General features: G+C 56.5%; 4 protein-coding genes across 18 annotated transcripts; 2 read left to right on the forward strand and 2 right to left on the reverse strand.

Annotated features, from left to right (window-relative positions):
- The first annotated feature begins 2,328 nt into the window (after positions 1 to 2,328).
- On the forward strand, positions 2,329 to 12,041 carry AMT (aminomethyltransferase). Of its 2 annotated transcripts, none has more exons than XM_050960252.1 (9): positions 2,329 to 2,525; positions 5,259 to 5,426; positions 6,732 to 6,812; positions 7,635 to 7,766; positions 8,049 to 8,127; positions 10,162 to 10,307; positions 10,460 to 10,640; positions 10,956 to 11,111; positions 11,431 to 12,041. In XM_050960252.1, exons 1-9 carry the CDS (start codon positions 2,499 to 2,501, stop codon positions 11,607 to 11,609), a joined length of 1,149 nt encoding a protein of 382 aa, XP_050816209.1. In that variant the 5' UTR covers positions 2,329 to 2,498; the 3' UTR covers positions 11,610 to 12,041. The 2 variants fall into 2 exon arrangements, with proteins under 2 accessions (XP_050816209.1, XP_050816210.1); XM_050960253.1 differs by lacking the exon at positions 2,329 to 2,525 and adding an exon at positions 3,637 to 3,654.
- An 825-nt stretch (positions 12,042 to 12,866) lies between these two features.
- TCTA (T cell leukemia translocation altered) lies at positions 12,867 to 16,373 on the reverse strand. The gene is made up of 3 exons (XM_050960379.1): positions 16,075 to 16,373; positions 14,669 to 14,723; positions 12,867 to 14,202 (listed from the first exon to the last, which is right to left on the reverse strand). Exons 1-3 carry the CDS (start codon positions 16,361 to 16,363, stop codon positions 14,160 to 14,162), a joined length of 387 nt encoding a protein of 128 aa, XP_050816336.1. The 5' UTR covers positions 16,364 to 16,373; the 3' UTR covers positions 12,867 to 14,159.
- A 14,297-nt stretch (positions 16,374 to 30,670) lies between these two features.
- On the forward strand, positions 30,671 to 81,349 carry UBA7 (ubiquitin like modifier activating enzyme 7). Of its 12 annotated transcripts, XM_050960059.1 has the most exons (25): positions 30,671 to 30,745; positions 32,722 to 32,830; positions 33,047 to 33,215; positions 34,259 to 34,393; positions 35,790 to 35,896; positions 36,102 to 36,192; positions 36,939 to 37,077; positions 37,903 to 38,000; positions 50,309 to 50,443; positions 50,673 to 50,831; positions 54,432 to 54,539; positions 55,235 to 55,315; positions 55,416 to 55,571; positions 56,772 to 56,937; positions 58,200 to 58,396; positions 59,251 to 59,315; positions 59,775 to 59,949; positions 66,618 to 66,692; positions 69,248 to 69,437; positions 70,260 to 70,369; positions 70,938 to 71,030; positions 71,452 to 71,646; positions 79,437 to 79,538; positions 80,077 to 80,177; positions 81,003 to 81,349. In XM_050960059.1, exons 2-25 carry the CDS (start codon positions 32,775 to 32,777, stop codon positions 81,274 to 81,276), a joined length of 3,177 nt encoding a protein of 1,058 aa, XP_050816016.1. In that variant the 5' UTR covers positions 30,671 to 30,745; positions 32,722 to 32,774; the 3' UTR covers positions 81,277 to 81,349. The 12 variants fall into 12 exon arrangements, with proteins under 12 accessions (XP_050816016.1, XP_050816027.1, XP_050816018.1 ...); XM_050960061.1 differs by lacking the exon at positions 30,671 to 30,745 and having other exon boundaries at positions 31,732 to 32,830; positions 55,416 to 55,565; XM_050960058.1 differs by lacking the exon at positions 30,671 to 30,745 and having other exon boundaries at positions 31,733 to 32,830.
- A 669-nt stretch (positions 81,350 to 82,018) lies between these two features.
- On the reverse strand, positions 82,019 to 115,490 carry INKA1 (inka box actin regulator 1). 3 transcript variants are annotated; one of them, XM_050960284.1, is made up of 2 exons: positions 115,336 to 115,490; positions 82,019 to 82,940 (listed from the first exon to the last, which is right to left on the reverse strand). In XM_050960284.1, exon 2 carries the CDS (start codon positions 82,899 to 82,901, stop codon positions 82,077 to 82,079), a length of 825 nt encoding a protein of 274 aa, XP_050816241.1. In that variant the 5' UTR covers positions 82,902 to 82,940; positions 115,336 to 115,490; the 3' UTR covers positions 82,019 to 82,076. The 3 variants fall into 3 exon arrangements, with proteins under 3 accessions (XP_050816241.1, XP_050816240.1, XP_050816239.1); XM_050960283.1 differs by lacking the exon at positions 115,336 to 115,490 and adding an exon at positions 110,854 to 110,948; XM_050960282.1 differs by lacking the exon at positions 115,336 to 115,490 and adding an exon at positions 88,386 to 88,489.
- Between the last annotated feature and the right edge of the window lie 23,208 nt (positions 115,491 to 138,698).

Raw genomic sequence — 138,698 nt, forward strand, 5'->3', positions numbered from 1 at the left:
ATTTCACTAGTTTTTTTATGTAGTCTGTGGTAAAACTAGGCAAATATCTAGATGAGTAGATGTACCCCTTGGAAGACTTCTGTGTACCTCTGACTGAGAGCCACTGCTTTAAAGGCCTCTGCTTGATCACAGATCACACACCCTTGTCCCACCACCTAGATATTTGTGCAACACATAAGGAAAATTGAGGCACACACATTATTCACACAAAACATTTTTTAAAATCCCATTTAATCACAAATGTACGTAGATACTTCCCTGCATTCTCTTTCCTGTGCTCAGCAGCCTCATCCATGTTGGCTTGGCAGGACTGGCTAAACTCTGCAGTTTCAATCAGTGCTTGGCCCCCTGCCATGTCTCCCTCCTCCTCTCTTGTCTTGCTGTTAGCTGGGGTCTCCTCCAAGGTGTCCCTAGTGGTCTGTGGGTGGGCATGTAGCTCGTATAAGCAGCAGGTCTGTGAGGCACTACCAAATGTCTGATTGCCATATACTGGACAGCACTGCATGCCCCTTCTCCTGCGGCCCCTGTGCACTGTACACCGTGATGGGCCATAGCTGGGCCTGCACAGTGTCTTCTCCCCACGGCCCAGGAACTCCAGTAGCTCCAGGCAGGAGCGCATCTAAGCAGTTCTGGGTGCGTGGAGCTGGCCTGGGTGGTTGGGCAGGTACACACAACAAGGGCAAGCTGTCAGCTGTGCTCAATAGGGTGAGCAATCAGAAAAAGGCATTTCAAAACCATGCAGGAGGTTAAAAGGTGGGAGAAGGGCTTCCTGTCTCTGTGCCCCCTGGGTGGTGGAGGTCAGAATCAGGACTGGTGCTGTCATGGGGACAGGGGCACTGTGGGATGGGTGCTAGGGTCACAAGTCCTGTAATGGCTCACTTGCGATGGTTTTAGTGTTGCTGTCCTGGGCGGCGGGAGAAAGGTGTGAGCGTAGACACCTAGAGCGTAGATTCACCCAGACCTTGCTTTGTAATGTAGACCAGGCCTAAGCAGGACTCGCTGGGCACAGCAACTGGGTGAAGTAGGCAGGCTGAGGCTCAGCCTCAGAGGTGCCCTGCCCTGGGTTCTGGCACACTGAGGGGACCCTCCAAGGATGGGGTGTAGTGCTGCTCCTGGCGCTCCATGACAAGCCAAAGGCTGGCTCCCAAAGATGAGGTGTGTGCACAGGTGGACATATGGCCATCCCGAGCTCAGGGATGCTGCCGCAGGTACTGGGAGACCCAGGCTGTGAGCACCCCCCACTTGGAGCTGTGCTCCACAGCCCAAAATCCTGGGGAGCTGGGCAGGCACCACAGCCATGCTGCCATGGGTATGGCAGGGGCTGTCCCTGCAATGGGCACATCCCAGCAGGCAGCCCAACGCCACCCTGCAGCTGACACCTGTACAAGCAGCACCAGGGGCCTCTGCTGGGCTATGGACACCTAGCAGCCCTGGAGTTCAGGTGTGTCTGGCTGAGGATTGGGGCTGGAGGTAGAATGGAGAAGGTGGGCCCAGGGCCCACACACCCTCGCTGCCACCCCAGGAGCCCCCAGGTCCCGTGCAGGCCAGGGTCTCCCTGGTGTCCCAGCTGGGGGTGGGGGATGCAGGAACAAAGCACCCAAAGCACCACAGCCTCCAGTGGAGCATGGGTGACACAGAGATCCCATGAGGCAGGTCCCGCCCCGCCCCCCGTTGCTCCTCTTCTCTGTGTTAAACCCCTCCCCACACAGCACTTCCTCACCTTAATCCACTTCCTCCACAGCTCCCTCGCCTTAATTCCCTCCCGAGTTCCCCCATCTCGTTAAACCCCTCCCCCTCTGCTAATCCCTTTCCCCCGCAGCTCCCCCCCACGTTAAACCCCTCCCCCAGCAGCTCCCTCTCGTTAATCCCCTCCCCAGCTTTAAACTCCGCCCCCAGCAGCTCCCCCGCGTTAATCCCCTCCCCGCTTTAAACCCCCCCCAGCAGCTCCCCCGCGTTAATCCCCTCCCCGCTTTAAACCCCTCCCCCAGCAGCTCCCCCGCGTTAATCCCCTCCCCAGCTTTAAACCCCTCCCCCAGCAGCTCCCTCTCGTTAATCCCCTCCCCAGCTTTAAACTCCGCCCCCAGCAGCTCCCCCGCGTTAATCCCCTCCCCGCTTTAAACCCCTCCCCCAGCAGCTCCCCCGCGTTAATCCCCTCCCCGCTTTAAACCCCTCCCCCAGCAGCTCCCCCGCGTTAATCCCCTCCCCAGCTTTAAACTCCGCCCCCAGCAGCTCCCCCGCGTTAATCCCCTCCCCGCTTTAAACCTTTCCCCCAGCAGCTTCCCCGCGTTAATCATCTCCCCCGCGTTAATCCCCTCCCCGTTTTAAACCCCTCCCCCAGCAGCTCCCCCGCGTTAATCCCCTCCCCGCTTTAAACCCCTCCCCCAGCAGCTCCCCCGAGTTAATTCCCTCCTCTCCTCGGCGTTAAACCTCTAGTCCCTTGGCAGCCGCACTTCCCAACCTGCGGTGCTGGGAGCGGGCCGGCGCTCAGAGGCTGCGGGATGCTGCGGGCGGGTTGCCGGGTTGCGGTGCGTGTCGGGCCCCGGGGCCAGGAGCCCGGGGCGGGCGGGCGGCGGTGGCGCTGCTGCAGCTCCGGGCCGGTGAGCAGGGGCGGGGGGGGCCCGGCGTCCGGTGTGACCCCCCACAGTCCGGCCTGTGTCCTGCGCAGGGACTGTCCCGGGCTCCGGTCCCCACTGCCCCGATACCACTCCACGCCCCCCAACTCCCCCCCCCCGGTACCCGACATCCCCCGACTACCCCTCCCTGGCCTCCAATTTATAACCCAGGACCCCCAACTTCCGCCTTGACCCTCCTCCCACTCCCAACTCTTCTGCCCCCATCACCCCTCCAACTTCTGACCCCCGTTGCCCTGATACTTTCCAATTCTTGCCCCGTGATTCCCTGCCCTCGGACACCCCTGAATCCTTTCCCCCCCCCCCCCGACTTCCAACCCAGTCCCCTTGACACTCCCCGAATGCCCCTCCACAGCCCCCAACTTCTGCCCGGAGCCTGCCACCCCACTCCCAACTCCGACCCTCTCCCCTCTGCCGCTGATACCTGACACTCCCTGACTTACCCTTCACAGCTCCCAACTTCCACCCCAATAGTCCCACTGCCCTGGTATTCCCTGACCCCTTTTCCCCGATTCCAGCCCCTATTCCCTTCCTCCGATACCAAACACCCCCAAACTCCAATCCCCTAATTGCCCCTGAACTCCCCCTGATCATCCATGGCTCCTTAAATCCCATCCCTGACCTCCCACTACCCACTAGCACCCTCTAATACACAACCTCCCCAACTTCCACACCCCGACTGCCCATGAGCACCTCCTGCAGGCCCCTGACTTTGCACTCTTCTCCTCCCCCCGCCATCCTGGCTTTGGGGTAAAAACACATTTAATTTGTAGCCAGGGCTGCCTGTCCCCCTACATGCCCCCCCAACTGCCCCACTAGCCTTCAGGACTATGCTCCCTGTGTCCACCTCCCTGCCTCCCATATTTCTCCAGACTGTTCTTTGTACTCCCTGACCCCCTGATTGGTGTGCCCCCCTTCAGACTACACCTCCCAACTGCTCTCCTTTTGCCCCTCCACCTCTCCATTTACCCCTGCTGTGGTGGTGGCTGCCTGAGTGTGCAAAGAGCCTGCCCTGGGGATTGGGGTGAGCCTATGCTGATGCCAACTCTGAACCTAATAATGAATGTGGACCCTCCCTAGTGATCTCTCTGCAGGCAGGGTAAGGGTGGGGGACTGGCAAAGAGCAGGAGCCAGAGAGACCTGGTGGAGGGGGAAGCGAAGTGAGAGGCAGGGGCAGCAGGATGCCTCCCCCGTAGTGACCTTGGACATGTCAATTACAGATAATGAAGGGCATGTGCTGGGCAAAGGGCAGGAGCTCCCCTTGATCTGTGCACACACAACCCTGGGCTGTCTGCGTGGGCACCCCGAATGCTCCCCCATCAGTAAATATAGCCCTCATGTCCCCATCCCTCCCTGGGCAAGGATGCCCCCCTCCCCTCCATCCAGCAGGCAGGCACCATGGACCCAAGCCTAGGGCTCTGGCTGTGTCTCGGTGGGTTGCGAGGGCCATGTATATCATGCCCTGGGGAGCCAACATAGCTGTAAGGGGAAGTCCAGCCTTGTGCCGAGCGTGGCAGCTCTTGGCATGTGGGGAAGGGGATGCTGCTGCGGCACGGTGCTGCCAGACTGGCACCAAGGGGGCCCCTTAGTTCCCCCTCAAAGCCATCTCTTTCTTGCTGGGCATGGCTGCAGTGGAGGTGGCAGGGGGTGCTGTGTCCCTTACCCCCTGTTCTGTGCCAGCCTGGGGAACACAGCCCAATCCTGGGGGTCCTGGCATTCCTTCAGTGTGGGAGGAGACAGAAACCTGGTGGCTGAACATTCCTGTTAGTCCAGATCTCTGGCTCTGGCACTGAGGCAAGTGTCTGGGGTCTCCTCTCCCTTCTGGGGTGCCTGGGGGAGCCCTCTCCTATGCCTCAAGATGAGTGTCCAAGCCAGCTCTGCAGCCTGAGGCCGCAGCTGGCACAGACACACGCTGTTAAAACTTCTGGAATGGGAGCCCAGAGCTGGGGGGAGAGTGTCTCCCAGGCCTCCCCCATCTGGAGCAGGTCCGGGGGAAGGGGCTCACTCTGCCTAGCCCCCAGGGGGCTGTAGCCATGCCCTCAGAGACTAAAGGGAAAAGCCTGGGGGTTTGCCAGCAAGTCCAAGGCAGTCTCCCCAGAAGCCTACATCCCTGGGCCCAAGACATACCTGGCACTGGGGTTACTCTGGGGCAGTGGTGCCAGCAGGCATCCCTGGGTCTGGGGCACAGCCCTGCGCACTGAGACTGGCGTTGGGCACGGAGGCGTAGCAGGGTGGGTGGGGGGAGAGAGCCTGCAGCCCTGGACGCGGTCCTAGCCTGGGGGCAGTGCAGGGAGACCCTGCGAGCTAGTCCCAGAGCTATTCAGGGAGAGGCTGCCGCTGCGCAAGTGTGGCTGGCGTACCAGCAGATCTGAGCCATCCTCTCCCCGTCCTGCCCACAGGGGCGCTGCTGGGGGTCAGCTGCAGGTTCAGCTCTGTCTCACGGGAGGGTGCTCAAGCTCTGACTGCCAGCGCAGCCCTCAGGTGGTAATCTGCCCATCAACTTTTCCTGGTAGGAAGCCATGCTGTGCCTTGGACACATGGCTCTGTGCCAGGTGCCGAGCCCAGCCCCTCTTGGTGAGGGGTTCTAGTGGCAGGGCTGGCCTGATCCGGCCCCCTCTCACCCTGCAGGACAGCCTGAAGCAGACGCCCCTCCATGCATTCCACCGGCAGCAGGGTGGCAGGATGGTGAACTTCGCTGGCTGGAGCATGCCTGTGCAGTACGCACTGAGCCACCTGGAGTCCCACCTGCACACGCGCCAGCACTGCTCCCTCTTTGATGTCTCCCACATGTTGCAGGTAGCATCGCGCACCCCAGCCACTCCCAGCCAAGGATCCCCTATGCTCACAGCCTGGCTGCACGCAGGCCAGAAAGCTGTATGTCCCATTTGCTGCCCACCTGCTCACCTTGTGGCCAAGCCTAAGACACCCCGAGATGAGGAAACTGAGGGCCAGCCAGCACTGCCCAGAGTCAGAGCCCAGGGGAGTGACTGGAGCTGTGGCCTTCCTGAAACAGGGCAGGGACTCAGCCAGGCTGCACAGTGAGTTAGGGCAGAGCAGAGAATGGAACCCAGGAATCCTAGCTGACTCGACCCTCTGCTTGCTTCGAGCACCTTAAAAATATCTTAATATACAACTACCCGACCCTGCCACCAGGGACAGGGCAGGACTCTGTGCAATGGCGGGTGGGCTGGACCGGCACAGGGCTTTCTGCAATGGGTGGGCTGGACAGGCGCAGGGTTCTCTGCAATGGCTGGTGGGGAGGGGTGCTGGCCTGGTGCAGGGCTCTCTGTGATGCTGGGGGATGGGGGCCAGGGCTGGCATGGAGCTTTCTGTGATGTAGGGAGGGGCAGGGCCAGTCCCGGGCTCTCTGCTATGTGATGGGGTCAGGGGGTGGACTCTGCAATGCAGGGGGCTGGGCTGCCGCTGGGCTCTCGGTGGACTCTGCAATGCAGGGGGCTGGGCTGCCGCTGGGCTCTCTGTGATGGGGGTGGAGGGAGCAGGGCCAGCGTGGGACTCCCTGCTATGGGGATGGAGGGGGAAGGGCTGACACAGGGCTTCCTGTGATGGGAGTGGAGGAGGCTGGGCTGGTGCAGGGCTCTCTGCGATGGGAGGAGGGGAGAAGGGCCAGCGTGGGGCTCTCTGCGATGGGGTTGGGGGAGCAGAGCCGGCACAGGGCTCTCTGCAATGGGGGAGAGGGGGCTGAGCCAGCGTGGGGCCCCCTGCGATGGGCGGCACAGGGCTCTCTGCTACAGGGTAGGTGGGGAGGGACGGCTCTCTGTGATGGCGGCTGGGTATGTCTTGATGGCTATGGGGCAGGGCTGGCAAGCTGGTCTCAAGCTGTGCCCATGCTGCAGATGCCTGCAGCTGGCCCCTGCCATCTGACGTGGGTCACAGGACTGGCACGAGAGGCTGCTAAATTGCTGTGTAGAAGTCCAGGTTTAGGTTGGAGTCAGGATCTAGGATCCTGCGAGGTGGGAGGGTCCCAGAGCTGGGCTGCAGCTGGAGCCAGAACATCTACATGGCAATGAAACTGCCCTGCAGCCTGAGCCAGCTGCCTGGCCAGCCAGCGGAGATAGACCCTCAGCAATGTCTGCTCCCTAGACCAAGGTGTTTGGCCGGGACCGGGTGAAGTTCATGGAGAGCCTGGTGGTTGGGGACATCGCGGAGCTGAAGCCAGACCAGGTACGGTGGGTGTGAGATGCCCTCCCCCACGCATGGCCAGGAGTCCTTATAGTGCCCTGGAGACAACAGCAGTGGGTCCTAGGGCAGCCTGGGCATGGGCAGAGCCACCTTTGGGAGGAGCTCTGGCTCTAGACCTCCTCTGCCCCTGCTCTGTGTGCAGCAGCAGCAGCCTGGCAGCTCCTGTCATGTGCCCAGTGGGGCGCTCAGCTCCCTACTGAGTAGGAGGAGGCGCTTACCTAGGAGCCAATGTGTCGATCTGGGCCCAGCCAGCCCTGGTGGCTCTGTGACTCCAACACCTTCTGTGTCCCAGGGAGCAAATTGCTTCTCCCCTCTTGGGTAGTGACGCCATGTGGATAGGTCCCAAGTCAGATGGTTCATACCAAGTGCAGAAAATTGCCCCATTCATCACAGGAGACGTGGCCACCTCAGCTGCCCACCCGTGCTGCTCAGGCCACAGGGTCAGAGAACTGGGGGATCCCATAGCACAAATCCACCACGAAACCAACCCCATCCTCTGTTCAGTGAGATACCGGGGGCTGGGCTAGCAGGGGGCTGCGGCTGGGAGTGAGGGGCACTGGTAGACAGGGAGATCCCAGTGCTGGGCTAGCAGAGGCTGCGGTTGGGAGTGAGGGGCCCTGGCAGATGGGGGGCCCCAGGCCTGGGCTTGCAGGAGTCTCTCACTCAAGGACTATTAGGAGACGCTGCATGGCATGCTGGTGATCTGTGGTCTTGCCTGGAGTTTCCGATGTTGGGGTGAGCAGGCGAGTGCAGGTCTGCTCTGTGACCTGTGGCTGCCCAGGCTCAGCATGGCCCCGCTTGCAGGGCACCCTGTCTCTCTTCACTAACGAGGAGGGAGGCATTCTCGACGACCTAATCGTGACCAACACATCGGAGCAGCACCTCTATGTGGTGTCCAACGCAGGCTGCAGGGAGAAGGACTGGGCCCTGATGCAGGTACGTGTGCAGCTGGCCCCCCCTGCCTGGACCCTGCAGTGACCCCGAGAATGGGATCATTGCTGGGCGCTTGCTCTCTCCCCGTTGTGCTGGTGCTGCCCTTTTGGTGCCCCTCCCCACAGGGCTGCAGCCCTGGCTGCCAGGGCGCAGAGGCGGAAGAATACATCCCTTGTGCAGGGCTGGAGGCAGGTCCAGGGTCCAGCTGCTGATCTGGCCCTCAGGAGCTGGGCTCTGTCCCTGCTCTGCTGGCCTCATTCCCACCTGCACTTGTCTCCATTCCAGGGCCGAGCAGAGGAGCTGCGGGCTACAGGCGGCGATGTGCACCTGGAGGTCTCTGAGAACGCGCTGCTGGCTCTGCAAGGTAATGGGCTGCCCACCCCGAGGCGGCCAGCATGTCCCTGCACCAGGGCCCTCCACTGACAGCCCCTTCCTCATTGGGGTCATCCTGGTTCGGAGTTCCTGCCAAGCCAAGGTGGGACTCCCCAAGTGCATGGGAACAGTGCAGGACATCCTGTAGAGAGCTGATGGCACAGACCCCTCAGCCCTGCTGTGCTCCCTGCCCCCTCCCCCTGCTGCAGGGGGGAGTTGGTAAACACAGGCAGCACTACCCTGGTATTAGGGGTTGCCAGGCGAGGGTCAAGGCCCATCATTCCTGGGCAGAGCTTTCCCAGAGGTGGGGGTGGGTCAGAAATGCTGACTTGCTCAATCTCTTGCAGGGCTGATGAAACTTGGAATGAAACCTGCCTGATGGGCGTCAGGCAGCCCTGTGGCCCAGTGCATGGCAACCTACCAGGCAGGCCCTGGCAGATTGGCTGTGTGGGCCAGAGAGCAGTGGGGGGCTGGCAGGAAATGCCCCTGACTCTCTGCTCACTGGCCAACGGCAGGGACTCCCATCTGTTGTGAGTCAGACATACTGAAACTTCCCCTGCCGGCTCCACCCCAAGTCTTTGGCACTGCCAGGATGGTGTGATGGGTTGAATAACAGAAAACCCCTTGGGAACTGCCAACTGATATGAGACCACTTCTAAGTCTGTTTTCCCTGGCAGCTTGGGACTTAAGTGCCCTGCCTAGTTTGAGCCAGACATGCTAACTGGCTGCAAACCCAGACCCAGGTCTTAACCATGTCCCCTAACAGCTCAAGGCTTAACTGAAAGCGGCTTAAGAAGTGTTCCTGTCTCTAACACTCAGATGCCCAGCTCCCAATGGGATCCAAACCCCAAATAAATCCGTTTTACCCTGTATAAAGCTTATACGGGGTAAACTCATACAGTGTTTGCCCTCTATAACACTATAGGGAGAGATGCACAGCTGTACCCCCCCAGGTATTAATACATACGCTGGGTTAAATAATAAGTAAAAAGTGATTGTATTAAATACAAAAAGTAGGATTTAAGTGATTCCAAGTAATAGCAGACAGAACAAAGTGAATTACTAAGCAAAATAAAATAAAACACTCAAGTCTAAACCTAATACAGTAAGAAGCTGAATACAGATAAAATCTCACCCTCAGAGATGTTCCAATACGCCTCTTTTACAGCCTCCTTTTAGTCTGGGTCCAGCAATCACTCACACCCCCTGCAGTTACTGTCCCTTGTCCTAGTTTCTTTCAGGTATCCTTTGGGATGGAGAGGCCATCTCTTGAGCCAGCTGAAGACCAAATGGAGGGGTCTCCCAGGGGTTTAAATAGACTTTCTCTTGTGGGTGGACACACCTCCCACCCCCGCCCCCTGTAGAATCCAGCTACAAAATGGAGTTTTGGAGTCACATGAGTCCTTACAGGCCAAGCCACATTCCTGGGAAAGCTCAGCTGTGGATTGGCATCTCCAAGTTCATTGTTGGTTTAAGTGTTTCTTGACTGGGCACTTCCTGAGAATAGTCTTTTCTCAGGAAGCTGACCAACTGCTTCACTGAGGCTACTTAAGATTAAACAAGTACAAAGCCAATATTCATAACTTCAAATAAAAAAATGATACATGCATACAAATAGGATGAATATATTCAGTAGATCATAACCTTTACAGAAACATGTTACATGGCATATGTAGCATAAAACATATTCCAGTTATACCATATATACATTCATAAACACTGGAATAAACTGCCTAGGGAGGTTGTGGAATCTCCATCTCTGGAGATATTTAAGAGTAGGTTAGATAAATGTCTATCAGGGATGGTCTAGACAGTATTTGGTCCTGCCATGAGGGCAGGGGACTGGACTTGATGACCTCTCGAGGTCCCTTCCAGCCCTACAATCTATGAATCTATAAGCATATTCCCATAAAGCTTTATGGGGTGCAAAGTCACAGGTGGGCACTGCCCAGTCCATGCTCCACCTGCTCCACTCCCAGGGATGCTGAGGTTCACGCTGAGCTCCTCCTGCACTCTCTATGCCCAGGTCCTTCGGCAGTACAGGTGCTGCAGACAGGCGTGTCGGACGATCTGGCCAAGCTGCCCTTCATGAGTAGTGCGGTGATGGGTGTGTTTGGGGTGCCAGGCTGTAGGGTGACGCGCTGCGGCTACACCGGAGAGGATGGCGTGGAGGTACCATGTTGCCGGGGCGGCGGAGGGGGGCAGAGGTCCCGAAGCAGGAGCAGCCCTAGTGGGCAGGGAGGGGGCGAGGTGTCCCATGGGTGGCACTGCCTGGTGGGGTGCAGGAAGCTGGAACTTACCATGCCTGCCATTACTTGGCTCAGATCTCGGTGCCCGTGGGGCGCGCGGTGGAGCTGGTGGAGCTGCTGCTCAGGGATCCACAAGTGCAGTTGGCAGGGCTGGCGGCCAGGGACAGCCTGCGCCTGGAGGCGGGACTCTGTCTCTATGGCAACGACATTGATGAGACGACAACACCTGTGGAGGCAGCTCTGGTGTGGACACTGGGTAGGAAGGGGCAAGGAGCAGGGCTGGCATGGTGGGGCCTGGGCACCTTAGCAACAGCAGTGAGGAGCACTGCACGCACACCTTGAGGGGTGGGTGAGCCTGGCATGGGGACCAGAGGCTGGTACAGGGGTGCCAGCTGCTTTGGGGAATGGAGACATGGGGACAGTGAGACCCCTTCTGGCTGGGAGGGAACGGGTTGTGGGGCACTTGGTGTGTGGGGGACTGGAGCATGGTGGGTGGGACAGGGTTTAGAGCGCTGGTGGTGTGGGGGAGGGGTGCCCCACCCTCTAACTTGGCCTGTCTTGCTGCCTGCAGGGAAGCGGCGCCGGGAGGCCATGGATTTCCCTGGTGCCCGGGTCATTGTGCCCCAGATCAAAGGGAAGGTTAAGCGCAAGCGCGTGGGGTTGATTTCCACGGGCCCCCCCATCCGGCCACACATGCCCATCCTGAGCCCGGAGGGCAGGCCCATTGGTAGGTGGGGTGCACAGAAGAGTGGCCCTTTGGGGGGTGCTTGGGCTTGGCTACCCTTTCATTAGCCCACTTGCACTAGCCTCCCTTCCCCTTGCTGTGCCACAGCCCAGGGGGCAGGACCCTGACACTGGCATGCCTGGCGTGGCCATCTCTCTGTGTGACAAGCTCCAACCTGCAAAGCTCACAAGCTGGGCCCCATGTCAAGGAGGATGGAACAGCTGCATGTGTGGGGTCTGCCCACCTGGGCCCCAGCAGTGGTGAGGGCTCGCTGGCACAGCTGTGCCCACGCTAATCCACCACTTGTGCTTGCTGTGCCTAGGCGAAGTGACCAGCGGCTGCCCCTCTCCCTGCCTGAAGAAGAACGTGGCCATGGGCTATGTGGCAGGCGAGCAGAGCCGGGTGGGCACGGTGCTGGCAGTGGAGGTGCGGAAGAAGAGCTGCCCTGCTCTGGTCACCAGGATGCCCTTTGTGCCCACCCGCTACTACACGCTCAAGTGAGACGTCGCTGGGAGCCATGCCTCCCCCCCACCCCAACCAATCAGCATGCACCTGTCTGCCCCACATAGGCCACATCCCCAATCAAGACTCCCCAGGGGACAGCCTGGCCCCACAGTGCCACACATCCAAGCAAGGCTGGACCCCACCGGAGCCAAAGTCCAGCCATGTGCTGCCCAGCCAATGCCAAGGGCATGTGCCAGGTGCCTTCCAGCCCCTTCTGAGGCCAATGCCAAACCAGGCCAGTCTGTTGGTTTTCTTATGGGGGGGCAGCCTCTGAGCTGTGCCCCCAGCGTCCAGACATGCTCTGGCCTGCTGCATGTATGCCAAATACTGCCAGGCAATGGGCTAGCAAGGTGAGAGCCCCTCCGCTGCCCTAGCCTGCCTGGGCATCCCATTTCTGTAATTGGGCTGTGATTGTCCATTAAAGACCCCCCCCCCCGACTCCACTCCTGCTCTGCCATTTGTCTTTACTCACGCTAGGCTGGGGCTGTGCAGTGTCCAGAGGGCATTGCCTGGAGAGCAGCCTCCAGCTGCCACCATTCATGCCCAGCTTCAGAGTATTCTGGGTCCCCTGCTGGCCTGGAGCCCATAACCCCCAGTGGGGCCTGCCAGGGGCAGTGGCAGAGCTGGGGAGAACAGCTCAGCCCACTGGAGACCTAGTCCTTGCACTGGGGTGGCACATACCACCTGGCCTTGCAGGTGGCAGGGCCAGCACACTTCCCCCCAGGCCCCATGAGAAAGGTGGAGAGAGACTGGGCACACTGGGGCTGTGGGTGAACCAGGGTGCCTAGGGCCAGCCCTGTGCCAGCAGTTGTGGGGGCATGCTCCTCCCCCTGGCATGGTAGGGCATGCATCTGCTTGGGGGAAGGGATAGCTCAGTGGTTTGAGCACTGACCTGCTAAACCCAGGGTTTAGGGATCTGGGGCAAAAAAAAAAAAAAAATCTGTCTGGAGATTGGTCCTGCTTTGAGCAGGGGGCTGGACTAGATGAGGTCCTGTCCAACCCTGATATCGTATGCTTCATGCTCCTGCCCTTGCCTCCAGCAGGGGATGAGGCCAGGGGGCCCCCATCCCTGCCTGGAAGAGGGTAAGTGGCTCAAGGCAGCTGCTCCAACTGCCTGAAGAGCAACAGCATCCGCCAGCTAGGACAGCATCTCCCAGAGGAGCAGGGGTCCCCTCCTCCAGCAACAGGGTCAGAAAGAGCCACAACTGACGCAGTTCCTCCCCCCCACCACCAAGTAATGGAATGGCAGCATGGTCACAGCAGAGGGATTTAATCCAGCCAGCAGGTCACAGGAGCCCTCAGCCAGGGCCTGGCAGAGTGCAGAAGGATGGTAGGTGGCCCTGGGACTAAGGGCCTGGCCTGCAATACAGGTACCAGGCTCCAAGCCCAGTTGTGCCACCCTGTGCCTGCCAGGGCATTATGCAGGTGCTGCCTCTGAGCCCTGCCCCCTCCTGGGCTTCGAGATCCACCTGCAGTGAGCGAGTGTGGCTGGAAGTACCTGGGGCCAGCTATTCCTACTGCTCTAAGGGGCACCCTGGCCCCTAGGCTGGGTTTGCCATGGGCATGCTGTTCCTGCTCTGATCCTAAGGGCTGGCACCTTGGCAGAGCCACTGGCCTAGGAAGGCCTCACCTGGCCCAGGCAGATGGCACGTGCAGTGCGTTGCTGCCCAGGTGCCAGTAGGCTATCATTCCAACACTGCTATGAGACACGGTGCAGGGCAAGAGCAGCCTGGTGCTGCCCAAAGGCCCTCCACACCACCTAATCCCAGGCAGATGGGCAGCTCAGCTCTCTGCTCCCACACCATGTAACCAGTGGGACAGCGCTGCCATCCTGCCCTGCATCTCCCCTATGCCCAGGAGCAGAATCCCGCCCCTCTGAAGAGCAGCTGTAGTTGCCCCAGGGGCCAGGGTCACAGGAATTCTAGCAGCAGGGAGCAGGACCTCCAACCTTGCCCACTAGGGCAGCAAGTGGTACAGGTGCATGAGTCTCATAGTCCCTGAGGGCAGAGGAAGAGGCTTGGCAGCAGGGAAACGGGGTTCAGGCAATTTTCCCGGGAAGGGGCTGGGGGACGGGAAGGATTTTGGCTCATCAGTGGTGGGGGTAGCAGTGGACAAGAGTTGGAGGGAGGCGTTCAGAGGCATGTGCTTGGGGAGGATTTAAGCTGGGCACGAGGACAACTGAGGCACTGACTATACACCACCCCCATGTACACAGGCCTATGGCCGCTACAGGAGCCTGTTTTGTCTGGGGCAGGTATGGGGAAGGGCTGATGTGCTTTTGGGGCAGTGCAGATGCCCCCAGAAGTGACCACAGGGGTGACATGGCAGCTTGCCCTGCCTGAGTGACTGTGCAGAGTCCAGCTGGGATGGGCACAGGCCAGCTGGCTGTATAGCTCCCTGCTAGCCAAGAGCTAGCCCACAGATGACATGGCTGCAATCTCCAACACAGTGAAGGTGCAAAGCCAGTTTCCCTGGCTGGAAGCGCTGGAGTCCATGGGTGGAGCTGTCCCAGGTATGCCCCTGCCCACCAGTGTATCCGTCCACGCCTCATTCTCGGTGCGTCTTCACAGCCTCATTGCTTGAGCTGTCCCTACAGGAGGGTGACAAGAGAACAGGCACCATAGAGCTTTGGGGCAAGCCCCAGACACCTGAGGTTTGGCTCCTGCAGCTAAGAGGCCTAGAGAGCAGTGGACGGACCAGGGTCAGAGTGGGAAAGGACAGCTGGAGTCCTCTGGCAGGTTCCACACATGCACACAGATCCTGTGGGGATGGACACTGCCGGTGGGCACGCCAACCCATATGCCCCACTGCAGTGCCTGGGCACAAGAGCCACCACTGGGGTGACCCCCTGCCAGGGCAGGCATGGCAGGGCTCCCCCTGCTGACAGGGAAGCAGCTCAGAGCCCTGCATTCTAGCAGTGCACAGGCCAGGATCAGCTGTTTCTGAGGCCTAGGGGTGCCCTTGGAGAAGGAGCCTTATGAACTGGCGAGGGTCAGACTTCAGGCCTGTAAGCCTCCTGCTGAGCGGCGCAGAGCTGAGCAGCGGGAAGCACTCACCAGGTGGGGAAATATGAGGTACCAGCGGGAGTCCCTCCATTCTGGCCGCCTCTGCCTGGAAACAAGGTGAAGGAGCAGTCAGGGTGGGGTCAGGCAGGGCTCAGGAGGGGGCTGGCAACAGGCACCTTGCTGAGGGATACTTGGGAGATGCCCAGCAGTTGCTCTACATCCCACAGCCAGGCCAGCACCTGGTTCCCGCTCCCCGATACCAGGGAGCTGCTGGGCACAAGCCAGCCCCTTCCATGCTGCCTGGGGGAGGACCTCTGCCTGGGCAATGGTGCAGTGCTCCTGGATTCTCTTCTGGGTGGGGGAGGGGCCCACAAGCAGCCAGGAACATGCAGGTGTGTGTGCCCTAGTCCTTGCTGCCTGCCTCCAGCCTGTAGGTGAGACAGCATGAAGAGCACCGTGCCCTGCCCCTGGCGGCCTCACCCGCTCCCCAGGGTCACTCAGCCCCATGTGTACCAGGACCAGGCACACACAGACATGGGCACAGCATCCCCTGTCCAGATTCCATAAGGAATGGCTCTGAAGCGGTGGCACTATGGGACGAACCTGTGAACAACAGACCATTGGGAGAGGGCGGGAAGCCAATCTGAACAGGCTAGCTGCCCAGACAAGCCCAGGAGAGCCTGAGCGCTACTCCCCACCAGTGTTATAATTCACTTACTGCCTGTCTCCCCACCCCAGGCCCAGCAGCAACCCCTGCGCTATGCCTTACGTAGCTCAGAGCCCCAGTTCTCCATGACAGCTAGAGCCAGGCCCACTCAACCTGTGGGGCAGGCAGCTGCTGGTGCAGGGCCTGGCACAAGGTGCCTAGGCTGCTCTGCCCAGGTATGCTGCTGGAATCTGGGTGCCAGGGACAGGGCTGGCTCCAACCCCAGACCCGCAAAGTATTGCCACTCTGGGGACCGGGTTCCCCAGATTCTCCATAGCACAGCCCAATCGGTACCTGAACGTCAGCCCTGCCCGGGGCAGGAAGTTCAGTTCGGTCGGTACTTGGCCAGCAGCCCAGCCTAGCGGGGGGATTCAGCTCGGGTCAGCACTAGGACGGCAGTCTGGCCCAGGGCTGAGGGGTTCAGTGTCCGGCCAAGGCTTTGGTTCAGGTCGGTACCTGGTCGGTGGCACAGCCCCGCGGTCCGATTCGGTGCCAGGTCAGCAGCAGAGCTCAGCGCAGGGATTTCGGGTCGGTACCTGTCTAGCGGCCCAGCCCAGGTGTTCGGTGTGACCCGACTAGGGGGTTGATTCAGCACAGCCCGGCCCGGGGCGGGCTCGGTTCAGCTCAGATGGGGCCCGTACCTGCGCAGCAGCACAGCCGGGCCGGCGGGGTGGGAGGGGCTGGGGACCCGGCAGGTACCTGGGCGGCAGCCCAGCTCAGCCCAGCCCGGGGGGTTCGCTTCGGCTCGTACCTGGACGGCAGCAGAGGCGGCTGACGCGGCCTCCATGGAGCCGCCAGGCTAGGTGGATGCCCAGCAGGCTGAGGCCCAGCCAGACCAGCAGCAGCTGGAAGAGCGCGGCCCGCAGGTCTTGAGCCGCCCAGTCGGCAGCGAACTCCTGCCCTAGCCAGGCCAGGCCCCGCAGCGCCAGACCCGGCGCCTCCCAGCCCAGCCACGGTGCCGCCATCCCCCTGCGCAGGCCCAACGAAGCACTGCACTGCGCAGGCGCCGAGAGCCCCCCTCCTCCCTGGAATGGAAGCATCCCGTGAACCTGCCCGGAGGCAATGAGCGGAGCCGCCGCACCCCGGCCCCTCCTCCCACAGCCCGCTCCGTGGCTCCGCCCCTCCCCTCACGGCCCGCGCTCTGCTTCCGCCCCTCCCCTCATCACCCGGCCCCCGCCTGCAGTGGCCCTCCCCGCACAACTCGCCCTCCCCTGCACTGGCCCCGCCCCTCCCGGCATCCCCAGTGGTCCCACCCCTCCTTCCCCTGCCCCGCCCCTAGCTCCTGGGCCCTGTCCCTCCTTCCCCCAACCGCCTCCTCACTGACTCCCATTTGTCCCCTCAGAGTCCATGCCCCGCACTGGCTCGGCCCTTCCTCCCACACCCCGGCTCTGCCCCCCCCCCCCGGACCGTCCTTAGGCATACTCAGAATACCCCTGTACGACACCTGAAAATTTGGGGCACCACTGGGTCTTAGTGTCCATCCTCACAGCCCTTCCTGTTCCCGTTCTGACACTTTCTGACCCACAGCTACCTGCTGCAGCTTGGTGACTCTTATTCTGGAGGGGATCTAGTAACTTAATAGTGAAAAAGCCTTCCAGGCTGCCAGGCCTATTAGCACAACATTGAAACTGTTAAAGAGCCATTCAAGTGATAATTAAGCCATTGACTAGGTATTTGCTAACCACCAGGTATATATGGTCAGTTTCTGAATTTACTGACAAAAACAGTTGTGCATTACTGTAATATACTCTGGTTTCTCTTCAGCTCATATAAATCTTTTGCCTTTAACTCAGAATATTTTAGTTTACAGAACCTTAGTTTAAAATTTGCTTTAAAATATTTCATTAGTGAGTTGGTGAAGATTATAAAATCACATCTCTAAAAAAACCCTTGCTTATATTTTAGGTGTGTTGGGGGGTGCAGGGCTCCAAGTAACTGGCAATATGGCGTGGGGTCAGAAGTTTACATTCTCAGGCCTACGACTGCCTTTCGAGCTAAACAATATGTTCCTTTAAAGTTAGCATGAGTACATGTAATCATTTATCATTTTCTTGTGTTCTTTTGTTTATGGTACAAGATGTAATCGATCAAAGGGGGGAGGGTTAGTAGTATGGGTTAAGGATATAGTTAATTAAAAGATCCGGTAGTTAATGAATTGTAAATGATGAATTGTAGCACCTGTGAACATCTTTGTAAACAAGTAAGGTATATAAGACATGGCAACGGATAGTGATGCGTGCATGATCTGAGATTTTATATCTCCTTGCACCTTATTTGACTCAAATAAAGATATTTGCTTCTCCACTCCGGTGTCGTCATTGGGGATACGCACACCGGGCAAACGAACCCCAACTGTTGCCCCCCTGCAACAGCTTTGGCGACCGCGGCAGGACGTCAGAGGCTGAAAATTAGCCTTGCCCGGACCCTCTCCGGTGGCCGACGGATTGAGACAATCGCTGATGTCCAGCGCGCACCGGTGCTTTCACCGGGGGCCTCAGCGAAGTCTGGTACGGTCGACCCCGGGAGGCACAACGGTGCAACGCCCCAGAAGGTGGAGAAGCTTTGGTCCTGAGCGACAGTGAGGAACCGGTCTCGGGGATAAGGTAGGATAAAAGTTAAAGGGTTTAATCTGTCACCTGCTAAGACCTGGGGACGCCCAGGGTCTCCTGGTAAGGAATGGGATAGGGACAGTCACAGGATAAGGTAGCGTGCACGCCTTTAGAATGCATTCTGGTTGCATTCTAGGTAATTGGAAAATCTTTGGAATGGATCCACTAACTAAAGGTATCAGAGGGTAGCCGTGTTAGTCTGGATCTGTAAAAGCAGCAAAGAATCCTGTGGCACCTTATAGACTAACAGACGTTTTGGAGCATGAGCTTTCGTGGATGAATACCCACTTCCTCAGATGCATGTAATGGAAATATCCAGGGGCAGGTATATATATGTGTGCTAGCAAGCAAGCTAGAGATAATGAGGTCAGTTCAATCAGGGAGGATGAGGCCCTGTTCTAGCAGTTGAGGTGTGAAAACCAAGAGAGGAGAAACTGGTTCTGTAATTGGCAAGCCATTCACAGTCTTTGTTCAATCCTGAGCTGATGGTGTCAAATTTGCAGATGAACTGAAGCTCAGTAGTTTCTCTTTGAAGTCTGGTCCTGAAGTTTTTTTGCTGCAGGATGGCCACCTTAAGGTCTGCTATAGTGTGGCCAGGGAGGTTGAAGTGCTCTCCTACAGGTTTTTGTATATTGCCATTCCTAATGTCTGATTTGTGTCCATTTATCCTTTTCCGTAGAGACTGTCCAGTTTGGCCGATGTACATAGCAGAGGGGCATTGCTGGCATATGATGGCGTATATTACATTGGTGGATGTGCAGGTGAAGGAACCAGTGATGGTGTGGCTGATCTGGTTAGGTCCTGTGATGGTGTCGCTGCTGTAGATATGTGGGCAGAGTTGGCATCGAGGTTTGTTGCATGGATTGGTTCCTGAGCTAGAGTTATTATGGTGTGATGTGCAGTTGCTGGTGAGAATATGTTTCAGGTTGGCAGGTTGTCTGTGGGCAAGGATTGGCCTGCCACCCAAGGCCTGTGAAAGTGTGGGATCATTGTCCAGGATGGGTTGTAGATCCTTGATGATGCGTTGGAGGGGTTTTAGCTGGGGGCTGTATGTGATGGCCAGTGGAGTCCTGTTGGTTTCTCTCTTGGGTTTGTCTTGCAGTAGGAGGCTTCTGGGTACACGTCGGGCTCTGTTGATCTGTAACTAAAGGTAAACTAAAAAGATATTGTACAATAGACTGGCCTCAATATCAGCTGGAGGATCAGAAACGGTGGCCACCGGAGGGTTTGATTAATTGTAATACAATCCTCCAACTTCTTTTATTTTGTCAGCAAACTGGTAAATGGAATGAGCATATGTATGGTCAGATATTTATGTCATTATGGAACAGAACAGATATTTTAAAGCAGTGTAATTTGATTCCAACAGGCTTAGGGAAGAGTTGTGAAAATGTTTAAAACTCATTATTTACTGTAATAGCAGGAGCGGGGTCACATTCGGCCACAGCACCCCCATTGTATGGTGACAAAGTCCCCTCAGCCCCGCCAATTGAGCCCGCCACAGGTTTGTACCCTTTAATTACTGAAACCTGAATCGCTCGCAATGCTACGGCTACTCAGGAGTTAACCACTATGCAGGTGTACTCTCATGTTCCTTTTAATTCTGTGGATCTAGCGGCTTTCAAAGCGCAGGCAGGGGAATTTTCTACCAACCCCTCCCGATTTATTTCAGTTTTTGAAGGCTGTCTGGTTAGTCATAAACCTGACTGGGATAACTGCCAGGTACTTCTGTGAACACTCCTCTCTGAAGTGGAGCGAAACCAGGTTTCAGCTAAGGCATGGGCAGAAGCAGAATGAAGATATGAGCAAAGTCTTGATACTTAGAAGGAGGCCAGAGAGGAATTACAGAAAATTATAGATAAATTCCTGCAGTGTGGGGTATTACAGGAGTGTCACTCAGCTTGGAATACCCCTATCTCACCAGTCCAGAAACCGGACGGCAGTTATCGATTGGTGCAGGACTTAAGAGCAGTCAACGAGAGGGTTAAGACTCTATACTCCCTCGTGCCCAACCCATATACGCTGCTAGCCTCTGTGGGGGGTGTCATAACCTTAGTCCCAGATTTGGACCTTAGCATCCAAAATATGGGGGTTAGCATGAAAACCTCCAAGCTTAGTTACCAGCTTGGACCTGGTACTTGCTGCCACCACCCAAAAAATTAGAGTGTTTTGGGGCACTCTGGTCCCCCTGAAAAAACCTTCCCTGGGGACCCCAAGACCCAAATCCCTTGAGTCTCACAACAAAGGGAAATAATCCTTTTTCCCTTCCCCCCCCCAGGTGCTCCTGGAGAGATACACAGACACAAGCTCTGTGAAACTACACAGAGTGACTCCCCCTCTCTGTTTCCAGTCCTGGAAACAAAAAGTACTTTCCTATTCCCCCAGAGGGAATGCAAAATCAGGCTAGCAAATCCAACACACGCAGATCTCCCCCCCTGATTTCTTCCTCCCACCAATTCCCTGGTGAGTACAGACTCAATTTCCCTGAAATAAAGAAAAACTCCAACAGGTCTTAAAAGAAAGCTTTATATAAAAAGAAAGAAAAATACATACAAAGGGTCTCTCTGTATTAAGATGATACAATACAGGGTCAATTGCTTAAAAGAATATTGAATAAACAGCCTTATTCAAAAAGAATACAAATCAAAGCACTCCAGCACTTATATTCATGCAAATACCAAAGAAAAGAAACCATAGAACTTACTATCTGATCTCTTTGTCCTTACACTTAGAAACAGAAGACTAGAAAGTAGAAACTACTTCTCCAAAGCTCAGAGAAAGCAGGCAGACAGACAAAAGACTCAGACACAAACTTCCCTCCACCCAGAGTTGAAAAAATCCGGTTTCCTGATTGGTCCTCTGGTCAGGTGCTTCAAGTGAAAGAGACATTAACCCTTAGCTATCTGTTTATGACAGGGGGACAGTATTCATGTTTCTCAGTTCTTGATTTAAAGGATGCCTTTTTCACAATTCTGGTGGACACAGGGTCCCAGGAAATTTTCTCCTTTGAATGGGAAGACGCAAACAGGAATAAAAGGCAACTGTGTTGGACGGTGCTGGCACAAGGATTTAAGAACTCCCCCACTCTTTTCTGTCAAGCTTTATCCCGGGACTTGGAAGGATGGGAAAATGAGAACAAAGTCCTTCTCCTACAGTACGTTGATGATTTATTAATCGCAGCAGTGGGACTAGAAGTATGTCTCCAGGCAACCGTAAGTCTTTTAAACTTTCTCGGGCTGCGGGGGTATCGCGTGTCAAGAAATAAAGCCCAAATTGCCCTCCCCGAAGTACGTTACCTAGGCTTCCAGATCAGACAGGGGGAACGCCAGCTTTCAAGGGGGAGGCTTGAACGTATTTGTCGAGTTTCTACTCCCCAAAATCGCAAGCAGCTCAGAGTATTCCTGGGAATGGCAGGATTTTGCCGCATATGGATTCCAGAGTTTGGACTACTAGCTAAGCCACTGTATGAATGTGTTAAAGGGACCGATCAGAAACCGTTTTACTGGACAACAGAGGCAAATAATGCCTTTACCTTAATAAAAAGAAAATTGATGGAAGCCCCAGGCCTGGGTCTGCCCGATCTTTCTAAGCCCTTTCAATTGTATGTACATGAATGAAAGGGGTGGCCCTGGGACTACTTACACAGTTATTGGGCTCTTGGAAACGTCCAGTGGCTTATTTCTCCAAACAATTGGATCAGGTTGCTAAGGGGTGGCCGGCATGCTTACGGGCAGTTGCAGCTACAGCTCTGGTGTTAGAGGAAGCAGAGAAACTGACTTTGGGGGGGTGGGGGGGCTGTGCAAGTATACACTCCACACATGGTACAAGTCTTACTGGACACAAAGGGGGGTCTCTGGCTCACTCAAGCTCGGGTAGCCTGGTATCAGGCTAAGCTCTTAGAGAACCCCGAAGTTACCCTGCAGGCTTGCCCCTTCCTTAACCCAGCCACCTTGCTGCCAGAAACAGAGGGCCAAGAACATGACTGCTTGGAAGTTATAGATGCCCAGTATTCCAGCCGTCAGGATTTGGAAGATCGACCTCTCCTTAACGCAGACTATGAGTGGTACACGGATGGCAGTAGCACTGTTGTAAATGGACTTAGAAGGGTGGGCTATGCTGTTGTGTCTCTCCATGAAACTGTGGAGGCAAAAAGCCTGCCCCCCCGGGACCTCAGCCCAGCTAGCTGAAATAGTGGCTTTAACTCGTGCGCTTGAATTGTCAAAAGGGAAAAGAGTTAATATCTTCACGGACTCTAAATATGCTTTTGGTGTGCTACATGCCCACGCAGGTCTGTGGAAACAAAGGGGATTACTGATGGCTCAGGGCTCTCCGGTCAAGCACGGGTTACAAATTCTTCGGCTTTTGGAGGCCGTACAACTCCCCTTAAAGGTAGCAGTAATGCACTACAGGCTTATCAAAAGAAGGATCACAGCATTAACCGAGGAACACTGCTAAGACTGTGGCTCTTAAACTTGTTAAAGAGATTTTTTCCTAGATTTGGCCTGCCTTGATGGATGGAGTCTGACCAGGGAACACACTTCACCTCAAAAATTGTCCAGAATGTCTCGGATATCCTCCAGCTCAACTGGAAACTTCACACCCCTTGGAGGCCACAGGCCAGTGGAGTGGTAGAGCGCACTAATCAGACACTCAAGAGGCACCTAGCCAAGATATGTCAGGAAGCGTCTTTAAAGTGGCCTGATGCCTTACCCTTGGTTTTACTTTGCATTTGGGCTCTTCCTAAGGGTAGAACTGGTTTAAGCCCCTTCGAGATTATGTTTGGAAGGGCATGGCCTATGAATGGTACCCCGATCCTGTTAGGGGAATGGGAGGCTGGGTGTGGATATTTGTCTCAGTATGTGTGTTCTCTGTCTGCTGTTTTATGTTCTTTTTACAGATACATTAAGGACTCTCAGCCACTCCCTTTGGATGCACCTGTCCATTCCCTACAGCCTGGTGACTTCGTCCTTGTCCGTACCTGGAAGGACGAACCTCTCCTGGAACAGTGGGAAGGACCCTATCTCATCTTACTGGTGTCCCACACGGCAGCTAAAGTAGAGGGAGACAAGAGTTGGATTCACTACTCCCGACTAAAAGCTGTACCTCCACCGCAGAATTCAGACCCCGAGCAGTGGACGGCTCAGCCTACCGGAACCAGAGAATCGGAAGATTTGGGACTCAAGTTATTGTTTAAACGCAAATCACTCTAATTTGGCCATGTTTTTAATACTTGTATGGGTGTTTACTGTTTCTGGACAGCTGGCCCCTTTATCCTTCCGCTCCCCAGAAAATAACTGGTGGGCCCTTTTAGCTGTCACAGCCTCTAATTCTTCCCACTTTTGTGTAAGGAGTGGTTACACTTTAGGGTCTGTATTTACTACTTGTTTTGTGGGGGTGGCTATGCCCTTGCAAGAAATTCACAAATATATTAAACTTGCTGGTTTCAATATTAAATTGACAGCTGGGCATCTGTCTCGGTTTGGTTCTATCGCAAGTCCTAAGCCCTGTACAAACCAGCATCGTCTTCAGATTAGGCTAATGGCCGTGTCCTCAAATGTTACTTCCTGTTTTACTATTGTAGGGGCACGGAAGGTTGATACTAATTTAACCAACCATGAGATGAATTCTTCTGTTTCCCCAACCCCGACTTCTTATTTTTTTTGCACACTTATACCTTCCCCGTGGGTGGTTTTTGCTGTGCGGACTAACCGCATTTACCTATGTCCCAGCTAACAGTTCGGGAGGCCCTTGTTCTCTTGGACGATTAACCAAGGGGGTTGTCCCTGGCCATGCTCTAGTTTTAAAGACACCTGGACCTACCCGAGCCCGGAGGGCTTGGCGAGGCCTGCCTCTGGACGAAACATGTGATTCTAAGGTAAATCTAGTATCTAAATCTCAGGCCATAGCCCTTGCTACTTCATTGGTCGGAGTCCCAGGCCTGGCCTTAGATGCAGAGCTCCAGCTTGCTAAAGTGGCCTGTGCCCTTGCCAAGTTCATTAATCTAACTTCTACTTTAATCTCTGACTTGGCCTCGGAACTCACAGGGGTCCGAGAAGGGTACTCCAAAATCGCGCTGCAATAGATTACCTCCTCTTAAGGCATAATCATGGCTGTGAGGAATTTAAGGGTCTCTGTTGCTTTAACCTTTCTGATCACAGCCAAAGCATTAAAAATAGACTGGCTAAGTTGTGTGACATTGTCACTCACATAACGCAAAATAGTGACAATAATTGGTGGGGTTCTTGGGGTTTTGGTAATTGGTTTGGGTGGCTTAAAAGCATTTTTACCTCCCTGCTAGTGGTAATAGCAATTGGTTTGCTCTTCTGCTGTGGTCTGCAGATAGGAGTGCCTTGTTGTAAAATCTGTCTTTCTGCCCTCCGTCAGCCAACAGAAATGTACCCCCTTAGGGCAGTCTCTCTGCCAACATCAGGTGGCTTGCCCTTTGATCTTATTCTAAGTAATGAATATGAGAAAACTCAATGAAAGGCCTTTGAGTATTCTCAAAGGGGGAATTGTTGTGGGGTGCAGGGCTCCAAGTAACTGGCAATATGGCGTGGGGTCAGAAGTTTACATTCTCAGGCCTACGACTGCCTTTCGAGCTAAACAATATGTTCCTTTAAAGTTAGCATGAGTACATGTAATCATTTATCATTTTCTTGTGTTCTTTTGTTTATCGTACAAGATGTAATCAATCAAAGGGAGGAGGGTCAGTAGTATGGGTTAAGGATATAGTTAATTAAAAGATCCGGTGGTTAATGAATTGTAAATGATGAATTGTAGCACCTGTGAACATCTTTGTAAACAAGTAAGGTATATAAGACATGGCAACGGATAGTGATGCGTGCATGATCTGAGATTTTATATCTCCTTGCACCTTATTTGACTCAAATAAAGATACTTGCTTCTCCACTCCGGTGTGGTCATTGGGGATACGCACACCGGGCAAACGAACCCCAACTGTTGCCTCCCTGCAACAGGTGCACAATCATCTTTAGCCTTAAATGCTTGGATCTTCAGACATATAAATTTTAAAATAAGCCCTTCAAAAGACCACCCTTATCTAAAATACACATTTAAATTTTGATTACTAAAGTAAAAAAAAATTGCTTCCAAAGTCTTCCTGTCCTTTCTGTCCATCCCTTTCTCCCCTCCACTCCCCCCACCTCAGCTCCTTGAAGAGAGCCCTTAAAGGGACAACAAACACCCCTTTCCTTCCAGATAGCTGACAAAGAGTTTCCCTTTCTTTACTTCTGACTATTTGATGAACTAGTTTTAAGAGAACCCTCCAGCAAAATCAGTACCAAGTAACAGAGGGGTAGCCGTGTTAGTCTGGATCTGTAAAAGCAGCAAAGAATCCTGTGGCACCTTATAGACTAACAGACATTTTGGAGCATGAGCTTTCGTGGGTGAATACCCACTTCGTCGGATGCATGTAGTGGAAATTTCCAGGGGCAGGTATATATATGCAAGCAAGAAGCAAGCTAGAGATAACGAGGTTAGTTCAATCAGGGAGGATGAGGCCCTGTTCTAGCAGTTGAGGTGTGAAAACCAAGGGCGGAGAAACTGGTTTTGTAGTTGGCAAGCCATTCACAGTCTTTGTTTAATCCTGAGCTGATGATTGTCAAATTTGCAGATGAACTGAAGCTCAGCAGTTTCTCTTTGAAGTCTGGTCCTGAAGTTTTTTTGCTGCAGTATGGCCACCTTAAGATCTGCTATTGTGTGGCCAGAGATGTTGAAGTGTTCTCCTACAGGTTTTTGTATATTGCCATTCCTAATATCTGATTTGTGTCCATTTATCCTTTTCCGTAGAGACTGTCCAGTTTGGCTGATGTACATAACAGAGTGACATTGCTGGCATATGATGGCGTATTCTGAGGAATACACTAAGCAACTGCAGCATCTACTCAGGACACTCCCTACACTGACAGCGGAACAAATCAACATACCCTTAGAGCCCCGACCAGGGTTATTCTATCTACTACCCAAGATCCACAAACCTGGAAATCCTGGACGCCCCATCATCTCTGGCAATGGCACTCTCACTGAAGGACTGTCTGGATATGTGGACTCTCTACTCAGACCCTATGCCACCTGCACTCCCAGCTATCTCCGTGACACCACTGATTTCCTGAGGAAACTACAATGCATTGGTGACCTTCCAGAAAACCCCATCCTAGCCACCATGGATGTAGAGGCTCTCTACACAAACATCCCACACACAGATGGAATACAAGCTGTCAGAAACAGTATCCCTGATGATGCCACAGCACAGCTGGTTGCTGAGCTCTGTGCCTTTATCCTCACACACAACTATTTCAAATTTGATGACAATATATATCTCCAGATCAGTGGCACCGCTATGGGCACCCGCATGGCCCCACAATATACCAATATTTTTATGGCCGACCTGGAACAACGCTTCCTCAGCTCTCGTCCACTTATGCCCCTTCTCTACCTATGTTACATTGATGACATCTTCATCATCTAGACCCATGGGAAGGAGACTCTGGAAAAATTCCACCACGATTTCAACAGCTTCCACCCCATCATCAACCTCAGCCTGGACCAATCTACACGGGAGGTCCGCTTCCTAGACACCACGGTGCAAATAAGTGATAGTCACATTAACACCACCCTATACCGAAAATGTACCTACCACTATGCCTACCTTCATGCCTCCAGCTTCCATCCCGGGCACACCACACGATCCATTGTCTACAGCCAAGCACTGAGGTACAACCGCATCTGCTCTAACCCCTCAGACAGAGACCAACATCTACAAAATCTCCACCAAGCATTCTCAAAACTACAATACTCGTATGAGGAAATAAGGAAACAGATCAACAGAGCCAGACGTGTACCCAGAAGCCTCCTACTGCAAGACAAACCCAAGAAAGAAACCAACAGGACTCCACTGGCTATCACATATAGTCCCCAGCTAAAACCCCTCCAACGCATCATCAGGGATCTATAACCCATCCTGGACAATGATCCCACACTTTCACAGGCCTTGGGTGGCAGGCCAGTCCTCGCCCACAGACAACCTGCCAACCTGAAGCATATTCTCACCAATAACTGCACACCGCACCATAGTAACTGTAGCTCAGGAACCAATCCATGCAACAAACCTCGATGCCAACTCTGCCCACATATCTACACCAGTGACACCATCACAGGACCTAACTAGATCAGCCACACCATCACTGGTTCATTCACCTGCACATCCACCAATGTAATATACGCCATCATATGCCAGCAATGCCCCTCTGCTATGTACATCGGCCAAACTGGACAGTCTCTTCGGAAAAGGATAAATTGACAAAATCAGATATTAGGAATGGCAATATACAAAAACCTGTAGGAGAACGCTTCAACCTCCCTGGCCACACAATAGCAGATCTTAAGGTGGCTATACTGCAGCAAAAAAACTTCAGAACCAGACTTCAAAGAGAAACTGCTGAGCTTCAGTTCATCTGCAAGTTTGACATCATCAGCTCAGGATTAAACAAAGACTGTGAATGGCTTGCCAACTACAAAACCAGTTTCTCCGCCCTTGGTTTTCACACCTCAACTGCTAGAACAGGGCCTCATCCTCCCTGATTGAACTAACCTCGTTATCTCTAGCTTGCTTCTTGCTTGCATATATATACCTGCCCCTGGAAATTTCCACTACATGCATCCGACGAAGTGGGTATTCACCCACGAAAGCTCATGCTCCAAAACATCTGTTAGTCTATAAGGTGCTACAGGATTCTTTGCTGCTTTTACAGTACCAAGTAAGATATACAATCCTTTGTTATGCCTAAAATCTTTGGAAACATATTTTTTAAAGTTGGTAAAATTTCATAAACATGTCTATTGTTATGGAGATCACACAACATAAATTAGTATTCCTTTTTTCTAAAAGTATTGATAAACCTAGGGTTGTGAGTTCAATCCTTGAGGGGGCCATTTAGGGATATGGGGCAAAAAATCTGTCCGGAGATTGGTCCTGCTTGGAGCAGGAGGTTGGATTAGGTGACCTCCTGAGATCCCTTCAAATCTAATATTCTATGATGCTATGATTGTTATAAACACAGTAAACCTCTGTGACTGATTAATTTAAAATAATGTATTTGTTTCAAGCAACAAAGAGTCCTGTGCCACCTTATAGACTAACAGATGTATTGGAGCATAAGCTTTCGTGGGTGAATATCCACTTCGTCAGACGCGCTTGAGATGTGGAGTGAGTTAAATATGTAGTAATCTGAAATGATTACTTTATGAAGGCTTAAGAGTAAATTTAAAATATAAATCAGCTTAGAAATACTGATTAAGAAAATATAAATCAGAGAAGAGCTGTATCATGTATTCATAATATTTAATGTTGTATTCAGCAAGACAATTGACTTGTCCTTACTACAAAGTTTTTGCAAATAAATCTCTGACAAACTTAAGGGTATATCAAAAAACCTGTGACTGACATTTTTTATTCCCAAATTTAGTGCTTTTAATTAGGTGCCTTCTGCATGTCCAGTCTTCCCTATCTGGCATGCAGTGGAAAACATGCTTCATTTTCTTTAGAAAGAAATTGCAGAAGATTTTTTTTTTCAAATGTCATTTGCTTCATTTGGGCTCAGGGATTTGGCTTGGAAGGGGGTGATCAGGGAGAGGGAGGGAAGAGAGGAGGGAGACAGTGGAGAAAGGGCAGGGCCTGGGGTGGAGCAGGAGTGGAGTATGGGTGGGGCCCCAGGCAGAAGAGGTGGACTGGGGAGCTAGCTAGCCTCCCCAAGTGGCAGCTTCAACCACTGCCCATGACAGCAGGTAAGAGCAGGTTGGTTCCTGCACACCAAGTGCTTGCTGCAGTGTCCTTAGGCAGGGGCCGTATTCACAGAGTCAAATGCACTGGCGCCGTGCATTCTGCGTGAGAGAGAGGGTACGGGAATCTCTGTGGGGAACTGTGACTCTCTGCCACTGTGACGTCTTGGTATCCTTTGCTGCCTCATCCTTCCCCACCCTGGGCTGCGAGCCCGGGTGGCCATTGGGCATAGGGGTACCAGTTTAATAATACCGCATAAGTAGGGTGACCAGGTGTCCCGTTTTTAAAGGGACAGTCCTGTTTTAGGGGACTTTTTCTTGTATAGGCGCCAACTCCTCCCCACCCCTTGTCCTGTTTTTTCACAGTTGCTATCTGGTAACCCTATGCATAGGGCCCCATAAATCTTAAGGATGGCCCTGCTGCCCCCCCTTCCACTGAGCCTGCCCAATGCTGAGTCCACCCCTTCCTTCACAGCCCACCCTGCCCTGGCCCCGCCCCTCCTCTCACAGCCCAGCCCACTCCCCCCCCCTACTGGCCTGGCCCCTCCTCCCACAGCTCGGACCCCACCTGCACTGGTCCTCCACCTTCTCCCCCAATCTGCCCCATGCCGACTGACTCCCACCCCTCCTCTCATAGTTCATACCCCACACTGGTCCTGCCTGTGCCCGGCCTCCCACAGCCAGGTCCCACTCCCATTGACACTGCTCCTCCGTTTTCAGCCCGGCCCCAATCCCTGCTTTCTGCCCTGCCCCTGCCCCTTCCTCCCCTACAGGCTGGCTCCACCTTCACACTGACTGCACCCCTGCCAGTGGTTTCCATCGGTCGCCCCACTCCACATCTCAGGGAGTCTCTGGCCTTTGTTAACCCAGTCACCTGTCTAACCATAACTGCCCTCAGGCCTGGAGAACACCAGAGTGCTAGGCTAAGGACAGCTGGTAAACTGAGGCAGCTGCTCCTCTGGGACCAGAGGGTCTGGGATTTCAATGGGGATTCTATGATCAGAGGCTGCACAGCACAGGGGGACATGTTTTCAAGGCACTTGAGGGTGCATTATTGACCTGCAGGGCACAGGCAGCCAGGACCGGCGCTAGGGGTTTGAGTGCCCTAGGTGGATGGCAATTTCACCGCCCCGCGCGCTGGTCCTGCGGCTCCAGTGGAGCTGCCACAGTGGTGCCTGCAGAGGGTCCAGTGCTCTGTGGCTCCGGTGGAGCTGCCGCAGTCATGCTTGCGGGTGGTCCACTGGAGCCGCGCAAGCAGCCAACCGTCGGCAGGCACAACTGCGGCAGCTCCACCGGACCGCCTGCTGCCCCCTCTGGCAAAACGGCGCCCACCAATTATTCTGGCGCCCTAGGCAATTGCCTAGGCTGCCTAAATGGTAGCGCCGGCCCTGCAGGCAGCACTGGCACAGCCTGGAGGCGTGCGCAGCTGACAGGCTGGTGGGTTGGGGAGCTTCCACCCGACTGGTGCAGGCAAGACTCCCTAGTGCTGATTATAAGGTGCTGACAGCCCTGGGTGCTCTGAGAAGCATCAAACCTACATACTGGCACAGTCAGCCCCAGATATCACAGCAGGGGAGGGACAGTGGGAGCTGCATGATGCCAGGTGTCCCCACTGCCAGGACACAGTCCATAGATGCCATTGCTGCGGGTTACCAGACTTCCCCTTCAGCTGTACACAGCCCCTAGTGCACTGCACCAGGCCCTGGGCTGGGCACTCGGACAGGGTGGGAGAAAGTCCAGGAGGTGTCCAGACCATGCCCTCCCTACGCCCTCCAGCTTCCCTGCTGCTCCTGCACCAGTCCCTGCCCTGGCGACGCTCCGGCATTTCCGCTGCCCACCTGCGCCCTCACAGAGCTCCGGTATCCCCGCTGTCCAAGCGGAGCTCTGGTGACGGTGACCCCACCGCCCGTGGCTCAGGCGTGTCTGTGCCTTTAAGAGGCTGAGCCGGGAGGCAGCTGCGTTTCCTGCTCTCCTTGCGCTGCTTCTTAGGCGATTGTGTGGGCACCGGTGGGCTCGGTAAGTGCTGCCCCAGCGCCCCGCTGGGCCAGGCAGGTTCGCCAGCCCCCGCCCCCCCGGCACGAACCCAGGCAGCCGTGTTATTCCCCACCTCAGGGCTGGTTCTGGGCGGGGAGTGGTGACTGGAGCAGAGGGCTGGGAGGCAGGTTCTGCTCCGGGTCCTAGAGGGGCTGAGCGTGGCCTGGTTGTGCAGGGCCTTGCCTTGCTTTCCATCTGCCCATGGGGACAAGACCTAGGCACGGGGCGGGGATGTTTTTGCCCCCATATGTGTGGGTTTCTGGCGCCTGCCCCCTCCTCCTCCTGGCCTCACTCTGCAAGTCCGTGCCCTGGTGTCCCTAGGGCCTTGCTGCTGTGCTGTGCTCTGACTAGCTCCGTGCCCTGCAGGCCCCCATGAGGCGATGTGTAGTGGGGTGTGTGGTAGACCCCTGCCCGTGCCGGGTGGGTGTCTAGTGGAGTCCCCTTCCTGCTGCATAGTGCCTAGCCCCCCTGACCCAGCAGGTGTGCTGTCCTTGTGCGCTGAGATATCAGCCAGTCTGAGGGAGGCCACTGATTGCTCCAGTGGCCTTCATGCCAGCAGCTTCTTGTGCCATGTGCCCAACTTCTGCAGGGATGGGTTGGTCTTTGCTGTCCCATGGCAGGGCAGTGCTGTGCCTGTAGCTCCATCAGGCTGCAGTGATGTGCTGGGATGAGGGTGCTGCCATGCTAGCCTTGGGGGCTAGAAAGGGATTGGCCCCAGCTCCCTTCCCTCAGCCACAGTCTTTGCTCCCATCTGTCCCTGTGTGGTAGGCGGGCTTCCTGGATGGCATGGGGCGTGGCACAGGGACCTGCCCAGCAGTGCCATCTGAGGCTGCTGCCCCAGGGTTGGGGAGCTCATGGAAGAGGGCCGCCCAGAGGATTCAGGGGGTCTGGGGTCTTTGGTGGCGGGTGGCCCCTGCTTCGGCGGTAATTCATCGGCGGGGGGTCCTTCCACTCCGGGACCTGCTGCAGCAGTGCCCTGAAAACCTGTGGCGGGGTCCCCCCGCCGCCGAATTACCACCGAGGACCCGCTGCTGAAATGCTGGGTCTCACTTCAGAGGTGGGGGGTCCTTCCGCCCCGGAGCGGAAGGACCCCCTGCTGCTGAAGACCCGGAGCGGAAGACGCTCCAGGGGCCCAGGCCCCGTGAGAGTTTTCCAGGGCCCCTGGAGTGAGTGAAGGACCCCGCTCCAGGGGCCCTGAAAAACTCTCGTGGGGACCCCTGCGGGGCCTGGGGCAAATTGCCCCACTTGCCTCCCCCCCCCCCCCCGGGCAGCCCTGTCATGGAATGCAACCCACTTTGTCATTGGCAGCGGCTCCCCTCCCATTGTTGGCCTTTCACTTTCACTTTCCTGACAGTCACAGGGCTGGGTCTGTTGGGGCGGGGCTGAGCTAGGATGCCAGAATAGAGCTGCCTTTCCCTTCTCATGGTCAAACTCCTGGCTGCGTTCTGCCGGGAGATGCTGGAGATGGGGTTGGAGCCCCTGAACCTGCCAACCTGTGGCAGGGAGCATCCACCATCTCATGGGGTGCGTTCCAGCATCCTGAGTGCCTGCTGCCCTGGTATGGCCAATGGGCTGGCTCCTTCTGGCTGCAGCCCTGAGTAACATCTGTGATCCCCTTGGGTGCCCTGCACCATAGCTCTAGCCCAGCTTGGGTGCCAGCCTCCTGCCAGGCCCTGCCAATCTCCCCCATCCCTCTGGACAGGCTCTGCTGCCCACAGCCCTGTGTTAGCTGCCAGCTCTGGGACCCAGAGAGAGGAGCTGCCAACCCACAGCTGGGGGCTGGGCAGGGCTGGAGCTGGACAGCTCTAAGGGCCCAGGGCAGCCTGGCTGGCTGCGTGGAGCATCCCACTGCCCTTTGCAGCCAGGAATGGAGCTGACGTGGAGCCACTAGCCCCAGTGGAGGACTAGAAGCAGGGCCCAGGAATCCTGGCCCCCAGTCTGCTTCTTTTCTTATGCAGGGCTGGGCACAGCCGCACCTACCTCACCCACGGCTGCACTGGGCAGAAGCAGCATGAGGCGCTCCGAGAGCCCGGGCGAGATCGACGAGGGCCTGTACTCACGGCAGCTGTGAGTGCTGGGCCTGGAGATCAGGGGGCACCTGGGATCAGCCAAGGAGCGTGCCAGGTGCAGTGCCCCAGTGTGGGTGTGATGGGGTGGGGCTAGTGTGACAGGGCCATAGTGGGGGAGGGGCCAGGGGCACTGGTGTGGTGGGGACATGGTGGAGTAGGGGCTGTGCCAGCTGCATGTTCTCTCCCCCATATGCCCACTGTGCTTGCCCCATAGCTATGTGCTGGGCCATGAAGCCATGCGGAGACTGGCAAAAACTGCTGTGCTGGTGTCGGGGATGAAGGGCCTGGGTGTGGAGATTGCCAAGAATATCATCCTGGCTGGGGTCAAATCTGTCACTGTGCACGACCCAGGCAACACCCAATGGAGTGACCTCTCCTCGCAGGTACCCAAGGTGGGGGGGCAGGGCTTGAGGTCCCTCCTTTCTGGGGGCATGTACCTCCCAGCCTTGACTGGCGTGTGTTCATCCTGTGTTCTGGGGCTGGGATGCCACCAGAGCCCAAGCACACCCATCTACTTGCCTGGTGCCAACGTGTCGGCAGCAGCTGCCACTCAGGAACTGCTGTGGTGGAGACCAGGGCACTGAGAGGGACTCCGCTTCTGATGAGAATTGCGCCAAGAGTAGCAACAGGCATTTTTCCACAGTAGGTCTGTCCTGCCTCTGCAATTGGCGGCAGTGATTACCGGAGTGCTCAGTGACAGCCTCACCTGCTGACTCCCTGCAGCTGTCTCCCAAAACCCGACGGAAGCCGCATTAAGCCTGAGTGCTTCCGTCAGTCCTGTCCCCAGTGCCTGGCTCTCCCAAGTACAGTGGAACGCCAAGAAGATCCAGCCCTGCACAGGTGTGGGGCCACAGTTTGGCCCCAGGCCCAGCCCTTGGGTGTCATTCAGTTTAACCTACTGACCAGATTCAAGCGCTTACTTTGGAGATCCTCACCCCAGCCAGGCTAGGTTTTCCCTTCAGTCCATGCTTGGGGCTCTCGGCCATAGCACCCTGCAGCTCAGGGTCAGTTTCTGCTGGGAATTTCTCTGGCTTTTCAAACAGCCTGGATTGCAGGAGGGCTGGTGCTGTGCAAAGGGGAGATCTGGATGTGGGGAGCTCTCTCCCTAAATCCCCATGTCTCTTCTTTGTAAGGGCTGCCCCTGCACCAGCCCCGCTCTCCAGAGTGCTTGCTGAGGGTGTGAGGAGCTGAGGCTGCAGTGCCATGGGCAGCCTGTGCAGCCGTGATGCTCAAGGCCGGCTGCTAATGTCCCCCGAAGCAGTGGGTGGTGCCCAGGTGAGCACTGTGACTGGGGAGGCACGAGGGGACTGTGTGCCATGTGGCCAAAGCTCAGCCCATTGGTACGGAGGTTGCGGCTGTGTCCCGTTACAGCAGAGGAGGGTTTCTCCTGGCCATGGGCATTCCTCATTTGGGGTTATCTCTGCAGTTCTTTCTGTCTGAGAGCGACGTGGGCCAGAACCGAGCCATGGCCTCCCAGCAGCGCCTGGCAGAGCTCAACAGCTATGTGCCTGTGACAGCCTACACCATGGAGCTGTCCGAGAGCTTCCTGGCAGCCTTCCAGGTGAGGAGGGGCCGTGGCTCGGGCACTCGCATCTGTGGGCTTGCAGGGGCCTCAAGCAGGCAGGAGCGTGGTGCAGCTGGGAGCTGAGGCTTGGCAGGTGTCACTCAGCTTCTGGAAACGGCCAGAATAACCAGCCTGAGTCTTGGGATGGGGAGGATCCACAGCTGAGTCTGAGGGTGGCAGGAGCTGGGGGGGTCTAAGTGGCAGTCTGGGTTGCAGTCCCAGCTGAGCCTGGCAGGGCAGTCTGGGGTGGGGTCCCAGCTGAGCTAGGGTTGCCAGGCATCCGTTTTTTGACTGGAACGCCCAGTTGAAAAGAGACCCTGGTGATTCTGGTTGGCACTGCCAGGTCATTAAAAGTCTGGTTGGTGCAGGGCTGGCAGGCTCCCTACCTGGCTCTGCGTGGCTCTTGGAAGAGGCCAGCATGTTCGGCTCTTAGGCACGGGGTGGCCATGGGGGCTCCGCACTCTGAGCACTGGCTCTGCAGCTCCCCTTGGCCAGGAACTGCGGCTAATGGGAGCTGCAGGGACAGCACCTATGGGCAGAGGCAGCATGCGGAGCCCCCTGTGGCTGCTCCTGTACCTGGGAGCTGAGGGACATGACAACTGTTTCCGGGAGCTGCCTGAGGTCTGCGCCTCCTGGAGCCTGCACCCTGAACCCTCTCCTGCATCCCAACCCCTTGCCCCAGGCCTCAGCATCCTCCAGCACACCAAACCCCTCATCCCTGGCCCCACCTCAGAGCCAGCACCCCCCAGCTGGAGGCCTCACCCCCTCTCACACCTCAACTTCCTGCCCCAGCCCCATGAAAGGAAGTGAGGGTTGGGGAGAGCGAGCAATGGAGGGAGGTGGGATGGAGTGAGAAGAAGGCGGGGCCTCAAAGAAGGGGTGGGTCAGGAGCAGGGCTTCAGGGAAGGGGCGGGCAGAGCAAGGGTGTTCAGTTTTGTGCGATTAGAATGTTGAAAACCCTAAGCTGAGCCCAGGGGGTGGGGGAATCTGGGAAGTGATCCCATCTGAGGCTGGGGTTTCAGGGAGTCTTGTGTCAGGTCCCAGCTGAGGGCTGGCTGTAGCTTTCTGAGTTCCTAAACAAACAATTTTGGGATTGCTTCTCCCTGCAAAGAACAATCCAGGTATTTATGTAGGGCTTTCACAAACGGCCATGTGAGTGCCCTCTTGTGGGCCTGCAGCACACTGACCCATGTGGCTGGCACTGCCCAGCGGCTGACAGGGGTAGTGAAGTTTCCATCTAGCTAATGCCAAAGCCAGCTGAGTGGCTGTGAAGCGGCATCAGGGAGACATGCTGGCCCAGGAGATGTAGCACTGGGCTTGGAGGACTCTTCCTGGGGGGCACAGCCACCCCTGAGCCAGATCTCGGTTGCACTAATGCTGGGTCTTGGCTCAGGTTGTGGTTCTGAGCAACTCGCCACTGGAGGAACAGCTCCGCATCAGCGACATCTGCCATGGCCGCAGCATCCGCTTCATCCTGGCTGACACCAAGGGGCTGGCCGGGTAAGCGTAAGATGCTACCTGCACTGCTGAGACGCATGCATGCCAGGTGCTCTGCAGAAGGGGGTGCCGTGGGGGGCGGGTAGAGGCAGTGGCTGTGTGGGGAGCCCCCGACTACTCCAGTCCCAGCCTCTCCCAGCAGGGGGTGCTGTGGGGAGGGAGGTGCACTGGCTTCGGGTGCTGACCCAGCCCCTGCTCCTGCCTCTAGGCAGCTGTTCTGTGACTTTGGGGAGAACTTTGTGGTCGACGAACCCTCGGAGGCTGAGCCTGTCTGCGCCTACGTCCAGCACATCTCGCAGGTACAGCCAGGCCGAGCGCCTTCGTTGGGGCCTTGGCCAGGCACCTGGGGAAGCCTGTCTCCCCCCTCAGGGCCCAGGCCCCCAGCCAGGAGTCTCCCGGGCACCACAGAGGGAATCCCAAGAGGCAGGAGTTCATCCCTTGCCCACCCTGGCTCCCCCTGTCCTTTCTGCTCAGCTATTCTCAGGTGAGAGCCCCAGCTTCTGCCAGGGCAACCCCTCAGGCCTTCGCTCTTGGGCAGGCTGTGTGCCCAGCAGCCCTGCGGAGCCGTGTGATCTGGCTCCCTCTGGGCTGTGGGTCCCTGTCCTGGTGACTGGCTATGCCACTGTTTCCTCAGCGTCTCCATCTTACAAGTCGGCCTTGGCCAGTCCTCAGTGACTGACCCCCGGCTCCGGCTCAGACCAATGGGCAATGCCCACAAACGCTCACCCTGGGCGATGCCCACACACCCGTGAGACTCCCTGGTGATGCCCACGTGTCCTCCCCCCAGGCAACGTCCACATGTCCGTGTCCCCCCTCCACCTGTGAGAGCACACAGGCCTTTTCCACCCTAGGGAACAATGCGACATATGGGGAAACTGAGGCATACATGGGCTTTGTAAAAATATTACAAAAATTCCCACCTTGTCACACCTTCCCCCATCCCGTAGCCCTCTCTCTATGTGGGTTGCCCCAGGGTCACCCTTCCTCCTGTAACCCCCTTGCCATGTGGCCCAAGTGGGGTTGCTGACCCCTTCTCTCTCCCCAGGGCATGCCTGGGGTGGTGACCTGCAGGGACGGGCAGGGCCATGGCCATGGCTTTGCAGATGGTGACTTTGTGACATTCTCGGACGTGGAGGGCATGAGCCAGCTGAATGGCTGCAAGCCCCGTGCCATCCGTGTTCTGGGTGAGCATGGGGAATGGGAGAGCAGGGAATGACTTTAGGTGAGGGAGGGTATCTGAGCTTGTAACCTGAGCCAGGAAGGGGTGGGGTGGGTGGGCAGAGAGAGCCTGCTGGAGTGGGTTTTGGTTTCAGTTTTGGGATGGCTGGGAAGAAGCAGGGAACTCCAAGTCTAGGGTCTAAAATCCTTGCACCCCAGAGTGACCTGGCTGAGGGGTCCTGGTTTGTACCTACAAGCCCTGCTTGGGACTGCGTTCCTGTCGTCTAATAAACCTTCTGTTTTACTGTCTGGCTGAGGGTCACAGTGAATTGCAGAAAGTGGGGGGTGCAGGGCCCTGACTCCCCCACACTCAGTGATAGACCCCTCTCTGAGAACCAGGGAGCATTGGGGGATCCTGCTCTGGGGGCAGGGTAGCACTGGGGGGGACCCTGCTCTGGGGGGAGGCCACTGCGATGGGGACTGGGATGTAGTTTTTCACTGAAAATCACTAGCCCCACCTCTCCGGGGCGGAGGGGGGCAGAGAGAGATGAGGGCTTCCCTGCTGGCTCCCTGCTTTCAGCCCAGCCCCGTGGGGGGGTTCGGGGCTCCGACCAACCCTGGGCTGGTGTGAGTCCCCTAGTGCCAAGGCTAGGCTGGCCTTGGGCTCCTGGGTCTGGGTTGGGCCCTGGGCATGTCTGGGCCAAACCGAGATGGCAGAGACGCCTTTACACACAGGCCTTGCCCAGTTGCCACAGACTGTGGGGCCCCAGGGGCAGAGCCCCAGTCTTACAGAGCCGGGGAGGAGTTGTGGGGACTCAGGGCCCCCGTCACACAGGCACTGCCTCCCCCAGATGAGTTCACACTGGAGATTGGTGACACCGGCTCCTTTGCCCCATACCAGCATGGTGGAGTCATCACGCAGGTGAAGGTGCCACAGCTGCACTCCTATGTGAGTATGCCCCTAGCTGGACCCCCCCCCCATAAGGCCCCCCATCGCTGGTCAGCCCCCCCATGTTCCCCTTTGCAGCTAGCTGGGCCCCACAACTCTGCACCCCTGCCCCCCCCCCGAACTCCCATGGCTGGCTGGGCCCCCTACTCAGCCCCCAGTTTTCTCCCGCATGGCTGGGCCCCCCACTCTGCCCACCCCAGGGCTGGCCGGGCTGCCCAACTCCCACCCCTCACAGATGGCCAGCCCCCCTGCACCGCTTGCTCCTTTCTCTCCCCCTCCCACGGCTGTCCAGGCCCCTTCCCCACAAATGGGTGCAGTGTTACAGACTGCTGCCCATGAGAATTTGCTGGGACCAAACATGTCCTTGTGGATGCTCAGTAACGTGTGCTGGAGTTGCTGGCCTCACACTGGCCCCCTGGGGGGACCTCCTGTTCCCTGGATCTGGAGGGGGAGGGCCAGGCTGTGGCCAAACTGACTGACTGCACAGGAGGTGGGCAAACTGCTGGAGGCAGAGGTGGGAGAGGGGCCAAATCAGGGCTGGGGTTAGGAGCTGGGGCACTGCCAGCTTGGGGCAGAAGGAGTAACAGTTACCTGGGGAAGGGGCGTTTGGGGGTGTCAAGGCTGAATCCCCACTTTGAGTGCAGGAAGTGGGGGCCTGCAAGGATTCTAAAAATTAATACTGGCATCTTCAGGCTTGTATTAAACTCCCAAGGTTACAGCTTTTCTCTAACTTTGGCTTGGTAAACACTGCCACCACCCAAATGCAAAAAAACCCCTTGGACCCAGGAAGGAGCACTTAGGAATTCTTCCCTGTGGGGTACCCTGAAGCCCTTTCACCCCGCCCCCCTCCAAGGAAGAGTTGAGAATGAAAAAAAAGAAATTAGCTGTTGCCACCAGCTAGTCAAACAATATATGCACAAATCTCTTAGGACACCAAAAATCCAATTATCTTCTTAAAAAAGGTAAATTTGTATTTAAAAACAAAAAGAAAGAAAATACATATGGAACTTGGGGTTTTGCTAGATTTTAAAAGAGCAATTCCAAAAATCAAATGCCCAAAATAGCTTTCTTGGGGATTCAGCTTAAAGGTTACAAGCAAACAAAGCATCTGAGGTTAACACAGAGGAGTCCACAAGCCAATAAGAAATAACCCTAATCATGTCTTTTTAGACATTTCCTAATTGTACTTACATATCTGAGACTTCAGATAAGTAGGTTTGAGGTATGAATTGATAAGCTGCTTACAACATTGTTGCTCTGTCCCTGCAGCCCAGAGAACAACAAAGGGAAAGTTTCTTTCCCAATTTTAAAAAGCTCTACCTTCCCATTGGCTCTTTTGGTTAGGTGCCCACTTCCTTTTCTTTTACCTGTGGGCTTGTTAACCCTTTACAGGTAAAGCAAGTAGAGAACAGACCAAGAGGGATTTTACAGCTAACTGGCTGGCTGGATGTCCATTAAAGGGAGCTACTCCTCCCCACCCCATGTATCACAGGGGAGCAGAGGGGCTTTTTGTTTCCTGTGCCAGGACAGTGCAGCTCAGCTCCTGTCTCCCAGGGCCATGCTGCCTAGCCAAGGCAGCTCTGCCTCAGCCGCTGGGATGTGCTGGGTGGCTGAAGGAGACTCCATTCAGTGCTGTATTTTGCCCCCCCAAAAGTGACAGTTGTCAGCCATGGTTTAGTGTATATGGGCATCCCGGCTCAGCTTCTCTTTCTACAGAACGCCCGTCTCAAATTTGCCTTGGCCACCGTTCTTGTTCCAGCATGCTGCTGCCAGGCCAGTATCACTCCTGGCCATTCTTTATTTGAAAATGTTACCCTGATTTCCCTTGGCACTTCATCGTGGGCCGTCCTTACTGGGGGGGCTGGTGGGTGGCACTGCCACTTGAGAGCAAATTACTGACTATGTGTCACTATTACCATCAGCAGTCACAGCTCACGGTGTTTCTGGAACAGCACTTCCTGTCTGTCTGGCGACATTAGGTTTTAATTCTAAATTTCATCCATTTCTCCTTTTGTTTTAATCCACGTGTTAATTCTTTGGGCTCAGGACATCAAGGCTGTGTGATTTCCTGATTGGGTGTCAAACCTCTTCCCTTTCCTTTGATCCACCAATGGGAATTGCCTTGTCAACTGTTCCTTTATTTCTCTAGCCAGCCCCCTGGGGCTTCTTCACCTTTCCAGGGTGTGTAGCACTTGGCTCCCAAATATTCACCCCAGGACAGATCTTTGAAGGATGAGAGCATCTCTGTGCTTTTGAAAATCCCACTAGCTGCCTAAATGCCTTTAAAAATCTGGCCCAAAGGGCATTATACTATAGTGTATGAAGCCCTTCTGAAAAGGCAAATTGCTACTGCCATTGTTACTAGAGAGATGTATGCAATTGGCTGCCACGAGTGTTCAAAAATCATGAGTTCTACACCTGAAAGTCATGGAATTAAAGGAACTAAACACATCAGGTTGGGGGGCTTGTATTTTACCTTTTTATTCCTGAGCCTTTCAGTTGCACGAGCTTTGTACTTTCTCTGTTCCCTCTCCCAAAGACACCATAGACCTAAAATGGGCATAAATTCCTATGACATACAATCCTGTTTGGGACTTCCAGGAACACGTGTTCCCTCTCCTGTCGTCACTGAAAATAGATTAAAATCCTTATTTCTGTAAGTAATCCCCCCCTCCTGCAGACACCAGAATGCACATTAACACTTCACTCTTGTTATTTCATTTGCTGCATGCCTAAATGTTGATTTTTCTCCTGCTGAATTGTTTATACTTTTCCCTGCATATTTTAATTTAATAGCTTTTTATATATGCTACATATCGTGTTATGATACATTGCAGTATCATTCTGACAAGTTTTCTGCTCTCTACTGCCAAAAGCAAGGATTTTTAACGTGAATTATGCTGTTTCTCCAAAAGGCAGCCAATGCAAAGGAGTAACTAAAATGCTGTGTCTCCACTATGTTTGCAGTGGTGTTTTAGCTGTGTCGGTGCCAGCATATTAGAGACATGAGGTGGGTGAGGGAATAGCTTTGATTGGACCAATTTCTGCTGGGGAAAGAGACAAGCTTTTGAGCCACACAGAGCTCTTCTTCAGCTCTGGAAACCTACTGAGAGTGTCCTGGCTAAATATAAGATTGAACAGATAGTTTTAGCGTAAGTAGTTACACATATTGTAAGGAACCATTTAATGTAGAGTGGCCTATTAACACCCCTGTAGTCACAGGACACAAAGGGAAAGGGGGTTAGTGGCTACAGATTGTTGTAATAAGCTATAAATCCAGTGTCTTTTATTAAGACAATTTTTAGTGTCTAGCAAAGTTATTAATGTACACTCACAGGCTCGTCTTTTGAAGGAGTTGTGCAGATTTCCTGTGTGGCCGAGGACTGAGAGGTCAGACGTGGAGTGATCGCTGTGTGAGAAGTGTTCACCCACCAGTGGCAGATGGCATGTTTTTCTCCTTTGTCTTTTTCCTGTGCAACTTCATTCCATAGAGATTGTCTGATTTCACCCGTATAGCTGTTAGTGGGACATGTAGAGCACTGGATCTTCACAGGGACATGCTAATGCAGCGGTGGGCTAACTACTACCCAGGGGCTGCATCCAGCCTTCCATATTTTATCCTGGCCCTCGAGCTCCCGTCGGGCAGCAGAGTCTGGGGCTTGCCCCACTCTGGCGCTCCAGCAGGGGAGTGGGGTCGGGGGCTTGCGTCACTCCATGGGGCTCCCAGGAGCAGCGGTATGTCCCCCTTCCAGCTCCTACACGTAGAGGCAGCCAGTGGGCTTTGCACACTTCTCCCACCCCAAGCATTGCCCCCGCAGCTCCCATTGACCAGGAAATGTGGTCAATGGGAGATGCAGGGGTGGTGCCTGCGGACAGAGCAGTGTGCAGAGTTGCGTGGCCGCACCTCCATGTAGGAGCTGCAAGGGGGACATACCACTGCTTCTGGGAGCTGCTTGAGGTAAGCACCGCCCAGAGCCTGCACCCCGATCCCCTCCTGCACCCCAGCCCCCTTCCGCAGCCCTGATTCCCCCCTACCCTCCAAACTCCTCCATCCCAGCCTGGAGCAACCTCCTGCATCCCAACCCCTTATCCCCAGCCCCATCCCAGAGCCTGCACCCCCAGCCAGAGCCCTCCTCCCTCCCCCCCATGCCCCAACCCTCTGCCCCAGCCAAGAGCCCCCTCCCACACCCTGAACTCATTTCTGGCCCCATTCCAGAGCCTGCACTCCCAGCCAGAGCTCTCACCCCCTCTCACATCCCAACCCCTAGTTTCAAGAACATTCATGGCCCGCCATACAATTTCCATACCCAGATGTGCCCCTGGGGCCAAAACGTTTGCCCATACCTGTGCTAATGCATATTAGTTCTCCCACAGTAAACACACGTTTTCTTAACAGCGAGGACACAGACTATAATGCTAAATTAACCATTATTATCTAGAGCTTGACAACTCAGATACCGATTGTGTGGCTAAGGGCTTGTCTACACTTAAAACACTAGAGCATGCTGCCGTAGTGTTCAGTGTAGACACTACCTGTGCCAATGGTGGGGGGGCTCTCTGGTCAGTGTGGGCAATCCACCTCCCTCAGCCGCACCAACTAGGTCAATGGAAGAATTCCTGTGCTGTCTACCTTGGGACAGCTTAACTCCGCCGCAGGGGGTGTGGGGGGAAGGGTGTAGATTTTTCACATGCCTGACTGAGGTAGTTAACCTATTTCTCTAGTGCAGATGAACCCTTGCATTGCTTCTTTGCCAGCACAGGGCTTTGCGTCAGACTGGCTGCAGGCCCTGCTGTGGGTGTGCCATGGAACCCCAGAGAAAGCCTGTGAAACTAAAGGAACCTGAGGCTTATCTTAGTAAGGGCATGTCTCCAAGGTGTGACACTAAAGGTGTGAAACCAAGCCATGCCCTAGGGATGCACTGCCCCAAACCCTTGTGTGGATCCTCTTGTTCAGGGGTGAAGTGCCCAGTATCAGTCAGGGTAACCCCAGGAGGTTGGCGTCCATCCCAACTCACTGTTAATCATCAGGCCTGTAAGTGTGTTGAACATTGGTAAAAGTCTTGTTCCCATGATAGGGGCTCCACTGGGCTGGCGCCTCCCCTGGTCAGTGGGGAATAGCTTGCCCGGTGGAGCCTCTTTCTGCAGTCACAGGCCCTCCCTCCCTCCGTCTCTGTTGCCGGGTCTGCGGTGCCCCAAGCTGCTGCTGCCGCTTGGTGACTCAGCCTCTGGCCAGGCCACTACCAGCCTTTTCCCTTCCAGGCACCACACTCCCTCCCTGGCAGACTCCCTTTCACTGCCCCAGTGCCACTTCTCAGTGGCTGGCAGGGCCCCAGGCCTACTCTCTGCTCCAAGTTCTGAGTCAGGGCCCCTCTGCTCAGCCACCAAGGCCTGTTCCCTTTGAGCCCTCTCCTGCCACCTGGCCCTGCCCCTCTCTGGGGTTTGCTAGCCCCCTAACACCATCCCGCCCCACCCCGGAGGGACTGTGGGCTACCTGGTCCTGTAGCCTCCCAACCCTCCTCCCCCTGCCCAGCGGGGACTGCGGCCTTCCCCAGCAGCGTCTGTCTTCATAGATCCAGCCCAGCTGGTTCCTTGGGCTCCCTCCTACAGCCCCCTGCTTCCCCTCTGTAAGGGCCTCTTGGGGTTTAGCTCTCTCAGGCTTGCAGCCTCCTCTGGCAGTGTCTTCCCTTGTCCTAGCTTGCCCTGCAGCCCCTTTTGCCTCTGGCTGACTCCCTGCAGGATTCCCCTTCTGGGGTTACCCAAAGCCCTTCCACACAAACAGCCTCAGGCAGTCTTCTGGCGCCACATCTGCAGGGGCTGGCAGAGGAACCCAGCCTGCCTGCTACTCGAGGGTCCAGTATGGGGCTCCATACCTGGCAAAAGAAGGTTGAGGGGGGATATGATTGCTCTTTATAAATATATCAGAGGGATAAATATTAGGGAAGGAGAGGAATTATTTAAGCTTAGTACCAATGTGGACACAAGAACAAATGGATATGAACTGGACACTAGGAAGTTTAGACTTGAAATTAGATGAAGGTTTCTAACCATTAGAGGAGTGAAGTTCTGGAACAGCCTTCCAAGGGGAGTAGTGGGGGCAAAAGACATATCTGGCTTCAAGACTAAGCTTGATAAGTTTATGGAGGGGATGGTATGATGGGGATAGCCTAATTTTGGCAATTAATTTGGCAATTGATCTTTGATTATCAGCAGGTAAGTATGCCCAGTGGTCTGTGATGGGATGTTAGATGGGGTGGGATCTGAGTTACTACACAGAATTCTTTCCTGGGTGCTGGCTGGTGAGTCTTGCCCACATGCTCAGGGTTTAACTGACCGCCAAATATGGGGTCGGGAAGGAATTTTCCTCCAGGGCAGATTGGCAGAGGCCCTGGAGGTTTTTCACCTTCCTCTGCAGCATGGAGCACAGGTCACTTGCTGGAGGATTCTCTGCAGCTTGAGGTCTTCAAACCATGATTTGCGGACTTCAGTAACTCAGACATAGGTCAGGGGTTTGTTACAGGAGTGAGTGGATGAGATTCTGTGGCCTGCATTGTGCAGGAGGTCAGAATAGATGATCATAATGATCCCTTCTGACCTTAAAGTCTATGAGTCTAATCAAACTCTGGCTGCTCCCTGCAGCCCTTGCTCCTTCCCTGGATTCCTTCCTACAGCATCTGGTTCCCCCCCACCCCCATTTACCCCGGCTGTACCAGCTTCAGACCCTCCTCCCAAGAGTAGGCTGCTTGCTCTAGCCCCAACACTCCTCCCAGGGAGGGACTGCAGCCATGGCTGACGAGGTGTGAGAAGTCGGTACAAATTACCGTCGGCCCTGTTTAGCCAGTCCACCCTTGCTGGGGGGCCCGAAAAATTTTTTTCACTGGGGCCCAAACCCACTCTCGGCGGCCCTGACTGCAGTCCCTGCAGGTGCCAGCTTCCTGCTTGTATGGGCCCACCTGCTCCTGCCCAGCTCCCTGGCTCCTTCTCCGTGGATAGCTGATTGGCCCCTTTACTAGCTTCATCCCTCCAGGCCTTGTGTGGGGTGCACAAAAGCACTCAGACTCCTGGAAATGCAGGTCTGGAAGGGACCTCATGAGGTCATCTAGTCCTACTGTCTGCTACATATTATCTGGACCGTCCCTGACAGGTGTGTGTCCAACCTGCTCTTAAAACTCTGCAACCTCTCTGGGCAATTTATTCCAATGCTTAACCACCCCGGCAAGAAATTTTTCCTATTGTTCATCCTAAACCTCCCTTGCTGCAATTTAAGCAATGGCTTCTTTTCCTACCATCAGAGGTTAAGGAGAACAGTTTTTCTCTCTCCTATTTTTAACAACCTTTTATGTACTTGAAAACTGTTATCATGTCCCCTCTCAGTCTTCTCTTTTCTAGACTAAAAAAAACCCTATTTTTTTTTCAATCTTCCCTCATAGGTCATGTTTTCTAGATCTTTAATCATTTTTGTTGTTCTTCTCTGGCCTTCTCCAATTTGTCCACATCTTTCCTGAAATGTGGCGCCAGAACTCAACACAATACTCCAGTTGAGAGTAGAGCAGAATTATTATTTCTCATGTCTTGCTTACAACACTCCTGCTAATACATCCCAGAATGATGTTTGCTTTTTTTGTAAGTGTTACACTGTTGAGTCATATTTAGCTTGTGATGGAATAAGCTGCAGGTTCAAATCAAGTCTCTGGAGTACATCCACAGCTGGGATGGGTCATTCAGTCCTTTGTTCAGAGCTTCAGTTTGTAGCAAAGTCCCTCCAAAAGTAAGAAGCAGGATTGAAGACAAGATGGAGGAGATGCGACAGACTTTTATAGTCTCTTCCCGTGGAAGGACACCCATTTGTTCTGACTGTGGAAAATCACGATAGCAAGATGGAGTCTGGAGTCACATGGGCAAGTCACCTGTCCAGGCATGACTCAGTTTGCAGGCCGACGCCATTGTTTACATGTTAGTTTCAACGTTCCCAGGAAAGCTCAGATGTGGATTGGCATCTCCCAAGTCCACTGTCAGTTAAGTGTTTCTTGACAGGACTATTCCCAGTAAGTGCCCATTCTCAAGAAGCTGACCAAATGATTCACTGAGGCTACTTAGAATCAAAACACATTGATATACAAGTACATAGCCAATATTCATAACTTCAACTACAGAAATGATACATGCATTCAGATAGCATAATCATACCCAGCAAATTATAACCTTTCCATAGTCACCTTGCATGACAACTTTTTTGTACATTTGCTGCAAATATATAACAGTGGTGGCAACAATGATCTATATGGTCCCAAGTTCATATTAATAATGTCATAACTCTATTATCCATTATTAATGAAAACATTGAATAGTACCAGCCGCAGGACTCATCTTTGCAGGACTCCATTAGATGTACCCTCCCACTATAACTAAAATTACAGAATGGCTTTTCAGCCAATTGTGCACCCACCTTATAGTAGTTTCATCTAGAGCAAGGGTGGGCAAACTACGGGCTGGATTTTGCCCGTCAGGGCTTTGGATCCTGCCCGCAGGATTGGCACTCCCATGGTGCTGCAGGGGTAAGGCAGGCTCCCTGCCTGCCTGGCCCCGTGCCGCTCCTGGAAGCGACTGGCACTATGTCCCTGTGGCCCTTGGTGGGGCAGGAGGCAGAGGGCTCAGCACACTGCCCTCGCCTGCGGGTACCACCCTCCACAGCTCCCATTGGCTGGGAATGGGGAACCGCTGCTAATGGGAGCTTCGGAGGAGGTACCCACAGGCAAGGGCAGCGCGCGGAGCCCTCTGCTCCTCCTCCCTCAGGGGCCACAGGGACGTGGTGACAGCCGCTTCTGGGAGTGGTGCACGGCCAGGGCAGACAGGGAGCCTGCCTTAGCCCCAGTGCGCACCGCTGCCATCCTGGAGCCACTCAAGGTAAGCGGCACTGGGCTGGAATTTGCAGCCCAAACGCTTCCTGCACCCTGCACCCCAAACCCCTGCCCCGAGCCCCCTGCCTCGTCGCTCCTGCACCCCAAACCCCTGCCCTGAGCCCCCTCGTATGCCCCACATCTCTTCTGCACCCCAGCCCATTGCCCTGAGCCCTTTCCTGCACACCACACCACCTCTCACACCCTGCACTCTGTCCCGCACCCCAACCCAGTGCCCCAGCCCTACATTCATGTCCCTGCATGCAATTTCCCCACCTAGATGTGGCCCTCGAGCCAAAAAGTTTGCCCACCCCTGACCTAGACCACTTTCTCCTAGTTTGCTTATGAGAATGTCATGGGGGACTGGATCGAAAGTCTTACTAAAGATACAGTAACTCTTCACTTAACGTAGTTATGTTCCTGAAAAATGCAACTTTAAGCGAAATGATGTTAAGCAAATCCAATTTCCCATAAGAATTAATGTAAATGGGGGCATGGGGGAGTTAGGTTCCAGGGAAATTTTTTCACCAGACAAAAAACTATATATTATATAGATATACACACAGTATATGTTTTAAACAAACAATTTAATACTGTTCACAGCTATGGTGATTGTGAAGCTTGGTTGAGGTGGTGAAGTTAGAGGGTGGAAGAGGGAGGGATATTTCCCAGGGAATGCCTTGCTGCTAAATGATGAACTAGCACTCAGCTGAGCCCTGGAGGGTTAACTCGTTAATATAGGCTCTCATCAAGGCAGCACGAACAGGAGGGAGGGGAGACAGCATAGCAGACAGAGACAGACACACACCTTGTGTGTGAGAGATGCACACTGCCCCTTTAAGTAAGCTGACCCACTCTTAAGTGCATTGTCTTTTTAAGTGGATCAGGAAGCTGAGACAGCAGTTGCTGCCCTAAGCTCTCTCTGTCTCTGTCTCTGTCTCTGTCCCCTCCCTGCTCTATATGGAGAAGGGGTAAGTGGGGTGCAGGGGCGGACAACCTGACATTAGCCCCCCCATTCTCCCCTTGCACAGCAAGCAGGAGTCTGGGAGCAACTCCAAGGGCAGAGGGCAGGAGCAGGACATGGCAGTAGGGAGAGGGACAGTTGAACTGCCGATTGATAGTCTGCTGGGCGGCTGCAGCACAGGAAACTTAGGGGAATGGGGAGCTGATAGGGGGCTGCCAGTCCACCCTGGTTACAAGCCCCCACCAGCTAGCTGCAACAGGCTGCTCTTCCTACAAGCAGTGGACAAAGCAGGCAGCTGCCAAACAACGTTAGAAGGGAGCATTGCACAACTTTAAACGAGCATGTTCCCTAATTGATCAGCAACGTAACAATGTTAACTGGGATGACTTCAAGTGAGGAGTTACAGTACATCAGTTCTACTGCTCCTCTCCTGTCCACCGGGCCTGGAACCCTGATGAAGCAGGAAGGCTGGTTTGCTGTGATTTGACCAATGCCTGCTGGTGATGCCTTAGCCCTGATCATCCTGAAGGTGCTCATGACCGGCTGGTTTGTTCATTTGCTCAAGGAGCAAAGTGAGGCTGACTGGTCTGTAATTCTCTCATCCTCTTTGTTCCTCTTTATGGAGACTTAAGGCTTGATTCGCAAAGGGCTCGGTGCTGACATCCCAATTTTAGGCTCCGCTGCAGTTCCCCAAACTCCCACCAAATGCTGCAGGCACCTGAGCTCAGTTGCCACCATGTTATCAGGTCAACCGCAGTGCCCCTGGTTCCCCACGGCACCAGCGCACTGCTGCCATGCTTCAGCATCTGGGTGTCTGCATCCCACCAATGCACCAGAACAATTTGAGAACCAGGCAGATGGGGGTAATGCTCATGGGGCATATGGGCCTGATCCAGTCAGTATGCTCAGAGGCTGTGCACTAGATTGAGCCCCACCAGAGGCTGGCTGGAGGAGAGGAGATGCGGCACCATCCACCTTGCAACTGCTTGCCCAATGGCTAGAGCACGGACCCAGGGTGGGGAGATCCCAGCCCCCTCCCTCCCGTCAGAAGGGTTTGAACAGGGCACTAACCCCAGGGCTAAAAGGTGGGTCTCACCCGCCGCTGTGTATGGAGCTGCCTGACTCCAGAGGAGTCCCTGTTCATGGATCACCGGGCCGAACCTAATGTCTCCCTGCCCTGGGGAGTTAGGTGTTGAACTCTGAGGGGTGGGGCTTAGCATGCCCCACTCTGGGGGGAAGACCCCACCCAGCATACTGGCTTTTGGGGATCCCGCTCTGAGCCCCCCCATTCTTGGCACAGAGAGTCTAGGTGCCCCACTCAGGCTGTGTGCACCGTAGGGTGTTCCTGAGGCTGGGCGCTGAGACAGTGAGTGGGCAGTGCCCAAGGCCCTCTGAAAATCAGCCCTGTTCCCCATGGCTAGAAACCGGGATTGCTGTGGTGTTAACATGGGGAACTGAGGCATGGGGGCTGTTCTGCAGTAGAACTCCAGGGAGGATGAGGCCTGAGGAGACACTGGGCAATGGACTCACAGGTAACGGGCGCAGCGGTGAGCGAGCACAGCAGGCTCAGTGGGCAGTGGGTACAGCAGGCTCAGTGAGCAGCAGACACAGCAGGGAGTGGGCACAGCAGGCTCAGTGGGCAGTGGGTGCAGTGGGGAGCGGGCACAGTGGGTTCATTGGGCATCAGGCTCAGTGGGTGCAGTGGGGAGTGGGCACAGCAGGCTCAGTGGGCAGTGGGCACAGCGGGAAGCTGGCACAGTGGCCAGCAGGTGCTCACAGGCCCCAAAGGTGGAAGAGCAAATTTGAAAACTTGACCAGTTTGTGTAGAAGTGACGTGGGGAAGGGGCTGTGTAAGGACCAAGGCCAGTTTTCTGCCTAGCGTTCCCCAGCCTGAGCATTCCCCAACCTGGTCCTGGCACTTCACATAACTCCAGGGCAGTGAACAGTGGTTATATGGGCCAGGGTATAATCTGCGATGGCAAGAGACAAACACAGACAAACTGAGACCTATCAGCTCTGCCAGATGCTTGCCCTGTGCTCTATATCGGCCTTGCCCAATCACACACACACAACTGGCAGAGGCAGCAGAAGAGCCACCGCCATCAGTAGCTTGAACGGTAGCCATTTGTAACACAGCCCCCAGCCAGGCCCATCATCTATCTGTACTCGGGGTCCCTGGTGGAGGTGGGGGGACCAATCTATGCCAGGTCTTGACCCAACAGCTCTTCAGGGCATGGGCGTGTGGACCTGGCACCATGTCCTGCTGCGGGGCATGTGTCCAGGCCCTGGCGTGGCTCTCAGAGCCTGGCAGCACCATGCCAAGAGCCTGTCATGGGGCAAAGTAGCCTAGCCCTGCCTCTTCCCAGCTGCCTTGCTCTGTGGGGGTTGGATCCCAGCCTGTACCCAGCTCCCTGGACAGCACCACCCCAGACTCTGATCTCTGCCTGCAGGAGCCCCTGAGAGCCTCCCTGGCCAAGCCAAAGATCAAAGCCATGGACGACCGAGGCCACAGCTTGCACCTGGCCTTCCGGGCACTGCACACCTTCACTGCCGAGATGGGACGGCTGCCCCGTCCCAGAGTCCAGGTGAGGAGGGCCCTTGCCTGGGAGTCAGCCACCTTCTGGCCTCATGCCCCCTGCCTGCATCCTGCTCCCACCTGCACCCCATCCCTGCCTGCACCCAACTTGCACCTGTGCCCCACCCCCACCTGCATCCCACCCAAGCCTTGACCCAACTTGCACCTGTGCCCTGCCTGTGCTCCACCCCTGCCTGGGTCCTGCCTCGCCCACACCTGACCTGTGCCTGTCCCTGCAGGCGGATGCTGAGAGGCTGCTGGAGCTGGCACGAGGCCTGACCACGCACCAGGAGCTACTGGATGAGAGGCTGGTACGAACGTTTGCCCATGTGAGCGCAGGGGAGCTGAGCCCCATGGCTGCCCTCCTTGGAGGCCTGGCCGCCCAGGAGGTGCTGAAGGTGCGTGGCCAGGTTTGGCGCCCGTGGGGGGAAGGGAGGGCAGGGTGAGCCTGAGGCCTGGCTGCTGGCTTGGGGAGGGGCAGGGCCACAACAAGTGCCTGGGGAGTGGGGAAGGGATGGGAGGGGGGTTTCCAGATACTCAGACCTTGCTCCTGATGCCCTTGGGCGTTGCCACATGCCAGCATGGATCAAAACCACTAGGTTCCTGACACAGCCACCAGGTGGCGCCCCCATCCAACCCAGACTACAGCTGCAGCTCTCCTTTGTGGGTGAATTCAAGGAGTGCCCTAGAGTGGGTCTCCTAGGGGATATGGGGTGCAGCTGGGGCAGGAGGAAGCTGCGTTAGGCTGGGACTCATGTCTGGGAGGAGCTGGCTCCCTGGCAGCTGCCTTCTACCCCAGTCCTGGTCTCCCCCTAGCTGTGTGTATGCGGGGGATTGACCCTGCTATTGTGGAGAACTTTCCTGGCTTATACACCACCACAGTGGAATGGGTCCTCCCTCTCACTCCCTTTACCCAGAGGCCTGCCTGACCTCGAGACACCCCTTCTACTCTCATGTGTGGCAGAGTCCTTGTAACCCCAACACGGCTGGGCTCAGGATTCCTGGGGGGGCTCAACCCCCAACCTTGTTGTGGTCACTTAGGGCAGGGGCTAGGGTGTTCCCACTCTGGGGTGCTCTCTCTGCACTGGATGCTTCCCTGACTTACTGATCATTACATAAAATTCAAAGCAAATACAATTTATTAAACAGCAATCAATTAAAAATAAGGAAAAAACAGGAAAGGTAAAAGGAAAACCGGACACCCCACTTTGTGGCATGGGGCCACCACAACCAGCCATCTCCGGAGGGTAAGGGAAGTTCACAGTCTGTTCTTCATATGGCCCAGACCTCCTGCCCAGGTCCTGGCTGTGCTGCAGGGATGCTGCGGGTTGAACACTTGCTCTGGCAGTGGCCACATGCCCTCAGGCTCTAGGTTGCCTTCCCAGTGTCAGCCTCCCATCAGGCTTATGATCCCCCTTCCAAGTCTTCCCTGCACTGGGTCTTCTGCCCAGGATCCCCGCTTCGCTCTCCTCAGCTTCTCTCTGCACGCGGCTCCGAACTGCCCCAGCTTCAGCCTCAGCACTGCTGCTGCTTTGCCTCCAGCCCCCTGGGCTGCTCCTCTGGCCCCTCTAGCTTCGGCTGGCTCCCAGCTCAGCCTGGTCCTCGGCTCTCTCCTTAGCTCAGCCCCACCCTGTTCCAGGCAGCCTCAGTTCACTGGAGAATGGGACCCCTCTGCACTCATGACTCCCTCATTAGCCTGCCCGCCCTGTCAGTCAGGCTGACCTGGAGCACTGGCTTCTCCCCATTGCCCCTGGGGACTGTCAGTCTCAGGGTCCTGATTTCCCATCCACCTTTCCCCTTCCTTTTGGTGCTGGGAGCTAGCCAACCACAATACCTCACTCAGTAAGGGACTAAGAGTCTTCTTACATCTGCCATGCCCCTCACTCCTGCCCCACAGCCTCCTGCTAGAGCAGCCCTGGGCTCCCCCCACATCTGCCGGTGCCTCTCACTTTTGTCCCACAGCCCCGGGCTAGCCCAGCCCTGGGCTCCTCCCCAGCTTTGCTGGTGCCCCTCACTACTGCCCCGCAGCCCCTGCTAGCCCAGTCCTGGGCTCCCCTCAGCTCTGCCGGTGCCTCTCACTCCTGACCCACAGCCTTCAGCTAGCCGAGCCCTGGGCTCCTCCAGGATCTGCTGGTGCCCCTCACTCTCTGTCACGAAGTCACTGGGCGATGCACTGGAACTACTCCATACGAAGCCAGTCAGGACTCTGGGGCAGCCTCTTCTCTCTGAGCATACTGTCTCCAGGGCAGGAAGCTCACACAGCTTCCACCTTCCTGGATCTGACCTCAGAGCATTCAGCATCTTCTACACTGTGGGCTTCCCTCAGTGAGTCCGCCCGGGCGGGGTTCCTGGGAAAACCAGAGGGCCCTTCACCCCAACTGTGCAGTCAGATGTGACTCTCAGCCAGCCAGTAAAACAGCAGGTTTGTTAGTTGACAGGAACACAGCGTAGGACAGAACTTGTTAGCACAGAAATCAGTGACTTTCAGCCAAGTCCATCTTGGGGAGTCCTGGGCCAGAAGCCCTGGATACCCCCTCTTTCAGCCCCCCCAAGCAGACTGAGAGCTTCCAATGACCCAACCTCAGATACCCCAGTTGTTCCTCCTTGTCTTTAACTCTCAGGGCCAAGAGTCACCTGGTCATCACCTGGTTGCATCTCCCTCCTGGGTCTCAGGTTATGAAGGGCACCTGTCATAGCATATGTGCAGGCAGCTGGATCAGCTTGACCTACCTCAGAGGTCTCAGCCAAAGTCACACACTCTTATTCCCACCACCGATGTGTTGGTGCAGCACACAGGGAAACTGAGGCACACACAGTAGACATGCATCTGAGGAAGTGGGTATTCACCCACGAAAGCTCATGCTCCAAAACGTCTGTTAGTCTATAACGTGCCACAGGATTCTTTACTGCTTTTACAGATCCAGACTAATACGGCTACCCCTCTGATACTTGACAGTATTCATGCAAAACAGTAAAACTGACATAGGCTCAACAGTAAGACTCAAATACAACATAACAAGGGGAAATCCCCACTTTGTCACACTCTCGCCCCACAGCCCCCTGCTAGCCCAGTTCTGGGCTCCTCTCCAGCTCTGCTGGTGGTCCTCACTCCCACCCCACAGCCCCCTGCTAGCCCAGTCCTGGGCTCCCCTCAGCTCTGCTGATGCCCCTCACTGCTGACCCGCAGCCCCTTGCTAGCCCAGCCCTGAGCTCCTCCCCAGTTCTGCCGGTGTCCCTCACTCCCACGCCACAGCCCGCTGCTTGCCCAGTCCTGAGCTCCTCCCCAGCTCTACCGGTGCCTCTTGCTCCCTCCCCACAGCCCCCTCCTAGCTCAGCCCTGGGATCCATACATAGCTCTGCTGATGCCCCTCACTCCCACCCCATAGCCCCCTGCTAGCCCAGCCCTGAGATCCACACACAGCTCTGTTGGTACCCCTCACTCCTGACCCGTAGCCTCCAGCTGTCCCAGTGCAGAGTGTCCTAGTGAAGAGGAGCTAGTTGCTGCAAAGTAGGTTGCTGGGATGTGACAAGCAGGGCTCAGCTGAGTCCTGCAGCTCATCTTGTGTGTGTAGTGCTGGGGCTGGGCAGGGTCCCTGACTCCCTCGTATTGGGGACTGGCCTGTGTGCTCACAGGGAGCCAGTGGCAGGATCCTGTTGTCTCTGAGCTACATCTGCACAAATGGCCAGCAGGTGGCGCTACCCAATGCAATGCCATTGCAGTGGGGTCAGGGGCTGGGGGTGCAGCCCCTCGCAGCGCGATGGGGTAGGAAGCTTTGGGGGTTCTCAGGTGCCTGTTCCTGTGCCAGGCAGCTCTGCTCTGCTGGGCACCTAGTGATACTGCTGGGCCTGGCACAGTGTGCTGTGTCCTCCTGTGGTAGCCAGCCCATGGTGCTGCCAGTCTCTGCTACCCAGCGCAGCTAGCCCTGCTCTACAGGCAGGCACAGGCCAGGCACCTGGGGCCCTAGGAGAACTGACGTTGCCCATCTCGCTGTGCCCAGGCTGCCTCGGGGAAGTTCTTGCCACTGGCGCAATGGCTTTACTTTGATGCGCTGGAGTGCCTGCCCGAGCAGGGCACCACGCTGCTGACGGAGGAGTCTTGTGCCCTGGTGAGTGCTATGCCCGCTGCCGGCCGCTGATGGGCACAGCCTGGGAGCCACTGGCTCTGGAGCCAGGCCCCTCACCCAGCCCTGTGCAGGGATAGGGTTGCTAGGTGTCCAGTTTTTGACTGAGATGCCAGTCGAAAAGGGACCCTGGCGGTTCTGGTCAGCATAGCTGACCGGGACGCTAAAAGTCCAGTTGGCACCCCCCTACCGCACCCCAACCCTCTGCCCCAGCCCTCAGCCTCTTCCCACACTCCAAACCCCTTGGCCACAGCCTGGAGCCCCCTCCTGCACCCCAAACCCCGCATTCTTGGCCCCGCCCCAGAGCCCACATCCCCAGCTGGAGCCCTCACCTGCTCTGCACCCCAACCCCCTTCTCCAGCCTGGGGAAAATGAGCAAGTGAGTGAGGGTGGGGGAGAGCGAGTGACAGAGGGAAGGGGGATGGAGTGAGTGGGGGCAGGGCCTCGGAGAAGGGGTAGGGGAGAGGTGGGGCCTCAGGGCATGGCAAGGGTGTTTGGTTTTCTGCAATCAGAAAGTTGGCAACCCTATGTGGGGAGCCAGCTGGGGGAGGAGCAGGGTGGGCCCTGCTGAAGGGGGTCAGTGTGGGGAGCCAGCTAGGGGAGGGGTGCTGTGGGGGAAGTTGGTTGGGAAAGGGGTGCTGGGAGGGAGCTGATGTCAGTCTGTCCCTCTGCTCCAACAGCGTGACAGCCGTTACGATGGGCAGATCGCTGTGTTCGGGGCTGACTTCCAGGAGAGGCTGGGCCGGCAGAAGTACTTGGTGGTGAGCAGGCCGGGAGAGGGGCCAGGAGGTGGGGTGGAGGGCTGAGGGGCAGAGTGGGTCAGGCAGGGTGCTCAGGGCTGACCCCACCTCCTCTCGCTAGGTGGGAGCCGGAGCTATTGGCTGTGAGCTGCTGAAGAACTTTGCAATGATTGGGCTGGCGGCTGGCGAGGGCGGGAGCGTCACCGTGACGGACATGGACACCATCGAGCGCTCCAACCTCAGCCGGCAGCTGCTTTTCCGCCTGCGGGATGTGGGTGTGAGTGGGGCGAGGGCCAGGCAAGGCCTTGACTATGATTTCCAACTGTCTAATCACACAAATCCAAAAGCCCTGCCCCACCCCGCCCCTTTCCCTGAGGCCCCACCCCTGCCCTGTCCCTTCTCCAAGGCCCCTCCCCACTCCATTCGTCCCCTCTATCACTCACTGTCCCCCACCCGCACTCACTTTCACCACGCTGGGACGGGAGCGTGTGGGCTCTGGGCTGGGGTCGAGGGGTTCGGAGTGTGGGAGGGGGCTCTGAGCCTGGGGCACGGGATTGGGGTGCAGGAAGGGGTGCAGAGTTGGCTCTTGGGGTGGTGACAGCATGTGAAGACCCCCTGCCCCCGCTCCAGGGGCCGCAGGGATGTGCTGTCCACCTCGGGAACGGGTCAGAGCCAGGGCAGGCAGGGAGCCTGCCTTCACCCCGCTGCAGTGCCAGATTTTTAGCACCTAAAATCTCCCAGCTTGGCTTCAGTAGCCTCTGGGAGATTGAGCCCGATTCTGGGAGACTCCCTTCAAAATTGGGAGGATTGGCAGCCCTAGCCCTTGACACCCCTCACTCCTGACCCGCAGCCCCCTGCTGCCCCAACCCTGGGCTCCCCCCAGCTCTGCCAGTGCCCCTCATTCCCCAACCTGCAGCCTCCTGCTAGCCCAGCCCTGGGCTCTCCCATCCCCCAGCTTTGCCAGTGCCCCTCACTCCCAAACCACAGACCCTGCTGCCCCAGCCCTGGGCTCCCCCTTCTCTGCTGGTGCCGCTCACTCCTGACCTGCAGCCCCCTGCTTGCCGAGCCTTGGGCTCCGCTGTCCCCTAGCTCTGCCATTGCCCCTGACTCCAGACCCACAGCCCCTACCTGAGCGGTTCTGCATGGGAGATGAGGATGGGTACGTCTGAAGGAGGGGCAGAGGGAGTGAAGCCTCCTGCCTGGCTCTGACTCTTGCCCTTTGCCCCCTGGCTGAACCCAAGGGGTCCCTGGTGAGGGGTCGGGCGCCAGCCAGGGGCACTGACTTTCCATAGCCTGGACTGTTATCCTCCCTGCCACTGGCTCTGGGCCTGGAAGGGGTCCGTGGAGCTGGCAGAGAACAAGGGAGCAGTGCAGCCTAGCCCAGTACCTGAGCTGGGGTCTCTCTGGGGGGTGCAGCACCAATGGAGGTGGGTCTCCCTGGTCCCCCCTCTGTTCACGGCTCCCGTGGCCCTTGCAGAAGCTGAAGTCAGAGACGGCAGCAGCGGCTGTACGGCGCATGAACCCCATGATCAGGGTGACTGCCCAGCCACACCATGTGGGGCCCGACACGGAGACACTCTACGGAGACGACTTCTTCATGGCCCTGGATGGCGTGACCAACGCACTGGACAGCATGCAGTCCCGTGAGTGCCCGGGCACTGCCACAGGCGGCCTGGCCCTGAGCACCGCTGCCCATGCCCCACACCCTGCCATGCCACATGCCTGTGCCCTTATGCCCACTGCCACATTCCCAGGCCCCGTCACATACTGCCACTGCCCACGCCCCACATCCTGCCACGCCACATGCCTGTGCCCCCACACCCACTTCCAAATTCCCACATCCCTGCCACATACTGCCACTGCTCACACTCCACACCCCACCATGCCACAGGCCTGTGCTCCAACGCCCACTGCCACATTCCCACGTCCCTCCTCATACTGCCATTACCCACACCCCACACCCTGCCATGCCACATGCCTGTGCCCCCACGCCAACTGCCACATTCCCACGCCCCTGCTGCATACTGTCACTGTCCACGCCCCACACCCCACCATGCCACATGCCTGTGCCCCCATGCCAACTGCCACGTCCCTACGCCCCTGCCACATACTGTCACTGTCCACGCCCCACACCCCACCATGCCACATGCCTGTGCCCCCACGCCAACTGCCACATTCTCACGCCCCTGCTGCATACTGTCACTGTCCACGCCCCACACTCCACCATGCCACATGCCTGTGCCCCCACGCCAACTGCCACATTCCCACGCCCCTGCTGCATACTGTCACTGTCCACGCCCCACACCCCACCATGCCACATGCCTGTGCCCCCACACCAACTGCCACATTCTCACGCCCCTGCTGCATACTGTCACTGTCCACGCCCCACACTCCACCATGCCACATGCCTGTGTCCCCACGCCAACTGCCACGTTCCTACGTCCCTGCCGCATACTGTCACTGTCCACGCCCCACACTCCACCATGCCACATGCCTGTGCCCCCACGCCAACTGCCACATTCCCACGCCCCTGCTGCATACTGTCACTGTCCACGCCCCACACCCCACCATGCCACATGCCTGTGCCCCCACACCCACTGCCACATTCCCACACCCCAGCCACATCCACCCACATCACCAGCTTGTGCCAGCGTGCCACAAGCCCCTCCTGGCACAGGGACTCACCTGAGAAAGGCGCTGAGAAGAGGCTGCTGCTTCCTTCCCTGGCCTTGGCTCAGTCTCTGCTCTTCCTCCCTTGGCTGGGGCGTTTCCTGGGGTCGCTGCTGGGTGGAGCTTCCTGAGATCTCATCCAGGGCCCTGCTCTCTAGCTGCCCCAGAGGCTGCCTGGGCAGGGGGAGGAGCAGAAGTGTGGCATCCCCATGACCTGGCCACTTGTTTCCCATAGGGGCCTATGTGGACAGCCTCTGCATCCGCTACCTCAAGCCCCTACTGGACTCAGGCACCGAGGGCACCAAGGGCCATGTACAGGTCATTGTGCCCCACCTGACACAGCCGTTTGGAAGCCCCCTGGACCTCACAGAGTCTGCCGTGCCCCTGTGCACCCTGCGCCACTTCCCCAGCACCATCGAACACACCCTGCAGGTGGCCGTCTCTCCTCACTTCCGGAACCTGGGCCCTCTCCATCCTGGGCCTGTGCCTGGCCCCTCCCCACCCCTGGCCTGGCCCACTCCTGTCCAGAGATTGGGCCCTCCCCACCCCTGGCTTGGGCCTGGCCCCTCCTTGCATCCTGAGGTTAGGCCCGGCCCTTCCTCCCTGCCCCAGACCTGAACACCCTCCAATCTGTGCCCTGTCTCCAGCCAGTGCCCTCCTCGACCCCAGTTGCCCACCCCATGCCGAAGTCCTGGAGCCAGTGACCAGGCTGCGCCATAGCCCTTCTCTCACTGTCTGATGCAGGCCCAGGCTGTCTGGGGCCCAGCGAGGGCAGCGGCGACTGTGTCTGGGGCAGGGCTGGGGGACAGGGGAGTACTCTGCCCTGCCAGGTGGCTCTCCGGGAACTGCCATTCCCAGCCCTGCACTGGGCCCCTGGCCTCTGGCCTGCTTATTTGGCAGAGGAAGGGGCTGGCAGGGCTGCTGGCAGGGCCTTCCTGCTTCCCAGCCCACACACTGCCCCTCCTGCCCGCATGCTGCCCCCCACCGGCACAGACCCTTGGACATACAGCCCCTGCACACACTATGCGCACGGCCCATTAGGCTGCCTGTCTCCCTGTCTCGGGGCCTAGCACTAGGCCTTGGGGGCAGCAGGGGCTGTCGCCGGGCCCCCTCCTAGAAACCCCCTGCCCTGGCCACCTGCCCCTACTCCTGCCCCACAGCTGGGGCATTTGGCCCTCAGCATGGGCCGCGCCAGTGGGCAGCATGGGGGTCCTGCTCACATCCTGATAGGATCGGGTGGGAGTGGGGCAACCCCAGCCTCTGTGTAACTCACCCCTCCCGCACAGTGGGCCCGGGATGAGTTTGACGGGCTCTTCAAGGTGCCTGCGGAGAATGTCAACAAATTCCTGGAGTGAGTGTGGGCCGGAGGGGGCTGTAGGGTGGCTCTGGGGGGCGGGGGTTGTGTGGCTGAAGGGAGCTGTGGGGGTTGGGGGGCTGAGGAGGGTGCTGGGGGGCAGGGGTTGGGCAGCTGAAGGTGCCTCTGGGGGGTGGTGGGCTGAGGGAGGTTCTGGGGGGTTGGATGGCTGATGGGAGGTGTGAGGGTTGGAGACTAGAGGGGCACTCTGGGGGGCAGGGGTTGGGCAGTTGAGGGGGCCACTGAGGATTTGGGGGACCAGAGTGGGGCCTGCCCATGGTCTCTGTGGCCCAGCGGCTCACACGTACCAGGGCTCAGGGGCCAGCCTGGAAGGGTCCAGGATGCCTGGGTTCTCTCTGGGTAGGTGACCCTTCCCTGCTGGGCCCTGTCTCTGGCACTGTACTGTGCCGTGTGTGGGGGGCTGGGGCTCGGCCTGACACTGCCCTGTACCCACAGGGACCCGGCCTTCCTGGAGGTACAACGGACGACTCAAGATCTGGAGTGGGTGCGAAGCAGCCTGCAGGAGAAGCCGCGTAGCTGGCCGGACTGTGTGCGCTGGGCCAGGCAGCGCTGGGAGAGCCTCTATCGCCACACAATCCTGAACCTATTGCACGCTTTCCCGCCTGATCATGTGAGCAACACTGCGGGTACCACGGGCTCCCATCCCCCTGGCTCAGTGCCCTGGGCTTCCATCCCCCTGGCTCAGTGCCCCAGGCTCCCATGTCCCCCGGCTCAGTGCCCCGGGCTCCCATCCCTGCGACACAGTGCCCCGGGCTCCCATCCCCTGGGTCTCCTGTCCCTCTTGTTGAGCACCTCTGGCTATGGTCCCACGTCTCAGTACGTCAGGCTCCTATCCTCCTGGCTAAATATTCCTGGCTCCGATCCCCCCAGCTCAGTACCCCAGGCTTCAATCCCCCCAGCTCAGTGCCCCGGACTCCGATGCCCCCGGCTCAGTGCCCCCCTGGCTCAGTACCTTGAGCTCCCATCCCCCCAACTCAGTACTTTGGGCTCCAATCCCCTCAGCTCAATGCTCCAGGCTCCCCCCGACTCAGTACCCAGCGTTCCGATGCCCCCAGCTCAGTACTGTGGACTCCGATGCCCCCAGCTCAGTGTCCTGGGCTCCCATCCCACTGTAACGATGCTGCCTTTGGTGGGACACTTCTGAGAGTATCAGTTCAGGACAAATTGCTTAGAGAAGGGCAGTCACAGCCCGAGGCTGGGGTCCCTCCACTTCTAAGGCAAACCAAATCAGACAGACAGAGAGGGCTTTGGTTGTACCCCGCTGGCTAACCGTAAGTCATACAAGCAATTCCCTTAGACACTCCAGTTTCCTAGTATCGCCACCAGTGCCACATGTTATGGGGATGAATGGTTATGAAAACCAATACCCCAGTGTGACGAAGTGGGAATGGTCTTGCTGTGTTATGTGAATGTTGAGTGGGGAGTATTGACCTGGTCTCTCCCTGCTTCGAGACCGAACTGAGCAGGGTCACTTCAGCCAGTGACCTGGGGAAGTTCGAACCTGCTTACATTTCCATGGATGCCCCAGCATTCCCCTCCTTCCTAGGGGAGAATTACACCAGGCCCTTCCAGTTTCACGGCCCCCTTTTGGTTGGGTATGCTCGAGGGCACTCGTAGTCTGCAGGTAGGAAGGCTTATGTGGCCCGTGCCCTTTTCCCACCCCAATACTTCTGGGGTTCAAACTGAGATGGGGTCTTTTCCCAGCGGTCCAGTCTGGAGGGCTGTGATTCAGGCTCTCTTCGTTAAGAGCCCCCCTTTTGACCTTGGCCACCCTTTGGAAAGGCTCCTCTATGCTGGACAAGGGTCCAAAGCTATTTTCCCCTTGTCCCAGGCCTTCCTCACCCTCTGGCAGGGGTCACAGGATCGGCAGGACTGCCAGACAGTAGTAAAGACCCCAGGCCATTAAAAGTTCCGTAGCAGCCTCGGCTGGGTACGTCAGGTTCCCTGGTGCCCTGAGAGGGGGACGACAGGGCCTGGCACAGCAGCTGGCAGCAATACTTCTGGGGTACCACCAGCTGCCTCCTGATTCCCCATGACTCCATTTCCCCCGGGGAAGCCCATTCTCGGTACAAGAATCCCTTCTCCCACAGAAACCTTTTCTGGCAACCTCTCCCCATGGTCTGTACTGCACTGAGGTCAGCCAAGTCCCTTATCTTCCGCAAGGAGGGATCTTTCTGCAACTCGGCCTGGAACTCAGCAGTTGGGACAGGGATGGAGACCTGCTCTCTCTCACCGGCTGGGTCTGAAGCCACAGTCTCCTTGAGCTATGTCTCTGGGCATTCCCTCCCCACCAGGGTAGGGTCCTGCTCCTCGGGCAAGGTACCCTCCCCAAGGTCAGGGCGCAGTGTCCCTTGCAGGCTCGGGCTACGGGTCACCACCAGGGCACCCTGGGGATTGCTTGGCCAGTTCTCCATGTCCCTCCCACATTAACACTCAGTGGGTACGTGGTGGTGCACCCCCACTTCCTTGGGGCCCTCCTTGTCCCCCCATTTCAAGTGCACCCTTGCCACGGGCACCTTGAATGGGGTCCCACCCACCCCCATCAGGGTCAGATAGGTGTTGGGCATCACCTGATCTGGAGTTACCACCTCAGGCCGGGCCAGCGTCACCTCAGTGCCCGTGTCCCAGCATCCATAAACTTTCCTCCCATCCACCTCCATGGGAACAAGGCACTCGCTCCGCAGGGACAGCCCTGCGCCTACCCTGTAAACGGAGAACCTGGTGTCCGGAGCATCCAGCTCTGCGGAGAAGTTGGCTTGGGGCCCTCCTCCCTCCTGAACAGTTGATAAGCTGCCAGCCCCCCTTGCCTGGGAAGCCTGGCCCTCATCAAGCTGGGCCGCTACCCAGTTAACCCTCTGTGGGTCAGGTCTGCTTGGTCTGTACCTGAGACTGGGGCACTGGGTCCGTATGTGGCCTCTTTGGCCACAGTAATAGGATCCCATGTCCCATTGGTTCCCTCGAGCTGGTCAGTTGGCCCTGATGCCAGATGTTCCCCTTGGGAAGGGGTTCTCCACATTTTCCTTAAGGGAGGTCCCAGGATCACTCTCTTTCTGAATCATGGAGGGCCTGTTCTTTTGGGACTCCTCCCTGCCATCCCCTGACCGGCTCTTCACAAACTCATCGGCCAGCTGCCCTGCATGTTACGGGTTCTCTGGCTTTTGGTCCCTCAACCACAGCCTCAGGTCGGATGAGCACCGCTCATACAGTTGCTCTAGTACCAGCAGTTTAACCAGGTCCCTCTTCGTCTGGGCCCCATCTGCCCACATACTGGCGTATCCCTCCATGCGGGCGGCTAGTTGCAGATATGAGACCTCAGGGGTTTTATCCTGAGCCCGGTACATCTCAGGAGTCAGCCCAAACTCATGTAGCAAGGCCTCTTTGAATAGTCTGTAGTCCCTTTTCTCTGCCCCTTCCAGTTGGTAAAATGCTACAGCTTTGGGGTCCAGTAAGGGGGTGAGAACCCAGAGTCTGTCTGCAGGATCAACCTGGTGCAACTTGCAGGCCGTCTCAAAGGCATCCAGGAAGTCATCCATGTCCTCCCCCTCCTTAAGCTGTGCCAGGATGCACTTATCAAAGCTCCATGCAGTCCTGGGTCCCCTTTCAGTCACCGCAGCCGGGGGCTCGCTGCTCCTCAGCCTGGCCAGCTCCAGTTCATGCTGCTTCTGTCTCTCTTTCTCCTCCAGTTCACGCTGCCTTTGTCTCTCTTCATGCTGCCTCTGTTTTTCATGATCCTCCAGCTCTCTCAGTTTTAGTTCTTTCTCCCATTCCAGCCACTTCCGCTCCACGGATGCTGAGCATTGCCAGGAGGATCCCCTGCTGGCTGGGGATGTCATGGTGCCCTCGGTATTCACTGGGCTCCTCCCCACTCTTCCCCTAGGCATAGGCAGGAGAGGTCTCGGGAAGCCCTCAGCAGCTGGCTGACCACTCCCAGCTGGGACAGACACTGGTGCCTGCACTGCATCTGCCAGGCTGCTTCCCTCAGAGACAGGAATCAGTTCATTTGAGCAATCTCCCTCCTCCCGCTGGGCAATGAGCTGGTCTTTGGTGAGCCTCTCAGTGCACAGCCCTTCTGCTTGCACAGCTCCACCAGGTCGCTCTTAGGGCGCTTAGTATACATCTTCCTGCTGGCCACTCACAGGCCTGGGTGCTCACTGCTCCCCACAGTTTCCAGGAAGAACCCCTAGTGCACCAGCCCTTCTTGAGGTCACCACCTCTCTGCCAGGGTCGAGCGGCAGACTCCTCTGCCCCTGGGACTGCTCACTGCAATCCCCAGGGGAACCCTGCTACTGCAAAAGTCCTCTCTCTCAGGGTCGAGTGGCAAGCTCCTCCACCCCGAGACTGCTCGCTGCAGTCCTCAGGGGGACCCCGTTACTCCAACAGTCCTTCTCACTGGTCACCCGCTCCCAGAGGTTAATTGCCCCCTGAAGCCATCCCTCTCTGAGCCTTCAGCACACCTGGTCCTCATTATCCCTCCTTTGTTTTACTGCTCCCCAGTCACTTACTGCAAGAAGTGCCATTTACAGGGTGCAGTAGATCCCACTCTACCACCAGTTGTCACGGAGTCCCTGGGCGATGCTCTGGAACTGCTCCCCACAAAGCCAGTCAGGACTTTGGGGAGCCTCCTCTCCCTTGGAGCAGACTGTCTTCAGGGCAAGAAACTCACACTGCTTCACCTCCTGGGTCTCTCCTTGGAGCATTCAGCATATGCCCCTCCGTGTGCTTCCCGTAGTGAGTCTGCCCTGGTGGGGTCCTGGGGAAACCAGAGGGTCCTGCACTCCTACTTCACAGTCAGACGTGCCTCTTAGCCAGCCAGTAAAACAGAGGTTTATTTAGATGACAGGAACACAGTCCCAAACCGGTCTTGCCAGTACAGACAACAGGACCCCCTTTAGTTTGGTCCATCTGGGGCTCCCAGGGAGGCCACAGCCCTATTGGGAAGCCCAAGTCCTGTCTGGGCACCCCTCTCCATTTCCCAGCCATCTCCCAAACGAAAAAACCCTCCAGCCTCTCACTCAGCCTCCTCCCAGCTCCTCCTCCAGGCTTTGTCCAGTTTCCCCGGACAGAGGTGTCACCTGGCCTCCAACCCCCTCCTGGTTCTCAGGTTACATGCTCAGGTATGCTCCCTTCGTCAAGGCAGGCCATCCCAGCACAACTCCCCTGCAACCTTCCCAGGTCAATACTCCCCACTCAGCAATCACATAACCCAGCAAGACCATTCCCGCTTCGTCACACCTTGTTCTGACTGGAAAATCACAGTAGCAAGATGGAATTTGGAGTCACATGGGCAAGTCACATGTCCAGGCATGACTCAGTTCTTTACAGGCCCGTTACATGTGCCATTGTTCACGTTAGTTTGAACGTTCCCAGGAAAGCTCAGATGTGGATTGGCATCTCCGAAAGTCCATGGTCACTTAAGTGTTTCTTGAGTGGGTACTTACTGAGAATAGTCCTTTCTCAAGAATCTGACCACATGATTCACTGAGGCTACTTAGAATCAAAACACATTGATATACAAGTACATAGCCAATATTCATAACTTCAACTACAAAAATGATACACACATACAGACAGCATAATCATAACCAGCAAATCATAACCTTTCCATGGACACCTTACTGGACCTCCTTTGTACAAGATTTGGTGCAACCATAGGACCTTGTTGCAGCAATGATCTATACGGTCACAGTTCATGTCAATAATGTCACACCCCCTGGCTCAGTGCCACGGGCTCCCATCTCCCCTGGCTCAGTACCTTGGGCTTCCATCCCACCTGCCCAGTGCCCCAGGCCCCGATCGCTCAGGCTCTTATACCCCCGGCTCATTGCCTCGGGATCCCATCCCCCCAGCTCACTGCCTCTGGCTCCCATCCCCCAGCACAATGCCCCAGGCTCCGATCCCCCCTGGCTCAGTACCCTGGGGCTTTGAACCCCCTTTTTGAGTACTTCTGGCTCCGATCCCATGGCTCAGTACCTCAAACTCCAATCCCCGTGGCTCAGTACCCTGGGCTCCCATCCCCCCAGCTCAGTAGCCCGGGCTCCATCCCCTTGGCTCAGTACTCTGGGCTCCCATCCACCCGGCTCAGTGTCTCATAGACTCATAGACTCATAGACTTTAGGGTCAGAAGGGACCAATATGATCATTTAATCTGACCTCCTGCACAAAGCAGGCCACAGAATCCTACCCATCCACTTCTGTAACAAACCCCTAACCTATGTCTGAGTTACTGAAGTCTTCAAATTGTGGTTTGAAGACCTCAAGCTGCAGAGAATCCATCAGCAAGTGACCCATGCCCCACGCTGCAGAGGAAGGCGAAAAACCTCCAGGGCCTCTGCCAATCTGCCCTGGAGGAAAATTCCTTCCCGACCCCAAATATGGCGATCAGCTAAACCCTGAGCATGTGGGCAAGACTCACCAGCCAGCACTCAGGAAAGAATTCTCTGCAGTAACTCAGATCCCATCCCATCTAACATCCCATCACAGACCACTGGGCATACTTACCTGCTGATGATCAAAGATCAGTTGCCAAAATTAAGCTATCCCATCATACCATCCCTTCCATAAACTTATCAAGCCTAGTCTTAAAGCCAGATATGTCTTTTGCCCCCACTACTCCCCTTGGAAGGCTGTCCTGGGTTGCCATTCCCCTGATTCACTGGCCTGGGCTTCCATCCCCCCGGCTAAAGTGCCTCAGGCTCCCATCCCCCCGGTTCAGTGCCCCCGGCTCCCATCCCCATGGCTTTGTGCCCTGGGCTCCCATCCCCTCGGATCAATGCCCCTGGCTCCGATCCCCCCTAGCTCAGTGCCCTGGGTCTCCGATCCCTCTTGTTGTGTACCCCAAGCCCCAATCCCCACCCCCCAGTAGCCCTCAGCTTCGTATCCCAGGCTCCAATCCCCCCAGCTCATACTCCAGGCTCTGATCCCTCCGGGCTCCAATCATCCCAAGGGCCTCCAGGCTCAGTACACCAGGCTCTGCCCCTTGTACTTTGCATGGATCTGGTCCCCACCTGAACTCCTGGGCTCTTATTCCCCCCAGGCCTCTATCAATCCATCTCTTGACACCCTTTTAACCCTTTGGCCCTTGCCTCCTGGCCCCCCTAAACCCTCAGTGCACCCTCTCGCAGGGCCCCCTGAGCCCAGCAGTCCCTGCTGCATTTCCCATAATGGAGCGTCAGCCCCCTGGTTCGTGACCTGCCCTGGAGCTGCACACAGGGAGGGGAACCTCCATTGGCTGGGCCGCTCCCTGGCCCTGGTCTGACACCTGGCTTCCCCTGTCCCCAGGAGACCAGCCCTGGGGTCCCCTTCTGGGCAGGACCCAAGAGATGCCCCCGGCCCCTGGAGTTCGACTGCAACAATGTAAGTGGGGAGCCGGTGAGGGTGCCTGTGGGTGGGGGGTGGGGGTGGGACCGCTATTGGAGCCCATACCCATGCTGCGGGGAGCTCTGTGCTGGGGCTAGTGGATGAGGCATGGCCCCTGTTGGGGTGGTACCTGTGTTAGAATTTGGGTTATGGTGACCAAGGCCCATGGGGTGGGACCCATACTAGGGGCAGGGCTCATGTTGGGGGTGAGACTGAGGGGCAGGATCTGTGCTTGGGGCAGGGACTGGGGAGCCTGGGGGCAGGTGAGTGCATGTGATCGGGCGATGGCACCAGGAGTGGGCGACGGCACCAGGCATGGGCGGTTGGATGTGGGTGATGGTGCAGGATATATGTGGATGGGTGGATGATGGTGCAGGGCGATGGTGGGTGGGCAATGGTGCTGGGCATGGGCGGGTGACAGTTCAGGGTATAGGTGAGTGGGCGAGGGCACTGGGCATTGGTAGGTGGGTGGGCACGGATGATGGTAAAGGGTATGGGAGTGGGTGAGGGCGCTGGGCATGGGACAGTACCGGGTACAGGCGGTGAGTGGGCGATGGGTGCAGTGTGTGTGTGGGTGATGGTGCAGGGTACAGGCAGGTAGGTGTATGATGGCGCAGGGTGATGGTGAGTGGGGTGGGTGATGGTGCAGGGTACAGGCGGGTGGGTGTATGATGACGCAGGGCGATGGTGCTGGGCACATGTGACAGTGCAGAGTGCAGGTGGGTGGACAAGGGCACCAGGCTTGTGATGGTGTCATGAAGTGTGGTGGAGTCAGGGCCCTGCACCCCTCACTTCCTGCAATTCATTGTGACTCTCAGCCAGCTAGTAAAACAGAAGGTTTATTAGACGACAGGATCACAGTCTAAAACAGAGCTTGCAGGTACAGAAAACAGGACCCCTCAGTCAGATCCATCCTGGGAGGTGGGGAGCCCAGACCCAGGTTCTGGGCTTCCTCCATCTCCTCAGCCAGCTCCAAACTGAACCTCCCTCCAGCAGTCTCACCCAGCCACACCCCCAGCTCCTCCTCCAGCCTCTGTCCAGTTTCCCTGGCAGAAGGTGTCACCTGACCCCAACCCCATCTTGGGCTCAGGTTATGAAGGGCAGCCGCTAACTCTCAAGTGTCATCCCTCAATGAAGTCAGACCCTTATTTCCCATCACCATTTAGTATTGGTGCAGTACCCCAGGGAAACGGAGGCACACCCCGTGTTAGCAGAAGACAGTAAACTAGTAAAACCCCCATGCAACATTACCAGGTTAATACTCCCTACTCTATCACAGATGGTGCAGGGTATGGGTGGCTGGATGATGGCCAGGGCAATGGTGCCGTATATAGGAGGGTGACGGTGCAGGGTACAGGCAGGAGGGTAGATGATGGCACAGGGTGATGGTGCTGGGCACGGGTGACAGTGCAGGGCACAGGCAGGTGGGTGGACATGGGCACCGAGCGGGTGATGGTGCATGGTAGGGGTGGGTAGGTGATGGTGCCGGGTGTGGGCGGGTGGGCACGCATGACAGTGCAGAGTAAAGGCAGGCAGGCAGACAACAGCGACAGATGGGGGGCGAGGGCATTGGGCATGGGTGCGTGACAGTGCAGGGTACGGGTGGGTGGGTGATGGGCGGGTGGGCACAGATGATGGTAAGTGTGGGTGGGCATAGGTGCTGGGTGCAGGTGGGCACAGGTGACAGTAAAGGGTACAGGGGGTAGGTGGGCAAGGGCGCTGGGTATGGGCGAGTGACTGTGCAGGGTACAGGAGGGCGGGTGGATGATGGCACAGGGTGATGGTGGGTGGGGCAGGTGATGGAGCAAGATACAGGCAGGTGGGTTCATGATGGTGCTGGGCATGGGTGATGGTGCAGGGTATAGGCAGGCGCATACACAGTACAGACGGGTGTGTGGATGATGGCACAGGGCAATGGTGAGCAAGGGCACCGGGCGTGGGATGGTGCAGGGTACAAGTAGGTGTGTGGATGATGGAACAGGGCGATGGTGGGTGGGGCAGGGTACAGATGGGTGACTGTATGATGGTGCTGGACCTGGGTGCAGAGTACACACAGGCAGGTGGGCAAGGGTGCTAGGCATGGTCGAGTGATGTTGCAGGGTATGGGTGGGCGCATGGGTGAGGATTCTGGGCATAGGCAGGTTACAGTGCAGGGTAGAAGCGGGTGGGTGCAGGGACAGACGGATGTGTGGATGATGTCACAGGGCAATGGCGCCAGGTATGGGCAGATGATGGTGCAGGGTACAGGTTGGCGGGTGAATGATGGTGCAGGGCAATGGTGGGTGGGGCGGGTGATGATACAGAGCACAGGTTGGCGGGTGGGCAAGGACACTGGACATGGGTGGGTGATGGTTCAGGGTATGGATGGGCAAGGGCACTGAACAATCATTTTGGATGTGGGCGGTTGACGGTGCAAGGTACAGGTGGGCGGGAGAGGTGGGAGATGGAGGGGTGGAGCAGGGAGAGTAGGGGGAAGGGTCGGACAGGGAGGGGTGGGACAGGCGGAGCAGGGACTCCCCCCGCTCCCGCGCTGAGCCAGGCTGTATTCACAGAGCACCCACATGGAGTATATCATGGCTGCTGCCAGCCTCTTTGCCCAGACACACAGGCTGCAGGTGCCCCGAGACCGGGCAGCTGCCAGGGAGACACTACGGGCCATGGCCGTGCCTCCCTTCCAGCTGGAGGTAGGGGTGCGGATCCCTGTCACGGAGGAGGAAATGGAGGAGGTGCCCGTCGGGGTCGGTAAGGGCCATGCTTGGGCCACGGTGCCAGGGGCTGTGCAGTGGGGGAGGGAAGTAGGTGCCAGCTGGGGCAGGGAGCTCAGCCTGGTGCCAGTCGAGTGGGAGGGGCTCTGCCTGGTGCCGGTGGGCAGGGAGCTCTGCTTGACGCGGGGGGGAGGGACTCTGCTCTGTCCTATGGGAGTTGGTGGCCAGGCACCCCATGGCCCAGCGTAGAGCAGCCCATCGCCCTCTGCAGACACCTGCAGGCTCACTGACCTGGCTTGGGCCCTTCTGGAGTTGACATTTCCCTCGCAGGTGCCGCCTTGGGCAGCCCCTGCCCATCAGCCTGCATCTCCATTTGTACCTGCTGCCCAGGGCAGGTGGGTGTCCCCCACCTGGGCCAGGGGAATCCTGTCCCAGCCTGGCTCCCCAGGGAAAGGGGTGCCCTGACTTCAACACCGCCCTTGCTGGGGCTCAGAGGGCCTTGGCACAGGCAGGGCTTGAGCCTGGCCCATTCCTTGCCTGAGGCTCGGCTGCAGGTCCCATGCTGCCCATGGGCCCCTCCGAGGTGTGTACTGGCCCCGCTCCCCAGTGGGCACCTCGCAGGCCCTGCTCCTGCTCTGCTGGCCTGGCAGCACTCCTGGCACCATCCCAGAACAGCTCGTGCCAGTACCTGCTGGGGACATTGCTCTCTGTGGCTTCACCCTGGGACAGTGCTCAGCACCAGTCTCCCTGCCAGAGCTGCCCCGCCCTGCTGCTGGCTCGGGGGTTTCCTGAGTACCACAGGTGGGCCCGGGGGACCCGCCCCCAGCTGCAGCCCCACTGTTCTCTGTGTCCTCTGCAGATGAGGAGCAGCTGGCAGCGCTGAAGCAGGAGCTGGCAGAGTGCAGACAGGCACTGCTGGAGGTGGGGTATGGCAGCACCCACCTCATGGAGCCTATTCATTTTGAGAAGGTAGTGGGGGCTTTGCCGGCCGGGGTCACTCTCTCCCAGGTTCTGGTGGGCAAGTGGTGGCGTTGTGAGCCATGGCTGGGGTGGGTGGCTGGCCTGATTGGCATCGCCCAAGGGCTGGGGCTGCAGGAGATTCCAATGTGCCCGGAGGCAGCATGAGGGGCTAGGGTGGAGCACACGGCCCCACCAGCTGGCTGGCCTTTGCCCTGTGGGTGCTGTCTGGGCAGGGACTGTCTATTACTGCACATGAGGTCGGGCTGGAGTCAGTGAAGCCATGCAGGGTCGGGCAGGGGCCGGGGTGGCCATGCAGGGTCAGGCAGAGGCTGGTGTGGCCACGTGGAGTCAAGCAGCAGTTGGGCAGGGGCTATTGAAGCCATGTGGGTCGAGCAGGGGCTGGCATGGCCACATGGGGTCAGGCAGGGGCCACGGGTCGGGAAGTGGCTGGAGTTGCCAGGCAGCTGGCTGTCCGTGTCACTCAGAACAGGGTTTCATGTCAGAGACATGCTGGGCACCCACATGCCCTCCCACCTCCCCCAGTTCTCATCACGCTTCTCTCGCACTGGCCTTGCAGGACGATGACAGCAATGGCCACGTGGATTTCATCATGGCCGCGTCGAACCTGCGGGCTGCGAACTATGGCATTGCCCCTGCTGACTGGCACAAGGTGCGGGGGACAGTCCCCCCAGGGAGAGATGGGGTGGGGGCAGGGCCATGCACCCCCAGGGACAGATGAAGGGTGGGGCCGGGGCCATGCACCTCCCAGGGACAGATGCGGGGCAATGGGCCCCCCGGACACAGATGTGTGGCAGGAGTGGGGCGACGGTCCCCCCGGGCACAGATGTGGGATGGGGATGGGACGACAGCCGCCCCGGGAACAGATGTGGGATGGGGGTGGGACAGTGGGCCCCCCAGGGACAGACACAGTGTGGGGTTGGGACTGGGGCTATGGGCCTCCCTGGGGACAGATGAAGGGTGGAGGCGGGGGTGGAGGTGGGGCGAAGGCCTCCCCAGGATAGCTGTGAGTTTTGGGGCCCTGCGCCAGCCCCTGACAGCCACTGCTGACATAGTTTCCTGTTGCCTGGCAGAGCAAGCGGGTGGCAGGCAGGATCGTGCCTGCCATTGCCACCACGACGGCGGCAGTGGCCGGATTGGCATGCCTAGAGCTCTACAAGCTGGTGTGGGGTCACCAGAACCTCGGCTCCTACTGCAACAGTTTCCTGCAGCTTGCAGAGCCACTGCTCGCCCGCTTCCATCCCCTGTCGCCTCTAGCCACTTACAAGGTGAGACCCCATGCCCGGCCTTGCCAATGACCTCCTCCGCACCTGGGCAGGGGCTGAGTGGCAGGGAGGGGGGGAAAGACCCTCCTCAAGGGCAGCAAAGTCAGTGGCTGGGGGGATGCTGGATCCTGGTGCCCGCACCCTGGCAGTGAGGGCTGGCCCAGTGTCCCAGTGCAGCACTAGGGGCCGCTGTGCTGCAGGAGGCAGGGCGGAAGTCTTCCCAGCAGTCCAGACGGGCACCTATGCCCCAGTACAGCACAAGGGGCACTGCTGCAGAGACCCATACAGAGTCTCCACTGGCAGTTGCGGCTGGCCCGATGCCCCAGCATGGCCCTATGGGGACTGTGCCCAGGGCCGGTGCAACCCATTAGGCGACCTAGATCTTCGGCCGCCCCGGTCGTCGGCATTTAAACGGACGGAGCTGGGGCAATGGGGTGTGGGGAGGGCCACCTGCAGCTAGTAAAGGGGGGGAGCCGGCACACAGGGGAACTGCTCCCCACCCCAGCTCACCTCTGCTCCCTCTCCGCCCCTGAGCACATTGCCCCGCTCTGCTTCTCTCCCTTCCAGGCTTGCGAAGCCAAACAGTTGATTGGCGCCGCAAGCATGGGAGGCGGGAGAAGTGGAGCGGCGACGATGTGCTCGGGGAGGAGGCGGAGCAGAGGTAAGCTGAGGTGGGGAGCTGCCGCATGGCTTGCCGGGCTGGGGGGAGCTGCCGCAGGGGGAAGGTGGGCGCCACAGGATGGAGGGGGGGAACTGCTGCAGGGGGGGTCGCCTCAGGACGGGGGGGGTGGGGAGCTTCCATGGGGCACCTTACAGCGGGGGGGTGGTGGTGGTGGAGAGCTGCCACAAGTCTCGGGGGTGGGGGATGGGCGCAAGGTGGAAGTTTCGCCTAGGGCGTGAAACATCCTTGCACCTGCCCTGACTGTGCCCTGGAAGTACAGTGTGGGAATGGTCCCAGCCTGTGGCCGTGGGGAGGCTGGCACAGGGAAGGTGTGCCCAGGGTCCTGGCTCACTGTTACACTCACATCTCCTGTATGCTATCGGCTCTGGGGTGGCTGCCTGGCTGCTCCGCGATCCGCACCAGCACGGGCTGCATCTCAGTGGTGGTGGAGGGAAGCATGGCTCTGGGCAAGGGGCTGCAGCTGTAGCTAGGGATCCCCCATTCTGGGTGGTGCTGGAGCAAGGGGAGCCACAGCCGGGGCATTGCAGGGGTGCCATGCACGTGAGTGAGCCTGGCCTATGCTGTGCCCTCTGCCTGGGCGCAGGGCCCAGCATGCGTGGGGGGCCTAGATCCTGTGCACACAGTGTGGGAAGCTGCCCAGTCCCTGACGCCTGGACCATGCTGGGTAGCTGCCCTTCTCTCTACCACGTGGAGCTACCCCTGTCCTGCCCCTGGCCAGGCCTTGTTGCATGAGAGCACTGTGGGGAAGCAGGGGGATCAGACAGAGCTGTGGGGCATCGGGGGGCGCAGGCAGAGCTGTGGGAATTAGTTGGGGTCTGTAGGGCAGCAGGGAGCAGGCGGAGTTGTGAGGCACTGGGGGTCTGTGGGGCAGTGGAGGGAGCAGGATGAGTGGTGGGGAACAGTTGGGGGGCTGTAGGGCATTAGGGGGATGGCAGAGCTGTGGGGCAGTGGGGGCACTCTAGGGCAGAGGGGGGAGCAGGCAGAGCTGTAGGGGACTATGAGAGGCTGTAGGGCAGTGGGGGGAGCAGGAAGAACTGGGGCAGTGAGGGGCTGTGGAATAGTGGGGGGAGCAGGGAGAGCTGTGAGGCAGTGGGGGGCTATAGGGCAGTGGTGGGAGCAGGCAGAGCTTTAAGGATCAGTGGGGGGCTGTGGGGCAGTGGGGGGAGCAGCAAGGGTGGGGGGCTGTGAGGGGACCAGGTGGATCTGTGGGGCAGTAGTCTGAGCTGTGTGGCAGCGGGAGGCTCTGGGGCAGTGGGGGGAGCAGGCAGAGCTGTGGGACAGTGTGAGGCTGTACAGCGGATGGTGGAGCAGGCAGAGCTGTGAGGGAGCTGGGGGCTGTAGATCAGTGGGGGGAGCAGACAGATGTGGGGCAGTGGGGGGCTGTGGGGCAGAGGGAGGAGTAGGCAAACCTGTGGGGCAGCAGGGGCTGTAGGGCAGAGTGGGGAGCAGGCAGAGCTGTGGGGCAGCAGGGGCTGTAGTGCAGAGGTGGGACAGGCAAAGTTGTGAGGATCAGTGGGGTGCTTTAGGGTAGTGTTGGGAGCATCAGATATGTGGGGCAGTGGAGTCTATAGGGAAGCAGTGGGTACAGGCAGAGATATGGGGCAGGGGGGTTGTAGGGCAGATGGGGGAGCAGGCTGAACTTTGGGGATCAGTGGGGGGCTGTATGGCATTGGAGAACAGGCTGATCAGTGGGGCAGCGGGGTTTTGTAGGACAGAGGGGGGGAGCATCAGAGCTCGGTGGCAATGAAGGGCTGTGGGATAGCGGTGGGAGCAGGCAGAACTGTGGAGATCAGTGCGGGGTTGTAGGGCAGACGGGAGCAGGCAGAGCCGTGGGGTAGCAGGGGCTATAGGGCAGAGGGGGAAGCAGACAGAGCTGTGGGGCAGCAGTGGGCTGTATGGCAGAGGGGGAGCAGGCTGAGGTTTGGGGATCAGCGGGGGGCTGTGGGGCAGCGTGGGGAGGAGACAGTTGTGGGGATCAGTGGGGGGAGCATCAGATATGTGGGGCAGCGGGAAGCAGTGGGAGCAAGCAGAGATATGGGGCAGTGGGGGGCTGTATGGCAGAGGGGGAAGCAGGCAGGGCTGTTGGGGGCTGTGGGGAAGTGTAGGGAGCAGGCAGAGCTGTGGAGCAGTGAGGGGCTGTAGGGCAGGGAGAGGAGCAGGAGGAGCTGTGGGGATCAGTGGAGGGGCTGTGGGGCAGTCGGGGGAGCAGGCAGGGCTGTGGGGGATCAGTGGAGGGGCTGTGGGGCAGTCAGGCGAGCAGGCAGGGCTGGGGGGATCAGTGGAGGGGCTATGGGGCAGTTGGGGGAGCAGGCAGGGCTGTGAGGGATCAGTGGAGGGACTCTGGGGCAGTGCGGGGAGCAGGCAGGGCTGTGGGGGACCAGTGGAGGGGCTGTGGGGCAGTTGGGGGAGCAGGCAGAGCTGTGGGGGATCAGTGGAAGGGCTGTGGGGCAGTCGGGCGAGCAGGCAGGGCTGTGGGGGATCAGTGGAGGGGCTCTGGGGCAGTGCGGGGAGCAGGCAGGGCTGTGGGGGACCAGTGGAGGGGCTGTGGGGCAGTCAGGCGAGCAGGCAGGGCTGTGGGGGATCAGTGGAGGGGCTGTGGGGCAGTTGGGGGAGCAGGCAGAGCTGTGGGGGATCAGTGGAAGGGCTGTGGGGCAGTCGGGCGAGCAGGCAGGGCTGTGGGGGATCAGTGGAGGGGCTGTGGGGCAGTGTGGGGAGCAGGCAGGGCTGTGGGGGATCAGTGGAGGGGCTGTGGGGCAGTGCGGGGAGCAGGCAGGGCTGTGGGGGATCAGTGGAGGGGCTGTGGGGCAGTTGGGGAAGCAGGCAGGGCTGTGGGGATCAGTGGAGGGGCTGTGGGGCAGTTGGGGGAGCAGGCAGAGCTGTGGGGGATCAGTGGAAGGGCTGTGGGGCAGTCGGGCGAGCAGGCAGGGCTGTGGGGGATCAGTGGAGGGGCTGTGGGGCAGTGCGGGGAGCAGGCAGGGCTGTGGGGGATCAGTGGAGGGGCTGTGGGGCAGTGCGGGGAGCAGGCAGGGCTGTGGGGGATCAGTGGAGGGGCTGTGGGGCAGTTGGGGAAGCAGGCAGGGCTGTGGGGATCAGTGGAGGGGCTGTGGGGCAGTTGGGGGAGCAGGCAGAGCTGTGGGGGATCAGTGGAAGGGCTGTGGGGCAGTCGGGCGAGCAGGCAGGGCTGTGGGGGATCAGTGGAGGGGCTGTGGGGCAGTGTGGGGAGCAGGCAGGGCTGTGGTGCAGTGGGGGGGAGCAGGCTGAGCTGTGGGACAGTGGGGGCTGTAGGGCATCCGGTGGAGCAGGCGGGGCTGTGGGGAAGTGTGGGGAGCAAGCAGAGCTGTGGGTCACTGTGGGGCTCTGAGGCAGTGGGGGGGAGCAGGCAGAGCTGTGGAACAGCAAGGGGTTGTAGGGCAGTGGGGGGACAGGAAGAGCTAAGGGGATCAGTGGAGGGGCTGTGGGGCAGTGCAGGGAGCAGGTAGAGCTGTGGGGCAGTGGGGGGAACAGGTTGAGCTGTGGGGCAGTGGTGGGCTGTAGGGCAGGTGGGGGGAGCAAGCATAGCTGTAGGGCAGTGGGAGGCTGTAAGGCAGGGGGTGGAGCAGATGGAGCTGTGGGGCAGCGGGTGAAGCAGACAGCTGTGGGGATCAGTGGGGGTCTGTAGGGCAGTGGGGAGAGCAGACAGAGCTGTTGGGCAGTGGGGCAGCTGAGGAAGCAGGCAGAACTGTGGGGCAGCGGGGGGCTGTAGGGCAGCAGGGGATGCAGCAGAGGTGTGGGGAGCAATGGGGCAGCAGGGGCCTGTGTGCAGAGCAAGGGCTGAGCACGGGGACCTGTTACTATGGGGTGGGGGGCAGGAGCCATCTGTCTGTGGGGCATGGTGGGGAGAGGCTGTCTGTGGAGCTGGGGGGACAGAGGCCATCTCATCCAAAGTTTGGGTGCTCAGCATGATGCCCCTAGCCATCTCTAGCTCTCCCCCTGCCAGTGCCACCCAGCAACTGCTCCCATCCCTGCTGTGTGCCAATGCCTGGCTCCTCCCCGGCCTGGGACGGGCACCCTCCCAGCTCTTCTCCCCACCAGCCTGTGATGGCCACCCCCCACATTCTTCTTCCCCATCTGGGATGGGCACCCCCCTACTCTGCTCCCCTCTGCAGGCCTGACACTGCGCTTGAGCAGCAGATGGGGAGTGGGGGGAGGGGAAGGCAGGGCCCTAAATTGGGACCATGTGTCAGGGGGAGGAGGCAAGTTTCCTGCTGCACAGGAAGCACTGACGGGAGCCAGGCTGCCTGTGGGGGAGGGGGAAGGGGAGCCAGGCTGGCTGGGGTGACAGGGAAGAGGAGGCACCAGGCATGTCTCTCTCAATGTATTTCCACTAATGCAGCTAGCTCAGCTCCCGGCCTGCACTTGCCTTTCTGCAGCCCTCCCCGGCAGTGCACCCCACAGCCCTCCCCCACCCCCCGCAAGAAGCAGGGCACCCCACAGCCTGGCCAGGACCCTGGCAGTAGCAATACCGCAGCTCCTGGGCCTGGGGTGCAATGGGGTTGTGCACTGGTCCCAGCATGGGTAAGGAGAGCACCCCCTAAAGGGGCAAGGAAGCCGGCCCTGTGGGCCAGGGAGAACCCCCTTTGCCACACCCTGCTGCGCAGCACCCTGCCCATGCTGGCCCAATCACTGACAGCCAGGGAAGAGCACCCCCTGCTGAGCGCTCCAAGCTGCAGCCAAAGGCGATCCAGAGCCCCTCTTAAGGCCTGGATGCCTTGGGGGAGCCCTTCCCTGGCTGGGAGACCAGTGGAGCCACGGCTCAAGCACACAGGGGCTGGCAGGAGAGCAGGCCAAGGACAGCAGGGGCAGAGGCTGGCTTCTGTGGGCTCTGCGCAGCCTGGCTGCCCTGAGCGTGCTGAGCTCTGGCTCAATGTGCAGAGGAGCGGAGACGTCCGGGTCAGCGCCCTGCTGCCCTTGGGGGCAGGAAGGGGGCGAAGGCTGGCAAGAGTAGAACAGTCTCCGGCTAGCCCCCGTGGGAGCATCAGCCCCTTTCCCAGAGAAGACGTGAAGTGCTGGGAGCGGATAGGCTGCTCCAGGTTAACTCAACGGGGCAGCATCAGGCAGGACTTGAACCCAGGAGTCCTGGGCCCAGGCCTGTGCTCTGAGCTCCTGGGGCACAGCTGGCATCTCCCAGGCTGGGCTGAGGGGATGTGGGGCAGTGCCCACATAGGCAGGGCCCCCAGCTCCGTGTGGGGGCCGGAGGAGGAGCTGCGCCATGGCAGGCACAGTGTTAACTCTGCCAGGCTCTCAGGCTGCAGGTGGCGAAGGGGATGGGGGCAGGGAGCGGCCAGGTGCTAATACCTTGTCCCACCCAGGTGAGAAGGAGTGGAGTCCCGCTGCCCCATGGAGCTGCGGCAGCATTTGGCAAGAGCAAATGGCCAGGGCCAGCTGCAGCAAATGGCCAGGCTATTCTGCTCCCAGCATACCCACCCCAGCCCAAGCTGCCCAGCCAGGGGCCATGCTCAGCTCTGCCAGGCTTGCTGCAAGGGTTTTCTCAGGTCCTGCAGCCTCTGCGCCTCAAGTTCCCTTACCGTGAGCTCACTGCCGGAAGGGCAGCAGAGTGGCCAGGAGCAGGATGCTGGAACTTGGCACAGTGGGGCCCTGCTGGAAGGCTGAGCAGAGAGCCCCGCAGGGGAGGAGTAGGAGCCTGGCTTGCCCTGGGGCTGGCACTGAGCAGCGTGGGCACTAGGCCTGGGAGCGAAGCTGTGAGGCTTGGGGGAAGTGCTGTGGGCTGGCCAGTTGTGGTGCAGGAGGTGGCTGGGGCGACCGTGCTGCCCCCTACATCTCTGCAGCCCGGGGTGGGGCCAGCTGGGGTGATGCTGGCCCTTGGGTTGGGGGGATGAGCCATGCCAGGGCCGAGCCAGTGAGAACTCCTGCCCCCCCCCCCCAGGCACTCCACATATCTCCCCTTTGATGGCCTTGTGTGCCATGTGTGCTCTCCCCACATCCAGGCTGCCCAGAACGGCCTGACTTGTTGGCAGTCAAAGCTGCCCCCAGCCCCAGCTGTCTGGGTCCTGTGCAGGGCAGAGATCCGCAGGGCTTGGCAGAAGAAATGACTGATTGTGTGTGTGCGCGGGGGGAGCACTGCCTCAATGGGGCTTTGTGCAGGGCTGCCCAGCCCAGCCTCTCCAGAGCTCAGCAGCCCAGACCCCCACTGGCGCTGGCAGCGCTGGCGGCACAGACGGCAGCAGGAGCCGCCAGTCCACTACCTTGGCAATGCTCACAGGGGAGCTATATGCCTGGGCACAGCCCACAGGGGAGGGGTGTTGTCTCCTGTCCCAGCCCGGCCAGCCGGGGGCTCCAGCTCCCTGTGGGGCGAGCAGAGCTTGTGCTCAAGTCTGCTTGGGGCTGGGCTGTGCCCTGCCTCCCCCCTCCAGTGTCCCCACTCCCACCCCCAGGCCGTAAGTCCTGCCGTGACCTCTGCATCCTGCACGTCCCCATGTGAGGGGGTGGAAGGGCTGGGCATAGCCCACATGCCCTAACACTGCTGCGCCTGGATGCAGGGTCCTGTTTGCACTCGCCCTCACCAGCCAGAGGCCAGGACTGGGACAGGCATTGGGGAAGTGGGCTGGGTGCTGGATTGACCAGAGAGGCTCTGGGCCCCACTGTCAGGATGTGGATTTTCTAATTCACGTTCTGGGGTGATTTTGATTATTCTGAAAAGGAGGGAATTGCAAGAGACCGGCCAGGCAACCCACCCCCCTGGCTCAGCTGGTGCCCCTCAGCTCCGACCCGCAGCCCCTGCTGGCCCAGCCCTAGGCTCCCCTCACAGCTTTGGCAATGCCTTTCACTCCCGACCCACAGCCCCTGCTAGCCCAGCCCCGAGCTCCTGCCAGCTCTGGCAATGCCCCTCATGACCCACAGCCCAGTATTAATGGGCAGAGCAGGGAGAGATCCGTGTGTCAGTGTTGAAGGGCTGTGTCAGTGTACATGGCCATGCACAGAGCTGGTGCTCAGGGGGAGGGGTGGAAGAGAAGATGGGGAGAATTGGCTCCCTGGCCCTGTGGTGGCTACAGAGAGGTGGGGGAGGGGGGTGCCACCACATGCTGACATCAGCCTGCCCTTGTGTCCCCATCAGTATGGCCAGGAGACATGGAGCTGCTGGCATCGGATCGAGGTGCCCGGGATCGGCGCCCATGGGGAGGAGCTGACCCTGCAGGAGCTCCTGGACCAGCTGCAGGTGACCCTCACCTCCTCCCCTGCACCAGAGCCTGGGCTGGGTGGGGCTGTGGGAACAGGCCTGTGTCCCTGCCCCCGATCCTGCTGACCCCCACTTTCCCTCTGGGACCTGAGCCCTGTCCCCACTGCCTAAAGGCAGTGGCTGGGCCTTGGGCAGTCTGCCCCCACCCCGGGCAGGCACTCACCTCCCCCGCAGCTCTCACCCACCCCTTACCCAGGTCTCTCTGGGGTGGCCACTGCCAGACATGGCTGCTTGGGAAGGTCTTGGCTGGCCCACTTTCTCCAGACAGCTCCCTGCATGCTGGCCTAGTCCAGGCACATCCAGTCTGGGACTTGTGCTGAGGGGAGCCACTGATGCTACCCAGTGGCTGGGGAAACAGCCTCATCTGGGGCTTGGGAGAGACCCGGGTGTGGGGTGGGGGGGGAGACCCCCCACGTACACCTTTTTTCCTATTCTACAAAATCCTATGGGAAGCCAGCGCCCAGTGCTGGGCCTGGCACTGACCTGCCCCCTTCCTGTCGCCCCGCCTGCCTTACAGGGGGTGCACGGCCTGCCAGTGCGCACACTGCTGTGTGGGGTGACCATTCTCTATGCCAGCTTCTGGGCCAAGCAGAAACGTGAGGCACAGCTCACCCGCAGGTAGGCCTTGTCCGGGGCATCTGGGCTGGCAGTCGGCTCCCCTCTGGCCTTGGGCTGGCTGCCCTCCCTCTGCAGGGGACTGATGGGCCTGTAGTAGGGGGCATCACCCCATGAACCCCCATCCCCAGTGAGGTCCTGGGGACCAGCACCAGCTCCCCCTGCTACCAGCTCCTGCATAACCCACTGCCCCTCCCCTGCCAGTTGCCAGGACTCCAGCTCCCCCCTGCCCCTCCCCCCATCCAGGGCTCCAGCTCTCCCCCCTACTGCCCCTCCCCCACTCACCAGGACTCCAGCTCCCCCCTCCTCCGACAGCTGCATCACTGGCTCCCAGCCAGTCTGACCACTGGGTAAACATCCTGCTTCCTGCATCGGGACCCCCGCCTGGCCCCTTGCTGGCTGTGCTCAGCAGGGAGGCGGCGAGGGCCAGGTGGCATTGCCCTCAGGCCTGGCCATGGGAGCTCCTCCAGCCAAAGACCCCTGCCAGTGCCCTGGGCTCGGTGAGGAGCAGGACTGGGGCCAGGATCAGCACAGGGTGGGTGAGGCTAGGGGAGCCTGGCGAGGGGCAGGGACCGACCCCCGCAGGTCTGGCATGGGGAGTCACTCAGGTTGGGCTGCTGCCCTGGGCAGGCCAGCTGGACACCCACACAGAGGGGCTCTTCAAACCTGGCTTTGGGTGCTTGGACCCCAGCCCCCTCCGCAGCCAGGGCTGTGCCCACTGGCACTGCCAGGTCTCCACTGATGGTCGCCAGGGGTTTGTCTGGCACATACACTGGGCCTGGCTCCTGCTGGATGTCCCATGGCTTATTCATCCTTCCCCTTCCCTAGACTGACGCAGCTGGTGGGCGGGCCTCCTGGAGCAGCCTGGCCGCCCCCCCCGCATCCTGGTGCTGGACCTGGTCTGCGAGGACCAACAGGACGACGACATCTTACCGCCCGTGCATGTTTGGCTGCCCTGTGGCTGAGTGAAGCCTGCTGCCGGGTGCCTCCCTGGGCACAGACAGGCAGTGGGGGTTCGGCTGCACGCTATAGGGCCGCGAGATACTCAGCGGGACGCTGGCCCCCTTCTCACCAGCCTTGCAGTGGAAAGCCCAGGATGTAGATGGGCGCCCTAGGAGTGAGGCCTGCCCCCGCCCCCTCCTACAGCTAATAAACTCCTGCCCCTGTCAGTTGGACCAGAGGACTGTTCATTCTGGGGGGGTTGGGCAGTACCTCCATCCGTTAACTCACCGGCTGCAATTCTCTTGCTGAAATAAGGAGGGGCATAACAGGTTCAATAGCCCCACTCCCCAGGCAGCCTCTGGGACAGCGAGGGACCTGGCTGGAGTTGTTTCAAGGACCCCCTAGTCTTGGGACAGTCTGGCACCAGCACCAACTCTGTGCCATAGATCGGGGCCCAGCCTGGTGCCGCCTCAACCATGGGAGCTGGGCATGGCAGCCTCAGGTGGGCAGGGGCAGGACAGCTTGGCACCCCTGCACCGGCAGCTCCCTGGCAGCTGGCGAGGGAAAAGGGGGGGAAATCAGCATTTAAATGAGTGTGCCCTGTGTGTACAGCATGATTGTGCAGCACGCAGTGCTTGCATGTGCACTGTGGGGGAGTACGTGTGCATGCATTGATCATTCTGTGTGTGTGGATATGTGCACTGCGTGTGCACCATCTGGGTGAGCCAGGCTCCCTCCCCTGCCCCAGTGCAGGCTGCAGCCACCCAGCTGAAGCTGGCACAAAGTCCCTGGTGAGGACAAGAGCACACTGGGCCAGTGACAGGCTCTGGCCGTGCCCAGCACTGCCCCCTCTCCCCCAAGCGATGGGCTCTGGTCGCACGTTCCATACAAAAGCTGTTTGTTTATTTACATAGCTGGGTAAAAATGCAGAGCTGGGACAGGAATGTGCTGGGGGCGGGGCTAAATGTAGCCGATGATGTCGTTGCAGATGATTGGCTGTCGGCTGCGGCTGTTCAGGAGCGCAGCGAAGCGGGTGCAGTCCGTGGTGAGCTTGGCAATGTCGCCATGTGACTGGTGGAAGAGGGGTCCCTGCGCCCGCCCACCAAGGTGCTTGGGGCCAGGCTGGGGGGCGGTTGGGCCCTTTGGGCGTGCCAGACTGGCCAGCTTGCGCCGCACGTTGCCCGAGAGGTTGAGCAAGAAGCTGTGGGGCTTGGCCAGCCGGCGGGGCAGCGTACTCTCCTCAGGCAAGTCCATCCAGTTCTCCACCAGGTCAGCAAAGCAGTTATCACCCAGCACGAGCGGCTGCCGGTTGCGGCTCTGTGAGAGCAGTGCCACAGTCCAGTCCTGCGTGTCCGCTGGCTCCAGCACCCGCCACTGCTCCAGGCAGGCATCTGAAGTGGACTTGGGCCGGACCCGCCGGCCAGGGACCTGGCTAGGGCTGCTGCGGAGGAAGCCCCCTGTGGAGAGCCTGTGTACCCGCTGGCAGGAGGGCGGGGGGTTCCTGCGCAGCACTGGCCCCTCCTCCTGCCACGTGCCCCCTGACACCTCCGAGTAGCCCGAGTCGAACTCCAGGCTCCTCTCACTAGCGGGCGGTGCGCACTCCTCCTCCTCCGCCAGCTCCAGGCAGCAGGCAGAGTCTGCCTCTGAGACGGCCGATGCCCGGTTCTCTGCAGGCCGCTCCCAGCAGGGCCCGGGGGGAGCTGGTGCCGGCTTGGGGAGGCCCAGCTGCGGAGCTGGGCCTGGCATCCGCTTCAGCTCATGCAGAGTCCGCATCATGCCCTGCATCTGGTCCCGCAGTGTGTCCCCCGCTGCCCGCAGGCACAACTGTGGGGAGAGGAACATGGTGACGTTATCACTGCCCTGCTGCACTGGCCCCCTGGGCAGCATGGCCGGCCCATCCCCCGTCCCCCTAACAGCCCCATTCCCCACCTCCATCAGCCCCATCACCGTCCCAACAGCCCTGTCCACCCAACAGCCCTGCCCCCATCACCCATCTCAACACCTCCAAGAGTCCCATTCCCCCAACAGCCCTTTCACCCATCATCTGTCCTGGTACTTCCAACAACCCCATCTCCCCAGGAGCCTTGTCTCCTGTCACCTATCCCGACACCTCCAACAGCCCAGTCCCCCACCTCCATCAGCCCTGTCACCATCCCAACAGCCCCATCTCCGTAACAGCCCCATCACTCGTCCCAACACCTCCAACAGCCCCATCCCCCGCCTCCATCAACCCATCCAGACACCTCCAACAGCCTCGTCACCTGTCCCAACACCCCTGTCACCCATTGCCCGTCCCGACACCTTCAACAGCCCCATCCATCACATCCATTAGCCCCGGCTCCATTTCAAGAACCCTGTCCTCCCAACAGCCCTATTACCCATCACTCATCCTGACAGCTCCACCAGCCCCATCCCCCACCTCCATCAGCCCCATCACCCATTCCAACATCTCCAACAGCCCCGTCCCCCTCGCAACAACCCCATCCCCTACCTCCATCAGCCCCATCAACGTTCCAACAGCCCCACCCCCACAGCCATACCAACACCCCCATCGGCCCCATCCCCCTAACAGCTCCATCTCTCATCTCCAACAGCCCTGCCACCCATCATGTTCTGACACCTCCAACAGCCGCATCCCCCACCTCCATCAGCCCCGTTGCCACACCAACTGCCCCGTCCCCTGTCCTGACAGCCCCATCCCCCACCTCCATCAGCCCCATCAATGTCCCAACAGCCCTGTCACCCATCACCAATCCCAACACCTCCCAATAGCCCTGTCCCCCGTCCCGACAACCCCATCCCCCACCTCCATCAGCCCTGTCTCCCATCACCTCTCCCAACACCTCCAAATGCCTCGTCCCCCGCCTCCAACAACCCTATCACCAAGCCCAACACCTCCAACAGCCCCATCCCCCGCCTCCAGCAGCTATGTCCCCCATCACCTGTCCCAACACCTCCAAAAGCCCCGTCCCCTGCCTCCATCAGCTCCATGACCATCCCAACACCTCCAACAGCCCTGTCCCCTCATAAAGCCCCATTACCATCCCCTGCCTCAAACAGCCCCATCACTGTCTCCCTCATCCCAACACGTGTCACCCCGTCCGCGGTCCTGGTCCTCTCCAATGCTCTCCCAGCACCGGCCCAATGGCAACAAGACCCGCAGGAGCCAGGATGGGATGGACATTCAGGGATTATCAGCTGGGCACAAGGGCGGGGCCCAGCCCCATGGGCCAGGTCGTTCTATGGCAGCAACCCTGTCCCCAGTGACTGGCTATGGAACACCAGAGTGCCCACACCATCCACGACATGCCCTCCCCACATACCCCCTGCCCTGTCCCCACGCTCCCCATCCACCTCCCTGCCCCATACTCATGCCCCCATCCACCCTTTACCACCCCACACCCCCATCCACCCCGACCTGTTCCCTTCCCCCATTCACCTTCTGCTCCATTCCCTCGTCCCCCGTGCCCCCATCCATCCTATGCCCTGTCCTCACAGTCCCCATCCACCCCATGCCCCCATCCATCCCTCACCCCATCCCCACTCTGCTCCCCATCCATCCCCACACCCCCCATTGACTCCGTGCCACCCATGCCCCCCATCCACATGCCCCTATACACTCCGTGCCACCCCATGCCCCCCATCCACATGCCCCTATACACCCCCTGCCACTCCACCCCCTCCATCCACACACCCCCATCCACCCCCCTTACTGTCCCCACATACCCCATATGCAACCACAACCTCATATATACCATGCCCCACATCCCTTTCCTGTATACACCCTCTCCATGTCCTTCCCCCATATACCCTCTGGCCTTTCTCCACACCTCCCATAAACACCCCACCACCATCTATATACCCTACCCCACACCCTCCCCCAGAAACACCCTACCTCCACACAAATGCTGTCCCCCACCACCCATGCTCACCAAACACCGACTGCAAGGAGCCCCCCTCTGATCCCCATGTCATTCAGCCCCCAGGGGAGCCCTCAGATGACTCACCAGGCTCTGGGCTCCTGGGCAGCAAGCCCAGCTGGGCTACAGGAGCTACCCTGGCAGATGCTGGGGTCTGGTGGGTTGGGCTGGGTACTCAAGCAGTGGTCTCTGCAGTTGCAGCAGTGTCCGCCCAAGTTAGGTGTGGAGCTGCAAGGGGGAGCCGCACACGCAGGGCCCCGCTGCCCGGATGTGCACCCAGCCCCAGGGCACCACTTTCCTGCTGCTTCTGCACCGAGTGGGCCCATCCCTTCTGCATGCTGCGGCATGTCAGGGTGAGCAAGCAGCCGCCCCGCCGCATCGGCAGCTGCAGTTCCAGCCCCAGCCCAGCCGCTGGGACATGACAAATAGAGATGGCAGCTGGAGTTACACAAGCTGGGCCTGGCCAGAGATGCTGGTTGCCCAGGAGAGCCCAGCACTGGGGGAGAGAGGGAAGCGGCACCACATGGGCCTGGCCCAAAGTGGTGTGAAAGGACCCTGGCTCCCACCGACTCCTGGAAATTCCTCAGGGCAGGCATGTACCACTAGCGAAGGGCCATGAGCCAGGGCCTGGGCAGCCGCGGGCCACACTCCACCGGGACGTGCCAACAGCACGGGGCGACATGCGCTCTGGGGCCCATCAGAGCTGTCCCACACAGCCAGGGCAGGCATCGGGCCCGGGGAGGAGGGAGCTGAACTGCTCACCAGGGCCAGGCACACATGGGGCACCAGCCACGCCAACAGGCACCCTCCAGTGGGACCTACTCAGGTCCCCTTGTCAGTACCAACCCCTGCAGTCACACCCAGACGGCTGGGCAAACATCGGGGCTGGGGTTGCCCCACGGACACACACAAGTGTGCCAGAGCTGGGAACTGAACCCACGAGTCTGGACTCCCTAGCCTGGCTCTAACCACTAGCCCCCACTCCCGCCCACAACAGGGAAGCAAACCCTGGAGTCCTGACTCCCAGTCCCGCCAGGTACACAGTGTGTGCACTGTGTGGTAGGTGACCAGCAGGGACATGTCGGGGCTGGAGTGCCAGGAACCTTGCCAAGGGGAGGCCATGGGAGCAGAAGCATTTGGGGCCTTAACAAGGTGAGCCCAGCCTGAGAGTCTCCCTAGTGCTGCCAGCTCTGTGCTTTGGGGTGGGGCTTCTCCTGCTTCCAGCCACCCCCACATCCCACCGCGCCTGCCAGCCACAACGCCTCCCCCTCCGCGCCCCGACTGAGGGCGTTGCTGCACTTCCTGCAGGGAAACACTAGCAATTCCAAGACTTTGCAGCCCGGCCACTCTGCCTGCTGCAGCCCCAAGCCCTGGAAACCTCCTGCACTACTGCACCACAAGGGGCTGCTCGACCAGTCGCCCCATGGCTCCACCCTTGTGTCCCCGACCGTAAGCAACAGCACCATGGCTCGGGCTCAGTCCCTATGTCGTAGAAATGAGTCGGTGACTCCCACTTGCTAGCTGAGGGCAGCTCAGCTGCAAGGCATGGGGTGTGCAGACTGCCCTGGGTCCTGGGGGACTGGATGGACGCAGGGCATGTCCAGCTCCAGGATCCCTGCAGGCAGTGCCGGGCCCTTTCTCATTTGCTCCCAGCTCTTCTGGGCCACACCAGCTAAGGCCCCGGCCAAGCGCAGCCCTGCAGGGGGTAGCTTGGGCAGCTGGTCCCAGCAGCCTGGCATCCAACATGCCATGGAAACCATCTATCATCTGGCTCCGTCAAAGCTCCAACCTGAACTGAGGCATTGAGGGCATCAGGGCCACATGCTCCCCAGGGGCCAGGGAAATTGCCCTGCCAAGTGTGCAGACCCACACGGGCCCAGAGACAGCAGGGCTAGTGCCAGGGGCCCACTCCCACAGCAGAGGACATGCCCAGGGCTCCAGAACAGCCACAGGATCTGCCTGTTCAGCCCTAGCCCCAGCCCAGGGACATGGCAGACCCTACAGGAGGGAGACATGGGCCCAAGTGACAGGGCCCAACAGCACCTCTGCCACTGCCAGTCAAGGCTGAACTGAGGCCAGCTTGGGTGGATTGCTCCCCCAGCTCTGATGTCACTATCCCCTTGGGTGGATTGGCTTCCAAAGCTCTGACATCACTATCCCCTCAGGCAGATTGGCTCCCAAAGCTCTGATGTCACTATCCCCTTGGGCAGATTGGCTCCCCCAGCTCTGACATCACTATCCTGTCACCCAGCAACCAGTTGTTCGGCAATCGGCACTTTCTTGACATCAGATGTAAACCAACAAAAATGGCTTCCTGTGCCAGCTGCCTGTGAGAGGAGGAATCCTGCTGCTCCTCCCCTGCCTGCAGGGACCACCCAACCCTGGACACAAAACACACGTGCCTGCTGGCCTGTGCGGGTAAAAGTGCATGTGGGTGCCCGGAGATGTGTGTGTGCGTGTGTGCACAACCCTGCCCAGGGACTGAGCACTGTCCACCCACCCTGGGGCTGAAAACCAGATTTTCAGAAGAGCCTTGGCTGAGACCAGCAGTGGGCAGTGCCCAGGCCACATGGGATCAGGCCCCCTGAGGCCAGCGGGGGAGAGGAGGAGGCCTGTGCCCAGGTCACACAGGAGATCAGGTCCCTGAGGCAGGCTGAGGGCAGAATCAGGCCCCTGTGGCTTCTCATGTCAGTCCCCAAGTCCCTGGTCACGTTTTGAAATTATGGCCGGAGATTCCTCCAGTCGCCAGTAACAGCGAGCGGGTCACACTTTGCCCTCCACCAACGTCCCTATCCCCCCACCCCGTGGCAGGGCAGCCCAGCGTCCACCTCCCTGTGGGCAGCCAGCCCCTTCCCCGCCCCATGTAGAGAGGGCAAGGCTGGAGCCGGGCTGAGTCCCCGGGCATGGAGCTCCCGAAGCCAGCAGAGCAGCAGGGGGGCTGGGGCAATCTGGGCCCTGCTAGGGTCCCGGAGGTCCCAGAGCCGGGCAGGCCCAATCGCAGGGGCGGGGGTAGCTCTGGGCCAGCACAGAGGCTGGCTCGACACTGTGGCCTGATCCTGGTGACGCCCCGCTTGGGGTTGGCCGGCTCCATGTGCCGCTCTGGGCACAGGAGCGGGCAGGGCTGGCATGTGCCCAGCGCGGGCAGGCGACCGAGCCCAGCGGTGCCACGCGTGGTCCGGGCAGAGCTGAGCCCCAGTACTCCAGGCACGTCCCTGGCCTCTGCCTTGCATCCTCAGCGCCCTTCCCCGGGCTAGCCCCACCCTGCCCCGCCGCTGCCAGGGGGAGCCAGGCTGCCCGGCCGGACCCGCCGCCCTCCCGGGCCCAGCGCGCCCCGAGTCTGGCCACTCACCACGTCTGCCCGGAGGCGGCCGAGGGAGGCGTCCAGCCGGGCGCGGCGCATGTCGGGTGGGGGGCTAGGCGGGCAGCCTGGTGCGCGCAGGAAGCCCAGGGCGCCCCGCCAGCCCGGCGCTCGGCGCTGGCCCGGAGCTGCGAGCTGGATCCCAAGCGCTCGCTGTCCCAGGCCCGGCCCCCGCCCCGGAGCAGCCAATGAGCCCCAGTCTCTCCCCCCGCACCCTACCCAGGGGCCGGGCCAATGGGAGGCCGCAGTAACGTGACTCCCGGGGCGGCGGGGTCCTGAGCCCACTACGGGCATCCCCGGACTGGCCGGGGCCAGACGGCGCGAGGGGCCCCGGTGGGTGGCCAGCCCTTCCATCTCTGGGCAACCCAGGCATCGACTCCCCCAAGCCAGAGCACCATGGGCACACCAGCCCGGGCATTGAGGGCACCAGCCTCCCAGCCCTGGGCACCGAAGGCACCAGCCCCGTTGCAGAGCACTGGGGGGGTGGGCATGGGGGACAGGCAGTTGCAGAGGTTTGGGTGGGCGGAGGCTGGGGGTGTGTGAGGGGTGACAGGTAGTTGCAGAGCTCTGTGTGGGTGGGCACGTGGGGGACAGTCAGTTGCAGAGCTCTGGGTGGGTGGGGGCTTGGGGTGAGCATGGGATTTGTGTGTGGGGGAGCTTGTGGGGACAGACAGGTGCAGAGCTGTGGGTGGGGGCTGGGGTGGGCACGTGGGGGTGCTGCGTGTGTGAGAGGAAAGGCATTTGCAGTGCTCTGGGTGGGCGGGGGCTGTGGAGGCTGGGTGTGGATGTGGGGCAGGGGTGCGGAGGTAGGGTGACCAGACAGCAAGTGTGAAAAATTGGGCCGGGGGTGGGGGGTAATAGGAGCCTATATGAGAAAAAGACCCAAAAATGAGGACTGTCCCTATGAAATCAGGACATCTGGTCACCCTATGTGGAGGGGACAGGCAGTTGATGGGTGGTGGTTTGTGCTCAGCTGGAATCTCTGGGCAGTCCCCGCAGAGGGTGCCCACTCTGGTGTGCTGAGATTGCAGGGCCAGCTGGTGGCAGAGGGGAAAAGAGCACTGTGTATGCAAATCGCTCAATAAACTAGTTTGCATTTTGTCAAATAATTTGCATATTTGTATATAACCCTAAATTCCGTTTAAAATCTGTTGGTTTAGTTTGATAAGCCCCTCCTGCCATCCAGTTGCCAGCCTGGGATCCCTGAGCTGAGGGAACTGCAAGGCCCTTCACAGCCACAGCACAGAGCTCCCCACACCTGCGGCAGCAGTAGACTGTTGTCCTGTGTGCCGAGCAGGAGAGTGCACAACCTGCCTTCTGCAAACACAAATGTTTGCTAGAATGTTGAAACCAGGACTCCTGGGTTCTGTCCCTGCCTTGGGATGGGAGTGGAGGGTGGGTGTTCTAGTGGGTTGGGGGGGTGGTTGGGAGCCAGGATTCCTGGGTTCATCCCTGGCTTTGGGCAGGGAGTGGGGATCTTGTGACCAGAACAGTGGTTCAAGCAGCATAGCATAGCCTGTAGACGTGGCACCTTCATTGGCAAGGCAGCGAGGCCACAGGGCAGAGCTGTGGGGCTGGTTGGGGCTGACCCTGCCCTGGAGAGCTGTTTGCAGGCTCACACTGGGCTGTCCTGCTACATGCCACTCCCTGAGCTTGCCATGCCTATGTCCTGGGGTGCCCTGGCATGGCAGTAGCACGTGTTACAGCCCATCAGCCAGAGGCCCCTGCTTAGAGCCCAGGCCCCATGCTGCTCTGGGGCAGCCCCATGGAGCTACTGCACCCCCCTCACTGGATAGATGTTTACACAGCAAGATTTAAAGGAGTGGCCCCAAAACTTAATTTGTTGCAAATCCCCCTCCCTTTAGTTGTACTGTAATCTGTCTCTGCCTCCCCAGGGGCTGGGAGCCAGGAGCCCAGCCACAGTTGGGCATTGAGGTCAGGGATGGAAGCCGAAGTGGGGGCATTAGTTGGGGGCGAGGCATTTTCCTGATGTGTTTCCTGCGTCCAGTCCTTCTGGCCTAAGGTGCCAGTGGCCTTCTGCCTGCAACAACTCCCTGGCTTAGGAGTCCCTGGCTCAGCCCTCAGTTCCAGCTCCCTCCCATTGCATGAATGCCAAACCCTTCTCCCTCCCAGACCCCGACTGCTGCTCCTTCCCAGTCCCTGGCCCCTGACCCCTGCTCCCTTCCAACCCCTGGCCTCCGACTCCTGCTTCCTCCCAACCCCTGGCCCCTGACCCCTGTTCCTGCTCAGCTCCTGGCCCTCCTGTGATGCTCTGTACCTCAGAGGAACCCCCAGAACCCCCATGTTCATTCTTGTAAAATGATTGTGTGCTATCCAATGCAAAGTTTTTCATATTGGGTGTCTTCGGAAAGCTCATGATGCACTGAGTATTGTTGTTATAGTGATGTTATAGGTTATAATTTCATATATATAGTTATGAGGCTGAAAATGTATCCTCATGGCTTAAAATAAGCCCAGGCATAAACTCTCTAAGAGCAGAGGGGCAGTTCACACCTCATCAAGGCATGTATGGGACAAACCCAGCCCAGCCTCACAGGAACAAAGGACACTGGTCTAGGCAGCAACAAAGGATCTGTTGGACTGTCAAATGGGTCATCCCCCTTCTTTTGGTCAGTTTGGGACTGCGATGAGGTAGTGCTCACCTGACTCTGAAGTGGGGGGCGGGGGCAAAACCAAGAGGGAAGAAAGAACGTTATAAAAGGGAGAGACATTTGCCATGGTCTTCCTACCTCTTCCACCTACACCAAGCATCTGAAGCACCGATCAAAGGGGAGAACCTGGCTGAAGAGCAACCAGCCAGCCTGTGGTGAGAAGCATCTAAGTTTATAAGGGTATTGAAAGTGTTAAGATCAGCTTAGAATGCATTTTGCTTTTATTTCATTTGGCCAAATCTGACTTGTTATGCTTTGACTTATAATCACTTAAAATTTATCTTTGCAGTTAATAAATCTGTTTGTTTATTCCACTTGAAGCAGTGTGTTTGGTTTGAAGCGTGTCAGAGACTCCCCTTGGGATGACAAGTCTGATACATACCAATTTCTTTGTTAAATTGACAAACTCATATAAGCTTGCAGTGTCCTGCAGACATAACTGGACACTGCAAGATGGAGGTTGCTAGGGTTGTGCCTGGGACCAGAAATATTGGCTAGTTTCATTCAGTTGCACAACCCAAGGAGCAGCTTTATATGCCAGAGGCTATGTGTGAACAGCCCAGGAGTGGGGGTTCTCACAGCAGAGCAGGGTAAGGCTGGCTCCCAGAGTCAAGGACTGGAGTGACCTAGCAGATCACCCGTCTGGATAACACCAGAGGGGAACGTCACAGTGGCACAGCGAGCAGGGTCTATGTGCAGCTTGTTACTCCAAGTGGAGATTACATTTTAAGCACTGATATTTGTGATTTTGAGTCTTAAGTGCAGTGGCTAAGAACAGTCAGGAGGAGGTCACAGTTTTGTTATTTTCTGTTTGCTTATTTCAGGAAAGGGAAGTAAGAACAGAAAAGCAGGAAAATGAGTGAAAGCAGTGACACGATTGCGAAGTTGGAGCTGTTTTGGCTGCAGGTTGCAGAAAAGAAAAGGGAGCACCAGACATTATTGCAACTGAAAGAACTGGAGATAAAAGGAAAAGGAATAGGAAAAGAGGCAGCCAGACAGGAGGCTGCATACAGAAGGGCCATGGAAGAAAAAGAGAGAGAGAAAAAAAAAAGAAGAAGAAAGAGAGACAAAACACCAACTGGACCTGCTTTAGAGAAGCAGAACTAGAACCCCGCCCCCCACACACCCAACCACAAAAGCTCCCATCAATCCAAAAATCCACAAATGAGAACACTTATGTCCTGCATACAGAGAAGATTATGATATTGCTGAATATCTGACTGCTTTCGAAAGGCTGTGCGTAATATATGAAATCCCTGATGATAAGAGGGTTCCTACCCTGATTGCAAGATTAACTGGTAAAGCTTGAAATGTATTCAATGGAAAGCCTATTGGAGATGCTTTGGACTATGATAAATTTAAAGATACTGTTTTGTGAAGTTTTCAGATTACCCTTGAAACATATAGTTAAATTTAGGAATCTTAAGAGGGATATTGGTATGAGTAATGGGGAATAGGTAAACAGAATGAAAGATTTGTTCTGAAAATGGGTGAGGGGTAAAGAGGTGGCAAGTTTTGAGGGAATGTTGGATCTTGTTGCTTAAGAACATTTCCTAAGCATGTGTAAGGCTGATGTAAAGCAGTGTCTATGGGACAAAGATGTAAAGTGCATGGTGTGATGCAGTAGGGACTGTCTGTGTGGGGAGTGGGAGAGCAGGGGAGGACTTTAGGGGATGGACGATGCCAGGACCTGTAACCTGAGCTAGGTAAGGGAGGGGAAAGGTCAACACCTTTGCCCGGGAAGGGGGACAAAGGAAGGGAGTGGCAGGAGGGAAGCAGTTTGAGTTTGGGCTTGGGGCTGTGTGGGCGGAATTCAGGGTATCCTAGCTAGGATCCAAGCACCCTGAAAGCCCAGAAGGACTCGGTGGAGGGGTCCTGACTGTGCCTGCAAGCTCTGCTGTAACCTGTGTTCCTGTTGTCCAATAAACCTTCTGTTTTACTGGCTGGCTGAGAGTCACTGTGGGTCCCAGGAAGAGGGGTGCAGGGCCGGACTCCCCCACACTCCGTGACAACTGGTGGCAGAGGTGGGATATACTGCACCCCGTGGACGGCGCTTCCTGCAGTAAGTGACTGGGGAGCAGTAAAACGAAGGGGTGATTAACCCCTGGGAGTGTGTGCCCAGTGAGAAGGACTTTGCAGTAACAGGGTCCCCCGGGGGATTGCAGCGAGCGGTCCCAGGGGCGAAGGAGTTGGCAGCTCGACCCTGGCAGAGAGGTGGTGACCTCACGAAGGGCTGGTGCACTAGGGATCCCCCTGGAAACCGTGGGGAGCAGTGAGCACCCCGGCCTGTGAATGGCCAGCAGGAAGATGTATGCCAAGCGGCGCAAGTGTGACCTGCTGGAGCTATGCAAGCAGAGGGGGTTGCGCCCAGGGAGACGCACCAAGGACCAGCTGATTGCCCAGCTGGAGCAGGGAGACCGCATGAATGAACGGAGCCCTGTCTCTGAGGGAAGCAGCCGAGCAGATGCAGCGCAGGCACCAGTGTCTGTCCCCGCTGGGAGTGGTCAGCCGGCGGACGAGGGCTTCCCGAGACTCCCCTTTCCTAGGCGTAGGGGAAGGGCGGGGAGGAGCCCAGTGAATACCGAGGGCACCGTGACACCCCCGGCCAGCAGGGGAGCCTCCCGGCGAAGCCCACCCCCCAGCAGGGGATCCTCCCGGCAACGCTCGGCATCCGTGGAGCGGAGGCGGCTGGAATATGAAAGGGAGCTGAGACGGGAAGAGCTCGAGTTAAAGAGGCGAGAGCTGGAGGAGAAGGCAAAACAGCGTAAACATGAGGAGAACCAGCGTAAACATGAGCTGGAGGAGAAGGAGAAACAGCGTAAACATGAGGAGAACCAGCGCCAGCGTGAGTGGGAGGAGAAGGAGAAACAGCGTAAACATGAGCTGGAGCTGGCCCAGCTGAGGAGCAGTGAGGCCCCGGCTGCGGTGAGTGAGGGGGGACCCAAGCCTACAAAGAGCTTTGATAAGCACTTGCTGCCCCGGCGTAAGGAGGGGGAGGACATAGATACCTTCCTGACGGCCTTTGAGAATGCCTGCGAGCTGCACAGGGTTGACCCTGCAGACAGGATCGCAGTTCTCACCCCCTTACTGGACTCCACAGCCGTGGAGGTGTACAGCCGACTGAAAGGGGCGGAGGCAGGGGACTACGAACTGTTCAAACAGGCCCTGCTCCGCGAGTTTGGGCTGACTCCTGAGATGTACCGGAAAAAGTTCCGGAGCCAGCGTAAAACCCGTGAGGTCACATACCTACAACTGGTCAACCGGGCGCAGGGGTATGCCCGCAAGTGGACAGCTGGGGCCCAAACTAAAGAGGACTTGCTTAACCTATTCATACTGGAGCACCTGTACGAGCAGTGCCCGTCCGACTTGAGGCTGTGGTTGATGGACCAGAAGCCGGAGAACCCGCAGCACGCAGGCCAGCTGGCTGACCAATTTGTGGACAGTCGGGCAGGGGATGGCAGGGAGGAGTCTCGAAGGAGCAAGCCTGCCTCAACGCAGAGAGAGAGTCATCATGGGGCCTCCCAAAGGGGCCCTATGGAGAACCCCCCCAAAAGGGGAACATCCAGCGGCAGGTCCCTCCGACCCACTCAAGGGGACCCACGAGATATGGGCTGCTATCGCTGTGGCCAACGAGGTCACATACGGGCCCAGTGCCCCAAGCTCAGGGACAGACCAAGCAGACCCAACCCGCAGAGGGTGGACTGGGTAAAAACCCAATCAGAGGAGGGGCTACATTCCCAGGAAAGGGGGGCTGGCAACGTACCACCTGTGGATGCTCCAGGTTCCGGGTTTTTGGTTTACCGGGTGGGTGCGGGGCTGCCCCTCCGGAAAGAGTGCATTGTTTCCCTGGAAGTGGATGGGAGGAAGGTCACTGGGTACTGGGACACGGGCACAGAGGTGACGCTGGCCCGGCCCAAGGTGGTGGCCTCAGATCGGATGGTGCCCGACACCTACCTGACCCTGATGGGCGTGAGCAGGACCCCATTCAAGGTACCCGTGGCAAGGGTACACCTGAAATGGGGGGCCAAGGAGGGCCCCAAGGATGTGGGGGTACACCAATATTTGCCCACTGACGTGTTAATGGGAGGGGACCTTGAGGACTGGCCTAGTAACACCCAGAGTGCCCTGGTCGTGACTCGTAGTCAGAGTCGGCAAAGGGCACTGCTCCCCGACAACGGGGAAGGTACTCGACCCGAGGTGCAGGACCCTAACCCAGGGAGCGGGGAATGCTCAGGGGCACGGTCCAGAGAGGCTGCGGCCTCAGACCCAGCCAGTAAGAGAGAGCCGGTCCCCATCCCTGTCCCAGCTGCTGAGTTCCAGGCCGAAGTGCAGAAAGATCCCTCCTTGCGGAAGCACAGGGACCGGGCTGACCTTAGTGCGGTACAGACCATGAGGAGAGGTTGCAAGGAGAGGTTCCTGTGGGAGAAGGGGTTCCTGTACCGAGAATGGGCTCCCCCAGGGGAAGTAGAGTCATGGGGGATCAGGAGGCAGCTGGTGGTTCCCCAGAAGTTCCATCACAAGCTGTAGTACCTGGCCCATGACATCCCTCTCGCAGGGCACCAGGGAATCCGGCGCACCAGGCAGAGGCTGCTACAGAACTTTTACTGGCCTGGGGTCTTTACCCATGTCCAACAGTACTGCCAATCCTGTGACCCCTGCCAGAGGGTGGGGAAGGCCCGGGACAAGGGGAAAGCGGCTTTGAGGCCTTTACCCATCATAGAAGAACCTTTCCAGAAGGTGGCCATCGACATAGTGGGACCCCTCAGCAAGACGACCCGGTCAGGGAAGAAATACATCCTGGTGGTGGTGGATTTTGCCACTCGCTACCCCGAGGCGGTGGCCTTGTCCTCTATTGAAGCAGACACAGTGGCAGATGCGCTGCTGACAATTTTCAGCCGGGTGGGGTTCCCCAAGGAGGTCTTAACAGACCAGGGGTCCAACTTCATGTCGGCCCTGCTCCGGTCCTTATGGCAGAAATGTGGGGTCCAGCACAACTGGGCCTCAGCGTATCACCCCCAGTCCAACGGGCTGGTAGAAAGGTTCAACGGGACGCTGAAGATGATGCTAAAAACATTTATGAACCAGCACCCGCAAGATTGGGACAAGTACTTACCTCACCTGCTGTTTGCGTACAGGGAGGTACCCCAGGAATCTACCGGGTTTTCACCTTTCGAACTGTTGTATGGAAGGCGGGTGAGGGGGCCCCTAGACCTGATGAGGGACGAATGGGAGGGGAAGGCCGCTCCCGAGGGAGAGTCAGTGGTGGAGTATGTCCTGACCTTCCGGGAAAGACTGGCCGAGCTCATGGGCCTGGCCAGGGAGAATCTGGACCGAGCCCAGAGGAGGCAGAAGGTCTGGTATGACCGCACAGCACGAGCCCGTGCCTTCGCCACCGGGGATCAGGTGATGGTTCTCATCCCTGTGAGGAGAAACAAACTCCAGGCCGCCTGGGAAGGGCCCTTCAAGGTTATCAAGCAACTGAATGAGGTAAACTATGGGGTGGAGCTGTCAAACCGGGCACATCACCGTCGGGCGTACCATGTGAACATGATGAAACCATACTATGACAGGGGGAATGTGGTGTTGGCCGTGTGTGGACATTGGGAGGGGCAGGGAGATGACCCCTTAGTAGATCTATTCCCTGGGACAAAAGCTGGTTCCCCCCTGGAGGCGATTCCCCTCTCTGATCAACTGACCCCGGGCCAGCACGCTGAGATCAGAGGGGTGAGAGAGGGGTGCTGCATTTGTACCGACAGCTGTTTTCCAACCAGCCTGGACGCACTAATTTGACTGTCCACCGGGTGGAGACCGGGTCACATCCCCCTATAAGATGCTCCCCTTTTCGGGTCACTGGTAAAACTGCCCAGGATCTTGAAAGAGAGGTCAGGGACAGGCTGGCTTTGGGGGTGATCCAGCCGTCTTCCAGCCCTTGGGCCTCGCCAGTGGTGCTAGTCCCCAAGAAGGATGGGTCAATCCGGTTCTGTGTGGACTATCGAAAGCTCAATGCCATCACCGTATCTGATGCCTACCCTATGCCCAGGCCTGACGAGCTCCTAGACAAGCTGGGAGGTGCTCGGTACCTCACCACTATGGATCTTACCAAAGGCTACTGGCAAGTGCTGCTGGACGCAGATGCCAGGCTGAAATCGGCCTTTATCACCCCTCTGGGGCTCTATGAGTTTCTGACCCTGCCCTTCGGCCTCAAGGGAGCGCCAGCCACCTTCCAGCGCCTTGTGGATCAGCTACTGAGGGGGATGGAGAGTTTTGCCGTGGCATATATTGACGACATCTGCGTCTTCAGCCAGACCTGGGAGGACCACATGTCCCAGGTTAAACAAGTCCTAGACCGACTCCGAAAGGCTGGGTTAACAGTAAAGGCTGAGAAGTGCAAGGTGGGGATGGCTGAAGTATCTTACCTGGGCCATCGGGTGGGGAGCGGCTGCCTGAAGCCGGAACCAGCCAAGGTGGAGGTGATCAGAGACTGGCCTGCTCCCCAAACCAAAAAGCAGGTCCAGGCTTTTATTGGGATGGCGGGGTACTATCGAAGGTTCGTGCCCCACTTTAGTGCCATAGCCGACCCTATCACTGAACTGTGCAAAAAGGGGAAGCCAGACAAGCTGATCTGGACTGAGCAGTGCCAGGAGGCTTTCCGGGCGCTGAAGGAGGCTCTGGTTAGTGGCCCAGTTCTGGCAAACCCAGATTTTGACAAACCCTTTATGGTGTTCAGTGATGCCTCAGATACGGGAAGTGTATCTGAGTAAGAATGCAGGAGGATGAAAAGGGGGAGAGACACCCCATCGGGTACCTGAGTAAGAAGCTGCTACCCCGGGAACAAAGCTACGCGGCCATCGAGAAGGAATGCCTGGCCATGGTGTGGGCCCTTAAGAAGCTAGAGCCATATCTCTTTGGGCGACACTTCACCGTGTACACCGACCACTCTCCCCTGACCTGGCTGCACCAGATGAAAGGAGCCAACGCCAAGCTCCTGAGGTGGAGCCTGCTCCTGCAGGACTATGACATGGACGTGGTCCATGTGAAGGGAAGTGCCAACCTGACAGCGGATGCGTAGTCCCGGAGAGGGGACCCTGAACTTCCCCAGGTCACTGGGCAGAGTGACCCCGCTCAGTTCAGTCTCGAAGGGGGGAGAGATGTGATGCAGTAGGGACTGTCTGTGTGGGGAATGGGAGAGCAGGGGAGGACTTTAGGGGATGGACGATGCCAGGGCCTGTAACCTGAGCTAGGTAAGGGAGGGGAAAGGTCAACACCTTTGCCCGGGAAGGGGGACAAAGGAAGGGAGTGGCAGGAGGGAAGCAATTTGAGTTTGGGCTTGGGGCTGTGTGGGCGGAATTCAGGGTATCCTAGCTAGGATCCAAGCACCCTGAAAGCCCAGAAGGACTCGGTGGAGGGGTCCTGACTGTGCCTGCAAGCTCTGCTGTAACCTGTGTTCCTGTTGTCCAATAAACCTTCTGTTTTACTGGCTGGCTGAGAGTCACTGTGGGTCCCAGGAAGAGGGGTGCAGGGCCGGACTCCCCCACACTCCGTGACACATGGTGTAGAAGGGGATGCTGAATGCTTTGAGGTCAGACCCAGGAAGGTAGAAGTTGTGTGAGCTTCTTGCCCTGGAGACAGTATGCTCAGAGAGAGGAGGCTCCCCTAGAGTCCTGGCTGGCTTCGTATGGAGTCGTTCCAGAGCATTGTCCCAGTGACTCTGTGACAGAGCCCAGAGGAGGAAACTAGGGAAGGAATAGTGAGGGTACAGGAATGTCTCCTCACTAGTCACTTAGAGCAGAATGCCCAGGACGATGTCTGGGGCAGCATCTGTGCACTGAGGCACTCAGCCTGTGACCCAGGTTTTGAAAAGAAGCTGTGTAACTGACATCCTAGAGGGGAGCAGTTGCACAGCTGACTTCTCAGGGACAGACAAAGGGGTGGTGCAGGGTACCCCAATCCAGGTCCCAATTTTTCAGGATGCTATTTTGGAAAGTAACTGTGTCTCTTTAAATCAAGATGCAGCTCCAATGCCTGTGATAACAGAGGAGTTGGGACCAGGAAATTGCCAGGCAGTAGTTTGCCAGAATGCAAATGACCCAACTGACAGAAAAGGGGGTGTTTTCCCCGAGGCTGGGTGAAACACGGAGCAGTTATGGGAAAGCTGCTGTGAAAGGGTGAATCTGATCAAAGGGTAAACACACCTAGCCCAGAGAGCACAGATCACAGCCCTTAAGGGGACAGGGAAGGACTCAGTGCTGGGAGGGGAAAACACTGGGTAACCCGAAAAGGGGAGCTGGATTTTTTGTATATGTACAGTTCTGGGGTTGGGAGACCGCTCCCCAAAGGGCCAGTCAATGTGCAGTAGCTCCCTGAACACTGATCTTGCCAGACCTTGGGGCACCAAAATTCCAGAAACATGATTAAATTAAGAGCCCACACAGAGGGGCACACTGGAAGGAAGGAAAAGCCAGTGACTGATTACACAGGAGAAAGTCAAAGGACTCCAAGAGTAAAGAACAAACTACCATAACCTCAAACTAGAATATCTGAACAGAGGGCGTGGTATAAAGATACTTGTAAGCACAAATCTGAGACAAATTTTGGTACTAATGTTAAGTTTTGGGGATAAGAATTTTGACATGGATGTTAAACCTTATGATAGTGCTACTTTTCAGTTAATACCTGTAAACAGGTTTAAAGCTTATCACAGCAGAAAAACCATAAAAAACCTAGTTTGCTGTGTGTGAATGGGGAAACTAAGGCATGCTGTCTCATGGCCTTAATGGCTGGATGCCAAGAGAACTATAACACAAACTGTCTTTGAGCTAGTCCAAGGGTGGGCAAACTTTTTGGCCTGAGGGCCACATTGGGGAATAGAAATTGTATGGCAGACCATGAATGCTCACAAAATTGGGGTTGGGGGTGTGTGTGGGGGGGTGAGGGCTCTGGTTGGGGGTACGAGCTTGGGGTTGTGGCAGGGGATGACAGATCTGGAGTGCAGAAGGGTGCTTCAGACTGGGATCGAGGGGTTTGGAGAGCGGGAGGGGGATCAGGGCTGGGGCAGAGCTTTGGGGCATGGGGAGAGGCTCAGGAGTGCAGGCTACAAGCAGTGCTTACCTCAAGAGGCTCCCAGAAGCAGCAGCACATCCCTTCTCTAGCTCCTACGTGTGGAGCGGCCCCCGACCCTTGGAGTGGGGCCACGCGGCTGCTTCCGGGAGCCACGTGGTGCAACTCCCGATCCAGTGCCCCTGCTGGAGATCGTGGGCTGGCTTAAAATGGCTCGTGGGCTGGATCTGGCCTGTGGGCCATAGTTTGCCCACCCCGAGCCATTCAGTGACTAACCCTCTTGCAGTAAACTAAGGGGGGAGGTGTGATGCTCTGTACTTCGGGAGAACTCCCAGAACCCTCATATTCATCCTTGTAAAATGATTGTGTGGTATCCAATGCAAAGTTTGTCATGTTGGGTGTCTTTGGAAGGTTCATGATGCACTGAACATTGTTGTTATAGTGATGTTATAGTAATTGTTGTAGTAGTAATGTTATAGGTTATAATTTCATGTATACAGTTATGAGGCTGAAAATGTATCCTCATGGCTTAAAATAAGCCCAGGCAAAAATTCTCGAAGAGCAGAGAGGCAGCTCACACCTCATCAAGGCATGTATGGGACAAAGCCAGCCCAGCCTCACAGGAACAAAGGATGCTGGCCTAGGCAGCAACAAGTATCCATTGGATTTTCAAGTGAGTCACCTCCCTTCCTTTGGTCAGTTTGGGACTGCAATGAGGTAGTGCTCACCTGACTCTGAAGTCGAGGGGGGGGGGCAGGGGGAGAAGCCAAGAGGGAAGAAAGAACATGATAAAAGGAAGAGATGTTTGCCATGCGCTTCCCCTCTCTTCCACCTACACCTACAGATATCACACCAACTGACTGAAACATTGAACAAAGGGGAGAGCCTGGCTGAAGAGCAACCAGCCAGCCTGTGATGAGAAGCATCTAAGTTTATAAGGGTATTGAAAGTGTTATGATCAGCTTAGAATGTGTTTTGCTTTTATTTCATTTGACCAAATCTGACTTGTTATGCTTTGACTTATAATCACTTGAATTTTATCTTTGCAGTTAATAAATCTGTTTGTTTATTCTACCTAGGAGAGTGGTGAAGCGCTGGAATGGGTTACCTAGGGAGGTGGTAGAATCTCCATTTTTTGAGGTTTTTAAGGCCAGACTTGACAAAGTCCTGGCCGGGATGATTTAGTTGGTGTTGGTCCTGTTTTGAGCAGGGGTTTGGACTAGATAACCTCATGAGATCTGTTCCACCGAATCGCAGAATCACAGAAGATTAGGGTTGGAAGAGACTTCATGAGGTCATTTAGTCCACCCCACCGCCAACTAAATCATCTTAGCCAGGACTTTGTCAAATCCAGCCTTAAAAACCTTTAAGGATGGAGATTCTACCACCTCCCTAGGTAACTCATTCCAGTGCTTCACCACCCTCCTAGTGAAATAGTGTTTCCTAATATCCAACCTCGACCTCCCCCACTGCAACTTGAGACCATTGCTTCTTGTTCTGTCATATGCCATCACTGAGAACAGCCTATCTCCATCTGCTTTGGAACTCCCCTTCAGGTAGTTGAAGGCTAGTATCAAATTCCCCTTCACCCTTTTCTTCTGCAGACTAAACAAGCCCAGTTCCCTAAGTCTCTAGGTAAGTTATTTGCCCCAGTCCTTGGTCGTTTTCTTTGCCCTCCACTGGACTCTCTCCAATTTGTTCACATCTTTTCTGTAGTGGGGGGCCCAAAACTGGACGCAATGCTCCAGATGTGGCCTCACCAGGGCTGAATAGAGGGAAATAATCACTTCCCTCAATCTGCCGGCAATGCTCCTACTAATGCAGCCCAATATGCTGTTGGCCTTCTTGGCAACAAGGGCACACTGCTGACTCATATCCAGCTTCTCATCCACTGTAATCCCCAGGTTCTTTTCTGCAGAACTGCTGCTTAGCCAGTCGGTCACCAGCCTGTAATTGTGCATGGGATTCTTCGTCCAAAAGTGCAGGACTCTGCACTTGTCCTTGTTGAACCTCATCGGATTTCTTTTGGCCCAATCCTCTAATTTGTCTAGGTCCCTCTGTATCCTATCCCTACCCTCCAGCGTATCTACCACTCCTCCCAATTTAGTGTCATCTGCAAACATGCTGAGGGTGCAATCCATATCATTAATAAAGATGTTGAACCGTATCACTCTGGACCCTATCCCTACCCTCCACATATTTACCTCTCCCTCATCTTAGTGTCATCCGCGAACTTGCTGAGGGTGCAATCTATCCCATCATCCAGATCGTTAACAAAGATGTTGAACAAAACCGGCCGCATGACCGGCCCCTGGGGCACTCTGCTTGATACTAGCTGCCAACTAGACATTGAGCCATTGATCACTACCCATTGAGCCCAAAAATCTAGCCAGGTTTCTATCCACCTTATACTCCAGGGATCTCAAACTCAAATCACCCATGAGGGCCACATGAGGACTAGTACGTTGGCCTGAGTGCCACATCACTGAAACCTCTTCATACAATGATACAAACGTATAGTCAAAAATGAGAAAAATGAAGAGTAATATAGTATGCTATTGAAAGTCAATGTATTAACTTTTTTTAAAACTGTAATGTGAAGAGGAGTTTTAATAAAATATAAACACCTGTAACTATTCCTTATGTGGTCTGTAACACTGATGACGACCTACACTAACAGTCTATCAATATAGCTGTAATGGCAGGAACTTTTTAAAGTAACTATTCATACAAAATACATTGCCACTTTTAACAAACATTCTTCCCAACCAGGGGCGGCTCTAGGAATTTTGCTGCCCCAAGCACGGCAGGCAGGCTGCCTCCGGCGGTTTGCCTGCAGAGGGTCCACTGGTCCTGTGGCTTCGGCAGACCTCTGAAGCCGCGGGACCAGCAGACCCTCCGCAGGCATGCCTGCGGGAGGTCCACTGAAGCCGCAGGACCAGCGGACCCTCCGCAGGCAAGCCGCCAAAGGCAGCCTGCCTGCCGCCCTCGCGGCGCCGGCAGAGCACCCCCTGCGGCTTGCTGCCCCAAGCAAGCGCTTGGCATGCTGGGGCCTGGAGCCGCCCCTGTTCCCAACTACTCGTAGCAAAGAATCATACATGATGAACTTCATACTTCAGACTGCTCGTCTAGTCCATGAGGCCCTGCCCTTGCCCACCTTTTCCCACCCCTTCCCAACTCCTTTCCCAAAGTCCCCGCCCCAACTCTGCCCTCTCCCTGCTCCTATTCCAATTCCTTCCCCAAATCCCTGCCCCGGCCACACCTCTCCTCCGCCTCCTCCCCTGAGCGTGCCATGTCCCCGCTTCTCCCTGCTCCCTCCTGGAAAATTGTAAGTGCCACCAAACAGCTGTTTGGTGGCAGGAAGCACTGGGAGGTAGGCGGAGGAGCGGGGACGCGGCACGCTCAGGGGAGTTTGGCTGCCGGTGGAGTCAGCGTCTGCGGCAGGCTGCAGGAAATAACTGGCCCACTGCCCACCTGTTTGAGACCCCAGTTATAGTCCATTCATCCAATCCATACTTCTTTAAGTTGCTGGCAAAAATACTGTGGGAGACTGTGTGAAAAGCTTGGCTAAAGTCAAGATGTGTCATGTTCACTGCTTTCCCCATATCCAGAGCCAGTTATCTCATCACAGAAGGCAATCAGGTTGGTCAGGCATAACTTGCCCTTGGTGAATCCATGTTGACTGTTCCAGATCACCTTCCTCTCCTCCAAGTGCTTCAAAATGGTTTCCTTGATGATCTGCTCTATGATTTTTCCAGGGACTGAGGTGAGGCTGATTGGTCTGTAGTTCCCCGAGTTCTCCTTCTTCCCGTTTTTAAAGATGGGAACTATATTTGCCTTTCTCCAATCATCCAGGACTTCCTCCTATCGCCATGAGTTTTCAAAGATAATGGCCAATGGCTCTGCAATCACATCAGCCAATTCCCTCAGCACACTTGGATGCATTAGATCTGGACCCATGGACTTGTGCATGTTCAGCTTTTCTAAATAGTCCTTAACTTGTTCTTTCACCACTGACGGCTGCTCACCTCATCCTCATTATGTGTTGCCCAGGACAGCAGTGTGGGAGCTGCCCTTGTCTGTGAAGACCGAGGCAAAAAAAGCATTGAGTACTTTAGCTTTTTCCACATCATCTGTCACTAGGTTGCCTCCACCATTCATTAAGGGTCCCTCACTTTCCCTGACCTTTTTCTTGTTGCTAACATACCTGTAGAAACCCTTCTTGTTGCCCTTCACATCCCTTGCTAGAGGCAACTCCAGTTGTGTTTTGGCCTTTCTGATTACACCCCTGCATGCTTGAGGAGTATTTTTATACTCCTCCCTAGTCATCTGTCCAAATTTCCACTTCTTGTAAGCTTCTTTTTTGAGTTTAAGCTCACCGAAGATTTCACTGTTAAGCCAAGCTGGTTGCCTGCCATATTTGCTATTCTTTCTGCACATCAGGATTTGTTCCTGCGCCCTCAATAAGGCTTCTTTAAAATACAGCCAGCGCTCCTGGACTCCTTTGCCTCTCCTATTAGCCTCCCAGAGGATTCTGCCCATCAGTTCCCTAAGGGAGTCAAAGTCATAGAATCATAGAATATCAGGGTTGGAAGAGACCTCAGGAGGTCATCTAGTCCAATCCCTTGCTCAAAGCAGGACCAGCACCAACTATATCATCCTAGCCAGGGCTTTGTCAAGCTGAGACTTAAAAACCTCTAAGGATGGAGATTCCACCACCTCCCTAGGTAATCCATGCCAGTGCTTCACCACCTTCCTAGTGAAACAGTGTTTCCTAATATCCAACCTAAACTTCTCCCACTGCAACTTGAGACCATTACTCCTTGTTCTGTCATCTGCCACCCCTGAGAACAGCCTAGCTCCATCCTCTTTGGAACCCCCCTTCAGGTAGTTGAAGGCTGCTATCAAATCCCCTCACTCTTCTCTTCTGCAGACTAAATAACCCAAGTTCCCTCAGCCTCTCCTCGTAAGTCATGTGCCGCAGCCCCCTAATCATTTTCGTTCCCCTCTGCTGGACTCTCTCCAATTTATCCACATCCCTTCTGTAGAGGGGGGACCAAAACTGGATGCAATACTCCAGGTGTCTGCTTTTCTGAAGTCTAGGGTCTGTATTTTGCTACTCTCATTTCTTCCTTTTGTGAGGATCCTGAACTCAACTATGCCATAGTCACTGTTGCCAAGGTTGCCACCCACTTTTACTTCCCAACCCTAACCTTCTATGATTCTATCTGAAGCAGTGCATTTGGTTTGAAGTGTGCCAGAGACTCCCCTTGGGATAACAAGCCTGGTAAATATCAATTTATTTGTTAAATTAATGAACTCATATAAGCTTGCAGTATCCAGCAGACATAACTGGACACTGCAAGATGGAGGTTCCTAAGGTTGTGTGTGGGACCGGAGATATTGGCTAGTGTCATTCAGTTGCACAATCCAAGGGGCAGCTTTATATGCCAGAGGCTGTGCGTGAACAGCCCAGGAGTGGGGGGTCTCACAGCAGAGCAGGGTAAGGCTGGTTCCCAGAGTCAAGGATTGGGGTGACCTAGCAGATCACCGGTCCAGATAACACCTGAGGGGAACATCACACCCCTGACCCCTGTTCCTTCCCAGCCCCTGCTCCCCCAACCCCTGCTCCCTCGCAGCCCCTGCCCCTCACATCCCTGCTCCCTCACAGTGCCTGACTCCCAATCCCTGTTACCTCCCAGCCCTGCTCCCTCCAAACTCCTGGCCCCTCTCAGCCCCTGGCCCCCCAACCACTTATCCCCCCAAGCCTTTCCCCTGACTCCTGCTCCCTCCCAGCCCCTGACCCCTGCTCCCTTCCAGTGCCCGGCCCCCTGCTCCCTCCCAACACCTGGCCCCAAACCTCTGCTCCCTCCCTGCTGCTGGTGCCCAACCCCTGCTCCCACCCAGCCCATGGCCCCTGACCCCTGCTTCCTCCCAGCCCCTGACCTCTGTTCCCTCTCAGCACCTAGCTCCCGACCCCGTCTGCCTCCCTTCCCCTGGCCTCCAACCCCTACTCCCTCCCAGCCCCAATCCGTGCTCCCTCTGATCCCCTGCTCCCTCTCAGCCTCTGGCCCCTGGTCCCTCCTGGCCCCCAACCCATGCTCCCTCCCATGTCTGCCTGTTGTATCAACCAGGCAAGGTACTAACAAACTTCAACAGGACTTTATTTTTACAGTGGAAACCTCTTTACCAAGCTACGGCTGCACCCTCTGTAATTCTCACTCAGCCTCCTCAACTCCCCCCCCCTTCCTGTTTCCTGTCCTTTCAGACTCCTAAAAGCCAGTGCTCCCAGTTCTAATAATACAAGCAGCATCTAAATACCACATTCCCTCCTCTCTTAAGAAACTTACCCAAATAAAATAAACATTGTTGTTCTAACAACAGGAACAAATAGGAAACAAGACCCTATACTACTGGCAAAAATATAACACTGAAAACACTGTATCTACTACATAACATAGTCTCTAGTCCAGGCAGGTGGTCGTCTGGATCAGTTCCAGTCCAATGTCTTGTTGTATTGGTTGTACAGTGAAGTCATGCATTGCAGACTGGGTGCTGGCATAATCTCTTACTGGTGCATAGGCAGATGCAAGATAAGAAGCATTCCATTTCCGCCCATCAGACAGTTGATAGGTGTAAGATCCCTTCTCTATGATTTTAAGAGGGGCTGTGAATTTATGTATCAGAGGGGTAGCCATGTTAGTCTGGATCTGTAAAAGTAGCAAAGAGTCCTGTGGCACCTTATAGACTAACAGATTTATTGGAGCATGAGCTTTCGTGGGTGAATACCCACTTCGTCGGATGCACGTAGAGGAAATTTCCAGAGGCAGGTATAATTTCCAGAGACAGGAAATTTCCAGAGGCATGTATATATATCCAAGCAAGCATATATATACCTGCCTCTGGAAATTTCCACTACGTGCATCCGATGAAGTGGGTATTCACCCACGAAAGCTTCTGGAAATTTCCACTACATGCATCCGACGAAAGCTCATGCTCCAATACGTCTGTTAGTCTATAAGGTGCCACAGGACTCTTTGCTTTTTATGAATTTATGGTCCCCTTTGAGTAAGATTCTAGGTTTTCATATTCTAACAAAGGAACCACACTCAAACTTTCGTTCCTTAGCACCCTCCCGCTTGTCTGTGAAAGCCTTAGACTTTGTTCTGTTCAACTGTTTTTCTCACATCATCCTCATCTGGGGCATCCGGTTGTGCCTTTAACAATCCAGCAAAGTTCAGTTTAGTATTCATCTGTTTCCCATGCAAAAACTCTGCGGGTGATCTTTGCGTTGTGACATATCGTGTAGCCCGGTATGCTTGCAAGAAATCAGTAGTGAAGGGTATCCACAATCGCCCTTCCAGTTTAGCTGTTTGCAAACTCTCTTTCAAACTTCTGTTAAACCATTTGATTTCTCCATTGGCTTGAGGGTAATATAGGGATGACCTTCCGTGTAAAATGTTCCTCTATGCTAGAAAAGTTTCAGACTCCAGGGAAATAAATTGACTACCATTATCTGAAACCAGTTCTTTGGGGTTACCTTCCCTGGTAAAAACTGAAGAGAGGAACTTAATTACTGTAGCAGAAGAGATTTGCGATGTAAATGCTACCTCAGGCCATTTACTGAAATAGTCTAGTAAAGTGATGGCATAACAACAGTCAATTGGAGCAGTATCAAAGAGTCCTACAATGTCAATCGCCACTTTTTTCCATGCAGATTCAGGAAGAGGAACAGGCTGTAATGGAGGGGTACATGTCACTGCTGTCTTATTATGCATTTGGCAAGTGACACAGGATTTTATGAGTGCTTCAGTTTGAGAATCCATTCCTGGCCATCAATACAGATCCTGTAGTCGTTGTTTGGTTCTGACAATTCCTTGATGAGTATCATGTGCCAGGTGTATGAGTTTTGACTGTAATTCTTCTGGCACAAGTAGCCGGTGTGTACCTCGTAGCACACAGCCATCAAGCAAAGAAAGTTCATCCTGAACTCTAAAATAAGGCAGCAAAACTGGGTCAAGGTCTTTAGGGTTACTGAGCTATCTCTTTGTCAGAAATTCCTGTAATTTTTGTTGACTTGGACACACTGAACAAGCAGCTTGAAATTGTTCTCTTGTAACTGCAGTAAGAATGCTTGTAATAAGCGCAACTACTACATCCTCATCCTCCAGTGGACCATCTGGTGAAGGCAAAGGCAGGTGAGAAAGGCAATCAGCTACCACGTTTTTGTTTCCAGGCTTATGTTCCAGTTCATAAGTGAAAGAGAGTAGTCTCGCAGACCATCTAGCAATATGATAGCCTGCTCTTCCCAGTCCTTTCGTGGTGAGCAATGTCGTCAAAGGGCTGTGGTCTGTGCACAACTTGAACTTGTGGCCCCACAGGTAAGTTCTCCATTTTTCAGTATCCCAGACACAAGCAAGTGCTTCTTTTTCGACTGTAGAATATTTTCTCTCAGCATTACTTAGTGTCCTTGAGGCAAATGCAACAATCCTCTCTGTGTTGTTCTCATGAAGTTGTGTGAGGACAGCCCCAAGTCCATAATCCGAAGCATCAGTAGTTACAATTGTGGGCAATGCGGGACTGAATAGTGCCAAGTACTGGACTATGTACAATCAAGTCTTTCACTGTTTCGAAACTAGCTTGTGCATCCCTTGTCCACACTAAGGTTGAACTTCTCCGTAGTAATTCTCGCAATGGTTCAATGACAGAAGCATAATTGGGAATGAATTTTGCATACCAGGACGTAAGACCCAAGAAGGAATGTAGGGTTTGCAAATCTGTTGGAGGAGGAGCATTTGAAATTGCCAGGATATGATATGGATCAGGTTTTAGTCCCGCCTGTGAAACTGTATGCCCCAGAAAGGAGAGTTCAGTTTGTCTAAATTTGCATTTGGACCTATTGAGCTTGAGGCCTGCTTTGCTAATGCAGTTTAGTACAGGCTACAGGTTATTGCCATGCTCCTTAGTAGTATTTCCAAACACAATAATATCATTGAAATAGCACTGAACTCCATGTTGATTCTTCAGAATCAATGATATCATTTTTTGGAAGGCACTTGGGGTTGATGCGAGACTATATGGAATACATTGAAAACAAAATAGTCCTTCATGTTTAATAAATGCTGTGAGGTCTCTGCTGTCTTCATGCAACATAACCTGGTGGTATGCACTCTGCAAATCAAAAGTAGAAAACATCTTTGCTCCATGGAGTTCTGCAAATACTTCTTCTATGTGAAGAAGAGGATGGCTGTCAATCACAATAGCTTTATTCGGCTCCCTTAAGTCCACACAAAGGCGAATACCTTCATCCTTCTTCTGTGTCACTACTATAGGTGAAACCCATTCCAAGGAGTTAATCTCTTCAATAATGTCCTTTTGAACAAGTTGTCTAAGTTCCTCTGAAACAGCTTCCCTGACTGAAAATGGTAAGCGCAGTAATTTCTGTCGTACAGGCATCACATTATTCTGCATTTTAACTTTATGCAGAAACCCATAAGCATACCCGAGTTTCTCCTCAACCTGGTGTTGGGTCCCAGCTGAAACTGGTGCGTGTACTGCAAGAGTGCTTTGCTGAGGAAGATCAATTTGTCCATTAACTACACTGAGATTTAAAGCAGCCAATAAATCTCTGCCAAGGATAGGAGTGCCTTTGTGGACAATGTAGAACTCTGCAGTTACACAGCAATCACCCAAAGTAACTATTGCTGGCAGGCAGCCATGCACTGGAATATGGTTTTTCAAATAGCACATCAACTGAAGTTTGGGTTCAGTAAGAGGTACATCTTTAAAGTAATGCAAATAGATGGAATCAGGTAATATAGATACTGCTGAGCCAGTGTCCAGCATTAGCTGAATAGAGTGTGATATGCCTGAGGGTATGGCGGAAACGTTTACAGTGCACGTTATCTGTTCTGGAATATGTGCAGTAGTGATTTTGTCCACACTCAGCACAGTAACATCTGGTATTGTAATTGCATGCACCTGTTGATTGAACTGGCTACTGCGACATACTTTAGCAAAATGACTAATCTTTTTGCAATGGTTGCACTGAGCTACTTTTGCTGGACATCTGATGTAGCTTGCAAGATGTTGTGGGGATCCACAGTGAAAGCATGCTTTTACTGTATTTTGCATTTGCTGATTCAGTGGCTTTTCATTAGTTTTCCTCTTGCAATTGTTTGTCTGCAGCAGTAGTGAACTTTTCTGCAAAGGAGTCACAGCCTGGACTGTGCTTTCTGTGTCTCTGCTCATTATTTTGGCTTCAGCTGTAGCTGGCTCAATCTGAGTAGCAATGGTTATTGCTTTTTCTAGTGTAAATTGTGGTTCTAGAAGTAAGCGTTCTCTTACATGAAGTATGGTGGTTTTCTCAATGAGCTCGTCTCTAATCATCTCATCTGCCATATTCGCAAAGCCACAAGTTACAATCAGACTCCTCAGGGAAGCAATATACTGCATTATAGTCTCCTCTGGTTTCTGCTCACGCTGGTGAAATCTGTAGCGATTAGCTACTACATTCACTTTTGGCACAAAAAAGTTCTTTAATACAGTGAGTGCAGTCTCATATTTATCATCTGCATGGGGAAAACTGTAAAATATTTGCTGCCCTTCTGCTCCAAGGCAGTGGATTAGCAGAGCATGCTTTCTTACTTCGGAAATCTCTATAGCACTGATTGCAAGCAGATAAGTCTCAAACATATGGATCCAGACAGTAAAAGCAATTGGAGGCTCACCTGGGCTTTGCAGAAAGGGTGCAGGTGGGTTCAGAGGCAGAAGATCCATCCTTGTCGCCAAAATGTTGTATCAACTAGGCAGGGTACTAACAAACTTCAACAGAACTTTATTTTTACAGTGGAAAAAATAGTGCTGCACCCTTTGTAACTCTCAATCAGCCTCCTCAACTTCTCCCCCCTCCTTCCTGTTTCCTGTTCTTTCAGACTCCCAACAGCCCCTCCCTCCCAGTTCTAATAATACAAGCAGCATCTAAACACCACAGTGCCCCCCCAACCCCTGCTCCCTCCCAGCTCGCAGGCCCTGACCCCTGCTGCCTCCCAGCTCGTGCGCCCCGATGCCTGCTCCCTCCCAGCCCCAACCCGTGCTCCCTCTGAGTCCCTGCTCCCTCCTAGCCACCAGTCCCCAAGCCCTGCTCCCTCCCAGCCCCCGGTCCCTGCTCCCTCCTGGCCCCCAACCAGTGCTCCCTCCCATGCCTGGCCCCCCCGATCCTTGCTCCCTCCCAGCCCCCGACCCCTGCTCCCTCCTAGTTTGTGGGCCCCAATCCCTGCTCCCTCCCAGCTCCCAACCCCAGCACCATCCCACTACGTGAATGTCAACCCCTGCTCCCTTCCAGCCCCCGACCGCTGCTCCTTCCCAATGTCATGGAGTCACTGGGGCAATGCTCTGGAACTACTCCCTATGAAGCCAGTCAGGACCCTGGGGAAACCTCCTCGCTCTGAGCATACTGTCTCCAGGGCAGGAAGCTTACCCAGCTTCCACCTTCCTGGGTCTGACCTCGGAGCATTCAGCATCCCCTTCCACACCATGGGCTTCCCAAGTGAGTCTGCCCAGGTGAGGCTCCTGGGGAAGCCAGAGGACCCTGCACCCCAACTCCGCAGTCAGATGTGATTCTCAACCAGCCAATAAAACAGAAGGTTTATCAGTCGACAGAAACACAGCGTAGGGCAGAACTTGTTAGCAAAGAAATCAGTGACTTTCAGCCAAGTCCATGGGGGGGGGGACGGGTGCCCAGAGCCAGGGCTCTGGTCTTCCCCCTGAGCCCCAAGCCAGCCAAAACTGACTCGCTTCTAGCTACCTGGCCCCTGCCCTGCCCGTTGTTCCTCCTCCAGCCTTTGTCTCCTTCCCAAGCCAAGAGTTACCTGGTCATATTCCTCTCCTGGGTCTCAGGTTATGAAGAGGCGGCCATAGCATCTGTGCAGGCAGCTGGAGCAACCCCCTCAAAAGTCACACACAGCATCCACACAAAACAGCAGGACATACACAACACAACAAGGGAAAATCTCCACTTCGTCACACCCAGCCCTCGGCCCCTGCTCCCTCCCAGCCCCTGGCTCCCAAACCTTGCTCCCTCTCAGACCTTATCCCACCCTTCCCCAAGCCCCCAAAATCTGCTCCCTCTCAGCCCCTGGTCCTGAGCCCTGCTTCCTCCCACCCCTACCCCCCTGACCCTCACTTCTTCTCAGCCCCTGGACACCGATCCCTGCTCCCTCTCAGCCCCTAGCTCCACAACCTCTGATCCCTCCCAGCCCCCAACCCCTGACCCTTGCTCCATCCCATAGCCAAGCCACCGACCATGCTCTCATGGAGTGTGGGGGAGTCAGGGCCCTGCACCCTCGACTTCCTGCAATTCACCATGACTCTCAGCCAGCCAGGAGAACAGATTTATTAGAGGACAGGAACACAGTCTAAAACAGCTTGTAAGTACAGAAAACAGGACCCCCTCAGTCAGGTCCCTCTTGGGGGGTGGGGGGTGGGGAACCCAGACCCAGGTTCTGGGCCTACTGCCATCTCCCTAGCCAGTTCCAAACTGAAACCCCTTCCTGCTGCCTCCCCTAGCCACACTCCCAATCCCTCCTCCAGCTTTTGTCATTTCCCAGGCTAAAAGTGTCACCTGACCCCAAACCCCTCCTGGGCTCAGGTTACGAAGGGCAGCCACCATTACACCGGTCTACAATTTTTGAGAAGTCATCTGCTTCAGAGATAAAATGTGATATTTATTATGTATTTTGATGTGCTGAATTCAAATATGACAATTAAAACAACTGATTGGCTACTGTTTCTAAGATATTTAAGTTTTTACATTTTATGTCCATGTATATTGTGTAGATAGTAGAGTTTTAATCATAAATTGTAAACTTAGGTCTTTTCATGTGTTTATGGTTGCTTTACATGATAATATTTCACCTGTCCTGTTTATGTAACACTTTAAAAATCAGCAAAAGGGTTATATAAATAAAATTTATTATAAAACAAAAGGCAAAAAACTATTATGGACATAGTTTAGTTCTATTCAGTGTCTACTCGGCGCTTCTTGGTTTGTCTCGTGTGTTCATTAAATGGAGCATCTCTTGTCACTGTCCAGCAATAGTCTGCAAGCATTGATGGGCTCCATTTGCCCTGATAGCCTGCCAGGAGATTCCACTGCTGTAGTCTGGAGCCCAACAGCTCTGCCTTACTCTTGGGTAGTTCCAAATCCCTGACAAGGTCATTCAGTTCACCTTGTGTTATGAGGTGTGGTTCAGAGGAGGAGGATGGGAGAAAATGTGGGTCCTGTGACATTGATGGTTCAGGACCAGAAGTTTCATCCTCTTCCTCTTCCTCGTCTGACTCAAGTGAGAAGGATTCTGGTGCATCAGGAACCAGCAGTCCTTCTCCGTTGGGTACTGGGCGTATAGCTGATGGAATGTTTAATAAAGCACAGTCCACTTTTTCTTCTTTGACACACCTTTCCCAACTGGAGGCACCATGCAGAAGTAACAATTGCTGGTATGATCTGTTGGCTCTCTCCAAATCATTGGCACTGCAAAAGGCATAGATTTCCTTTTCCTGTTCAACCACTGGTGAAGATTTGTTGCATAAGTGTTGCAGCATATGTGTGGGGCCCACCTCTTGTCCTGATCTCCAATTTTGCAGCCAAAATAAAGGTGATAGGCTTTCTTAACCATAGTGGTTATACTGCGCTTTTGTGATGCAAAAGTCACTTCACCACAAACATAGCAGAAGTTATCTGCACTGTTCACACAAGTACGAGGCATCTCTGCTCACTTTGGCTAAACAGAAATGTGTCCCTTTGCAAAAGCAAACACTGACAAATAAGAGAGCACGACACTGTATGATTTCTAGAGCTGATATAGGGCAATTTGTTCAGCGGAGTGATGTAAGCTTCGTTATGATTGCATCATCCATGACTTCTAGGAATAACATGATGCAATTCATATCATGTATGACGCAATACCAGCTTCAGATTGCATCATTCATTGTTTTGCCTAAAAAGCAAGTACTGTCCAAACCCAGTCATAGATTTATTCATAGATCCAGTCAAAGATGTATTTTAGTCATTTCTGGTTTAAATTGAGATCCCTTCCCTTTATAACTCATTTATCCTCCGCCATTCCCAAGTTAAGGGTCATATATACTGACCCAATAGCATATCTTGAAAACTAGAGCCAATCAACAATTTTAAGCATCATTTTTGTTCTCAGTGACCCAGAATTAGTAAAGTTGGACTACATTTATTTCAGAAGCATTTTGGCTGTAGAGCAGTGTTATTTACACACATCAAGTATCATCCCTCAGTGAAGTCACACCCTTATTTCCCATCACCATCTAGTACTGGTGCAGTACCCCAGGGAAAAGGAGGCACGCCTCGTGTTAGCAGAAGACAGTAAACTAGTAAAACTCCCATTCAACATTACCAGGTTAATAGTCCCTAATACGTCACATCTCTCCTCCCTTGGAGAATGAACTGAGCGGGGTCACTCTAACCAGTGACCTGGGGAAGTTCAGGCTCCCCTCTCTGGGACAACACATCAGCTATCAAGTTGGCACTCCCCTTCCCATGGACCACCTCCATATCGTAATCCTGGAGGAGCAGGCTCCACCTCAGAAGTTTGGCATTGGCTCCTTTCATCTGGTGTAGCCAGGTTGGGAGAGTGATCAGTGTATACAGTGAAGTGTTGCCCAAATAGATATGGCTGTAGTTTCTTAAAGGCCCATACCATAGCCAGGCATTCCTTCTCTATGGCTGCGTAGTTTTGCTCCTGAGGAATCAACTTCTTGCCCAAGTACACGATAGGATGTCTCTCCCCCTTTTCATCAATCTGCATTAACACTTCACCCAGCCCCGTGTCTGAGGCATCGGTGAACACCATAAACGGCTTATCAAAGTCTGAGTTTACCAGAACTGGGCCACTGACCAGAGCCTCCAGTGTAGAGAGAGCCTTCTAGCACTGCTTGGTCCAGACCACTTTGTCTGGCTTTCCCTTCTTGCATAGCTCAATGATGGGGGCGGGTTGGGCGGCTATGGAGCTAAAGTGGGGCACGAATCTTTGACAGTACCCCTCCATCCCAGTAAAGGCCTGGATCTGCTTTTTGGTTTGGGGAGCGGGCTAGTCTCTGATCGCCTCCACCTTGGCTGGTTCTGGCTTTAGGCAGCCGCTCTCCACCTGGTGGCCCAGGTAAGATACTTCGGCCATCCTCACCTTCCACTTTTCAGCTTTTATGGTCAGCCCAGCCTCCTGGAGTTGGTCCAGCCCTTATTTAACCTGGGACACATGGTCCTCCCAGTTCTGGCTAAAAACACAGATGTCATCAACGTACGCCACGGCAAAACTCTTCATCCCCCTCAGTAGCTGATCCACCAGGCGCTGGAAGGTAGCAGGTGCCCCCCTGAGGCCAAAAGGCAGGGCCAGGAACTCATAGAGACCTAGAAGAGTGATAAAGGCAGATTTCAGCCTGGCATCTGCATCCAGTGGCATTTGCCAGCAGCCCTTTGTAAGATCCGTAGTGGTAAGGTAACGAGCTCCACCCAGCTTTTCTAGGAGCTTGTCAGGCCTGGGCATGGGGTAGGCATCAGACATGGTGATGGCATTAAGTTTCCGATAGTCCACACAGAACCGGTTCGACCTGTCCTTTTTGGGGACCAACACCACAGGAGATGCCCAAGGGCTGGAAGATGGCTGGATCACCCTCAAAGTCAGCATGTGACTGATCTCTCTTTCCATGTCCTGAGCAGTTTTCCCTGTAACTCGGAAGGGGGAGCACCTTATAGGAGGATGCAATCCTATCTCCACCCGGTGGACAGTCAGATTAGTGAGTCCAGGCTGGTTGGAAAACAGCTGTTGGTATAAATGCAGCACCCCTCCAAATTCAGCTTGCTGGGCAGGTGTTAGCTGATCAGAGAGGGGAATTGTTTCCAGGGAGGAACTAGCTCCTGTCTCAGGGAACAGATCTACTAAAGGGTCATCTCCAGTGGTGAGCTGGAGCCGGTTCACACTGGTTCATGGAACCAGTTGTTAAATTTAAAAGCCCTTTTAGAATCGGTTGTCCCCGTGGGACAACCAGTTCTAAAAGGATTTCTAAAAGGGTTTCTAAATTTAACAACTGGTAAAGCTCCAGCTCCCAGCCCCTGGCCCCAGCCCCAGCTCACCTTCTGCTTCCTCGGCTCCTACCCTGAACGCTCTGCCCCCCTTCTCCTCCCTCTCCCCTGCTTCCCGTGAATCGAATGTTTGCACAGGAAGCCTGGGAGGGTTCAGAAACAAGCAGCGGCTTAGCAAGGTAAGCTGGGGTGGGGGTAGGGGACGCGAGGAGGGCTCCAGGGAGGCATGGCGTGGCGTGGCCCTGCCCAGTCCTGCTCTGGCTGAGCGGCTCCGGCCCCAGCCCCAGCCCTGGCCCGGAGGAGCGGCTCCGGCCCTGGCCCCAGCCCTGGCCTCGGCCCGGGCCTGACCGAGTGGCTCCGGCCCCGGCCGAGTGGCTCCAGCCCCAGCCCAGCCCTGGCTCCGGCCCCGGCCCCGGCCCTGGACCCTTTCCCTAAGTTACATGGCCCCTCAGCAGCTGGGGAGTTTGGATCACACCCACAAGCGTCTCAGTCCCAGAATCTCTTCACCTCCTGAATGTCTTCCCACTGACCCCCACCTGCCACTCTCACTGGGGATCAGAGGGGCAGGGCCTGAACCCAGGAGTCACAAGCAGACATAGCTGCTGGGCTTGGAGCAGAAGCCTATCGGCCTTCCCCCATCCCCTGGCCAGCTCTGCCCCAGAAGCTGGCTGGGTGATGGGTTCCCAGCTCGCTCTCTCAGCTTGTGTTACAGGCTGTCTCCCCTTCACCCATTAACCCTTCGAGGGTTCTCTTGGGCAGAAATGTCCTGTGTCTTTGGGCATGACACTACCATGTGTTATTTTTGGACACAGTAATTAAATTTCAAGTCCCTCAAGTCCCATGAGGGGAGTTGCCCCCCCCCCCAGCCTTCATGGGCACCCCTGAGTTGGACTTCCTGGAGTCCCACCTTTGAGAGATCTCTGGGTGACTCCCCTTCTGAGTCCCTGATGTGGGTCTCCCTCCCCCCAGATCTTCTGGCCACAAACTCATCCACCAGTGCACCTGCACTGCACAGATCTTTAGGTCAGCTTCCAATCCACTAACCATATCTTAAGGTCTGGAGGGCAAATGTCATGCAGCTGCTCCAACCCCACCAGGTTATATACGTCCTCGACAGTAGTGGCCCCTGTGCCCTTTCCCCACTTGCAAAGATATTCCCCCAGCAGGTCGACGACCTCCTTGTAGTTGATGCCTGAGGTCTTGCGTGCACCCTGGAATCGTTTCCTGTACGCCTCAAGGGTCAGTTCAAACTTCAGCACCAAAGCCTGTTTGAACAGGTCATAGTTCCTCATCTCAATACCATCCATTTGGCTGAATGCCTCTATGGCCTTGGGACCCAGCAAGGACAGGGGCAGGAGGTTTGCATAATTTTTGGTGGTGCCCAGAACAAGTCTAAGTCCAAGTCCAAGTCCACCCCTCTCCACACACACACCTGCCTTGTAAGCCAGTCTACAGTAACTCCTCACTTAAAGTTGTCCCAGTTAACGTTGTTTTGTTGTTACATTGCGGATCAATTAAAGCAGTGGCTCTCAAACTTTTTTTTCCGTGGACCACTTGAAAATTGCTGAGGGTCTTGGCGGACCACTTAATGATCTTTCCAAATGTTGTATGTACCATTAGCTATTGTAAAAAAAACCCCTAAATAATAATTAACTTTTTTTGTTCTACACATAAAAGCACACAACTCATACTTAAATATCAGTAATCTTAACCTTTCTAATGAGATGGATGTGCCCTCTTCCCTGCTGCAGGAGCTCCCAAGCTGGGACTGGGAAGAAGGGGGGTTCTCTCTCTCTCTCTCCCCCACCGCAGCAGCCTCTGAACCCTGGCTGGAAAGGAGCAGGGGTCTCTCCCCTGCCAGAGCAGCCACAGAGCTGAAGCTGGGAAGGAAGAGGATCTCTCCCCAGCAGCCGCAGCCTCTTTATCTGGCTGCCATAGCCCTGCAAGTCTCAAATTCCCCCGACCCCCTCTTCTCACACCACTGCCCCCTCCTACCTACTCCCTATTCCCCGCAAGGCCACCACCTCACCTTACATGTGCATCTTCTCCATGGTCCAGGCACATAACTAGAAGAGCCATGCCTGTGCGGCTCCACTAATTAGGTGGGTGGTCCTTCATTCTCTCATGTGCAGCCAGCCAGGAGTGCACCTTAGAGGGAACTATTCACAGACCACCTGAATGGAGCTCGCGGACCAGTGGTGATCCGTGGACCACAGTTTGAGAACCTCTGAATTAGAGAACATGCTTGTTTAAAGTTGCGCAATGCTCCCTTATAGTGTTGTTTGGCAGCCGCCTGCTTTGTCCACTGTTTGACGAAGGAGCATCCTATTGGAGCCAGCTGGTGGGGGCTTGGAACCAGGGTGGGCCGACAGCCCCCTATCAGCTCCCCTAAGTTCCCTGTGCGGCTGCCGCCCTTCAGACTATCAATTGCTGGGCAGTTCAGATGTTCCTCCCACCTACTGCCCTGTGCTGTTCCTGCCCTCTGTCTTGGAGCTGCTCTGGGAGCCTCCTGCTTGCTGTGTAGGTAGGGTGATCAGATGTCCCGATTTTATAGGGACAGTCCTGATTTTTGGCATCTTTTTCATATGTAGGCTCCTATTATCCCCCCACCCCCATTCTGATTTTTCATACATGCTGTCTGGTCACCCTATATGCAGGGGCAGGAAAGGGAGGAGGGGTGCTATTGTCAGGGTGTCCCCCTCCCCTGTTCCTGTCCCCCATCTCCACAGAGCAGGGGGGGACACAACAGGGCTCAGAATGGAGGCAGCATGCTGGTAGCAGCTGTTGTCTCAAAAGTCTTTCTTTTACATACAGGGTGTGTGACTCTGTCTCTTTCTCCCATGCTGTCTCTTTCTTTCTCTCTCTCTCCACCCACACCATTCGTGCTTCCTTGTAGAGTGTAAGGCTGCATTAACAATTTGTTAACCCTTGAGGACTCAGCTGAGTGCTAGTTCATCATTTAGCAGTAAGCCATTCCCTGGGAAATATCCCACCCTCTGACTCCACCACCTCAACCAAGCTTCACAATCATCATTGCTATGTACAGTATTAAATTGTTTGTTTAAAACTTATACTGTGTATATATATGAAATATAGTCTTTTGTCTGGCAAAAAACAAAAACAAAAAACCGGGGTAAGGGGTCTGGGGTGGGGCTGGGGATGAGGGGTTGGGGTGGGGGAGGGGCTCAGGGCTGGGGCAGAGGGTTGAGGTGCAGGGGGTGAGGGCTCTGGGGTGGGATGGGGCTGGGGATGAGGAGTTTGGGGTGTAGATGGGCTGTCCCAGGGCAAAGGCCAGAGAGGAGGATTCTCCCCAGCCCTCTCCCCACAGGCAGCAGCGAGCTCTGTGGGAGGGTCTCCCCCACTTCCCCTCTGCACCACACTCACCTCGCACCACTGTCACTGCATGTGCTCCTAGGGCCTCTCTCAGGTACAGGAAGCCCCCTTGTCTCACCTGCGGTGAGTGCTGGGGGTGGGGGATGCCATCACGTGCACCTCCTCCCCTGTTGCTGCAACTCACTGTAACCTCACTGGGGGTGGGGCTTCCCCTTGTCCAGTATGGGACAGGAGTTGTGACTGCAGGTGGGGTGGGGGGGCTGTGCTGGTGGAGGGTCCTAGTGGAAAATGAAAGGGTCTGAGGGGGAAGGGCAGGCTCAGGGTCAGCCTACCCTGGCAGTAGCGGGTGGGGGACACTAGGACCTGTGTTGGCAGGTGATGCAGGAGTCAGCATGGAGTTGCAGCAGAGAGATAGAGGCACTCTGCTCTGGCCAGGGCCGGCTTTAGGCTGATTTGCCTGATTCCTAGGAATCGGGCCCTGCGCCTAAGAGGGCCCTGTGCTTTAGGCACCTTTTAAATTTTTTTACTTACCCTGGCTGCGGTCTGCTCCGGGGTCTTCCATGGCCCCGCTCACCTGACCAAAGCGCTGGCAGGAGCGCGGCTGCCCCACAGCCCCGCTCTCTCAGCTGGAGCTCTGACCAGAGCGCCGCAAGCCCTGCAGCCCCCTCTCCTGGCTGGAGCTCTGGCCGGAGCGCGGTAAGTCCCATGGCCCCGGCTAAAGCTCCGGCCGGAGCGCCGCAAGCCCTGTGGCCCCGCTCTCCTGGCTGGAGCTCCAGCTGGAGCGCGGCAAGCCCCGTGCCCCTGGCTGGAGCTCCAGGCACTTTAAATAGCCCCCAGAGCCCTGGGGTAGCAGGGGGCTCTGGGAGCTATTTAAAGGGCCAGGGCTCCAGCTGCCTCTGCCACCCCGGTCCTTTAAATAGCTGCCAGAGTCCCGCTGCCCCCATGCATTCCCCAGGGCTCCCATGGCTATTTAAAAGGTCTGGGGCGGGGTAGAAGCAGGGGAGTCCTGGGCCCTTTAAATAGCCCCCTGAGCCCTGGGATAGCGGGGGGCTTGGGGGCTTTTTAAAGGGCCAGGGCTCCAGCTGCCTCTGCTGCACCCCCTGCCCTGCCTGCACCAGCCCCGCCCCCCGCTGCCTGCAGCCAGCTCTGCACCCCCTACCCACAGCCAGCCCCTACCAAACCCCCTGCCCTGTCTCCAGCCAACCCCTGCCACACACCCCTGCCCACGCCAGCCCTGCACTGCCCGCCCTGCCCTGTCTCCAGCCAACCCCTGCTGCACCCCCCTACCTGAAGCCAGCCAGTCCCATATTCCTGTCTCCAGCCCTGCCAATCCCTGCTGCACCCCCCTGTGGCCCTGCCTGAAGCCAGCCCGCCCCACACTCCCCTGTCTCCAGCCAGCCCCGCACCCCTTGCCCTGCCTGCAGCCAGACCCTACCTCCAGTCAGCCCCTGCCCTGCCTCGAACCAGCCCCATGTCCACTGCTGCCCTGCAGTTCCCAGGCCAGTAACCTGCACACCTGCTTCAATGAGGGGGGCAGGAAGCAGCGGGAACCCACACATGTGCACACCCCCAGAGAGTGGCGGGGACCCACACATGTGAAACGGCAGTCATTAATAACCAATCAACAGCATATATGATGCAATGTACATAATATACAATTTTATTATTTATATAGTTATGGAAAGTAAATAATACATGGAAGAAATGGAAGGCTTTTTTTTACACTTTTTTCTTTTTAAGTCATCCCTGCCAGGGCCCCGCCGAAAGTGTTCGAATTGGACCCCGCACTTCCTAAAGCCAGCCCTGGCTCCGGCGACTCTGGAAGGTGGTGAGGAGTCAGCAAGTGGGGGCAGGGGGACACACAAGAGAGGCGTGTGGGGCTGGCAGAAGGGGCCAGGGGAGAGACCTGGCCCCAAACATACTGGGCTCCTGGGCTTGGAATATTGCTGGATCCTAGGCACCATAAGCCCATATAAGTCACCACCGATGAGCAAGGAGGTCAATCTGGTTCAGATCACAAGCCTTCTCAAAGGCTGTGAAGTAGGCATCAATATCCCCCTCCCCCATAAACTGGTGCAGCAGTTTGGTGTCTAGATTCCTGTAGCAGGGTGGTGACCGCTCCAGCCCTGACAGGGTTGGAACCAGCCTTGGGAGAGGGCTGGCAGGCTGGAAGAACAGCCCAGGCTGAGTGGGGAAACAGCTGCAACTGTAGCCACGCCCCAAACAGACTCAGCAGGCCCTGTAATGGGACTGCTGGGCTGAAGCAGTCTCAGTCTCTCTCTGAATGCAGGGCTTGGCTGTTGGAAGCTGAGACAGTGCCTGGGGCCACGTCCAGACTAGGGGAGGAAAATCGATCTTAGATACGCAACTTCAGCTACGTGAATAACGTAGCTGAAGTCGAATTTCTAAGATCGAGTTATTCACCCATCCAGACGGCGCGGGATCGATATCCGCGGCTCTCCGTGTCGATTCCGGAACTCCGTTCTGGTTGATGGAGTTCCGGAATCGATGTAAGCGCGCTCGGGGATCGATACATCGCGTCAAGACTAGACGCGATATATCGATCCCCGAGCAATCGATTTTAACCCGCCGATACAGCGGGTTAGTCTGGACGTGGGCTGAGAGAAGCAGGGCTGAGGAATAAGGCAAGGGAGCTGTAAGGCTCTGCCTGGTAAAAATCCCCAGGCTGTGGCCTAGTGTAAGGCCAGACAGGTACTGGAGCTACAGAGGGGTAGCCAGAGGCAGCAGATCCAAACCCCTTTGCCTATGATGAGTGGCTTATACTGCAGTCTGCCCCAGTGAATGGGGGCTAGATGGAGATTGGGTAGTAGCCAAGACTGAGGCAAAGTGGGGATAGTGGATGGGGGAGACCCAGAACTGTGAGGGTACTGCCAGGGGGCAGCACCCAGTTAAAGGAGCACTGGGGTCCAGGGAGGGACATGGTGGCCAGAGAACAGGCAGATCACCAGCCTGCAGAGCGCTCTCTGGAGCTGGAATGAGCTAATTCCCAGAAGGTACCAGCAGGAGGTGCTGCAGGGGTAAGTCTGCACCTCTACAATTCCCCAGAGAACTGGCGTCCCAGTACCCTTCCCCCCTTACCTCCCAGCAGGCCCTCTTGGCCCACCTGTCCTCCAACTCCAGTTCATGTTTTCACTGCTCATTTCAGCTAGCCTCCACTCCTCTGGCTCCAGCTCCTTCATTCTCAGCTCCAATTTCCATCTCTTCACATCCACTGGGGGGAACCCAAGTGGGAAGCCCCCCTCTTGGCTGGGGAATTGGGTCTGGTGGACCCCATGCCACTATCCCAACTGCCTCCTCCTACTCCCAGGCTCTCTGGAGATCCAGGAAACCCCACTGGGATCTGAAGCTTGGTCCTCAGATTTGTCACTCTACCAGTTGGGCAATAAGTTTGGCTCCTTAGTGAGCCTCCACATGCTCAGCCCTCTCTCCCTGCACAGATGTGCCAGGTCCCTCTTATGGAGCTGGTTATAGGCCATTTCTGTGCTGGTTCCTTCAATTCCCTCATTTTATCTCTGGCAGCTACTCATTGCAAAGTGCCTGCACTCGCAGCCAACTATCTACAGAGAGCATCCACCAACCATCCTCTGCTACCACGTTGTCATGGATTCACAGGTCGTGCTCACTCTTGGTCCCGTATGGTCCCTGGGGGGAACCCCCTTCAGTGTCACAGCCCTTCTGGGGGTCCACTCTCTCTTGGGGGTTAAGCCTCTCCACCTCCTGGAACCACACTTGTCACTCGCTGTGGGCCCCCTCAGGGAGTCCACTTGTTCTGGAGCCCCGGGGCCTCCACTCCCAGAGGGAATAATGCAGCCCTTTTCTCTAGACTGGAGTGACTCTCAGCCAGCATAAAACAGGAGGGTTTATTGAGCATCTGAACACAGCATAGGAAACTCTCAGGACCCTCAGGCCTGGCCTCCCTCAGCACAGTACATTTAAGTCTCCCCTGCATCCAGGTGGGCTCTGTCTACTCTCTCCCCGCAGTCCAGAGAGCCTGTGCTTTCCAGCTGGGCATCCGATATCACTGGCCCCAACAGCTCCTCCCTCATCCTTTGTCTTCCATCCCAGGTAAACAGATTGCTGGGGCCCTCTCTCTTCTGACCTTTGCTCTCCTCTGCCTGGAATCAGCTGGTCAGGTCACCAGGATCCTCTCTCCTCAGCCCTTCGTCCTCCCACTGGCCAGAACCAGCTGACTGCCAAACTGGGGTGGGCCTCTTAGTCTCCAGTTCATCAGTTGTTAGGGTTCCCCATCTCCAGGCTGTTGTCCGGGGGTCCTGGCTGCTAGGCGAGGTCACACCTGGTCCTCTGCAACAACAAACCCTCTCCCACCACCTTGTTAAACATGCAGCACACAGGGAAACTTAGGCATCCACACGCTATTCATGTAAAACACTAAGAAAATCCCCAACTTTTTCACAACTCCCTTGTTGGTTTTTTATTTCGGGCAATCTTAAACTCCAATGATAGATGCAGGTAGGGACACAAATCTCTCAACTGGTCTCTGGGCATCCTAAAACTGGTCAACAAAAGGTGCCCAAGGGACAAGGAAGGTGTCACGAGGTCACCAGAGTGATGCTCTGGAACTACTCCATACAAAGCCAGTCAGGACTCTGGGGGAGCCTCCTCTCTCTGAGCATACTGTCTCCAGTGCAAGAAGCTGACACAGCTTCCACCTTCCTGGGTCTGACCTCAGAGCATTCAGCATCTCCTTCTACACTGTGGGCTTCCTGCAGTGAGTCCGCCTGGGTGAGGCTCCTGGGGAAGCACCGCAACTCCACAGTCAGACGTGACTCTCAACCAGCCAGTAAAACAAAAGGTTTATTAGTTGACAGGAACACAACATAGGAGAGAACTTAGCACAGAAATCAGTGACTTTCAGCGAACTCCAACTTGGGGGAGGGGAGGCCAGAGCCAGGGCTCTGGTCCTCCCCCGAGCCCCAAGCCAACTGGGACTGTCTCGCTTCCAGCTACCTGGTCCCTGCCCTGCCTTGCCTTGCCCTGCCCATTGCTTCTCCTCTGGCCTTTGTCTCCCTTCCAGGGCCAAGAGTCACCTAGTCGCATCCCCCTCCTGGATCTCAGGTTACGAAGGGGCGGCTATAGCATCCATGCAGGCAGCTGGAGCAACCTCTGCAAAAGTCACACATGCTTATTCCCACCACCTAGACATTGATGCAATAAACAGGGAAATTGAGGAACACACAATATTCATGCAAAACAGTAAGACTCACATACAACATAACAAGGGACAATCCCCAGTACGTCACAAGAGGGCCACGAGGTGAAGAAACCAGCTCGGTGCAAAGAGGAACAGTGAATCTATGGAGCACGGCAAGCCAAAGGGAAGCAAAGAACAGGACAGTGTGAGTGGAGCCGGACTTCCAGCCAAGATGGAGAAGTTAATTCTTCTTGCAGTGACCCAACCTATTGTAGATACTCTCTTCTGTGTCTGTTTATAGCAATGCATTTGATGCTAGCCGCACAGTGTGGCCAAGTTCTCCAAGCCTCATGAGCTGGTCCCCCTGAGGTTGTTACCAAGAGTAGGTCTTTGGCAATTGTCTCTATTATTTATCCTCTGCCCCTCCTCCCAGTTTGCATAGCCTGGCCTAGCTGGGTCCCTACACCTGGGCTGGACAATGGAGCCAACCTCATTCAAAATGATTCTATTCCTGGAAGCTCACGTTACCCACAAGCAAATGGGGAGGTCGTGGGAGCTGTACAGAAAGCCAAGAAAATCCTGCAGCAGGACGATCCATTCCTTGCTCCTTTGGACTGCAGATGAGCATTGATAACAGATCCTTGCTGTTGTCTAGCACAAGGCAGCTCAGAGCTATTGTTCTGGCTTTGCCAAAGAGCCTAGCTCCCAAGTGGCAAGGCACAAAGGGGCCAAATCGGCTGCAGGCACCAGCATGCCAAGTACGTGCCTGGGGTGGCAAGCCACGGGGGGCACTCTGCCAGTCGCCGTGCGGGTGGCAGGCAGGTTGCCTTCAACGGCATGCCTGTGGAGAGTCCACTGGTCCCGCAGGCAAGCTGCCGAAGGCAGCCTGCCTGCTGTGCATGGGGCGGCAAAATACCTAGAGCCGCCCCTGCTTATGGAGGCTTTTACAACAGACCTTGCTCAGCTTGAGAAGCGCCAGGGTTAGCGCCCGGGTGCTGTGTTTGGGTCAAACCAGATGGAGAGAAATGCGGGAGTATTCCAGAATTCATTGCCAAGTCCACCAGTGGAGAGCGCCTCAGGAATCATAATGTGCCTGATGGGGGCGCGTCTTCATCACCCCACCAAGGAGAGGCAAGGACTATCTAGAGGCCAAACTATGTTTTCTCTCAATCAGTCGGGGCAAAGGAGAATCAGGGAAATGGGGAGAAATCACAGGTAAATCAGAGTTAGTTGTTCGATTGTTCTCCACTGACGGCCTGGGATCCTAATAACACTCCCATTGTAGGTAACGATGGACATTTCTGAAAGTGCAGAATCTGGAATAGAAAACACAAGGCCATAGAACCCAGCCCTTCCATCCATTCTCTGTTCTGTGGTTCCATTCGCAGCCTCTACAAGCAGGAGTCTGGAGGAAAAGTTCTTCAGCTGCTTAGCCATATCTGTTGCAGGCAGGGCATGGGCAGTGAGCCTCGGTAGCTGGAGCCAGAGTGAGAGTTGGCTGGGTCCCGATACAGGGAGGTCAGAACTAGGAATCAGATGCTGGGGTCGCGCCATATTGGGTGGCAGGAAATCATGCTGTTGGAGCAGGAAGCATGAGGCCCGCAGTCCAGAGTGGGGAGGAGTCCAGTTGTTCAGACAGCTCCCTGGGCCTGCTTCTGGCTTAAGCCCCTGCCCCAAAGCTGTGCCAGGTCGAGCTCACCCCGGAGTCTGGGCAGTTCTTTGAGCCTCTCCCCCCAGTGCAGGGCACCCACAGCTGGACAGAGCTGCTCACGGCTCACCCTCCAACCTGGCTGCAGCGAGTCCCTGCTGGGCATGTGGCAGTTTGCACCGCACCAGCGGGGACTCCGTGCCAGGCCTGGGGCAACTGGGCTCTGAGCAGAGCCCAGGGAGGTGACCCTAGGCCCAGATATTTTCCCAGCCATGCTGGAACAGCTGGCCAGGAGCCTCCTGCAGCCTCTCCCAGCATGTCAGGCTATGCCCAGCTCTGGTACTGACTCCTTCCAGCCTTGACCACACCTCTTGATCCTCCGGTTTTGGCCTCTGGCTGCCCCTGCACTCCAGCTACAGTTCTGGTTCTGACTGGCCTCTGTTCTTGGTTCTGACCCTGGCCTGGCTTCTGATCTCATCTCCAGGGCTTTCCTCAGTCTGGTCCCAACTCCATCTGGCATTGCCTGCTGCTCCAACCATTAGGCATGTCTGTCTCACCAGGTGCACCCTTTTCAAAAAACAATTTTCAACACCTTGTGGCTGCACCCATTGCTCCTTCCACCCAACAGCCTCCAGGCCAGAGGGCGTCTGTGTAGCCCCCTGCCCCTAAGCCATGACTATGTAACTGCTCCCTCCAAGCACTCGGCCACAGGCTCGTACCTGGCCTGAGCTGCAGGCTGCCTTCCTGGCTGGTCAGAGGCCACTCGCCCCTCAGCCCTGCGCAGCCCTAGTTTCCTCATGCCTTGGAACTGTGCCTGCTTGTGCCCCGTTCTCCCCAGTGTCCCTGTCTCTCTTCCCCTTTCCCACCCCAGGTTCGGGTCATTCCTGGCGGGGTCTATTGTGGTGGAGTGGAAGTTGTTTGTGATTCTTCTGTGTGCCATGCATGACAACAAGGGTCGGTCTGTGCTCAGGGTGTGTCACCAGCCATCTGAGCCGAATCTGACCCAAATGGCAGAGGAGCCATCCAGAGAGATGTTCAAGGCCTGAGCAGGCCCAGCTAGCAGCAGGCTGCCGACTGGTGGGCGTGTGAGCTGAGCTGGAGCGCCAAGTGAAAAGGGGCTAGGTGCCAGGGAGAAGGGCTAAGGGAGCCACCGTCCATTGTAGCTTGGCTGGTCTGACCAGGCTGGACCCTGCCTTGAGCTCTGCCTCTCAGTGCTGGCCTGAGGACACTTGGACTCTGTGGCCAGGAGCCTTATTTGGGACATTGCGCCTCCCATAGGAGTGATGAAGGAAGACAGGGAGCTGGTGCCAAAGGCCTAGTATTGGAGGCCATAGGCCTGTCCCATTGAAGTGTGAGGCCCACGGGAGGCGAGGGGGCTTCTTAGACCTGAGAGGGGCCTAGGACCACTTGCAGTGACAATGTGCGAGGGTGCTGCCAGAGGACAGAAGGGACCCCCTCCCCCAGAGCTCACTGCTGCTGACAGGGAGAGGGCTGGGGGGAGTTGTCCTCTCTGGCCCCAGCCCTGGGGCAGCCTGCCGGCATCCCAAACTCCTCATCCCCAGCCTCACCCCAGAGCCTTTACATTTTTACATTATTTAAAAAAAAAATATTGGCTTATGAGGCAGATTGTGGGGGGTGCGTGACATTATCAGGGCCGGATCCAGGCACCAGCCCAGCAAGCACCTGCTTGGGGTGGTGAAGTGGAAGGGGTGGCACCTCAGGCTCTTTGGTGGCAATTTGGCGGCAGGTCCTTCAGTCCCTCTAGGAGGGAAGGACCTGCCGCAGAATTGCCACTGAAGAAGAAAGCAGTGTGGTGGAGCTGCCAGTGATGGCGGCTCCTGCCCCCTCCGCTTGGGGCGGCAAAAACCTTGGAGCCGGCCCTGGCTGTTATTGACATGAACTGTGATTGTATAGATCATTGTTGCAACCAAGGTCCTACAGTGGCACCAAATCTTGTACAAAGGAGGTCCAGTAAGATGTCTATGAAAAGGTTATGATTTGCTTGTTATGATTATGCTGTCTGTAGGCATGTATCATTTTTGTATTTAAAGGTATAAGTATTGCTCTAAACTGTCTGTATTTCAAACTTGTGCTATGCTTCTGAGTGACACCCCAGACAATTTGGGGTCAGCACTGCTTAACGGCCCATTAAGGGCCTTCTGCTATACAATTGACCCATTGAGAGAAGGCAGATACACCTTATGACTCTGCAGGGCATGCCTACAGAGAGAACTCTAAGGTTTTTCCATGTGCTGGGTAGCTTGTGTTTGGAGCAAAGGAAGCACAAGCCACATAGCAAAAGGACTATAAAAGGCAGGTTTCAGAGTAGCAGCCGTGTTAGCCTGTATCCGCAAAAAGAATAGGAGTACTTGTGACACTTTAGAGACTAACACATTTATTTCAGCATAAGCTTTCGTGGGCTGCAGCTCACTTCTTCGGATGTAAAAGGCAGCTGCATCATCTCCATTTTGTCTTCAATCCTGCTTCTTACCTCTGGAGGAACTTTGCTACACTGAAGCTCTGAAAAAAGGACTGAATGACCCATCCAAGCTGTGGATGTACTCCAGAGACTTGATTTGAACCTGCAATTTATCCCATCACTGCTATAAGCCTGAACCAAGAACTTTGCCATTACTGTATGTAATTAATTACTTTGACTAATTTTAACTCATCTATATTTCGTTCTTTTTATGAATAAATCTTTAGATTTTAGATTCTAAAGGATTGGCAACAGCGTGATTTGTGGGTAAGATCTGATTCGTATATTGACCTGGGTCTGGGTCTTGGTCCTTTGGGATCAGAAGAACCTTTTATCTTTTACTGGGGTATTGGTTTTCATAACTATTCATCCCCATAAAGAGTGCTGTGGATGATGCAAGGCAACTGAAGTATCCGAGGGAATTGCTTTTATGATTTCTGGTTAGCCAGCGGATAAAACCAAAGTCATAGAATATCAGAGTTGGAAGGGATCTCAGGAGGTCATCTAGTCCAACCCTCTGCTCAAAGAAGGACCTAATCCCCAACTAAATCATCCTAGCCAGGGCTTTGTCAAACCTGATCATAAAAACCTCTAAGGAAGGAGATTTCACCACCTCCCTAGGTAACCCATTCCAGTCCTCTCTGTTTGGCTGGTTTGGAACTCCAGCTTTGGGCTGTAACTGCCCTGCTCTAAGCAATTTGTCCTGAATTGATACTCTCAGTTGCATCCTGTCAGAGGCCACTTCGTTACTGGGGGGCAGGACATGGATCTGTTCTGGGCACCACCAAAAATTATACAAACCTGCCACCCTTGCACGCAGGTCACCACTGGGGCCTTTTCCTAGCAGTGGAGCCTCTTTGGACGGTTCATAGTTCCCATTCGCCACCCTGCCCATCTGGCCGTGCGACTCTATGGCACTGAGCAAGGGGATGTCAGCCAGTCCGGTCTGCAGGGTCAAATCACAGGCCATCAGAGGTACTGATCTCATCTGTATTTCCCTCCTTCGCAACTGGGTCAGCAATTTGGTATCTCGGTTCCCTGTGGAATGGGCATCCCGGGGCCTTTCCCCATGTGCCTCATCTTTCTTGCCCCTGCGCTGCTCCTGCTCCAGCTCCAGCTCCAGCTCATACTTTCGCTGCTTCTGGGGTTTTTCTGCTATTTCTTCTCATGATTTTGCTGCTTCTAACAATCAGCTCATGCCCTCTTGTGGTCCATAACATCCTTTGCTCCTGGCTCCAACTCCCACCGCTTCAGCTCTGTTGAAGGGGAGCCGGTCTGTGAGGGCGCCCGACTGCAGCCTCTGTCACTCTTGGATCCTCCTGCCTCTTCAACCAATCATCTTCTCCAGCCATGCAATCAGCTGCGCCTGGTTGAGCTCCTGGATATTTAACCCTCTCTCCCTGCACCGGTCTGTGATGCCCTTCTTAGGGAGATGGTTCTACGCCATTTCCTTTGACTGCCACAAGTCATTATTGCAAAATGCTACTGGTGCGTTCAGCATCCCACCCCTGCCATCACCTGTCATAAATCAACAAGACCAGCTGTGATGTAGTGGGGATATTCCCTTGTTATGTTGTATGTGAGCCTATGTGAGTCTTACTGTTTTGTATGAATGCTATGTGTGCCTCAGTTTCCCTGTGTATTGCACCAATGTCAAGGTGAAGGGAATAAGGGTGTATGACTTTTGTGGGAGCTGATCCAGTTGCCTGCACGGATACTATGGCCACCCCTTTGTAACCTGAGACCCCGGAGGGGGATGTGACCAGTGATGTGATTCTTGGCTCAAGAAGTGAGACAAAGGCTGGAGGAGGAGCAGCAGGCAGGGCAGGGGCCAGGCAGCAGGAAACGAGTCAGCCTCAGCTGACTTGGGGTTCAGGAGAAGGATTAGAGCCCTGGTTCTGGACTCCCCTCCCCCCCGAGATGGACTTGACTGAAAGTCACTGAGTTCTGAACTAAGAAGTTGTTCTATGCTGTCTTCCTGTTGACTAATAAACCTTCTGTTTTACTGAATGGCTGAGAGTCACATCTGACTGTGGAGTTGGGGTGCAGAGCCCTCTGGCTTCCCCAGGAGCTCCACCCAGGCGGACTCGCTGCGGGAAGCACCTGGTGTGGAAGGGGATGCTGAATGCTCCAAGGTCAGACCCAGGAAAGTTGAAGCTGTGTAAGTTTCTTGCCCTGGAGATAGTATGCTCAGAGAGAGGAGGCTCCTTCAGAGTCCTGGCTGGCTTTGTATGGAATAGTTCCAGAGCCTTGGCCTTGTAAATCCGTGACAACTGGTGGTAGTGGTGGGATAAACTGCACCACGTAGACAGAGCATCCTGCAGTAAGCGACTGGGGAGCAGTAAAATGAAGGGGACGTGCTGAAGGCTCTGAGAGGTGCGGTTCCAGGAGATGGAGGAGCCTATGGCTTAACCTCGAGAGAGAGTGGACCCCTGAGAAGGGCTGTCGCATTGAAGGGGTTCCTCCCAGGGACCGTGGGAAGCTGAGAGAGCACAGGCCTGTGAGTCCGTGACCACATGGGAACAGGGTGGAGATAGCCTATAACCATCTCCTTAAGGAGGACATTGTAGAGCTGTGCAGAGAGAGGGGCCTGTGCAGAGAGAGAGGGCTGTGCGTTGGAAAGCTCACTAAGGAATAAACTGATTGCTCAGTTGTAAGCAGTTCCTGTCCAAACTGGGGGCACAAGAGAGGCTGGGAATAGCCAGACAGCCCCAGGGGTTAATGGGGATGGACCACGGGGTGCCAATTCCATAGGGAACCTCAACACTAAATTGCTGCCCCAGGTTAAGGAGGGGGAAGATATAGATGCCTGTCTCACAGCCTTTGGGAAAGCTGGCAATTGGAACCAGGCTGACCCTGCGGAAAGGCTCTGGTGTCTAGCAGCCTTCCTGGTTCCCAAAGCCATAGAGCTGTTTAGCCAGATGGGCGGGGTGGTAGACTGGCCCCCATTCCCAGCCCCAGCATATATGTCTGCATGTCTCCTCCTTGGCTCATGCCCCTTGGACCCCTAGTGGGATTGGAAGGTGGTGTTCAATGGGAAGACATTTCTGGGGTGGTGAGATCCTGGGACAGAGACAACTGTTGTCAGGCCCTGGGTGGTGCAGCCTCACCAGATGCTGAGGGGCTGTGTACCTGGGTCAAGGTCCCAGGGATGAAGCCCCTCACCCTGCCAATGGCTCAGATCCCTGTGCAGAAACAAGAGGAGGGGAGCTGGCTGGTAGATAGGGTTCTCCAAGATATCAAGCGTGACCTCCTGTTGGGGATTGACTGTGTCTAGTTGGGACAGGATCCAGGCCCTGCTCCTGTAATGGCTGAGGATTTGAATTTGAATCCAGGGAATGAATCTGCTGAGACTGAAATGGTCATTGAAAATGCAGATGTCCTGGCTGGCAGGGGTGAGGAGCTGCTAAGCTCAGGATACCTGCCTGTCTGTAACCAGAGCCCTGGAATTGAATGGGATAGAAAGATACCTCCCACCCCCCTGCACACAGGAAAGTGACTCACCCTAGCTCTGATGCTGTGAGCAAAGCAGCGGGGTCACTGTCTGCCCTCACTGGGAGAGCAGGGGCAAAACTGAGCTCAGAGGAATTGGATTTGCCATCTGATTGGGGGAACCACAGCCAGGATGGGACAGCTGCCAACCAGGGCTGCCTTATCCAGAGGTGCAAAAGACCCGGGACAAGAGTAAAGCAGCCTTAAGACACCTTCCTGTTATAGAGGAGCCTTTTCAGAAGGTGGCCCTGGACTTGGTGAGGGACGAATGGGAGGGGAAGGTCTTCCTCGATGAAGAATCATTGGTGGAGTGTGTACTGCTTTTCCAGGAAAAGCTCGCTGAGTTCATGGGTCTGGCCGGGGAGAACCTAGTCAGGGGCCAAGGGAGGCAGAAGGTCTTGTATGACCACTCAGCCTATTGCACTGAGGGCCAGGTCTGGGTTTTCATCCTCGTGAGGAGGAATAAGCTGCAAAGTGCCTGGGACAGGCCCTTTAAGGTCATTAAGCAGCTCAATGAGGAAAATGATGTGGTGGGACTGCCTTCACAGCCACGGAGGGGACCAGGTCAATATGATGGAGATGTACTGTGACAGGGAAAGGCTTCTACTGGCCGTGTGTGGCCAGTGGGAGAAGGGGGAAGATCCCCTAGTGGGTCTATTCCCTGAGACAGGAGCTGGCCCCTTGCTGGCATCAATTCCCCCTCTGACCAGCTAACCCCTGCCCAGTAGGCAGAGATCAGAGAGATGCTGCATTCCTACTGAGAGCTGTTTCCAACTTGGGCTCACTAACTGAGCTGTCCACTGGCTGGAGACAGGAGCCAGCCCTCTCATCAGGTGTTCCCCATTTAGCATAACTGGGAACACAGCTGAGGCCTTGGAGGGAGAGATCAGAGACATGGTGGCTTTAGGGGTGACCCAGCCATCCACCAGCCCTGGGGGCCTCTCCCGTGGTGCTAGTCCCCAGGAAAGATGGGTTGATCCGATTCTGTGTGGCCTATCGGAAGCTCAGTGACATCACAATGTCTGGTGCCTGCCCATACGTAGGCCTGATGAGTTCCTAGACAAGTTGCGGGGGACTCTGTACCCCATCACCAGGGATCTCACCAAAGATTACTGGCAGGTGCCTTTGGATCCAGATGCCAGGTTGAAACCTGCTTTTGTCACCCTGTGACGGTGCGCAGCTGGGGCTCGACCCTCCTTGGGGAGGAGGGGAGCCACACCGTCTCGCTACGCGTCGTCTGAGGGCCTCTGCCCTCAAGGTTGAGCAGTCAACAGTTCGGGCAGCTCGGACCCTGTAGACAGGACCGAACACGGGCACAGTCAAAAGGGGGCCCAGCCCTTGGTTCGGGCGGGGCACCAAACGCACAGATGCAGTAGCTCAGACCCTTATGACTCAGGGCCAAGCAGTTAGCAGTTCAGGCAGCTCGGGCCTTGTAGACAGGACCGAACAGTGGCACAGTCAAAGGGGGCCCAGCCCTTGGTTTGGGCAGGGCACCAAACCCACAGGTACAGTAGCTCAGACCCTTATGACTCAGGGCCAAGCAGTTATCAGGTCAGGCATTGATGGCCTCCTTAGGCCGGGGAGAGGGGGATTCTGCCACCCGGGTAGGGGTGGCAGGGGGAACGCAGGCCCACCCACTCCACTGTGTTCCAGCCCGGGGCCCTAGCAGCGGCAACAATGCGCTGCAGTCAGTGGGGATCCTGGCCGAAACACACTGACATGGGTTCCGGCATACTTGCAGTCTGACTGGGGTCAGCTGCCCCCAGGCTACTTCCTATCTCCCCCTCTGGTCCTACCTGATCGGGGCCATCAGTCCCTGGGAAGCTTAGTAGCATGGGCTCCTCCCGGCCAGGGCTGGGCGGTAGATCTGGTAGTACCTCAGGAAAGTCCGGCCAGGCCTGGTCCGGGGGTTCCTCGGGGTAGTAGCAGGGACGGGGCAGCTCCGGCAGCTCCTCGTCGTAGCGGGCACGGGGCAGCTCCGGCAGCTCCTCGTCGTAGCGGGCACGGGGCAGCTCCGGCAGCTCCTCGTCGTAGCGGGCGCGGGGCAGCTCCGGCAGCTCCTCGGCATAACGGGGAAGTTCTGGCCAGTCAGGGCAATGGCCCTGGGCCTCTGCAGCTTCCCAGTCAGGAGCACCCTCTAGCAGGTCCGCTCCCGACGGCGGCAGGGCTCCAACTGAGGGCTGAGGGCCTGCTTTTATACTTCCGCGGCACCTCCTGACCCTCTGAGGGGCGGGACTACTGCTCAGCGGCCCTGCCCCTTTTGGTATCTGACAGGGCTCGACCCTCCCTGGGGAGGAGGGGAGCCACACCACCTCGCTACACGGCCCCCCGCTCAAGTCTGGCTCCCGTCTGTCAGGGCCAGGCCTTTCCAGCTTTTCGAGGCGGGATAGGAAGTCCACATTAGCATGGTCCTTGCCGGCCCGATGCTGGATGGTAAACACATAGGGCTGCAAGGCCAGGTACCAGCACATGATGCTGGCATTGTTGTCCTTCATCTGCATTAGCCATTGAAGGGGGGCATGGTCGGTGACGAGGGTAAAAGGGGCGCCCAGGAGGAAGAACGGAAGGGCTTCACAGGCCCACTTCACTGCGCGGGCCTCTTTCTCAACCATGGCATAATTCCACTCTCGGGGGAACAGTTTTCAGCTTAGGTACAGTACCAGGTGATCTCCTCCTTCTCCTTCCTGAGACAAGACCGCCCTTAGGCCGACCTCGGACGCGTCCGTTTGGAGGTAGAACGGTTTGTCAAAATCGGGACTATACAGGACGGGTTCCCGACATAAACAGCTCTGGAGTGTTCTGAAGGCAACCTCACACTCCGGGGTCCACCATATCTGCCGGGGGCTATTCTTAGTCAGGAGCCCGGTCAGGGGTGCGGCAACGGATGCAAACTGCGGGATGAACCGCCGGTAATATCCCACGAGGCCCAGGAACCGTCGCACTTGCCGTTTTGTTGTTGGGGTCAGGCACTCTGCTAGGGCCTGTACCTTCCCTATGAGTGGTTTTACTTGCCCTCGCCCGACGGTATAGCAGAGGTAGGTGGTCTCCTGCCAGGCTATCCGGCACTTCTTAGGGTTAGCCGTTAATCCTGCTTGCCGCAGGGTTCTCAGGACCGCCGCGACCCGGTTTAGATGGTCTTCCCAGCAGCGGATATAAATCAATACGTCATCTAGGTATGCAGCAGCATACTCCTGATGCGGCCGCAACAGATGATCCATGAGCTGCTGAAAGGTCACGGGGGCCCCATGGAGACCGAAGCGCATCCGAGTAAATTGATAGAGTCCCGAGGGAGTGGCAAAGGCAGTCTTCTCTTTGGAAGCCTCCTCGAGAGGGATTTGCCAGTAACTCTTGCTATGGTCTAGCGTAGTAATAAACTGGGCCTCCCCGAGGCGGCCCAGCAGTTCGTCTACCCGGGGCATCTGGTAGGCGTCGAATCGTGATATAGCATTGACCTTCCGGAAATCTATGCAGAACCAGCGGGTGCCATCTGGTTTGGGCACCAGGACCACCAGACTGCGCCACTCGCTCCGGGACGGCTTGATAACCCCTAGGGCCAACATGGCCTGGACCTCGTCCTCGACCTCCTGGCGCATTCGGTATGGCAACGGCTGGGCGGTTTCTCGTATGATCTTCCCTGGCTCGGTCTGGACCATGTGACAGGCTAAGGTCATGTAACCCGGTAACGCCGTAAAGGTTCGCCGGAACACCTGCAGGAGACACTTGGCCTGTTTGAGCTGTTCCTCCGTGAGTGAGCTGTTCAGCGAGGGTTCGGTCGAGTCCTCCGTCTGGGTCACTTCAGGGCCCAGCTCCAGTTCTGGCGGGCACGGGTCGATTAACAGGCCCTCCCGGTCACGCCACGGCTTCAGCAGGTTGACATGATATAACTGCTTCTTCTTCCAGTGGCTCGGTTGGCGAATCTCATAATTAACGGGCCCCACTTTCCGAGTTACTTCGTAGGGCCCCTGCCACTGGGCCAATAACTTCGACTCACTTGAGGGCAGGAGCAACAGAACCTGGTCTCCGGGGGCAAACTCTCGCATCTGCGCTTCTCGATTATAGCTCTGCCTCTGCCTCTCCTGGGCTACTCTCAAGTTTTCCCACGCCAGGGCTCCCGCCCGAGTCAGGTATTCCCGCAGCTGGAGGACGTACTGGAGGAGGCCCTGGATTGGGGAGGCCGATTGTTCCCACGTCTCCCTCATCAAATCGAGGAGGCCCCACAGCCTCCGCCCGTACAATAGTTCAAAGGGGGAGAATTTGGATGACGCCTGGGGGACCTCCCGAATGGCCAGTAGCAGCGGCGGTAGGAACTGGTCCCAGTGGCGTTACTCCCCCGGTGGAAACTTTTTCAGCATATCCTTGAGGGTGCTGTTAAACCGCTTCACCAATCCATCGGTCTGTGGGTGGTAGACAGAGGTGTGCAGCTGTTTCACCCCCAGGAGCCTGCAGACCTGTTTCAGTAACCGGGACGTGAAGTTAGTGCCCTGGTCGGTTAGGATCTCTTTAGGTAACCCCACGCAGGAAAAAACCTTCATTAGTTCGCCCGCAATGGTCCGGGCCGTGATGCTCTGCAGGGGGATAGCCTCTGGGAACCGGGAGGCATAGTCGACGAGGACCAAGATGTACTGGAAGCCAGCCGCGCTTCTGGGGAGTGGGCCCACCAGGTCCATGGCGACCCATTCGAACGGGGTTTCGACCAGCGGCATCGGGACCAAGGGCGCCTTGGGTGCCCGGGGCGAGGCGGCCAATTGACACCCGGGCAGGAATTGCAGTATCATTTCACGTCCTCATCAAGCCCCGGCCAGTAGAATTGGGTCCAAATTTGGGCGAGAGTCTTCTCGTGCCCCAGGTACTCATGGCCAGCCTCATCACGGCCCATCGGTGGCAGCGGGGCACGAGGAGTTGCGTCCGTGGCTCCCGCGTGCGGGGGTCCTGGTCAACCCGATAGAGCCTGTCTCGCTGGAGTTCAAAGTGGGGCCATTGCGTGGCCCGATGAGGATCAATGACTGACCCGTTGACCGCCGCGAGTTGCTCGTAGGCCTGGCTGAGAGTGGGATCCGCCCATGGTCCCGGCAAAAGTCCGTATCAAACTGAGGCTCAGAGGAGGTTTCCTCCTGCGGACCTTCGGCCCCCGGGGTTCCTACTTCATCCTCCTTGGCATCCTCTCCGGTCCCCAATGGGGGTTCCTGGGGTTTGGCCTCAAAGGCTGGCGTGGACCGGAGGAGCCCCTCAAAGGCGGGCCAGTCTCGTCCCAGAATCACAGGGTAGGCTAGTCGGGGGGCCAACCCGACCACCAACGATCGAGTGATGCCATTTACAGTTAGTCGGGCCCGGGCGCTGGGGTAGGGTCGGACATCCCCGTGGATGCACTGTAAATGAATGGGTCCCAGGCAGTGGTCGATCGGGGGTCCCAGCGCCCGGCAGACCAACGTTTGGCCACAGCCAGAGTCAATTAGAGCCGTTGTGGCGTGGTCCCCAACGACCACTGGAACCGTGAGTTTGGGGGGCTGCGGTCGTCGGGCCCGGCCTTCCCCCGCACCGACCAGCCCAAAGTTACAGTCCATCTCGGGGCAGTCCCGTTGTAGGTGCCCTGCCTTCCCACACCCGAAGCAGGGTCCAATCTCCGGGCGTCCGCTCCGGGGAGCGATGGCTCGAGGGCTTCGGGGGGGGGCTCCGGCGGGCCCTCTGGAATCCTGCGGGGGAGGCCCACAGTGTAGGCTGTGGGCCGGAGTCCGGGCGCTGGGTCCGGGGTGCCGGCCCAGGGTCCGGTCCACGGCGCGGGTGCCGCGGCTCGGACAGGGCAGATGCCCTCTTCTCGCCATGGGGTTGGTCGGGCCCCAGGGTGGGTGGCCGAAAGGCAGGCCCCATACAAGCCTCCGCGGCCAGGAAGCCCTCCATTAGCGAGACCGCTGCCTCCAGTGTTGCCGGCCAGTGGCGGAGTACCCAGGCCCTCCCCCGGGCCAGCAAAATATGAACAAATTGTTCCAGGACCACCTGTTCGGTCACCTCCTCCGCCGTTCTGGCTTCCGGTTGTAGCCAGCGGCGGCACGCCTCCTTCAAGCTTTGTGCTATCAGCCGGGGACAGGCGCCCGTCAGGTAGGTCTGGCTCCGGAACCGTTGCCTGAAGGTTTCGGGGCTGATGTCCAAGGCATCCAAGACCGCAGCCTTCACCCGATTGTAGTCCTTGGTCTCCTCGGCCGCCAGCCCGCAATAGGCGATCTGGGCCGGCCCGGTCAGATATGGGGCCAAGAGGGTGGCCCATTGGTCTCGGACCCATCCCGCGACAAGGGCCACGCGTTCGAAAAGTGACCAAGAAGGCATCGGGGTCATCACCTGGGCCCATCT

Source organism: Gopherus flavomarginatus, chromosome 6, assembly GCF_025201925.1.
Source record: "Gopherus flavomarginatus isolate rGopFla2 chromosome 6, rGopFla2.mat.asm, whole genome shotgun sequence".
NCBI lineage: Eukaryota > Metazoa > Chordata > Testudines > Testudinidae > Gopherus > Gopherus flavomarginatus.

What these genes read in the sequence shown, in the direction of transcription:
- UBA7 (XM_050960059.1), top strand. Translation starts at nt 32,775, where the DNA reads ATGAGGCGCTCCGAGAGCCCGGGCGAGATCGACGAGGGCCTGTACTCA. An exon ending in CCGTGCCATCCGTGTTCTGG is followed by an intron (nt 37,078 to 37,902) that starts GTGAGCATGGGG and finishes TGCCTCCCCCAG; the next exon opens with ATGAGTTCACACTGGAGATT. An exon ending in AGCTCCTGGACCAGCTGCAG is followed by an intron (nt 79,539 to 80,076) that starts GTGACCCTCACC and finishes CCTGCCTTACAG; the next exon opens with GGGGTGCACGGCCTGCCAGT.
- TCTA (XM_050960379.1), bottom strand. Translation starts at nt 16,363, where the DNA reads ATGCTTCCATTCCAGGGAGGAGGGGGGCTCTCGGCGCCTGCGCAGTGC. An exon ending in CCGCCTCTGCTGCCGTCCAG is followed by an intron (nt 14,724 to 16,074) that starts GTACGAGCCGAA and finishes CCTTGTTTCCAG; the next exon opens with GCAGAGGCGGCCAGAATGGA. An exon ending in ACCTCATATTTCCCCACCTG is followed by an intron (nt 14,203 to 14,668) that starts GTGAGTGCTTCC and finishes ACCCTCCTGTAG; the next exon opens with GGACAGCTCAAGCAATGAGG.
- INKA1 (XM_050960282.1), bottom strand. Translation starts at nt 88,436, where the DNA reads ATGCGCCGCGCCCGGCTGGACGCCTCCCTCGGCCGCCTCCGGGCAGAC. An exon ending in GCCGCCTCCGGGCAGACGTG is followed by an intron (nt 82,941 to 88,385) that starts GTGAGTGGCCAG and finishes CTCTCCCCACAG; the next exon opens with TTGTGCCTGCGGGCAGCGGG.
- AMT (XM_050960252.1), top strand. Translation starts at nt 2,499, where the DNA reads ATGCTGCGGGCGGGTTGCCGGGTTGCG. An exon ending in ATGTCTCCCACATGTTGCAG is followed by an intron (nt 5,427 to 6,731) that starts GTAGCATCGCGC and finishes TCTGCTCCCTAG; the next exon opens with ACCAAGGTGTTTGGCCGGGA. An exon ending in CGGAGCTGAAGCCAGACCAG is followed by an intron (nt 6,813 to 7,634) that starts GTACGGTGGGTG and finishes CCCCGCTTGCAG; the next exon opens with GGCACCCTGTCTCTCTTCAC.